This window comes from Bubalus kerabau, chromosome 4 (assembly GCF_029407905.1).
Source record: "Bubalus kerabau isolate K-KA32 ecotype Philippines breed swamp buffalo chromosome 4, PCC_UOA_SB_1v2, whole genome shotgun sequence".
NCBI lineage: Eukaryota > Metazoa > Chordata > Mammalia > Artiodactyla > Bovidae > Bubalus > Bubalus kerabau.
In genome coordinates this window covers 15,821,956-15,935,000 of record NC_073627.1, presented here as the reverse complement: position 1 = coordinate 15,935,000, position 113,045 = coordinate 15,821,956, and the positions used below count along the sequence as shown (strand labels likewise).

The following is a 113,045-nucleotide window of genomic DNA, read 5'->3' as shown; positions in this document are numbered from 1 at the left end:
CCATCCCCTGGACTCCCCGGAAGGGGCTTCGTTTGCACTTTGACGGTCAGCAGAAGACAGTGCCCTCCACTGACCTCTGCTGTCCACTGGGCCACCTCTGAAGACCAGCTGGGACGTGCCCTCACCTTCTCTTGAGCCTCAGTCTTCCTTCATTTTCTCATCAGTCTCCACGACCTGCCACATCCACACATCCTGAAGTTATGGGGCCCATTCAACCCAGTGTGTGAAGGCCAGGACCCCAACCTGCTTCTCTGGGGTCATGGGGTCATGGGGAAGCCAGGCTCACACAGCAGCCCACACCCGTGGCGGGTGGCCGCTGTGCTCAAAGCCCTAGCAACTTCAGGACCAGGACCCCCTTCTCCGCATGATACCAGGGGTACAGGTGACATACCCGCTGGCTGGCACGCACCCAGTCTGGACCCCCAGGCTCACCTCGGCAGCAGAGCAGGGCGAGAAAGGCTGCGAGCATTCCCCAGCCACCAAAAGGGGACATCTCGGGTGGCGTCCACAGGTTTGCAGGGAACAGCTGAGGACTGCCTGGAGAGACGTGAAGGGCACTGGTCAGGAAGGGGTGACCTGTAGCGGCAGTCTGGAACTCCAGGCTTTCTATAAGCTGTACTGTATTTCCTCTCATTATATGAGTGGTCTTGGGGAAGCCACATGGAAGGCCAGCTCCCAGGGCCACAGGTCTATAAGAAACTGGGCAGAGGAAGCCAGGAAGCAGCTGATAGGTGGGACATAGCCTAGTCCTCCTAGCACGCTGCCATCGGCGGTGGGGCGAGCACCTGGGGCTCATGTGTGTGTGATGTGTGTGGACGCAGGACAGTCACCGCTACAAGTCCCGAATCTGGGGAGCCCCGAATCCCACAGGATTCATTATTGGGGTCAACCTAGGAGGGAGTTTCCCAGTTGGAAAGAGGGTTTGGGAGGCGAAAGCTGGACATTCTCCTCCTTCCTCTGGCCCCCTCCCCCTTAGATTTCTGGTGAAGCACAGGGTCCCCAGGCACTTGCCTGTCTCTTTTCTTAGCTAAATGTGATTTCATGTTACCAAGACAAGGACGAAGGAAAAGAAAACCAGCATTTCCTGATGCCTACTCTTTGTTAGGGACTAAGTTTAGGTTTTAATACATTGTCTCATTATCACACCAAATCTACCAATTTTGATTGTGCATCTGAGGAAGTTCAGGGCTCAGGTGAATTAAATCACAAAGATATTAGGTGATGGAACTGAGGTGAGAATTTAGGAATGAGGAGTGGTTGGTTGGAGAATTGATGGTTGCCAGGGATTAAAGGGAGGGAGACATGGACTGAAAGAGCAGAGAGGACTTTAGGACGGGGAAGCTGCTCTGTTTGCTACTACAATGGTACATATGTGTCAGCACACAGGTGCCCAAACCCACAGAATGTACACACCAAGACTGAACCGTGATGTCAACCATGGTCTTTGGGTGATAATGACGTGTCAATGCAGGTTCATCAGTCATGAGAAATGGACCACTCTGCTGGGGGATGTTGGTAACAGGAGAGGCTGTGCATGTGTGGGGACAGGAGGTATGTGGCAAGTTTCTACTTCCCCTAAGTTTTGCTGTAAACCTAAAACTGTTTTTTTTTTTTTTTTTTTTAAATGGAGATAGTGGAGGACAGAGGAGCCTGGTATGTTACAGTCCATGGGTTTGAAAAGAGTCGTCACAACTTAGAAACTGAACAACAACAGAAAAATAGCTCAAACACACCGCCTTGGAGGGCAGCCTTCCGGGTCAGGATGCTTGTCAACTATGGATGTTGTTGAAATGCAGGCTTTTAGGATTTTCCTTTTAGGGTTTCCCTGGTGTCCAGTTGTTAAGACTCTTCGCTTCCACACAGAGGGTGAAACTTGGAGCCCTAGTCTTTGATCCCCTAGGAATTAACATTCCATATGTGCATTGCAGAAAATGCAGGCTTTTAAACTCAGTTTTTAGTCGGGTTTATAGGGAGTCATTTGCTCAATCATTCCTAAATTCTCATCTCAGTTTACATTTTTAAAATATTTAAACATAAAACTTGGATCTACATTTTTTATGAGGCACATCTAATGAATAAGAGTGTGGAATGGTTCAAAGTCGAAGAATGGGAAAAGATACACCAGCAAAGCTAACCAAAATAAAACCAGGAAAGGTCTGTTCGTATCAAGCAAAAGGGAATTTTAAGAGAAAAATATTTATTAGGGATAGAGGGAGTACCTAGATTAAAGGATCAGTTCATCTGGAAATTATAAGAGTTCTAAACTTGTAAGCGCTTAGTTTGAAGGAACAACAAAGAGCTAAAACCATCATCATAGCAAGAAATTTTAATACAACATCTCTCTGTTATGAATAATGAAGCAAATGTGAAAAGATGATCAACATCATTAATCATCAGGGAAATGGCAAATCAAAACCACATTGAGATATCACCCACCACTGTCAGAATGGTTATCATCAAAAAAGAGAACAAATAAAAAGCATTGGCAAGGGTGTGGAGAAAAGGGAACACTTTTGTACTGTTGATGGGATTGTAAATTGGTACAACTGCTGTGGAAAAAAGTATGGAGTTGCCTCAAAAATTAAAAATAGAACTGCCGTATGATCTAGCAATTTTACTTCTGGGTATTCTTCTGAAGAAAACAAAAGCACTAATTCGAAGACATATATGCACACAAATGTTCACTATGGCCTCATTTCCAATAGCCAACATGTGGAAGCAAATTAAGTGTTCATCAATGGATGCATAGATAAAGATGTGGTTGTATATCTACACAACAGAATATTATTCAGCCATAAAGAATGAAATCTTGCCATTTTCAACAACTCAGATGGACCTAGAGGGCGTTATACTAATGAATAACAATGAATCAGACAAAGAGAATTACCAAATATGACCTCACGTATATGTGGAATCTGGAAAACAAAACAAACAAAACCAAAACCAGGCTCCTAAATGCAGAGAATGAATGGGTGGTTGCTGGAGACTAAGGGGCTCCAAAATAGATGAATGGGATTAAGAGGTACAAAGCACCAGTTATAAAATAAACCACAGGTATGTAATACAGCATAAGGAATATGGTTAAATAATATTTTGATAACTCTGTATGGAGAGAGGTGGATACTAGACTTACTGTGGCAATAATTTCAAAATGTATGCAAATAACAAACCACTGTGTAGAACATCTGAAGCTTACATAATATTGTACATTATAGGCCAATCTAAAAATTTAAAATAATATATCTAGTAATTCACAAAGAAGAGTATACAGATTCATAGAAACAGAAAGTAGAGCAGTGGATGCCAGGGTCTGGGGGCAGGAGGGAATGGTGAGCTGTTTGTTTAATGGGTATAGAGTTTCAGTTTCACAAGCTAAAAATGTTTCAAGATCCACTGTGAAACAATGTGAATGTAAGACAACCAAATATACGTTCAAAAATGGTTAAGTGGTGAAATTTATGTTATGTGTATTTTACCATAATCGAACATTTAATTAATACAATGTTGTAAATCAATTACACTTCAATAAAGTTAAAAATTAAAAGATTATAAATCATTTATGCCAAGAAATATGAAACCAAGTAGATCAAATCTTAGAAAAAGTAGAACTTACCTAACTTAATTGAAGAAGAAATAAAAAGCCTGGATAGTTCTACAACTATTAAAAAAATTACATCCGTAATTTGAAATCTTCCCACAAAGAAAACATCAAATCTAGACAGTGTTACAGAGGTTTAAATAGGGATAATTCTAACTTTACAAAAGCTCTTTCTGAGAATGGAAATAGCAGGAACATGCTCTCTTTCTATGAGGCCTGCTGCTGCTGCTGGGCTGCTAAGTCGCTTCAGTCGTGTCCGACTCTGTGTGACCCCATAGACGGCAGCTCACCAGGCTCCCCCGTCCCTGGGATTCTCCAGGCAAGAACACTGGAGTGGGCTGCCATTTCCTTCTCCAATACATGAAAGTGAAAAGTGAAAGTGAAGTCACTCAGTCGTGTCCGACTCTTAGCGACCCCATGGACTGCAGCCTACCAGGCTCCTCTGTCCATGGGATTTTCCAGGCAAGAGTACTGGAGTGGGGTGCCATTGCCTTCTCCGTCTATGAGGCCAGTTTAACCTAAATACCAAAATGAGACAAATTAGGATGAAACAGAAAAATTAAAATTAAATTATAAAATTATAATTTTATATTTTACATTATATGTTAATTTATATTATAATATACTTTATATATTATATTTATATTATACATATTTTTATATTTATATTTTATATTCACTCATGAATATAAATGAAAAATAAGAAAAATACAAACCTAGCAATGTATTAAAAATATTAGACATCATATCCAAGTTAGGCTTAGCTATGAAAAGTTGGTCGAACAATAGAAGAGAAAGCTATGAATGTCATTTATTATTGTTGGTAATAGTAAACTTTGGTGCTCTATGTCACATTGCTTATGCCCTTCTCTAAAATCAGCTGCATTTGCAATGGATAATTTCCTGCAACCTTAGACTCATCTTATGCTCCAGGGTCCCACCTCAGGTTTATACCATGCTTCTTTTTGCTTTTTTTTCTCAGGCTTCTTCAATGCTTTAGGAGTCACTTAGCTACCTGCTAGTGAAGCCTAGGAGCATCAAGTTTCCTAAACATGAAACCCTCAACCAACAAGAGGCCAAGAACTGGCAAATACAGCTCCAGCCTCGTTCCTTTGGATAGGCGATTCTGGCCAGCATCCTGTAGACCTATCAGAGGTCCCGACAGACTTGAACTTCCTTTGCTTACGCCTGCAGCATCAGTTATGCATCTTCTATTGGCTTTCACTCCTTCCCTGCCCCAGTCTTCCTGTTCCTTATTTCCTGCTTCCTGGCTTCAATAATTAAATAATCTACCTGAACTGAAGTCCTTGTTGCAAGCTCTACTTTTGAAGGAGCCCAGACTAAAAACTTACATTATAGTTTTAAGAAGAAAAAAACATATGATCATCTTAATAGATCTAGGGAAAAAAAAATGATGACATTCAACATTCTTTCATGACAAAAGCTCTCAGCAAGCTAGATGGAAATGTCCTTAATGTGATAAAGGAAAATCAGAGAAAGTTTTCATATGTACTATTATTTATTTTACATATGTATTATTTTCTTTGATGAGGAAATTTTAGGACATTTCCTTTAAAATCCAGAACCAGACAAGGATGACAACTATCTCTGCTTCTATGTAACATTTTCCCACAGGTCCTAGACAATACAGTAAGACAAGAAAAAGAAATTAAAGGCCTAGGCGTGGGAAAAGAGTAAAACCATCAGTATTTTCATATTATGTGGTTGCCTAAGTAGAAAATCCAAATGAATGATTGATCGGACAAATGATTCAAAATAAGAGATTTTCACAAGAAAATCCAATATCCAAAAAGAAATATCCAAAAACCAACATCCAAAAAGAAATTGCTTTTGTGTATAACAGTAATATACAAAACTGTAATTTAGGACTTTCCTGATGGTCCAGTGGTTAAGACTCTGCACTTCTACTGCAGGGGCCACAGGTTTGATCCTTGGTCAGGGAAGTTCTGCATGCTGCATGGAGTTTCCAGGGGAAAAAAGTAATTTAAAAAGCACACTATGTAGAGTAGCAAAAAGATAGAAATTACATATATATACACAGAAGCAAAAAGATAGCAAAATGTACATAAGACCTATAGTAAGAAAGTTATAAAACACTATTGAAAAACATTAAGTACAATTTAAATAAATGTAGAACCAGCCCATGTTCATGACTAAGAGGTTCAATACTATAATGAGGACAATCCTCTTCCCATAGATTTAATGACATTCCAATGGATCCTAATAAGGGTATCACGGTACACAAAAGATGATTCTGAAAGTTATTATGGAAAGAACAAAAGGACCAAGACACTCCTAGAGAAAAATAAAATGAGGGAATTTGCTGCTAGTTTTAAGACTTACTATAAAATATGATATTAGTATAGATATAGACGGATTAACCAGTGGAACAGCATAAAGTGCCTAGAAATAGATTTGCATGAAACTCACACATCTGATGAAACCAGCCCTGGAGATCACTGAGGGGAAGAAGGGATATAGGTGAATGAAGCTGGATCAAGTGGCTAACTATGCGGAGGAAAAAGATGGGAAACATATCCCTACCTCACGTGGAATGAAGAGATCAATTCTATCTAGTTTAAAGATTCATGTGTAAAAGAACACTTTAAAAACTTTTATAAGAAAATGTGTTTAGTTGCTAAGTCGTGTCCAACTCTGTGACCCTGTGGACTGTAGACCACCAGGCTCCTCTGTCCATGGGATTTCCCAGGCAAGAATACTGGAGTGGGTTGCCATTTCCTACTTCAGGAGACTTTTCTGATCCAGGGGTCAAACCCTCGGCCTCTGCAGCGGCTCTTGCATTGCAGGCAGATTCTTTACTGCTGAGCTGCTGGGGAAGCCCATGAGAAAATATAGGACAGTATTTTTATGTCCTTGGGGCAAGGAAAGATTTCCAAAGCAAGACCTCAAGATCACTAATGCTGGAATAAATAACTGATAATTTTGAATATATTAAAGACATGATGAACATTTCAAAGAAAACAAAATGTCTCAACTAATGAAAAGATGCTTTAACTCAATAAGAGCCAGGGAAATTAAAACCACAATGAGGAACCACTTCATATCTACTAGATTGCTGCTGCTGCTGCTAAGTCGCTTCAGTCACGTCCGACTCTGTGCGACCCCATAGACGGCAGCCCACCAGGCTCCCCCGTCCCTGGGATTCTCCAGGCAAGAACACTGGAGTGGGTTGCCACTTCCTTCTCCAGTGCATAAAAGTGAAAAGTGAAAGTGATGTCGCTGAGCCGTGTCCGACTCCTAGCGACCCCATGGACTGCAGCCTACCAGAAGTTAAAAAAGTCGAGAAGACCAATTGTTGGAGAGGCTGTGGGTCAATAGGAACTCGTATATTGCTGGTGAGAGTGTATTTTGGTTCTCTGAGAAATAATCAGGCATTATCTTCTAATGCTAAATAGTGTTATATCCTATAACCCACAATTCCACCCTTAGATACATGCCCTAGACAAATTTTTGTACTAAGAACCAGAAGACCTGGTTTCTGTGTGACCCTGAGTAAGTCACTTTAATCTCTGTGTGCCTCAGTTTTCTCTTCTGTAAAATGGGATTAACCATAGCACATTCCTTATGGGAATGGTGTGTGGATTAAACTAATTAAATGACAATATTTAAAAGTATTTGAAACAGTAGCTGGCACACAAAATATGTTATATAACTATTTCATAAAATGAAAATAAATGGATGTGATGAAGCACTAAATTAAAAGAATCAAGAGAACAATAGAAATAGACTTCGGAAGGGTGGTTATTTATGTCTGGGTGGGAGGTGAGTAGCACAGTAGGTAGATGGAAAATTTAGTGGTAGTTCATCCTTGGATTGAGTGTTGGGTTCAGGGCTGATCGTTATATTATCTTACTGTACAATGCACATGTATGTTACATATAAGTGTTCATTATGTGTCACATATTAAATTTTACAAAAAGAATACAAAGGGAAAAGAGAAATTCCTACATATCTAGAAAGAAGAGGTTCCTTGAGACTGTGAGCCACAGGATAGGAAAGTCCCTTCTAACCAGGTAAGACTTCATTGAATGGGATTCATCAGGAACCTTGGGTGTGACCCCAAGAGGCTGGGGACTATTCTTGTCTCCTAAACATCAGCTCTGAGCTCAGTCCAGATGACCTGGACCTACGTGGGCCATGGCGGGAAGGCAGCCCCAGGCTTCTAAGTCAGTTGTGTGGTTGACAGAGCAGGGGAGGAAGAGAAAGGACAAAAACAGGAAATAACCACAAAGCAATAGGCTGTTGGACTCAGAGAGATGGCTGGCTGAGCTCCTCATGCAACGACTGACCAGTTGAAGGAAATTCTGCTGCATATCAGCCCCTGTGTTCATGGGGGGCCTGGAAGGGGTGGGTGAGGCCTGGGGAAGGGCAAGAACAAGAACTCAAGTGTTGATTGACAGTCTATCCCAAGCCCTTCCCACTCTGCCAAGAGGGAAGCAGGGAGCATCACCTTACCTGTATCAGCTAACAGGTGCTGCCGTGATGGGGAAAGAGGGTGGCCGGGGTCCACTTCCAGCAGCTGTTGTTCCCTGGGCTGCTGCTGGTTCAACAAGTGTTGCCTGGTTTTTGACTGAATTCCCCTCTCAGAAGTCACGTGCTTTCTGTCCCAAATATGATATTTGACTGTGACTTTCTGTTTATTACCTCTTGTTTTAAACCCCGGTAAATATATACCGGGGCTTCCCAGGTGGCTTATAGGTGAAGAATCCACCTGCCCATGTGGGTGCCAATCCCCGAGTCAGGAAGATCCCCTGGAGAAGGAAATGGCACCCTACTCCAGTATTCTTGCCCGGGAAATCCCATGGACAGAGGAGTCTGGCAAGCTACAGTCCCTTGGCTTGTAAAAGAGTTGGACATGACTCAGTGACTAAACAACAGCAACAACAAAATATACACTCTGTAAAACTGACCGTTCTAACCGTTTTTAGTGTAGGGTTCTGTGGCATTAAACACATTCACATTTTGTGTAACATCCACCACCATTCCTCTCTAGAACCACCATCCCTCACCCTCATCCCAAAGTGAAGACCGCCCCTCTCCTTGAAACACTGGCTTTCCCCGCAGCCCTTGGCAACCACTGTTCTCCTTTTGGTTTCTGAGTTTGACGACCTGTGACTGGGCCCTCCTGTGAGTGGAATCAGACATCATTTGTTCTTTTTCGACTGGTTTATTTCACCTAGCTTGATGACCTCAAGGCTCATTCATGCCATAGCACATTTGTTAGAAGTTCCTTGCTTTTGAAGGCTGAATAGCATCCCCTTGGATGAATACACCCCATTAGGTTTATCTACTTGTTGGTCAGTGGACACTTGGGATGATTCCTCCTGTGGTTCCTGTGAATAACACTTCTGTGGTCATGGGGGTGCAGACAAGTCTTCAAGTTCCCGCTTTCAACTGTTTGAGGCAAATGCCCAGAAGTGGAATTGCTGTAGCCTATGGTAGTTCCATGTTTTCTTTTTTTTTTTTTTGGCCATGCCTTGGGGCTTGCAAAATATGAATTCCCCAGCCAGGAATTAAACCCGGGTCATGGCGATGGAAGTGCTGAGTATTAACCATTGGACCACCAGGGAATTCCCTCTCTGCTATTTCTTTTGATGTGTGTTTTCTGCGCTCCTGGGGCCTTGGATGAATGAGACAGATCCTGGATGAGCTGCCCACTGAACCCCTGCAGGAGGCTTGTCAACATCAGGGAACAGGGTCTTCCCTGTATTTGACACGCCCTACTACCCAAAACTACTTACACCTAAGAATGATTATGTTCTCAGATCTTTTCACATCTGCCACTTCACCTAACAATTAAAAAAACCCTCCCCTGGCAGAGTAGCTTTGTACCAAGAGGCAGAGTTTCAGAGCTGGTGCTAGGCAGCCAGCTGGGCTCACCCACAAGCAGAGGTTTTGCTCTCACAGGCCTGCCCCTCAGCGCCTGCCACTGAAAGTCCTGGTTTAGGAAGGACACAAATGAGTATGTGTCTGGGACCAAGACAGGGCTTTCCCGGTGGTTGAGTGGTAGAGAGTCCACCTGCCAATGCAGGAGATGCAGGAGGCTGTGGTTCGATCACTGGGTAGGAAGATCCCCCAGAGGAGGGAATGGCAATCCAGTCCAGTATTCTTGGCTGGAGAACCCCATGGACAGAGGAGCCTGGCGGGCTACAGTCCCTGGGGTTGCAAAGAGTCAGACACGAGTGAGCATGCATGCATGCGTGCAAGAGACCAAGACAGTGGAGGCCACAGTTGCTGAAGTCCTGCTGGCTTTGAAGTGATCTCTCCTGGTACATTTGTGCCTTGATTTCTTCGTAGAAGTTCTTTTGAAACCTTCCTCTCACAATGCTGGTCAAATGTTGGGGTGGGGGCATCAGGATCCAAGGCTTTGAGGGGCCCACGGGATTTTAGTTTTAAACACAAATCAGGGCTCGTGTGTCATTGACCTTTTCCCCTCCTCCACTCCCCCTCTCCTCCTCGACCCATTTTGTGACTTTTGAGCAAATCGCTTTTTGGGTCCGTTTATTTCCTTCTCTTCTCTGCTAAGCTTCTTGTGCCTTCCCCTTTGAACCACCAAGAGCAGGTTCAATAAATGTTAATTAGATTTAAGCTAATGGCTAGGTTTTATGAGACACGTGTGTGCATGCTAAGTCGCTTCAGTCATGTCTGATTCTGCAAGCCAATGAACTGTAGCCTGCCAGGCTTCTCTGTCCATGGGGTTTTCCAGGCAAGAATACTGGAGTGGGGTGCCACTTCCTACTCCAGGGGATCTTCCAACCCAGGAATTGACATGAACTCAGGTCTCCTGCATTGCCAGTGGATTCTTTGTGTGTGTGTGTGTATATATAAAATTCAATGTACTGTACACCTGAAACTAACACAATACTATATAAATTAACTATACTTAAAATTTTTAGAAAAATTTTAGAAAGTCAGTTAGATACTACCGTTTATGGGTTTTAACTATCAGAGTATGTGTCCAGGGTCAGAGGTGACAGTCACAGAGTCTGGGTCCAGGGGCAGCGGTGGGACCTTGTCAGGCGAGTTCTGGGGCTTGACCCTGACCGCCCTTTCTCCAACTTCTGTGCAAGCTTGTAGCTGTAAGGATGCCACCCAGCCACAATCAGAAATGTGTCACAACAACAGAGAACCGCCTCAGTTCATTTGTCAGTGGATAAAAGGGCCACTGACATGCCCTAACCTAACTTCAAGAGAGGATGGGACTGCTGACTTCCTGGGTTTCCAGAAGAGGGAAACAAAATCTGCTGAAAAGATAACATCATCGCCACCACCTCAAACACCATTCCTTCTTTATTCCCATTAATGAAAGGCAATAGTTGGGAGATAAGGGCACATCCTCGTTGGGAGAATCTCCTGTGAGTATATGAAAGGCCTCTGAATGGCATTGCAGTGAACGGGGAATCTTTATTTGATTCAGCATTTCCTGAACATATCTGGACGCTGAGCCTGTTTTTCTGAGTTTCACCTCCCTTGGAACTCATATTCTGAGGCGTGAACTTTGGGAAACGGTCCTGTGGCTCTTGGTTCTCTTATCTGTACCAGCTGCCTCTCAGTCCATGGCAAGAGGTGACTCTGGGGAATCCTGCAGAATGAACGGCCACTCCACCCCCGCCCCACGGTGAACCCGTGAACCCTTCTTCCTGGTGCCTCCCACCCTGCTTCCTCTGTCACACCCCTTTTTCTAGGAACTCATCACAGGGAGGGGTGGCCCTCAGGCTTGATTTGGAAGGGACCCGAGCCCAACCTCTGACCCAAAGGAGACTTCTCCTTAGTCTGATCAGGGTGAGGCCCTTCCCCTCTGTTGGGTTCCTCTGCAGACCGCACCTGCTCCCTTGCAGCCCTCCTCTGGCCCGGCTGGGCGGGTCAAGCTGTTAGCAGCCCTTTTCCCTCCCAGAGCCGGGATCTGCTGTTGGGGACCCTGCACCCCCGCTTCCAGCTTAGACCCTTATTCCGCATCATGTGACAGACATCTCTGCCCCCACCAGCTCCTCCCATGTCTCTCCAGGCCAAACTCCTGTGTCTTCAAATGTCAGTGAGTTTCCAGCCCCTCACGGCCCTGCCCCCCACCTCTGGCCCTGTCATTAATGCCATCATCTTTGTTTGGGCTCAGCATTCCAGTTTCTGGTAACTTTTGGAATCTTGACTGGGTCATGAATCATCTTGGTGACTGGTCACTCTTTCCAGCTCTGCAATGCCTGCAGATACACTTCCCTGGTGGCTCAGATGGTCAAGAATCCTCTTGCAATGTGGGAGACCTGAGTTTGACCCCTGGGTCAGGAAGATCCCCTGGAGAAGGGCCTGGCAACCCACTCCAGTATTCTTGCCTAGAGAATCTCATGGACAGAGGAGCCCAGTGGGCTGCAGTCCCTGGGGTTGCAAAGAGTTGGACATGACTGGAGTGACTTAGCACGGCAGAGGCAGACAGACTCACAAGCCTGTATTTCTACGGCTTCATCCAAGTCACTGAGCCGGACTGGGGAAGGGAAGGTGGATTTGGAGGTTCAGGGAGGAGGGGGCGGGAAGGGTACTTACGGGGCTTACCTGCCAACCCGCTCAGAGGCCAAGTTTAAATACTCAGCTGCTGTCTTGCCGGCTCTGCCCTTCCTGCGTCTGGAAATGGCGCCCAGGAACCCCTGGTGTTTTCCATACGGTCTCCCAGGGGCTCCCATGTTCTCGCCAGCCCTGTTCATCTGCTCACAGTTCATTGGCCCAGACACAGGTTCATGATGTGATTTTCTGCCTTGGCAAAGGGTCTGGTTTGTTTCTCACTGAAGAAAGGATGTTAAGTGTTCTTTGATATTTATTTATTTGGCTGCACCTGGTCTGAGTTGTGGCATACAGTATCTTTGGGCTTTGTTGCAGCACGTGGGATCTAATTCCCTGACCAGGGATCAAACCTGGGCCCCCTGTGTTGGGAGCGTAGAGTCTTGTTTGCTGGATCACCAGGCAAGTCCTGTTAAGTGCTCTTAATCTTGAGGAAATACTGGTCTGCCATGGGAGAGAACTGAGGCCAGCCAGCCACCAGGGCACAGATATCCCAGCCCAGTGCCTGCCTGGCCCCGGGAGACAGACAAGCAGGCGGGGTTAACTGTGATTTTTTTTTTGTTGTTATTATCTCCTGAAGCTATGGAACAGTGACAGACTTTATTTTCTTGGGCTCCAAAATCACTGCAGATGGTGACTGCAGCCATGAAATTAAAAGACGCTTACTCCTTGGAAGAAAAGCTATGACCAACCTAGACAGCATATTAAAAAGCAGAGACATTACTTTGCTGACAAAGGTCTGTCTAGTCAAGGCTATGGTTTTTCCAGTGGTCATGTATGGATGTGAGAGTTGGACTATAAAGAAAGCCGAGCACTGAAGAACTGATGCGTTTGTACTGTGGTGTTGGAGAAGACTCTTGAGAGTCCCTTGGACTGCAAGGAGATCCAACCAGTCCATTCTAAAGGAAATCAGTCCTGCATATTCATTGGAAGGGCTGATGCTGAAGCTGAAACTCCAATACTCCGACCACCTGATGTGAAGGGCTGACTCATTGGAAAAGACCCTGATGCTGGGAAAGATTGAGGGCAGGAGGAGAAGGGGACGACAGAGGATGAGATGGTTGGGTGGCATCACCGACTCAATGGACATGAATTTGAGCAAGCTCCGGGAGTTGATTATGGGCAGGGAAGTCTGGCATGCTGCAGTCTGTGGGGTCACAGAGTTGGACACGACTGAGTGACTGAACCAAACCTGAAGCTAAGGCATGTGTCTAGCACACAGGACAGATGGGCCTAATACAAAAAGATAGTACAAACAAGTGTGTTCACTGATGGAATACAATTGGGTATATCTGCACATACATCTAATAACTTTGGGGGAAAAAAAGCCCATGGCCTGGCCTGACCACCTGTTGGCCTCTCCCTGTTCTCAGAGGCGGGTGAGCGTGCTACCAGCCACCTCCCTCCCTGGCCTGGACCAGTCCCAGATATGACCGCAGCCCGGGCTCAACAGCTTCGTGGGGAATCTGAGAGCCGCATCAAGTGACAGACGGCAGCAAGCAGGTGCCAAGTGATGCCATCTAAACATCTCATCCTGTCATCCCCATCTCCTCCTGCCCTGCAGCTCCTCCTGCTCCCTTGGACTTGGCTGCATCCAAGGACCCGTGCTTCAGAGAGAGGGATCGTCCATGGCTCTCAGGGATGCCCCCTGTGTCCGCTGGGCGGGGGTAGGGGTGGGAAGTGGGAGGATGGGGTGCTGGTTGGCTGAGTGGAAGGAGCCAGTCTCCAGGCAGAGCTCTTGCTAAGCTGTCCAGGGGCTGGCGGGCCCTTGGGATCCTCCAGTGAATGACCCCTTCCTGGTGGTACAAGAGAAAGCAGAGCATCCTCGGATGTCGCCAGAGGGGATGTGGCCTGAGGGGTGAAAGCATGTTAGCAGGATCCTAAAGTCCAACCAGGCTGGCCACTGAGCTCATGCCTTAGCGTGTGGGCAGATATCTTACGTGCTTCCGACACATGCAGGTCGTGTCTTTCCCACTGCTGTTTTGGCTGAGTTATCTCCCTGACGTTTCTCCCCTGTGGATTTCCTGGACCAACCCTTGCCCCAACCCCTGCCTCACCACAAGGCATGTGGGTCCTAATCTGGCCACCTTCCTGGAATTCAGCCTGAACCAGTACTTTCGGGGAAACTTTCTGCAGTGTTTCAAGGAAGCTCTGCCCACAGAAACTAAGGAGGGGATTTCCCTGGCAGCCCAGTGGTTCAGTTCAGTTCAGTCGCTCAGTCGCATCCGACTCTGCGACCCCATGAATTGCAGCATGCCAGGCCTCCCTGTCCATCACCAACTCCTGGAGTTCACTCAAACTCAGGTCCCTCGAGTCAGTGATGCCATCCAGCCATCTCATCTTCTGTCGTCCCCTTCTCCTCCTGCCCTCAATCCCTCCCAGCATCAGAGTCTTTTTCAATGAGTCAACTCTTCGCATGAGGTGGCCAAAGTACTGGAGTTTCAGCTTTAGCATCATTCCCTCCAAAGAAATCCCAGGACCGATCCCAGTGGTTAGGACTTTCCAGTGCAGGGGGTGTGGGTTCAATCCCTGGACGAGGAGGTCCTAGGATTCCCACATGCCTTGCGGCCAAAAAAACCAAAACATAAAACAGAAGCAATACTGTATCAAATTCAATACACGACTTTCTTTAAAAATGGTCCATATTAAAAAATATAAAGAAACTAAGGAGGACTCTCCAGCCCGGGGACCCTGCCATGAACAACATCACGTAAACACACCCCTCCTGCCAGTCTTCCCACCCACTGAGCCCACTGCTCCCTCACCAGCCAGACACCTACCAGGAAGACAGCTCAGAACGACCCCCTGGTCTGAGAGTGGTGGTCAAGTCTTGAAGGAAATGGAGCTGACTTCCAAATCTAAAACTGCCTTTATTTGTGGTTGGCTCAGCGTAAGGTGCCATCATTGATCAGCAGAGTTATAAAACTGTACAGGAGGTACAAAAATAGGCTGTTTAACTTAGATAATTACCCTCACATCATCAACCTTTAAAAATACACGTAAAAATTGTACAATCTGGCAGTTTATAAAATATAAAGCTAAAAAGAGGATTTTTAGGTTCCACAAAGAGGATTGTATCACACGATTAACACATACCCAGGAAACAATTAACCATCCACAGAGAAGACACAATGGCACAGAATTAAAAAAACAAAACAAAAAACTCACTTAAAAATGAACATTTTTACCCTGACCAAATTATTCACCCTTTAATGACAAAACTGCTGTAAGGCGTCCATCCCGTGGAAGGCCACAGTACGGCTTTTCCAGTTTTGAAATGGCCAGGGGCTCGTCCAAAGCAATCCGACGTGCGTTAAGCAAGTGCAGCTGTCGCTGGACGCACCTCAGCGTGACGATTAAATAAATATAAATAGGTTCAATAAATAGGTCGTTGCAAAAAGAACACTACACAAAGTTAGCATCTGAGAACGTGGCAGAATCGACTGGTAATGCTTTCTAGGTCAGTGGGGACGCCCCCGTCCCAGCTTCCGGGACACTGAAAAGGAATACTGTGCCTGCCGGACACTCGAGAACAGGGGGTGAGGCGAGCGGGTGGGGACTTCGGCTGAAGTGTTGGTTAAGGCTGCTCCAGTGGGGAGGCTCACTGCGGATGCTGTCTTTGCGGTTTTCCAATGAACACAGAGAGGATTTAAGTCCTGATACAAGAATTGGAAGCAGTTACTCGTGGCAAATCACTGATTCACAGAGAAAACCAAATATACAAAGAGTAGACTCTTTGGTTTAAAAGATAATGGTCTAAAAAAAACCCAAAGAATGATAACGGTCCAACCCTGGAAGGTGGAATTCTGGCTCATCTGTACAGGACACCTGGAGACTTACTTCCAGGCAAGCTCAGTGTGCAAGCGATACACAAATGAGAACAGCCCCAGGAAACCCAAGCCTGGCCCCGGGCTAACTTTGGAGAAAGGTGCGTCCAAGAGGAGAAAGCCCTACAACCCAAAGGACCCCCCTCATCTTTGACGTCAGACCAGCCACCAGTTCATCTTTTTCACTGCGGTGATAAACGAATGGCATTCACACAAAACCTCACCCAAAGGATCAGTCAACTGAAGAAACTACTCCAGGATGGTGAAGGGTGGCCAAGGAAAAGAAACACTGGGAAGTATGAAGAAGAGGGATTTCAGAAGGTGAACGATCGGAGAGAAAGCTCAAGAGAAGAGAAAGAGGCTCCTTTCAGGTGTGCTGTGCGCTGTCCGCCAGCCCTTCCACAGAAGGCTGTGGAAACAGAACCAGCCCACCTCCCTGGATGACCTCAAGGCTGAGGATCCGATAAACAGAGACACACAGTGAGAACAGTCCCGGGAAAGCCAAGCCTGGCCATGGTTCAACTTCGGAGAAGAGAGCATCCAAGAGGAGAAAACTCTACGACCCAAAGGCCCCCCTCACATCTTCGATGTCAGACCAGACTCCAGTTCTTCTCTTTCACTGTGGTGATAAATGAATGGCATTCACACAAAACCTCACTCAAAGGATCAGGATGAGCTCTGATAAGGAACTTTCTTCTCAAGTTGGCAGGAAGGAAGCTCTTAACTGGGCCTGCTAACCGGTGGATCTCCCACTGAAAGATGTGTAAGGGGTGGGAATGATGTCTCCCTGGGGAGAGTCAACAAGGACTACTGCACTGAGAAAGGGGGAGATGGGAGAGGAACTTGGTGCCCAGGTGGCATGCATGAGACATCAGGTGCTTTAGTGACATCATGTAACACCTGAGATTGCCAAGCGTGCAGATGCTCTGGTGCCCGTGACAGGTGGAGCTCTTTAAAAACTGAAGTTAAGAGGACTCAAGAAGCAGCATGAGGATTCTGGCAGGTGTGCCAAGGACAGATCAACACAAGGTTCAATACAAGATTTAAAGAGACGATGGTGTCCTTGGGATTCCTAACAGATGTGACTAAATTCTGTCTTAAAGATGAGACAGGACTTCCCTGGTAGTCCAGTGGATAAGAACCTGTCTGCCAATGCAGGGGACACGGGTTTGACTCCTGGTCTGAGGAAGTTTCCATATGCCTCGGGGCAACCAACTGAAGCACACTGAAGCCTGTACACCCTACGGCCCATGATCTGCAAGAAGAAAAGCCACCTCGATGAGAAGCTGGTGACCTCAACTAGAGTAGCCCCTGCTTGCCACAAGTACAGAAAGTCCATGTGCAGCAGCGAAGACCCAGCACAGCCAAAAATAAATTAAAAAAAAAAAGATAAAGATGGTGTACTTGTGAAAATTCAGCCTTCCAGGAATTGTACGAAAGATCAGATCAACAGCTCAGCTGTGACAGGACGTGGCCGACTGCAGAACCCTCTTTTCATGAAAGAACATCTTCCTGCCCAAAACAACAGGAAACCAGAATTCTAGAGACGAGGACAAATCAAATGGTGCCCGAGGTGTCATCATGATGGGCACCCACACAAGACCTCTACAGGCCACTTGGGAGGACTGACGGGTGCCTGGGTTCCCAAAGGTGACGGGGAGAACATGAACAGAAGGCGATCTGCTGGGTGCCAACCCCAGACGCACGCCCTTCCCCACCACTCCCTGTCCGGTCTCTACCACTGGCTTGTGTGAAAGCTGAGGTTTGGCCTGTTTTGTTCACCTGTCTCTGGCACCCAATATCCTGTCCAGCACATATAGAAGCGCTCAAATAAAATACAGTGAATAAACGAGTTTGAGACAGTTGGATGGTTAAAAACTAGTACCACAAGCAGAAAAGGCAGTTTAAAAAAAAAAAAAAAGCTGTCCTGGAGGCAAGAGGGGCCAAAACAGAGAGATGACACAAACCCTGGGGTGTTGGGAATGACCTGGCTACTCCCCGGAGAGAGCATTCAGCAGAGACAAAGACGAGGCAGCTGACCCCCCACCCCCGCCCCCAGCAGCGCGGGAAGCTGACAGTCCTTTAAATCACTCGTGGCACTTTCTCCTTCTCCACCTCGAACTGTCTCATCATCTGCCCTGGCGGCAAAGCGACCTGCAGAGCGGCATGAGGACAGCCGGGGAAGCGGCTGGCCCAGGAGCATCAGAGCCGGGAGAAGAAGATGGTGGTTTTCCGTGTTCCTGAAAAACAGACAGCATGGTACGAGACCTGATGCTGACCGAGGATGCCAGGTCCCCAGGTCTAAACGAGGTAACTGATGAGGTTTAAAGATGTAGGATAATTTTAAAAGAGAGACAGACAGAGAGAGAAGATGACTTTAGGCAGACCGAAAGGAAGGGAGTTAAATTCACTGAAGGCAGAATGAGTGACCGAAAGGAAGGGAGTTAAATTCACTGAAGGCAAAATGAGTGTATTGGTGACGCTCTCGTTCAAATCCACTGCCAGAAAACATCTTTCGAGGAGAAGAAACAGCGATTTCTCTGTCAGTTAGAGAAACTTGATAGTAACGTTCTTCCTCCTGAGCAGAGTCTCTTGAGTTCACCAGGACCGAACTGCAGTGATCCCTCCACCCGGCTAGAGAAGGTACTCAGAAAATGCTTCCTCACCTGTATCCTGACTGCATTAAACTTCTAAGGGCTTTCGGCAGAGAAAAGACAGAAAATTTTGACTAAAACTAATGTTAAACATTGTATCAATTTTGGGGGAAAAAACCCATGGTACTGACATAATTTAGAGAGCATGATTTTGAGGGTATGTCATATACGTGCACAGTGTCGCCACGATGTTTCACTCTTCCGCATTAGAGAACCAGGGGCTACCCTACAAAATAGAAGGTATATTATTCTGTTTCTTGCATTGCTTCTTCATGAGTAAGCTTCAAGTTCAGTTTAGCTCACACTAATGTAGCATTCTACGGTATGATCAAAATAAAAAATTATTAAAATCTGCCAAGAGAAACATAAAAGCCTGCCCACAAAGTGTGTGGTGACCCTGGCCTCGGCCCTCAGCCCCCTGGCCCGTCCTGCTGGCCCCAGGGACAGAGTGGCCTCACCGCCTGCCTGCTGGCCAGGACTCCCCTGGTGGGCCCTGAATGTCCCCTCTGGCCTGTCCCTGCCCGGGTCTGAGCTTCTACCCCTCGTGGCCAGGGGACTTATCCCCTCTTGCTTCCAGATGCTCCTAAATAACCCCGAGTGCCCAAGGCACAGACCCACCGAAGGCCACTATTCAGGCCACTGATGCCTGGGGCCATGGCATCCTCTCGGTGTCTGTGAGACCTGCAGACACAGCCTTGCCTTTCAGAGTGTTGGGCTGGCCTCTCCCCTCACCGCACCCCTACGCTCAAGGTTCTCGCTGCCCCAGAGGAAACGCTGGTCACAGTGACCTGGGAGCCTGCGGGTGCATAGAGTCTCTGATCCCCAGGGACAACACGCTCTGAAGGCCCTCCCCCTCCCAGGGACCCTCTCCTCCAGGGCCCTGCTCCTAGCAGAGGCCACACCTAGCAGCTCGGCCTAGATGGTCCAAGAGAGGAGCACTCCTGGACCCATCACGCGGGCAACACGGAGAGGTCCCTTGTCTCTTTTCCTTAAAGGCCTACAGGCTGGCATCAGACAGGGAGTTTTAAAAGAAATGCGAGTCTGAAGCGAGTATATCCAGGAGAAGACGGACGGCACTCCTCTCTGCCTCTGGGACCGGTCCTCCTTTGCAGACATCCCCCAATGGTCCAACTTTCATGACCAGTGTCTTCCCAGCTCCTCCGCAGGTTGGGGGGGTGGGGGGAATCACCTTTCCCTCTGCCCGGGGTTGGCATCCTCCCCTGCTGGCTGCGGAGTGGGCAGCTCAAGGCACTTGGCTTCCGGGCCTGGTCTCCCTGCTCGGCCGGGAGGCACCGGGCTGCGGCTCGTAGAGACCAGGCCCTCAGTCCCAGCGAGGCCACCAGCGTGGAGGCCGCCCGGCTCAGAGGGCGTCTGCAGTCACAGGGGGCTGGGGCTCGGGGGGCTCGTGGTAGTAGGGCTGGAAGGGCCTCTCGTGGCGGCACAGCTCCATGGCGCGGTAGGTGTGCAAGAGGAGGTGGGGGAAGCGGGAGGTAAAGTAGCGCACGAAGTCGTCAGGGAGGGCGCCCAGCGTCTCCTGCACCTCCTCGGGCAGCTCCCGGTAGTGGTGCTTCTGCAGACGGGCGGACACAGACACATGGTCAGCAGAGAGGAGCCCGTGGGACCCGGGCCAGACCCGCTCGAGGAACACAGACTGTGAAGCTTGCTAAAGGGACCACCCATCCACTCCCCAGTCTCTTCCCCTTCTTTGGGGGAGGCCTTTGAGGCTGGTGCGGGGAGACTAGGGAGGGGCAGTCAGGTGCAGAAAGGGCCCCCATAGAGGGACTTCATCAAGTGCTGTCCAGGCAGGGAGAGGGCACCGTGCAAGCCAGTGAAGGATGTGGTGACTGAGCCCGCTTCCCAGAGCACAGCTCCCTGCCCCAGCATCCCTGAAGAGAAGGCTCATCCAGGGGAAGGAACAGCTGCTAATGTGTCCAGTGCAGCCACGGCCGCCCAGCCTCTGTGAGTTCCTCACTCCAGGGTGGCCGGAGCACCCATGGGGAAGGGATACGAGGAGGGGGCTGTGCAGTGGCCCTGCCCAGCCCCACTGTGTGCCCTCGGCCCTCACCTTATTCCTCATGGCTCGGAGGAGATCTCGGACCGAACTGCCTTTATAGGTTCTGAATTTCCGCAGATCTAGAAAAAAAAAGAAGGGAGGCAATGTAACAAACCCACCAGATTCCAAAAGAAAACAGTTTCTGGGGCTCCTGGAGATGAAGCAATCTTAGGACAGAAACACGACCTAACTCCATCCTCATCGCAGATTTTCCCAATCTGAACCCGGTGTGGGGCGGCAGCGTTAGCCTGAATTCTGCCTCCCAGTCACGCCCGCAGTCAGAGAAGGCCGCTGAGAGCGCCATGCATGTCACAAACCTGTCACTCTGAGAGACAAAGGGGGACACGCACCAGAGCAGTGGGGTGACCAGCTATCCAGACCACAGGAAGCCTCGGCCCCAGAAGTGGTATTGGAGCCCCAAGCGGCCTGGAGTTGTCGCTCCCACGCCTGCTTCTCAGAAGCGTTCACGAGAACCGCCTCTGCCCACAGGTGCCCGGGGAGCCTCGCGGTCACCTGTCTGCAGGGGAACGGTGATGTTCTCCCGCCAGTCCATCTTCACCACGGCCCGCCCGCCACGCTCCAGCTGCTTCACTATCGGGCCGTCCAGGGCCTCCTTCTCTATCCGGTCACTCACGTCCTGGGAGGGAGACAGGGCACCAGGGGACGGTCAGTGTAGAGGCGCCGAGGGCCAAGGATGGCCCAGCCACCCCTGCTTGAGCCGGGCAGCGAGGGTCCTGCCTGCTCCCCGGGAGCAGCCCCGCCTGCCACTTGCTGAGGAGAGAGCCCCCGGCTCCACCACAGACGCGCGCCGTCCACAGACCCGCAGCACCTCGCCTGCCTGTCACCACACTACGTGCCACACGGGGCCACGTGTGCAATCTGTATTCATTGATGAACCAAGAAAAAGGTTCACTTGGATTGACACGCTGTGACTTCTGTGTGCCCACACACACAAAGCCATGACTGATGGGGGGAGGTTTATCATTCTTCAATCAAACAATTAGAAAAAAACAGGAAGCCAAGACTTCTTTCAGAGGAGAAAAGCCAGTGACAAGAGCATCGGGTCTAAAGGCCCCAGCTATGGACCCAAATCCTGCTCTGTGTTTGCGGGGTGCACCTGACCACGGGCCTCTCGGAGTCCGCATCAGTGAGACAGGTCCACCGAGAAGCCTTGTGGGGAGCACAGCCTTCATCTTTGACGAAGACAGAATCAGACCGGCTGACTGTCTAACTTGCAGTTGCAAAAGGAAAGCCTTGGGGGGAACTGATGGTCAACTTGGGTACATGGGGGGCTTCCCTGGTGGCTCAGTGGTAAATAATCCTGTAATGCAGGAGATGCAGGAAACAGGGGTTTGATCCCTGGGTCGGGAAGATCCGCTGGAGGGGGGCATGGCAACCCACTCGCGCATTCTTGCCTGAAGAATCCCATGGAGAGAGGAGCGTGGTGGGCTTCAGTCCATAGGGTCGCAGAGTCGGACACGACCAAAGCAACTAAGCATGCGCTTGAGTACATGGGGGCACCTGGAGCTGAACCTCAGAGATGGCACAGCTTGTGATACGGACGGAAGCCTGTATGTTCACAAGACATGCGACTGGAGATACTAAGAACTTACATCTCAACCCGGGGTGTGGTGAAGTTCCCTTTGCATGAGCTTTATTCCTGCTCTACATCTTATCATCAGCCAAGTGACCTGGCTAATCTGGAGGTCCCTTGAAGACGTCTGCCCTCAGACATAATGTCACTGCATTCTTAGACTACAGTGTGATGTAGACATAAACACTTATGTGCACTGGGAAACCGAAGTGCGACTCGCTTTACTGCAATATTTGGCTCATCGCCAGGGTCTGGAGCTGGGCCTGCAGTACCCCTAGGTCTGCCTGCATGAAGAAAATATATTGAGGTGCCAACTGTGGTTCTCTTTCGGTTGTGGGATTATGGGTCATTTGTTTCATTCTTTGCTCTTTGCTATAGTTTCTAGAAAGAAACGGGCAAGGTTAAATGAATATTTTTGATGAAGAAAACAAACATCTCCACCTGGAAGAACTGGAGCTGCTTTTCCAGGCTCCAGAAGAAAGGGTGTTTCAGCACATGCTTCGCTGACGGGCGCTTCTGGGGGTCCATGGCGATCATCTTCTCTATTAACTCCCGGGCAATGACGTCCTCTGCAGAGGAGGAAAACAGACACACAGCTCGTTATGACCAGCCTCAAGCCGCAAGCAAATAAATACCCAAACCTTAACAGTCTGCATCCCTGTGACTCAAGGTTCTGCTGACAAGTGAAAATCGCTCAGTCGTGTCTGACTCTTTGCAACCCCATGGACTATACAGTCCATGGAATTCTCCAGGCTAGAATACTGGAGTGGGTAGCCTTTCCCTTCTCCAGGGGATCTTCTCAACCCAGGGAAAGAGCCCAGGTCTCCCGCATTGCAGGCAGATTCTTTACAAGCTGAGCCACAAGGGAAGCCCAAGGATGCTGGAGAAGGTACCCTATCCCTTCTCCAGCAGATTTCTCCAACCCAGGAATCAAACCGGGGTCTCCTGCATTGCAGGCAGATTGTTTACCAACTGAGCTATCAAGGAAGCCCTGATAGCTACTGACAGAAACCCATTCCAGTAACATAAGACTTCGGCTAAAAAGGAGAGACCTCATCACGCAGTTAATGAAAAGGAGTGATCCAAAATACCCGCTACCAGAGTTTGGGTGACACTTCCTGCCTCCACATGCTGGGCTGTGGGCCACCAGGGTGACGCACTGGCTGAATGTGGATGGACGTGGTAGAGAGTCAAGATGAAGGTTAAAAACGGGCGTGCTTTCCCTGGTGGTCCAGTGGTTGAGAATCCGCCTGCCAATGCAGGGGACGTGGGTTTGATCCCTGGTTTGGGAACTAAGATTCTGCACGCCACAAGGTAACTAAATCTGTGCGTCACTGTGCCCTAGAGTCTGTGCTCCACGACAAGAGAAGCCACTGCAACGAGAAGCCTGTACACCACAATTAGAGAAAGCCCACGCGCAACTAAGACCACCCAGTGCAGCCAAAAACAAATCAATAATAAGAAAAGAGCATGCTGCAAAATACTATGTACTATTTAGCTCCATTTTTTATAAAAATATGAATATGTGTCTAGAGAGATGATCGGAATACTGTGTACAAAGGTACTGATAGCAGTCATTCATCACTGTGTGACGGATCGATGAGCCTTGATGCTAATCTGTTTTGTCTCCAGGGAATAAGGAAAATTAATCCATGAACAAAATTGTAAGATAGTTTAAATCTTTTTAAAAGGCAGGAGTAGGTGTCACAAGCCAATTACTATGTGGGAAGCCCTTCAGTCAGGCAGAAAAGCTTGTCCTCATGCCTGGAGAGTGAGTACCCAGATCATCTGTTCCTAGACCAGGTGACCCCCTGACTGCCAGCCCACACACAGAGCCCAGTTTATGGAGCATGGCCCTTCTGTCTCCCTGAACATCGGGACAGGAAGGTACCTCAAACTGTTTAGCCCTCAGGAGTCACAAACTGGAAAACAGAGGTCCCCAAACGGGCCTTGCCCAGGTCACAGAGGTTGTCATGTGACCTCAGGAACCTGTGACCTCAGGAACCTGGGAGTTACTTGGCTTCAGGACACCCCACCCAGCCCTCCACCAGCTCTGGACCGAGTCCTTGGTTCACTGAGGCCCACTGGGCGAGCAGCTGGAAAGAAGGCCCTCTGGGGGCTCAGAGACAGCATCACCCCCGCCCACAGGGGCTGCTCCTGAGCCCCTGACTCTGCCACCTGCTCACCATACTTCTTGGGGTACAGGCAGTCAAGCCCTGCCCACCCCACCTCAGCTCCAACTCACCATGCTTCTCTGGGTGCAGGCAGTCAAGGCTGTAGGCACCCAGGAGGATGTTGGCCTGGCGTTGCAGGGACTTGCCAAAGGGGTGGCTGCCCTCAGATATCACGTAGTAGAAGACGCAGCCCGCGGAGAAGATGTCCACCGTGTAGGTCTGAAAAGAAACGAGGGGCGTCAGATGCTCTGGAGGGTGAGGGAGTTCTCATTCTCACCTAGCAGCAGAGGTGCAGCTGCTCGGAGCAGTGCTGGGCGTGGAGAACTGGGCTCTGGAGCCAAAGTGTGGGACGCTGGCTCCACCACTGGCCCCCGGAGGCCCCGGGCCGCTCTGCGCCTCAGCATTCACGACCCTGAAGTGAGGATGAGCCCACGGGGCTGCTGTGAAGATTAGCTGCGTCCTTGCTGCTAGTCATTCTTTACCCAACCAGCTCGTCACTCCTTGAGGGCCGGGCTGCCTTTGCATCCCTGTGGTACCCCAGGTACGTGCATACAATAGGTCTTAACCTTTGTTAATAAATGAAATACAGCTTTCGGTGGGAATTCCCTGGCAGTCCAGGTTAGGACTGCGTCTCACTGCTAAGAGCATGAGTTCGATTCCTGGTCAGGGAACTAAGATCCTGTGTGCTGTGTGGTTAGGCCAAAAAAAAAAAAAAAAGTGTTTCATTCAAAAACGGCTCCAGAAAGTGATTATTTGACAAGTTTCCAGTGCATTCACTTTAATGTTATCTATTAACATGTCTTACTTATCCCATGAAACCATTCTGTGTGTAGAGATGAAACCGGTGTGTGTGTGACTTCTAGCTTGGTCTACGTGGGGTGTAACACTGGGGTGTAACCCAAGCACGGCATGGGTCCCTCACGCCAGGCCCCACCACTTTGATTTTCCACCAGATGACGTGGGGCTCTAGTGAGAGAGTCAGGAGCTGGTCACCTTCCTCACCGGAGAAAACACACCCTTCACAAGAGCCTCACGAGGTGAGCGGAGCAAACGTCACCATCCCCAGACGAAGATACAGGCAGAGCGGTTCGATGACAAGCCCAGGGTCACTGCTGGGGAGTGACCAACCAGGGCAAGACGCAGGTCTTATTGCCAAGTCCAATAAATTACTCTGTAGTCAGAGTGTTCCTGGTGATACATTCAGTACAGGAGGAACAAGTCCACCAGCCACTTCCCGCCTCCTCAGGGAACAGCCGACGTTCCGTTTTCCGCAGCCTGTGCTGCCGGTGTCCCCAGCATCCCCCCCCGATGCTGCCCCGGGGGCTCCTGTCCTGCATGCTGGCCCCTCTGCCTCCAAACTCCAGAGCTCACCTCTAGACTCAGTTATGCTCTTTCCCAAACTCATTTCTGCCTCTGGTCCTTGTAGTTTAAATCCTCTGTAAGCTGATAAAATATACATGCTGCCAAGTCTGAGGTAAGTTGAGTCTTTGGTAAGACTTGATACGAGAAGGTTACTACAAAAATTGCTGTGGGATTAGATGTGGGAGACTCAACTGTGAGCTAGATGGGACATGAATAGCTCGAGGCTAGGATTCCTCTCTCAAATCACTCAGGGGGTTTAAAACGTCTGAGTCTCAGTGCAGAAGTCACAGAAGGCATTGTGAGCATGCTTTATGCAAGAGAGGAAATCAGCAACTCCATTCAGTTGGACCCAAAGTCAAAAAAAGATATATGGCAAAACCAATACAATATTGTAAAGTTAAAAAATAAAATTAAAAAAAATAGATTAAAAAAAAAAAGGCATTCCCAATTTTACAAAACAATCAATAAAACAAAAAAAAAGACCTTGTTTTACAGCAAAGATTTCTCTTACTTAGAGAGCCATGTTCCTTAAATTTAAAATTAAATGTTTACAGTGTATATGTATTTTCTTATGATTCTCTATCGTAACTGACTTTTTTGATTAACAGACCAACTGCTGGTCCCCAGTGAAATAAGACGGCTCTGCCGCATCTTATCTATTTTAGGATGGCTGATCCCATCCAAGTCTGCTCAGGGAAGTGTCGGATAATCCTTCAGGGTCTTGGTGAGCTAGAAAGCAAGGTGCTCAGACATGCCTGGGCTCTTAGCAAAAGAACGAAGAACCCAGCTCAAAGAGGCTCCGGTTGGGCAAATCTGGAACAATTTGAGTATCAAAAGGAACGGGAGCTATTTTCACAGACATTTAAGAAACATCTGATGAAGCTCAACTTTCAGGAACCAAGGACTGCCAGAAAATATTAGCCTCTACATTAAGCATTTAGATGCTTACCTGAAATCTGCCTTGTACAAAGGAATAGTATGGATAAATTGAACTGCACATTTTTTTAAAACTTGATTGCTATTAAAGCAGAAATTATAAGGTTGTTAAAAAAAAATAGGAACAAAACAATTAAGACTACACCGGGTTATATTACTTTTTTTTTTTTTAATCCATGAGTCCATAGTGACTTAAAAAAAAAATAGAAAGGGCATAGAAACATGTCAGCTAATAAATGTAGAATTTCAACTGAATGGAGTGATTCAGGCAAGGGATGCCAACGCATGCTGAATCATTACCTGAGTGACTGTTGGTATCAGGATACTGACATTCTGCCAGGGTGTTGCCCCACACGGTCCTGGCAAAGGGGATATGCCGCTGTTAAACACCTGTGCCAGGCGGGCCAACTCGGCATCACCAGCAGGGCTACAGTAATAGTAATGGTACAACCTGAGTGTGGCTGTTCTTGTCCAAAACACTTAATTTGAATCCAACTGAACCTTTAGACCTACTTCTAGTCCACAAGAAATATAAGGAATAGATGGGCAAATTCAACATCACCAAGAGGAAATGGGTGAGTGAATCCTGAGTGGGGCGTTCTACAGAGAAGCATCTGGACTCCTCAGAGAGCCACTGTCATGGGGCAGAAAAGGTGGGAGAACCGTGTCAATTAAAGGAGAGAAAATCAGGGACTTCCCTGGTGGTCCAGCGGTTAAGACCCCACACTCCCAATGTAGGGGGCCTGGGTCTGACCCCTGGTTGAGGACCTGTTCAAATGCCATGCAACAAACACCCTTGGTTGGGTCCTGGTTGACAAAACCCAGCTCTATAACAGACCTCTGGGGAACAACTAGGGAAACTTGAATATGGATTGAATACTAGGCATCGTGGAAACAGTATTAGTGGTTGAGCTGTAATCATGGTGAGGTGGTTAGGAGGTAGAATGTACTTGTCTTTGGGAGACAAGTGCTAAAGCATTAAAGGGTAAAGGGCTGGGAGGCCTGCCACTTACATGCAAGTAGTTTCAGGGACAGAGAGAAAGTGAAAAATATTGACAGATGCTGAACTGAGGTAGAGGTACAGAGGCACCTACTGCTCTCAATTCTCTGTATTCTCAAAACAGAAAGTTGGAAAACCAAAAATTTTAAAAAGAATGAAAACTGGAAGACTGCTCACCTTATGCTAGCCCTGATTTCCCAGTTTCCCAAAATAGGCGGAAAGTGATTGGAAGAGTAGAAGGGAAGAAAAACAGACCAGGGCCCAGCAGACAATGGTAAGCTGGCAGCACGTGCTGCTGGGAGAGTAGCTCTTTGCTAAAGAAACCTCCCTCTCCAGCAGTGAGCGCTGCAGCCCGTTGGCAACTGGAGCTTCTTACTCCCGAAGGTACAAGAGGCTGGCTCCGCGGTTTTCACAGAGTCGTGCCCTTTACTCACGGGGTTCTCCTTGCAGTCTTCACTCAGCATCTCCGGGGCGATCCAACCTTCGGTGCCCGGCACCCCCGAGCGGCGGCTGAAGCTGTGCCTGCCCACAGCCAGCTTCTTGCAGAGGCCAAAGTCGGAGATCATGGCCTTGATTCTGCCGTGCGCGTTGGGCATGGAGAGGAGGATGTTGTGGGGCTTCAGGTCTCTGTGAACTAACAGAACAGCCCAGGTTAGTCCACTTCTTCCACCATGGGGATGCGCCCTCCTCAGATTCCCGAGAGACCCGCTGCTGCCTCTAAAGCTTCTAGTCTTCAAATGTGAAAGTCCTCGGGTTTGTAGACAACTGGGACCCCAGGCATGCGGCAAAGAGCTTCAACAGAGGCGAGGCCACCTGGGCAAGTCATCTCCCCGCCTGGCAAGGGGGGGCTTCTCACCGATGTTGAGGGAGTGCAGGTGGGCCAGGCCCGAGGTGGTCTGCTGCAGCAGGGTAATGGGCTCCAGGCCGAGGTGGGCGAAATCCTTCTGTTCCACGTACTGCAAGAGACACAAAGGCGGGGTCACCGCACGGGGCCCCCGGGGCTCAGCTCCTCAGCACACTTCTTTCACTCTCTCTTTTTAAAAGTGATTCAATTTTATTTAGAAACACTCTGCCTGAAGGCTTTTGCTTTAATTAACATCTGGTATTGGGTCAGTTTGTTTTCTTTTATCATATTTTAAGAAAGAAATGAGAATTTCTACTGACAATGTTTTCTACTTCCATCTTTTCCAGCAGACTTTCTCCTGAAGTTATAAGCTAACTTAAACAAGCAAACAAGGCTCCAGTTTACTAGTTTATAATGAGATGATGAGAGGGTAAAAAACCCGAGTCCATTGCCTCCTACAGTAAACTCTACGATGAGGCCAAATGATACTCAAACAGTTTTACAGCCTTGAAACTGAGCAAAAGGGATTCGATGGATGATCTTAATGATTCCAGTCATCAACTAGCATCCTCCTAGCCCACACCAGCCCTGAACAGCGATGAAAGGAAGGACTAACCATGTTTCCTGGAAGCCAAGAGGGAGAGAGATGCCACCTGCAACCAAAGACTTTCCCTGGCAGCCGAGGGGACCACACAATTAAAGTTTGGGTGGGGACTTCCCTGGGTGTCCAGGGGCTAAGACTCCAAGCTCCCAGTGCAGGGGGCCCGGATTGGATCCCTGGTCAGGGAACTAGATCCCACATGTCACAACTACAGATCACACGTATAGCAACTAGGAACTGGTGCAGCCAAGTAACTAAACAAAAAAAGCTGGGGAGATGAAAACATGCTATATTCTACTGCTTGTGGCTAAATGCGTACAAATGGTACATTAAAAATGAACATATGTTAATGTAACCTTAATCAAGCTAATAAAAGTAAATAAAAAACAACACAAAAACAGCAGGCAGTTCCTAAAACCGCGCCAGAGCTGCGGGGAGCGGGACCGGAGCACCCACCTCCTGCAGCGTGGCCGCGCACAGCTCGATGGCGATGTACTGGAACTGCCGGTCCCTCTCAGTGCAGAAGTAGCGGATCACATTCGGGTGTTCGTCCGACTCTCGCAGCAGCTGGACCTCACGGTCTGCGAAACTGAAACACTCGGGCAGGATCCTCTTGACTGCCACGTCACGGTTGTCAAACATGCCCCTGCCGGACGAGGAGGGGAAGGCGGGCTGAGGAAATACCCAGCGAGCACTGGGCCCGCGGGGCTCCTTCCACCGAAGCAGCGGCTGCCTCTGCAGCCTCACGGCCCATGGTGTCCCGACCCACCACCCGGAGACCCCGTGGCCATCACTACCCTCCCAGGGGGAGCTCTTCTGTCTGGTCACCGTGATGACCCCCTGTGCCCCGGGAGCTGATGGGAGCTCCCACGTGAGGCCGTGGGGGTCCGCGGCTCTCCAGGCCACTCACCGGTACACGATCGTGCCCTCAGCTCCATGACCCAGGACATCCTTTGGACAGAAGGAGATTTTCCCAACTATCACCATGCTGGTCTCCTCATCTGGGTCAAAACAGGGAAAAGAACAGACGTGACCTAAAGAACCTTGAGGCCAGAGTGGCTGCGAGCTCCCTGATCTCAGATCGAGGGATGAGAATTCAGAGGTTTTACGGCCCTGGGGCCCTGGTAGGCAGGAGCCCCTGGGCCTGCTCCCCACGCTAGCCCAGGGCCGCCTCCTCCCTCGGTCTCCACCCTTTGTTCCTGCTTTACATTAATCACTGTAAGGACGGGAGCGTGGAGACAGGGCTTCTCTACAGGTCAGCCTAAAGGTCTGTACCTGAAACACTCGGGGAGTGACGGGGGCGGGGGCATGTGAAGCAGAGAGGCCAGTAGTCGAGTCTCCAGCCTGAGACCCAGGACTCGGGGGTCTCCTGCCCTGGTCCTGCGTCCATCCCCCCAGAACATCAGCCCCGACGGCCAGCCTGAGCCCACCTCCCCGAGGGAAGCGGCTCCACGGCTGCACGTGTATGCATGCTCACTGGCCAGCCTGGGGGATGCTCTCGACCTGGACGCCAGGGCAGCTCGGTCAGCAGCGACTACCAGCCCCAGCAGAGTGAGACAGAGGGAGGGGTGCCACGGTGGCACCTGGGAAAGAAGCCGTCTGAGGGGGAGAGGCTGAGCGATGGGGCAGAAGCTCAGCCCCCAAGTGGGGGGGAGGGTGGGAAGGGGTGAGACCTCAGCAGACCCTTGGGAACGTCATAAACCCGTGGAGACCCCCAGGAGGCGCGGGGGGGCTCTGTGGTCCTCAGGCTGTGTTTCCACGAAAGAGAAGATGGCAGCTCCCTTTACCCTCATCGTCCTGCTCCAGGAAGGGGCTGGTGACAGCCTTGGAGGTGGAGCCGGTGGAGTGGAGCGAGTGGTTGGAGGCTCGGGGGGATGTGTTGGGGCTGCTGGTGGCCGAGCTCTCCGAGTACTGGCCGGACGAGTCCTGGAGCTCGGCGTCCTGTGCTGCATCCCCGGGCGGGTGGAAGGGCAGCTGCTGCTGCTGCAGGAGCTGGATCTTCTCCAGTTCCTTCTGGAACTGCTGGTGCTGGAGCTGCCGCTGCTGGTGGATGCTCTGGGAAGAGAAGCACACGCCCAGGCCAGTGCAGCCGCTCCCCCGGCGGAGAGGCGGGTGTGGGAGGACAGGCTGCCTATGGCAGAGGAGCGGGCGACATGACGTGACCCCGGGGGCGGGACGCGACTGGTAAGAAGGCAGCAGGGGGCAGAATCGGGTCAAGGACTGGATGGAGGTCTTCCTGCCTGTCAGACTTCCTAGGACAGCCCATTCCCCCAACTGGAGGGGCCGGCAGCGGCAGCTGAGGAGGGATTCTGATGTAAGTGGAGGACTCGGCCAGGTGGAGGGGGTTCCGTTCAATTCTACAGTTCTGGGACTTTTATGAAATTCTGGGGGAATTCTCTGGTGGTCCGGAGGTTAGGACTCAGCTTTCACTGCCGAGGGTGCAGGTTCAATCCCTGGTTAGGGTGCGTGCTAAGTTGCTTTAGTCGTGTTGGACTCTCTGCGACCCCATGGACTGTAGCCTGCTGTCCATGGGATTCTCTAGGCAAGAATACTGGAGTGGGTTGCTGTACCCTCCTCCAGGGGGTCTTCCCAACCCAGGGATTGAACCTGCATCTCTTATGTCTTCTGCATGGGCAGGTGGGTTTTGTTGTTTTTTTTTTACCATTAGTGCCACCTGGGAGTGTAGCCAAAAGAATTAAAATCATGAAAGCCTGAAGATTGTTGCAAGAGTGAAACCAAACAGGAAGAATGGGTACCAGGTGTCTGAGAGCATAGCAGGCACGGGGAAGACCTGGCCGTGCTGTCTACCACGGCCATGCACTTGGCGGAGGTTCGTGCAAAGATCGGCAGCAGCGCAGAGGCGAGGACGCTGGGGCTGAGACGTGGGGAGCCTGGCAGAGGTCGGGCTCCCAGTTCATCCCACCGCCTTCCCCATGCCCACACTCCTCTCATTTAGTCTAAACAACACATTCCATCCTCGTTTGAAGTGGCAGCGACTGTGATTATTAACTGTCTCCATGCGTGGGAAGGTGAGTGTAAGGATGGGTGTGTAGCCAACACTCTCCTGGGAGTTTTCTGTAGAGCTCGCTCTCTCTTTTTCAACTTGGGTTGAAATTCTGGAAATTCCATCTAGTAGCTGGGTTACCTTGGGAGAGTTACTGAACTTCCCAGAGTATAGTTTCTTTCTTTGTGGTTAGGGGATAAATAGGGTTTCCCTGGTGGCGCTAATGGTAAAGAATCCACCTACCAAAGCAGAAGACCCAAGAGATACATGTTTGATCCCTGGGCTAGGAAGATCCCCGGAAAAGGAAATGGCAACCCATTCCAATATTCTTGTCTGGGAAATCTCATGGACAGACCATGTCCCTTGGCTTGTGGGATCTTAGTTCCCTGACCAGAGATGGAACCCAGGCTCTGGGCAGTAAGAGAGCAGAGGCTTAACCACTGGACTGCCAGGGAATTCCCATGTGTAGTCTTAAAAAAGAAAATACAGTTAAGTATTAAAATGATCGGCAAGCAAGGTTTCCAAATCAGTTTTTACAGTCAAACTGTAAGTTGTAAGTACAAAACTGTAATTTCCTGAGAAGTGAGCATCTGTTTGATTACAATGTTTTTGAAGGAAAGCCAATATTGACTCTTAAGTGGGAACAGAAGCGTATTTGCTTGTTTGTTGCCTTTGTCTGGACCTCACTGACAGGCAAAGGTTCAGAAACATGTGGGCAGGGGTCGGGGGCGGGAAGGAGCAGAGCCTTACCAGGGGGTAGGTGATGATGAAAGCCACCCAGCCGATGAGCAGGAAGGTGCTCAGGATGATGGTGGCCATGTCCTTGAGCATGGAGTCCACAGGGGCCTCGGGCTTGGCAGGGGCATGATCGAACTTCTCTTCCACGTCCGGAGAAACCGTGGTAGGTGCGTTTTCTGAAGTCTGGTCAACCAGGTCAATGGCCTTGTGTGGGAGAGAGTGGCAACATCACCGCTCAGTTTCCAGCCAGATATAAAAGAGCCAAACAATCAGGAGAAGCCACGACTCAGCTCAGATGTGAGTGGGGTTTGGGAGAATGGATACATGTGTATGTGTGGCTGAGTCCCTTTGCTGTCCACCTGAAACTAGCACAACACTGTTAATCGGCTATACTCCAATACAAAATAAAAAGGTAAAAAAAAAAAAGAGAGAGGCCATGATTATTTATGAGGAATGACTATGCTGTGAAATATGCTGGATTATTTTTAAGGCCCACCCAAGACCACAAAGCCAGATAACTGTTGCCCTTTTCAAAGCAACTGCCTTGAGAGGCCATGTGCTATTGCAGTGACGGAATCATTACTCAAAAAAACGGTTTTTAGAGAAATACTTTTGAAAGTGCCTTCACATGCAATATTCTTTCGAAAATCCTTATTAAAGGCAAAACCCTCCTTGGATAGTAGATTTGCTGTTTGGGGAAACTCTGAAATCATCGGTAACAAGTCTGGTAGAAAGCTGGTGGTCCACTTGGTAACATTTCACATTAAAAAGGAAAACACACAATCACACGATCTAGGAAGTAATAAAGCAGCTTTCCAACGTTGCTTGTAAACTTTCAGTGCGACTCCAAGCACAAAACCATTTATTCAAACAGTCCACTATATTTCAAAGTTTTTAAAAAGCATTAGGGTCCTTTGTTAAGCCCCAAATTAACTCAGATAAAGTGGAGTTTTTGCTCAAACTCTTCAGAAACTCTAGGACTTCTAGAAAAATGCATTGATGTTCTAGAACATCTAGTTTTCCAGTCATGCTTCAATTATTTGCTGGATGAGATGGACACACAGCCTCCTTGGCACCCCCATGCACTCACGCCTCCCTCCCCTTCCCTCGGGCCCTCCGCCGCCTGTAGGGGGTGTGCGGGTGGCCTGGCTGGTGGCAGCTGAGGAATGTTTGCTGACCATGTGACCAGAGACAACACCACTCATTTGGTTATATTTGCTCAAGTGTGTTTGTTTTAAAAAGTTAGTCTTAATACCAGACAAACGCACGCCAGAGTATTTTAATGGACTTTCAAAGGACTCTTTGCTCAAGATGGAACGATTATATAGGAAAATCTCCATGACAACCATCTCTGGGTGTTAGATTAAGGGTATTGTTTAATTTTCTTTTTAAACTTTTGTTTTCTAGGTGTTTAATAACAAATATGCTGGGCTTTACTCAGATCAAAATCAGATCCAGATTTTAGGGCCCTGATCCCTCTCCAACCTGGCTGCCTCCAGAGACAAGGGACAACTCAGCACGTCCCAGAATCTTAAACGTCCACGTGATTTTCTTTCCGTTTCCCTCTGGACAAAAATCTAAATCTCTAACGTGAATTTGATATGATCACAGCCCTCCCCCCACATCAGCCAGTTACTCCCCTCTTTCTCTGGCCCTGCCCACAGGCCCTTCTCAGTCATAGGACCCCCACCGGCAGGGCTGCAGTATCCTCCAAGCCAGAACGGCCTCTGGACCCCGACCCCCAGCTCCCACCCTCCTGCAGCCTCCACACCTGCTCTGTGCCCAAGGCTGCGCACACGGGTGGAGCGATGGTCTCCCCGTCCCTGGCTTCCACCAGCAGATGAGAGAGGGCTGGAGTTCTGTGGGGCTGCCAAGTGTCTTCGCTGGAGCTCCAGGCTCCACTCCCTCCCCACTGGCTTCAGGCTCAAGTATGCTCCGAGCACCCCAGAACTGCCCATGGTGTGAAGGAAACCCCCCTCGAATCATCCTAGTTTGGGTGGTCGTCTGCTTCCAGCTGAGACCCTGAGAGCAGGCTTCATTTACCCGGGCTCAGGAGGGTGACCTGAGCCGAGTCGGGTGGGCTTCCCGAGTGCCCCACACCCACCCAGGCGCCCTGGGTCCCCGCCAGACCGAGCAGCCAGAGCAGGCCAGTCCTGGCTGGAGAGCACCTCAGTCTCCCACCTGCTCTCTCTGCCAGCTCTCCTTTCACTGCGGGGCCTGGAACATGGCTCCTGTGCAGTCACCTGACCATGTCGCCCATGGCTCCCCGCTGGGCATCCTACAATCCCGTCAGGCTGCCTCCTCAGCCCCAGAGATGGACGCACAGGGTTCCTGCTCCGGGCCTGCACCTCTGCCTGCGTCCCTCCGGCACGCCCACCACCTCTCCCACAGGCCCCCTCCCTGACGTCAGTCCTCAGCACTTTGTCTGCTGTGGATTCTCCTGCACCCCTGCCCCTCCTGAGTGGACTGCAGGCCCTAAAGGCAGGACAAATGCCTTATCGCCCAGCCTCTGACTCGGGGCCGGTGCCTGCCTGTCCACGTCCCCACTCACCTCCTCAAAGCTCTTCTTCTCCGAGTCGGCGGGAATCACGTTCTCCCGGTGTTTGGGCAGGTTGTTGGGGAAGCGCTCCAGCATTTTGGTGGATGCGGACAGGGGGGTTTCATGGTGTCCTGCGAGAGGAAGCGTGGCCTCTAATGAGAATGGTTTCCCCATGCGGCAGTCGCACTTGACGCTCAGCTGAGACATCAGTCGCCACCCAGAGAGGGGCCCGCGATGCAAGTGCTCACGTGTGTAAAGGGAGAGAAAGTGAGAGCTGGGGACTGGAGGAACTCCACCAAGACAGAGCTTTTACCTTCCAAGGCCATGAATGCAGTATTCTGAATCTCACAATAAGGAGCAAAGACGTGGCCCTGTCATGAGAAGGACTGGGATGTCCAGGACACATTCAGAGCAAGGCACAAGTGTGCACATGTGTGTGTGTGTGTGTGTGTGTGTGTATGTGCTCAGTCGTGTCCAACTCTTTATAATCCCATGGACTACAGCCCGCCAGGCTCCTCTGTCCATGGGATTCTCCAGGCAAGAATACTGGAGTGGATTGCCATTCCCTTCTCCAGGGGATCTTCCTGACCCAAGGATCGAACTCAGGTGTCCTGCATTGCAGGTGGATTCTTTACCATCTGAGCCCCCAGGGAAACCCCCAAGAACTAGTCTGAGCTATGTATACTGCTCATCTGGAGAAATCCCCTTGAACTCTCTCTCTAGGTCAGTTCTCTATCTACACCGTCAACACTGCTCATTAAAGGAAGCCTAGGTCTGTTTTGAGCCACCATCAAGTTCCCCTCATCTTTCAAGGAACACTGAGATGGCAGGATTTCCTGAACTGGTTGCCTGCTTCAGACCTCTGACTCACACTTGCCGTGGGGCCCAGGGAACCCGGGAGTGTCTCCAGGTACCTCTGAGGCTCGGGAACAGGAGACCCTCAAGCTAAGAGGAGTGAGGTTGCCCCTCCACATGCCACCCTGTGCTGTGGCGCTCTGCCTGCTGCTCTCATGGTTTCAAGCCCTGCCCCTTGGCCCGGCACCTCCCAACACACTGTGATGAGCCCGAATCCCCTCTTCCGCCCACAGTCCTTATAAACAGGCCTTCCCCTAGCGGAGCCTTTAGCAGCATCACGGAGGGCACTCTGAACCTGCTGTGCTACAAATGTGACCGTGAGATCCTGAAACATTTCTGTGCAAAAAGGCCCTGGTCGTCTGATTTTCCAAAAGAGCCACGAAGACTTTTTTCTGGATCCTTCATGGTCTCATGTATATATTTCCTCAGTTTCCAGTAACCTTTTTTTTTTAAAATTTTATCTTTGGCTGGGCTGGGTCTTTGTTACTATGCTTGGGCTTTCTCTAGTTGTGGGGAACAGAGGCAGTGTGTGGGCTTCTCTCTGGGATGGGTTCTCCTGTTGCAGAGCACAGGCTCTAAGCGCATGGCCCTAGCAGTTGTGCACGGCTTTAGTGGTCCCAAGGTACGTGGGATCTTTCTGGGACAGGGATCGAACCCATATCCCCTGCATTAGCAGGCGGATTCTCAACCATTGGACCCACAGGGAAGCCCAGTTTCCAATAATTTTTTCATTCTTAACCACTGGTAGACAGTCAATGCAACCCGTAACTGCTATATAAAACCAAGTGGCCCCGTGATTTTAATGGCCTCTGCCCATCAGTTCTTTTTTTCCTCTGCTTTGGGCCCATTCACAACACGCTTTCAAATACATCTGTTCAGAAAAAGGGGTAGAATTATTTTGTTATCTCCTATACGCCGGATTGGAAGAAACACAAACTGGAATCAAGATTGCCAGGAGAAATATCAATAACCTCATATATGCAGATGACACCACCCTTATGGCAGAAAGTGAAGAGGAACTCAAAAGCCTCTTGATGAAAGTGAAAGAGGAGAGTGAAAAAGTTGGCTTAAAGCTCAACATTCAGAAAACGAAGATCATGGCATCCGGTCCCACCACTTCATGGGAAACAGATGGGGAAACAGTGGAAACAGTGTCAGACTTTATTTTTCTGGGCTCCAAAATTACTGCAGATGGTGACTGCAGCCATGAAATTAAAAGATGCTTACTCCTTGGAAGGAAAGTTATGACCAACCTAGATAGCATATTCAAAAGCAGAGACATTACTTTGCCAACAAAGGTTCATCTAGTCAAGGCTATGGTTTTTCCTGTGGTCACGTATGGATGTGAGAGTTGGACTGTGAAGAAGGCTGAGCGCCGAAGAATTGATGCTTTTGAACTGTGGTGTTGGAGAAGACTCTTGAGAGTCCCTTGGACTGCAAGGAGATCCAACCAGTCCATTCTGAAGGAGATCAGCCCCGGGATTTCTTTGGAAGGAATGATGCTAAAGCTGAAACTCCAGTTCTTTGGCCACCTCATGCGAAGAGTTGACTCATTGGAAAAGACTCTGATGCTGGGAGGGATTGGGGGCAGGAGGAGAAGGGGACGACAGAAGATGAGATGGCTGGATGGCATCACCGACTCAAGGGACCTGAGTTTGAATGAACTCCAGGAGTTGGTGATGGACAGGGAGGCCTGGCGTGCTGCGATTCATGGGGTCGCAGAGAGTCGGACACAACTGAACGACTGATTTGATCTGATCTGATGCCCATTATTTGGTAAAAATAATAACCAGAAGAAGAATGGAACAAAGAGTCAGGATGAACAAAGAACAACAAGGCCTGGACGACGGCAAAGGGACCCATGGGGCTCCAGGACATCTAGCTTCCTCTCTGTGATGCCCAGTTACACGGCCCCTTGGTGTGTAAAGGGAGAGATGACACCCGAAGGCAGTGAGTGTGACCGATGAAGGCAGAGGTGACAGAAGCTGTGTCTCTGGCGAGCGTCCCAAGTAACTAGAGTAATCCCCCATCCAGATGCCACCGCCTGGCTGCCTCCCAGGTCTGCAGGCTCCGAGGTGGCTCCACCTCCCTTTCCTGGCGCCCCAGGTCTGACCTCTCTCTGCCCTGGCCCCAGTCTGCACGAGCACTGGGAAAGAATGATGGGGAGAAAGTTCATCAGCCCCTGTACTGCACCCGCTCTGGGGCTTGGAGATGGCAGAATCGGGGAGTAGACGCCACAAAGGAAGGGCAAATCTGATTAAGAAAACTCCGTCTTGCTCTAATTACTTGGGATGCTCGCCAACAGCTCCTGTCACCTCTGCCTCCGTCGGTCGCACTGACTCACAGGGGCCTCCAGCCTGGGGGCCAGCAGGGGTGGCAGCAGAAACGGAAGAGAAGGGGAAAGGGACCATCGCACACCCCCGGGACTTCTGCCTGCTGCGGCTCCTGGACCTCAGTCCAGCCTCTGACTCTTTTCCACCCTCAGGCCCTCCTGGGTCTTCAACTCTGTCCTCTCCAAGCTCCCCTGCTCGCCCACATGAACTCCCAAGTGAATTCTTCCACAGAGGACGCCTGCTTCCTTAACTCTTAACTGGATATAACAAGGGTGCCGACCTTGCAAAGGGGTCATTTGTGGGAAATAAGGAAATATTCGAAAGTGCCTGGCACAGACATCTAACACGTGTCAGATCACTGCACAGAGCTTGCAATATTTAGTACTGGAGTTTAGGAACATTAGTCAAATGATTTCTGAGAACTGACTTGGTAATACAGCTAGCCTGTTTTGTTTTCCTTGGGGGTAAAAGAGTCCACGGTCTGAAAAACCAACGTGGACAGGCTCCGAGCAGAGCTGAGGGCTGTGACTGGTAGTGTCGTCTCTTGGCCACAAGGAGGCAGCAGGTCGCCGCCGGCGCCCCGAGGAGCTGACTTACCGATGAGCAGCCAGTAGTTCCGCAGGTAGTTGAGCTTGCTCTTGCCTTTGAGTCCGGGGTTCAACTTCAGGTCCGTGCTGGGCGTGATCACACACTCCCCTTTGTCCCCGATGGTGACACCGTCGGTCTGGGGGCCTTCCAGCAAAGGAAGGGTGCTGCCCCGGGGCTGTGAAGACAGACCGGAGTGAGGCTGGGGTGGCCGGTAGGACAGCAAGTATTCCTGTGCAGGGCTGGTTGGGAAGGCAGTTCAGTTCAGCCGCTCAGTCGTATCCGACTTTGTGACCCCATGGACTGCAGCACGCCAGGCTTCCCTGTCCATCACCAACTCTGGGAAGGCAGAGTGGGACTCAAAGGCCCCAAGATGGGGCAGGAGCAGCCCTTCCCCCAGGATGTGACAACGCTGCCCTGACGTCTTTTAAAGTTTGGCTGTCTTTTTATTTATTTATTTACTTATTTATGCCACACTGTGCGGCATGTGGGATCTTAGTTCCTGGGCCAGGGATCGAACCTGTTCCCCTGCAGGGGAAGTGTGGAGTCTTAACCACCAGGATGCCAGGGAAGTTCCTTGGACGTCTTTTGAAATGTGGACATCTCTTTAAATCTGGGAACAGGGAAACAGGAAGGGTGTGCGTGGAATTCCATGAGGCTACTGTGAGAAGCAGATATAAGTGATGGAATTCACAGATGGTACAAGTGACTGGGGTTCGAATGTTCCAGCTGCGGGCCCAGTGCTAGCTCGGGCACCACTGGACCCTGGCAGGCCCTGCCCTGAGCAGTTGACAGACTCACTGGGAAGATAGGAGATGCCAACCAAACAGCTCAAACACCGTAAGGACCAAAACAGCAGCCTGGACAGTGATGCCTCAGACTCTCAGAGACGGGGCGCTTGAAGCGACCTGGCAAGGCTGGAGGAGGCTGGACCAGTCACCAAAGGATGCCCAGGATTTGAGGAGGAAAACAGAAGACAGGAGTACAATCCAAGTGTGAGGCGCAGCCTGAACAAGGGCTGAGAAAGACGGACAGGAAACTCTTGGAACTCAGGGAGGAGAGGGACAGTGCAGCCCACAGTGACACCAGCCGTGGGGCAGGCGGGCACCGCGGGGCTGGCCTGCAGGGACCTGAACCCCAGCTGGGGAGTCTAGACTTGAATCCAAAAGCCAAGGGGAGCAACCGGGGCTTCCCAGGCCCAGGAGGCTGCCTTAGTCACAAGACTCTGCTCATGAGGTAGAACGCAGTATGTGCATAAATTATCTCCGAGGATTTAGGATGCGTGTCTTGTGTCCGTAACAGGATGCTGGTATATCATTCAGCTGTTCTTTGCTGAAATGGAACAGGAGTGCTTTGAGGGTGCCTCCATGAGCCCCACCCGCCAGCCCCCAGAGTGGACTTACCACAACGGCGACGCCCTCGTGCACCATCGAGGGGGAAGCATAGAGGCTGGTGGAGTATTTCCCCACATACAGGGTGGGCCTAGGAGACAAACAGATACATGCAGTCCACTGTCATTTAATCTCTGGACCTACAAAAGGGGGCTTTCTGGAGAGAGTCACAGCCCTGACTATCATCCCCAGGAAGAAGCACATGAACCCCCGAGCTCTGAGCGTGGAGAGGGTGAGAGGCAAGGGGACTGCCCTGGGCCTGAGGAGAGTGGGACCACGAGCCCTGATGTCACTGATGCCTTTGACGGGCCACCTGCCTGCAGCCCGGGTTTCCTCATTTGCAGGTGGCGGGTCTGCACCGGCCCACCCCTGCTTCTGTCCTCAGAAGGGACCCTGAGCAGTGATCACCCGGGAGAGACTGAAGGCTGGAACGCATGCAGCCACCCCACAGCCTCTAAGATGGCCCGGCCAGCATGCTTTGATGACTGACGAGCCACCAGAATCCCCACCATGATGGCTTGTGGACGCCTAAAGATTCTACAGGTTCTACAGAAGCTTGGAGAAAAGTCTTATCTGAATGCCTGAAGCAAAGGGGGTGCACAGGAGATTCCAACTGGGTGAGACTTCTGGTGGGTGGTCTGTCCCTGTCAGGGGCACTGAGGAGGCGAGGGGACCTGGCTTTTGTCTGTGGTCATCATGAGTGTGAAAACACGAGGCTGCACGTCCAGACCCTGCTAAACAGGGTTACTATCAAGAGCCAGTCTTGGGGGTGGGTCACCCACTAAATTCTCTAAACCTCTCTCAACAAACATCTTATCTGAACAGTGCTATGAATTCAGAGAACATTTCATGCTCACTGATCTTCTCCACGGCTCGGCAAAATGGGAAACTGAGGCTCAGCAAGGCTAAGTGACCGGGTTACAGGCTGTTCACAGGCGGGGGTGGAGAAACGGGCCTGAGTCTTAGACACACACATACCCTAACACTTTTTTCCTGATTTTTAAAGCAAATACAACTTACAAAAATGTTTTGGAAAATACAGAAAGCTAAAAAATAAATAACCTCTCCCGTATTCCCACCACTAGAGATGGATTTAATTGCACTGCAGTTGCACTGGCAGTCTCTTTCCTATATCCTGCCATAATTTTGGCTTCCCCAGTGGCTCAGCGGGTAAAGAATCTGCTTGCAATGCAGGAGATACAGGAGATGCGGGTTCGATCCCTGGGTTGGGAAGACCCCCTGGAGAAGGAAATGGCAACCCACTCCAGTATTCCTGCCCGGGAAATCCCATGGACAGAGGAAGCTGGTGGGCTACAGGCCATGGGGTCGCAAAGAGTTGGACGGGACTGAGTGACTAAGCACCCATAATTTCAGTTTATTTAATATTTGAGAATCGGAAGCATCCAGGGCTGCCCCCTTCTTAAGATTCTGAGGTTTCTGAACAAGCTGTCCTTGGCTGTTTGTATTTCTCATGGCTTCAGGAGTGTCTGCCCACGCCCTGGCGCCCAGTGCGTGGTACAGCACACCGCTGCAGGACCAGAACGCCAGGGACACGGGGTCCCCCTCTCCGCCCCGAGTCCTGGACTCACGTCAGCTTGCTCTTGGCCTCCGTCTCCTTGGGGAACGGGTACTTCCACTTGGTGATGCGCCCCACCTCCCCCGACATGAAGGTCAGGTAGCGCAGGGTCTCCACGGCGACGTTGATGTGCATCACCTTCCGCAGGCCCTCACGCTGCCAGATGTAAAAGGCCACCACGGGGGAAGCGTAGTTTTGGATCCACAGGACATCCCCAGACTCGCTGTCCACCGTCACCACCAGCCCATCGCCATTGGACACAAAGTGGGACATCTCTGTATGGACCGGATATACACAGCGCGTCAAGCCTCACCTCAGCCTGCAACCACATCCTCCGTTCTCTTGCCAAGCTGCAGGCACCTGACCAGACGAAACAGGCCTTCTGGAGTGTTCTCAGAGTGCCTCCCAACAACTCTACTGGCTTTCAATGAATCTGCTTAGGCTCTACGACAGCGAGAGCTGCCTGGTTTATAAACAGGAAACAGGGTCACCCTCTCACTTGGAGGTGTTCTTTTTTCACTTGGTAATTCAAGTCAATTAGTGGGGTTCCCTGGTGGCTCAGATGGTAAAGAATCTCTCTGCAGTGCAGGAGACGGAGGTTCCATGCCTGGGTCGGGAAAATCCGCTGGAGAAGGGAATGGCAACCCACTCTAGTATTCTTGCCTGGAGAACTCCATGGACAGAGGAGCCTGATAGTCCATGGGGTTGCAAGGGTCGGACATGACGGAGTGACTGACATAACACACACACAATGAGTGGGAGTAAATAGCGCAGAGAAGGGAACCAGAGGAGATCCTGTGAACGTGGCATTTTACAGCCATCCTTTCAAAGCCATCAATCAAGCTGGACAGTCAGCGCTGACCACTGACACTGCCCGCACAAGACCCCAGAGGACATCTGTCAGACTTTCAGGTACCGGTGTTAAGATGGCAAAATCAGCTTTTAGTTTTCATCTGAGTTGGGGGAATGTTTCCTAGAGAAATAACTTGGGAATGAGCCACAGTTATGGAGGCGGTTGTTCATATCAAACTGACATTTAATTCTGCTTCTCATGGGCTTGTAGTCAACTCCTGCGACATAGAGGGACTCCATGAAGTGTGTCCTACCTCCTCTCGGGGTAAACTTATCACTGTTTTACCTGGGTTCCCTCCATACTTCTCGCCCAGGCCCCTGCTTTCAACACTGGCTGTTAAAAAATGGATAAATAAAAGGGAATTCCCTGGCGGTCCAGTAGCTAGAACTCCACACTTTCACTGCAGGGGGCCTGGGTTTGATCCTTGGTCGGGGAACTAAGATCCTGCAAGCCACATGGTACAGCCACACACAAAACAAACAAACAAACAAAACCCCATTGACTGTTTAAGTATCTACTACAAATCCATGGAAAGTCCAAAATCTGGTGACCAAGAAGGTCTTAAAAGGAAATTCGGTTTTCTGGAACCCTCATTTCCCTACAGGTCCTAAGTACCCGCCTGACCTCGCCATGCCAGGGAGGCGGGGGCGGTCTACTTACTGTAGTCCCCATCGTCCTCGGGCAGCGCGGCCGCGTAGTCAAAGTAGGTGGCGTTCCAGCGCAGCTCGCGGGTCTTGGTGTCGTACATGGTAATGGTGTACTCTGAGTGGGGAACACACAGCAGCCTGTTACCTGGAGGGGCCACGACACCAGCGGAGGTGCTGACCTCATCTAAATTACAGCAGACGAATCCTCCCTAAACGGCACGCAAGAAAGTCCAGGCCATTCATGTAGGGAGAGAGAGGGCACGGGGAGGAGGACTGGAGTCCCAAATGCATGAGCGAACCCGGCCCACAGCCTGTGGGGCAGAGACAGGCCGCCCATGCTGTGTCCTTGAACTCAAGGCTCCCGAATCATGAGCAATGTCCTGGTGTTGTTCTAAGCCACTTACGTTTTGGGGTGGTTTACTATACAGCAATCGAGAGTGGACATTAGAAATCGGTACCTAGGTGTGGGATGGTGCCATAACAGAACCATAAAACATGTGGCACTGACTTTGGGACTGGGAGGCAGACGGAAGCTGGAAAGGAAACAGCTGACGGAAGCTGGAAACGATGACCCAGGTTAGGTGGCGGTGCCACAGTTATTAGTTAAGACCACTTCTTGCTGTGCCTTGAAAAATAGAAAGAGTTAAGCAACTAATGAACTTGTGGCTCTAAGGAGATTTCCAGGCAGAATGCAGAACACGCCAAATGGTTTCTCTTAACTGCGTGTGGTAGGACACAAGGCCAATAAGCTAAAGAGGAAACCACTCCGTTTTCAAGTTGAATGCAGAGGAAATGTAGAGGGTCCAGGACTGATGCTCCAGCTGGAAAAGACTCTCAACATAAAAAATGGCCTTGGGCAGGACTTCGCAGGTGGTCCAGTGGTTAAGAATCTGCCTGCTAATGCAGGGGACACGGGTTCGATCTCGGGTCTGGGAACTAATATCACACATGCTGCAGGGCGACTAAGCCTGTGCGCCAGAACTACTGAAGCCGATGCACCCTAGAGCCTGTGCCCCACAACAAGAGAAACCAGCACTATGCGAAGCCCCTCACTGTAATGAAGGGTAGTCCCCATCTGCTGCAACTAGAGAAAGCCCACACACTGCAGCAAAGACCCAGCACAGCCAAAATAATTAATTAATTAAAAGAAAAAGGCCTTAGGGTGACGATCAGGTTCAGGTGCTTCCAGTAAAAAATGGCTTCAGGGTTAAGGTCAGATCAAAGCTGAGGCTGTAAGACCCTCCTGCGAGGCCTCAGAAAGATTCAAGGTGATCCTCCATAGACCTGCTTCCCCTTGTTGCTCTATTTGAGCTGTCCGTTCCACAGCTCTTATGGAGCAGGGTTGGAGGTCAGGGCCGCACCTGCGGCATTTGGAAGGCGGGTCCCTGGAGGAAAGGGCCGCCCGCCCACCCACTTACTCGCCGCAGCCCCTGAGCCCCGGCCACATGTTAGCCTCATGGCAGGTGTGGAGACTCAGCAGGCAGACAAGACCAAGCCCTGCCCTCAGGAAGCCAAGAGTCTAGCTGGGGGCACAAATACAATTTAGAAATGCTTGGCGACAAGACCTGAGAAGGAGGAGGAGGCTGAAGAGAGAGGAGGAGGCTGAAGAGAGAGGAGGTGGGAGATGGTGTGGTGGGGAGGCTGCTGATGTCTAGAAAGGGCCAGCGATGGGCCGTGTGAACAGCTGGGTGCTGTGAGAACAGCTGAGGCTGAGAGCAGGCAGCCACAGAGGTGGAGACTATATCACAGGAGCTTCATAATCCTCGGGCAATGGGGAGCTCCCAGGGGGTATCATAAAGGGGAACAACATGGAAACCTGTGTGTGGACCAGACTGCTCTGGGTGCGTTCTAGAGAATGAAGCCTGGAGGCAGAGACCCTAAGGGAAGGCTATTTCAGGTCACTGTTCAAAATCAGGCAGGCTGTACACGCTCAATGGTTCCTTCTTACCTGTTCGCCCCAGATACAGAAGAGAGGTTGATGGGCAGAGGCTGTCTGCAAAGGCTGATGACAGGGTCTGCTGCTTCTCCCCAGTCAGGAGGTCGATAACGTACCAAATGTCCTGCTTTTTACCTGCAAGGCCACAAGGACACGTGGTGGTTAACACTCACCCAACATGGAAAAAAATATCCCCGCCAAACCAGCAGCCCAAGATGCTCTCTGAGCTGAGAAACAGGCCTGAGATTCTCACGATGTTGAAGACACTTCTATGATGCTCTGTGGGTGACCAGGTTAATGGTAATGTGCAGACAATAAAGCTTATTGGGCCACTGGGTCCTATTAACAACTTAATAACCTAGTCGTGGTATAAAAATTTCTCCACGCCTAATAACATAACAATTCACAGATTTTATTGCTCTGATGAGTAGCCTTAAATATGAAAAATCTGGCCTGTTAAGACAAACCTTTTCCCATAGACTAGGATCTATATAAATCCAGAAATGCACCCAGGGGCTCATCTCCCTGGTAACCATCCTTCACACATCTCAACATCCCTACTCATGAGCCCTCATGTAAAGAGGACTTACAGACACTAGTTTATAATCTAATTAGCGACTGGGCACGAGAGCTGGTGGCAGCCACGTGCTAATGAGGCCAAAGTGATCTCGGCCTCAACCAGTAAGTGACTCCCCAGCCACACGCTACACCCCTCCTCTCGGTCAGCTGATTAAAAGGTATGAACCGGTGGATAGCGTAGCTAAACAACACAATTAGGAAAACTCAAACCTATGGTTACGTACACCAGGGCATCCTGGTAATGGCAAGTTCCTAAGAAAGCTGTTTTATAATGCTCTGTATTGTTTTAATAATTTTGTTATCTGTTTATTTATTTTGGGCTGTGCTGGGCCTTCATTGCTGCGTGCAGGCTTTCTCTAGTTGCAGTACACAGGCTTCTCTCACCGCAGAGCATGGGCTCTGGGGCACGTGGACTTTAGGAGTTGCAGCTCCCGAGCTCTAGAGCACAGGCTCAATAGTTGTGGTGCTCGGGATTTGTTGCTCCGAGGCAGGTGGGATCTTCCCGGATCAGGGATGGAACCTGTGTCTCCTGCATTGGCAGGCGGATTCTTTACCACTGAGCCACCAGGGAAGCCCAATACAGGGTATTATTTCCACTATGATGTCAAGATAAACACAGCTCCTGCCTGAAGGTCAACACCTTCACTGTGATGTGTACGTGTCTGTTTTATAAGGTCTGTCTTCCAAAGACGAGCCTTCTCTCTGCTCACTCGTCTCTTCCTAGCTTATTGGCCATGTTTCCTATTTCAAGGGACTTTTGGAAGCCAAGTACCGAGACGCCAGCAAGCTCACAGGGCACGTGAATCTGCTAAAGCTACACCTAGTTCTAACAAAGGGAGCATACGTGCCAGTCTGTATGTCTGAAACTCGTCCACGGATCCTAACTTCCTGCTCCCAGTGACAAATCTTAATATGAAAAAGATCTGAAGATGGACATAAAACATCACCCGACTGCTGTGGCCAGGACCCCTTTCTGTCTGGCCAGGGTGCCCTTCTGGTTACTATAAGGACTGCGACAGTCTGCGTGACCCAGCTACCACTTTAATGGATGGGTCGGGGCAACTGCCACAACTTGAAATGCACCCTAAGTGACGAACTGGTGGTCAGAGCTGGAAGATCAGCCAGACAACAGTGACTACAGATGGTGAGAAGATGTTCAGAGGGGCCCGGGCACAGCTTAGAGCACAGAGAAAGCCTGTGTTGATCACTTCCCCTGAATCCCTGGGCCAGGGGCTTCCTCATTCTGAAGGTGTGGAAAGAAGAGCCCCAGTCTCCTTAGACAAAGACTTAAAATCCAGCCAGGGCCTGTGCTTGAGACCCAGAAACACACATAAAAAGCTCCCAAGGCATGAACAGGCCGTAAGCACTTTCAGTTCCTCAGAAAGAAAGCTGCTTTATAAATACAGGATATTATTACTACTATGCTTTCAAGATAAATACAGCTCTCCTTTGTGTCACAAATGCATTTTTATTGACATTTTGGCAGCAACCTGGTCAAAGAAAAGCAGCTGATCTGATGCTTTGAAAGATGTGACCCCTGTAGGTATGAAGGAGGCTTATCTAAGCAAGCTGTTAAGTGCTGTTTTTATCCAATATTCTGATAGCAGGAAATACTAAGAAAGCCCTATAATTAATAGGCAAGCCTGGCTTCCCTTTCTTGGCTCAGACTATTGTAATTCACTTTAAATTTCATCCAGTTGCTTCTGGGTATGTTGCAATCTGTAAGTCTCAGGGGTAGGTCAACACAGCAGCTAAAAGCTTGTTAAATGAGTAACCATATTAATGGTGTTAGGTCTGCTCCCAAGTGTGGTGGCAGGGGGAACCCTTTCGTAATTGGTCAGCTAATCCTGGCCTGAACCAGCACAACAGAGGCAAGAAAGGCCTTCCCCAGAAGGGTGGGTAGTGACTGTAGACACATCTCCTCTCTCTCAGGCCCACCACCTTCCCAGATTGTGGCATTCGCTTCCCAAAGGGATCAGCGTCAGGAACTCTTACCCATGTAGAGAATGCCATCTGAACTTCGGCACGGAGATGCCTGCACCAACTCAGGGATCGTAAAGGGAAGTTTCTTTAAAACAAACCAAAGGAAAAAAAAGCAAAGCAAAAAAAAAAAGTTAACAAGGTCTTGTGCAATGATTACAATTTCACTGCAGTCTGTTTCTCTTACCCAATTCTGCTAAAAAGAGATGGTACGTGGGGGTTTTCCTAACTGGAAAGCAAGGAGAAGGGGGCACCCTAGGCTCCCTGCACACTGTGGGCAAGCCCTTGGCTTCCAGGTCCTGGGTGCTGGACACACTGGTTCTTTTACGTGACACGCCCCCTGGAAGTCTCTAGTCCAGAGCCCTTCTGGGGCTCTTTGACCTTTTCTGAAAAGACACACAAATATGGAGAGAATGACACAATCTTTGAAATCCTAAGGCTTGGGGAGTGGGCGGGAGGAGGGAGAGTTGCCCTGTCTTGGAAAATTATCCCAGAGCTGCTTAGATGGGAGTAGAAAACAATCCTCAGAGCAGGAGTCAACCAGGAGACTACCCTGAAGGGTGGCCTCGAGGGAGAGGAGCAGCCGTCCCTCTGTGGGCAACACAGGAGAGTCTGGGGAAGAAAGAGAAGTTTTGGTGTTTTCTCTAGCAACGAATTCTCCTACTGAAAAACAGAAGAAGATTGGGCTTTTTGGTATTAAAAGGAAGTTATGGTAGGTGCTGGGAAAAGAAACTCAGAGCAGTCCGCATGTTTCAACTGCATTTCATCATAAAAACCGATCCTTCAGAGTTGACAGCTGACATCTGACAAGCTCTTTGGGTTCGAGTTTGTTTCAGAACACTTTATTTTTGGAACATTCTGTGTTCTTGAAACCATCCCGTGGGTACCTGCCTCATGACAACTGTCACCTTTCTTGCCAAGAAAGCAAAGTCAACAGAATTTTCAGGAACCAATAATGCAGATTTTCCTGTCATCCCAATGTTTAAACTAAACCTTAGCAGAAAAAATATGCCCCGGAGAGGCTGTCCTGACTGGGCTTCTTCCAGATGTTTCTGAGGATTAGAATGTTGTTCAAGGTTTTCAGTCTGGAGTATTTTCCAGTCTGCAGGGTCTGGCTGAGTGTGGCCACCTTGGCCTCCTGATTCGAGGCCCAGGCTGGAAACCACGTTCTTGGAGCTGCTAAACCACACCAAGCGGTTTGCGGGTGGTGGCAAGAGCAGCCTCTGGAAGGTGGGGATTCATGGAGCACCCCCTCCGCCTGGTGCTTTGGCCTTGGGCACATTCCTTCACCTCTCTGGGCAGTTTCCACACCTCTGCTGTGGAGATGACCATACGTGTGGGCCCATTGTCTTTCTCGGGAGCTTTTTAAAAAAATCCTGATGACCTAGGTCAATCAAATGGGGACTTTGGGGTTGGGACCTAGACAGTATTTTTTAGAGATTGCCAGGTTATTACAATGTGCAGCTAAGGTTGTGAACCTTAAGGTCTATTCTCAAATGGAGGTAGCAATGGAATATAACCCCCCCACCCCCACCAAGGGGATGTCTACTGGGGGAGTGTACAGTGTTGCAAACTACACTCCTCCCCCAAATTAAGAATCACTAAAGTCAGGGACTTCCCTGGTGGTCCAGAGGTTAAGACCCTGCGACCACTGCAGGGGGCATGGGTTCGATCCCTGGTCGGAGAACTAAGATCTTGCATGCCAGGTGGCCAAAATATATATTTTTTAATGATAATAATAATAATCACTAGATAAAGTGAGCCCTGTTCCTGAAGGAAGATCACATCCTTCCAGTGTGCTGGATGAGCCCTGAGAAACCGCTAGGACAGATCAGTGTTTTTGAACTCTGGGCTGTACGTTTAAAAGCTCATCGAGGGAGCCGTGAAAAGACACCTCTGCCCAGGCCCCAGTGTGGACCCCCTGATTCAGAATCCCAGAATCTTTTGTAAGTTCTCAGGTGATCCTGATGTACAGCTGTGGTTGAAGACAGGGGTCTAGAACCTCCGAAGCACCAAGAAGCTAAATACACTCACCGTCAGGCCTTCGTTGTTCTTGCCCCCAAGCGTGTACAGGCTGCCATCATTAGGATCTGGGAGGAAGGCAGGCCTGCAGATTAAGCAGTAAGTATTAGTGACAGATTACAGCCCAGGGCACAGAATAAAATACCAAAGCCAGGCAAAACCATGATTGGTAGGGAGGGGGGTGTGTGTGTCTGTGTGTGTGTGTGTGTGTGTGTGTGTGTGTGTATAAAACAATTCCATCCACTTCTTTTTCATCTTAGCCACAGATAATAAAATATCCTTCTGGTAATCTCCAATGGACCAGTTCTGCAGGTGACAATTTTTCCATGGACGGTAGGGCGGTGGGTAGGGGGGAGGGTGTGGTTCAGGATGATTCAAGTGCATTCCATTTATCATGCACTTTATTTCTATTATTATTACATCAGCTTCACCTCAGATCATCAGGCATTAGATCTCAGAGGCTGGGGACCCCTGGTCTATACTATACTTGGCATGGGGAAAAAAAAAAAACCAACCTGCAGTGGAAAACTAGTCCAAAACCACAGAAGAGCAAATCATCATTTGGTCAAAGCACGCTGGCTAAAGGTACAACAGGGGGAAGGACCCAGTAAGCCTGCTTTTCAGTTTCCAAGTCAGCTGCATACAGGACCTCAACAATTAATGTCTAATAGCGTGGCATGGCACCTAAACAGGGAGAACAAATGTGTCTTTGGTGTTCCACAAATATTTATTTTTAGGAGGCAATAAAAGCAGACACTGAAAGCTTGACATGAAAAAGAAGCTGCCAAGGGGATGGGTCAGTTTCTCATCAGCTGCTTCTCAGGAAGCAGGTTCAAGGTGCTCTTTTGTGATGCTAACCTGCTAACCACTGAATGATGACTAGTCACGCAGAAACCCCTGGCTGAATCTTTTCTCTCCCCAGTTTAGAGCATCATTTGAGGCTCTTAAAGATGCCAACCAAACTTTTACTCCAACACACACACTCTAATAACAAGTCATTTTCTTGTCTCCTCTCCACAGTTTTGCACAGTGAATGGGGCAGAGATCCAAAGATGCCTGGGCCCTTTTGAGGACTTTGGAAGCTTAAGCTCAAAACTCACCTTAAATTACATCTCAAAGAAGCCTTTTTAACTCCCCTGCCTCCCCACCTTGCCCATCAAGGAACTGACCACCCTTTTCCCAACACAGGCTTCTTTCAAAGTACCCATGAGTCATTTGTTCTTATTCTACTTAATATTAATATCGACGTATACATGTGCTCCCAGCAACTAGGTTCATAAACAGAGTAAAACAGAAAATGAATCAAAGGGAAGTGTGCAGCAAATCAGAACACTTACTCTTCCACGTGTGTTGGAACCTGCAGGACTGGATCTGTGCAAAAGAACAACAAAGGCATTGTCAGATTCTAAAATGTCAAGATTTCTAGAGTTCCTAGGACCAGCTCACAAGATGGACCAATAAATTTATCTACACGAGAAAACGTAGGTGAAGGCACTTTAGAAAACTCACACAAACACAAATGCAGGCTCTTGGGAACGGGGCTGGGTGGGGCGGGGGCAGTGGGGGGAGCTTCCCTGGTGGCTCAGCGGTAAAGAATCCACCTGCAATACAGGAGATGCAGGTTCAAGCCCTGGGTCGGGAAGATCCCCTGGAGGAGAGCATGGCAACCCACTTGAGTATTATTGCTGGGATAATCCCATGGACAGAGGAGCCTGGTGAGCTACAGTCCATGGGGTTACACAAGAGTTAGACACGACTTAATGACTAAGTACACACACATGCACACACGCATGCACACACATACGCACACACGCATCACGCGTGCAAGCTCTTAGGCCTGTTGCTGAGATTGGAGAGGGGGCTGAGGGCAGGATGGAACTGTCCTCAGGAAACATGCCTGTGACTTGGAGGCTGGACGTATCAGGACACACAGTGACAGGCCACGGTGGACAGTGGGTCCCAGTGTCACGATCTGACACAGTAAGGCCTTCTACACCCAACCATCTCTGGGTCAAATACCTGGCGTGGTGCTAGATATTTCCATGGGGAAAGCAAAACTGTGGCTTAAGAAGCAGTTTTGCCGTTGATGAGAATTTGACTGGCTGGAAAATGGATACATCCCTTTGGGGTAGCAATATGATGACTTTAGAGCCTTTGAGTGTTCATTCTTCTAGATCCCCTTTGATCCATTAATTCCATGTCTATAAAGTCTGGTTTAAAAATGACACAAAGTATATAAAATGCTTTCTGTACAAAGATCTTCACAGTAGCATCACAGATGACCTAACTGTTCAGAGATGTGGTTAAATTATGGAATGTCCACTTGGCAGAAAATTAAGACTTCTAAAGTCGCTCAGTCATTTCCAACTCTTTGCAACCCCATGGACTGCAGCCTGCCAGGCTCCCCGGTCCGTATAATTCTCCAGACAAGAACACTGGAGAGGGTAGCCATTCCCTTCTCCATGGGATCTTCCCAATCCAGAAATCGAACCCAGGTCTCCTGAATTGCAGGGAGATTCTTAAAGCTTCTAAAAGGGCTTATAAAGTTTTATAACTATATATGTTCAGGAGAAAAAAATAACATTGTACCTAGAGTATTAATGCAGCTGAGAAAACAAAAAAAAACACCTATGTGTGTTAAAAAAAAAATGAGATGGAAAGGTAAAAAAAAAGTGCTAAATTGTAAGTTACCTTTGTTGAAAATATAAACGACTTCCCCACCTTTTCCACTTTACCCCAAATTTCTACAAAAGTAGGCATTACCTTTGAAATAGCAAACACAGTTTTTCCTTCAAGTCATTTTAATATTGAGTTGGCTGAAAAGATTGTTCAGATTTGTCCACTTGATGGTACAGAAAAACCTGAATGAACTGTCTGGCCAACCCAATATTTGCTGTCATCTGAGTGACAGAATTTCTCCTGGGCACAGATCACAAGGACAATCCAGAGTCCACGGGGTGGATGGAGGCCACTGACCCAGCAGTACCGTAACAGAGCTGAAATCCCAGGCAAGAGACTACACAGCAATGAAGTGTTTCCAGCCACTGGGACCCCACAGGCTATAAGCCATGCTGCCCACAAAACTTCAAAGCTAGGGTCGAGGACAGCAAATGCTATGATGTGACTCTGGATACAGGCTCTGCTTATGTTGACAGACAGCTGTCTAATTCCCCAGGTCAGCTGGGATTCTCAGATGAAGGAAACCCTTTCAAGCCTTATCGTGTGTTGACTTTGCTTTGCAGGCCCAGCTCCCACATGAAGGCGGACCGGTGTTCACAACAACAGAGGCGCACACACCACATGTGGTCTGTGGGCAGCAAACAAACAATTCATTAAAACCAAGAGCATTTCAGGAAACAGGAGGAACTTTCGGTTGGCGAGCACATGGTGATCGTCCCCATTAATCACCTCTCGGTACACTCTCACAAACAGACTGATGCAAGACACAGGAAATGAGGGTGCCTAGCCCTCACCCTCCTGAAACAGACAAGCGCCTCCAATGCAGCCCAGAAGCTGAGCGCACCAGGGAGAGCGAGAAGGCACATTTCCAAGAAAATACAGCAGGAGGAAGGCGTCCTTTTGATTCGCTCCGGCCACTTAAAGGTGCCACAGATCAACAGAGGTGAAGAGGACACTACCAAATCCTAGCTGTTCACCAAAAACAAGACGTGGACACTGAGGGGGTTTCAATGCCTGTTCCTGAGCTTATCTGTGCTGGTCGGTGTTTACTCACTCTCGGGGTCTCCTCCTCCACTGTGGGTTTTCCTGGTTCTCTAGAGCTTATCTAGCTTATCTGACACGGAGGCCTCAGGTCCCAAAGTGTGTCCCGCACCAGAGAGGCTCCAGTTAAGACACAGGCCGCTGGAAGGAGCCAGGGAAGGGCGGGTGGACACCTACAGCAGGGTTGAGGAGCCATGCTTTCTCCTAGGCTTAAGGGGACATGACCTCCAAGAGGGGCTCCTTCTCATGCACTCATAAAATAGGGCCCCTGGAATAAACATCTGCAGAGCTGCATGCATGTCACAGCAAGCAGATGTGGAACAATGACCCATTCTGCATATTTTTCTTCTTAAAGAATCATTTGAATCTAAGGTTTCCTTTCAAATACTACAGGAAATTGGAGGATAATTACAATATTGTGATGGTTTTTGCCATACATTAATATGAATCAGCCATAGGTATATATGTGTCCCCTCCATCCCGAACCACTTCCCTGGTGGTCCAGTGGTTAAGACTCTGCATTCCCAATGCAAGGGGGCACCGGTTCGATTCCTGGTCAGGGAACTAAGATCACACAAGCCACATGATGTGGCCAAAATAAATAAATTAATAATAATAATAAAAAAACACAAGGGAAGGAAACATAAGACCAAAAAATGGCAGCCTGTTGATAAATGTTTAAAGATAGAATTGACAACACTGGCCTGTCATTTCTCTTTATCTCTGCTTGAAATTTTCCATATTAGAAAAGGTTAAAGGATAAAAATATTTGAAAAGCCAGCATAATAAAAGGAAAAAGCATCAGCTGAAAATGTGCCATGGAAGCCCAACATGAAAAGGAGTTGTTTTGGATTTAATAATGAGAACTGGACTTAGGCAAGATTCTTGCTCTTAAAAAAAAAAAGTCACCTTCATGTGAAAGGAAACAGTGACCTAACCCTAAGGCTATAAACAAACGCTGCTACAAAATAAGCCTCTCTATCTATATGGAAACCGATAAGGACGAAAGCCATCTCACCAAGCTGTTTTACTTTCAGAAAGGGCAGGAAAAAAAAAGAGTTACTTAACCAATGTAAAAATGGGTGTTATTCAAGGGAAAGGTAAAGATATCAGAAGAGGGGGAAAAAAAAAGCTGAAATCAGTGTTTGGTCTCCAAGATCAAGACAGAAACAGATCTGCCCACTTCTCCCCTGGGAGTGGCCACTGGACTCGGCTCCCCTGGCGGGTCCATTTCAGGCCTGATTTACTTCGGAAGAAACCTGGCGAGGTGCGGTGACATGCATGGCTCCTGTTCTGTGCTGATGGAATCCTCCTTTTCAACCCGAGGCAGAAATGACCCAAGATAGACGTAAACATGTTTATTTCCAAAAGAAGTGAGTTTTCATCTTTCCAAGAATACCTTTTTCACCATCCTCTCCCGAACCTCCTACCTTCTCCCCTGCACTGGGCCCTGACTGCACACTGGACTCTGCTCCCTTCTTGAGCCCCGGGCCTCGAGGTCTCTGTCCATCAGCACCCACAGCTCTACTCTTCCAGCTGCTTCACCACCCTGCGGGCGATCCCACGTGCCTGCTGCTGCCCCCGCCGTGGGGTTCGACCCTCCCCTCCCCCAGACTCTCCACTTCCTGGCTCTGCGGCCCTGCAATACTGCCCGATTTTTCACTCATCTCTCTCTCCCCCTCTCTCCCATCTACTCCTCTCCCCTCTCCCTCCCTCTTCTTACTCCAACAGGGAAGAACTTTTCCTGGCTGTCATCTCAGTTCTCTCTGAGAGCACACCCATCTCTGTAGCTTCAACCATAATCACAACAAGGGAATTCTAGGTCCCCGTCTCTCAAACTCTTCTTTCTGGACCCACTGGACATTTCCATCATCTTCCGCCAGCACCTCAACCACCACTTGCCCAAATCACACCCTCCATCATTCTCTCCAGACTGGCTTGGCTACCTTGTTCTCCTAGGAGACAGGCAGTCCTCAGACCACACTGCTGACGCTCATTTCCCCTGCAGAACCTGCCATCGGACGTCAGACTCTCTGGTCTATTTCATCACTCTTTTTCCTACTTCCAGCATCTTTTCAGCATCACTGGAACCCCTTGTCTTTCAAGAGCTCCCTTTTCTCCTAGTCTGTGTGCCCTTTGGGATCAGAAAAACCTAGGATTAAATCCAAGCTCTGCCACTCACCAGCCAAGTGACCTTGGCAAAGTTACTTAGCCTCTCTGAGCCTCAGTTTCCTTGTCAGTAAAGAAAAAAATAAAGAGATAGAGATAATAACACCAAACTCGAGGGGCAACTTTATGTTGATTAAATAAGGTTAAATATATCTTAAGATTGTAAGTCAGTGCCTTGACATAGAAGAGTGATGCTTCGAAGACATAAATCAGATAATGCCTCTTTGCCACTCACAATCCACTGACGGGTATTTTGTTGCCCAGTAGAGGCCAATGTTCCCCCAGCGAACATCTGTGAATCCACGCAACCCCACCCTCCCACACCCACCCTGGCAGTCTCCCGTGATTTCTTCCTTACTCTATTCCAGCCATGCTGGAATACAGGCTACTCCTGGACTACTGCCAAGTCTACACCTGCCTTGGGGCCTTTGCGTATACTCTTCCCTGTGCCAAGGTCTTGCATCAAATGTCACCATCTCAGAGAGGCCTTCCGTGACCACTTCCTACCCGCCCCAGGATCCCCTACTCTCTTCCCTGCTTGATTTTTCTCCATGACACTGACCACCTCTGAACTGCTATGTATTTTACTTTTTAAATGTCTGACTCTGGTCACTATAAGATCCGTGGAGGCTGGGATTTATCTTCTGCAGTTTGCCAACAAAGGTCCATATAGTCAAAGCTATGGTTTTTCCAGTAGTCATGTACAGATGTGAGAGTTGGACCATAAGGAAGGTTGAGCACTGAAGAATTTATGCATTCAAACTGTGGTGCTGGAGAGTTCTCTTGATAGCCCCTTGGACAGCAAGGCGATCTGACCAATCCTAAAGGAAATCATCCCTCAATACTCACTGGAAGGACTGATGTTGAAGCTCCAATACTTTGGCCACCTGATGCAAAGAACTGACTCATTGGAAAAGACTCTGATGCTGGGAAAGGTTGGGGGCAAGAGGAGAAGGGGATGACAGAGGATGAGATGGTTGGATGGCATCGCTCATGACTCAATGGACATTAGTTTGAGCAAACTCCAGGAGATGGTGAAGGACAGGGAAGCCTGGCGCACTGCAGTCCATGTGGCCGCAAAGAGTGGGACACGACTTAGCGACTGAACAACAATACACCCCCGACATCCTGGGTACTTTCCAAGTACTTCCCTGGGTACTTCTTAACCACTAGTACAGTGGTTAAGAATTTGCCTTCCAACACGGGGAACACAGGTTTGATCCCTGTGTTGGGGAACTAAGATCCCATATGCCATGGAGAAGCTAAGCCCAAAAGCCACAACGAAGAGCCCATGAGCCACAACAAACACCCAGCACAGCCAAAAAAAAAAAAAAATAGTGCCTGGCACATGAGAGGTGTTCAATATATTTACTGACTGAAACAATCAACAAATATTAGTTTCCTTCCTACTTCTACTCTTGCCCTGCCTGTATATCCATCGCTGACCATTCTATAATCCATCAACCCTCCACCCAGAATCCACTGGGCAATCCCCTCTCCTCCTCCTCTTCTGAGCACTACTGAAGAAAACACCATAATCACTTGTGGAGATAGCAGAATGTAACCCTGGCCAGCTGGGCCCCGAGTCATAGGAGATATGTTTATCTACTTCCTGTTCTGTTCCTCACAGCTGGTGTTTCAGACTTTCACGCCTTGCCTCCAGGCCCCTTCCTCTCTGTACATGACTCCCCTCTCTGTGGCACAGGGGAACTCAGAAACTTCCTGCCCCTCGTCCTCCAGGTTTGCCAACCCCACGCTACCCTGCATATTTCTATAAAAGGACACGCTTTCACCTTCACGTTCACAGATACTTCACACTCACACATCTAGAACCCCCAGTATTCTGTCTCCCAGGGGTCTTCAAGTCCTTCCGGATAACTCCTTCCTCTGCCTGTAAGCATGCCAAACTCTCCTTTGCACCTTTCCTAAATGCGTCCATTTGAGTCTTTTTGGTTGTGTTATTTGGCTACACCACACAGCTTGTGGGATTTAGTTCCCAGATCAGGGACTGAACCCATGCTCTTGGCAGCGAGATCTTGGAGCCCTAATGCTGGAATTCCCTCCAGTGGCAATTGAAATGCGTCACAGCAAAGGCCCCCAACTCAGCTGGGCAGACACTTTCTTGAAAGGAAAGCAGTGCAATCTAACGCCGAAGCTACTAGGGCTCAACACTTGTGGGGACTGCTGTGTTTCTCTTAAAGCCTAAAACTTTAGCTTCCATGTCCTGAGAGCTGACTGTGTGCCCAGGGCCCCTCAGCACATGGCGGAACCACAGGCCTTCAGCACTCAAGGCTCTGCAAAACCTGGGCCTAATTCTTCTCCATCGCAACTCTTTCCAGAACCCAGCCCGTGCCTTCCTGTCTGTCTCTGAGGTCACCATCACTGGCCCCAGCTCCGTCCACCTCTGCCCGGCCTGCAAATGCCCCTTTCTCCAGGAAATCAGAAACTGAGTGCCCGCTGCACTTGGCGCTTAGCACATTTCTCAGGCGACAGGTACTTAATTGCATGTGGCCTCTCTGGTTCTCAAAGATCTGGGGGCTGGATTGAATTCTAAGAACTCTGTAGGGCAGGGACCATCTATTTTGTTTCTTGAGAAATACACATGGGAAAGTGCCTGGGGCTTATGACAGTTCAGTGAATAATCACAACGTGCACTCCTGTGTAACTGCTGCCCGGGTCTTTGCTCCCCTCCTACTCAGCAGGTAAAGCTGTCTGCAGAATGTAAGGAAGTCGATAATTTAAGATATCCAATATTGCACATGGAATGCAGTCACTCAGATAAGTTTATCTTAATGAGAAGGGCTTTTCCACACAGAAACCTACATGATAAAAGCAAAAAAGAGCTGCCCAGGTGTAGCTCTGTTTCTTCACTCACACTTAAATTATTTAAATTTATGGGAAAAAAATGATATGGCGTTTGCTTCCAAATGATGGAGATGGGGGAGCAGACTGTCATGTGTGAGTTGTCACTGAAGCTGGATATCTGAGGCTTTCATACTATTCTCTTTACTTTTGCATATGTTGAAGTTTTTCTAAAATGAAAAAAAAAATTTAAGAAGAGAAGCTAAAAAAAAAAAAAGAGAGCTATTTAAGGAATACCTTTCTGGGAGGGGAGTGGAAGGGTGAGGGGGTAGGGTAGGATGTGGCGGGGAGGGTCTGCAAAGAAAGACCTGTTCTTCCTGCCCACCCTCAGCTGTAGCATGAACCTTGACAGCCTGATCCTATAATGTCCCAGGGCTGGAGGTGAGAAGAGAAGCCCAGGGGAGGAGCATGAAGGACCCTGTCAGCACCATTTCAGCTTCCCTCAACACAGAAAAATCTCTCCGGTGAAGTCAGTCACCATTTGAGTTAACTGCTTCAGACCAGAGTTTGGGGCAGATGGCCTCTCTCTGCAGGTGACTCTGGGCCGACTCACTCTCACGTGGGAAGAAATCAGATCACTTTGATTACAGAGGCTGCAAGAACAGGCTGCCCATCTGACTGGAGCTCGAGGAGCCCTATGGGATCCTTCCTCGTCCCTAGATGAGCGCCAATATTTCTGGAACACATTGCTTCTCCGGTGGAATGTAGGTGGGTGTGGGCTTTACTGCCCTGCTCCTTCTCACCCTCTTTCCAAAGCACCACCTCCCCGCTGCCCTGACGCAGCCTGCATTTAAAACCAGCCCCAGAGCTTCCCTGGTGGTCCAGTGGTTAAGAATCTGCCTTGCAAAGCAGGGGACTCGGGTTCGGTTCCAGGTCGTGACTAAGGTTCCCACACACCTCAGAGCAACTACGAGCCCACACGCTCTGGAGCCCGAGAGCCGCAGGTAGAGTCCAGGCACCGAAAGGAAGGATTCCATGTGACCTAACTGAGACCCTGCGCGTGGCAGCTAGGCACAGATGCAGCTGAATAAATATCAAAGACAAAAAACAGCCTCAGGACCTCCCTGGTGGCTCATTGGTTAAGAGTCCGCCTTGCGATGCCACAGACGTGGGCTTGATCCTTGTCAAGGAACTAAGATCCCACATGCTGCAAGGCAACTAAGCCCTCCAGCCACAACTAGAGGGCCTGCATGCTGCACCTAGAGTCTGTGAACTATAACAACAAGAGCAGAAATCCCACATTTGATGCAAGAGAGATCCCCCATGCTGCAACTAAGGCCTGATGCAGCCAAACAAATAAGTAAATATTAAAAGACACAAACCAGCCTCCTCTCTGACTGGAAGACCTCTCCAGGTGCAAGTAAGACGTCTTGTTGGCTAGAAACTCTGCAAACCAGACCCTTCTCAGTGCACCTCTAGCAGTGACCAGAAATGCCCTGGGCTGGCCCTCCTGAAAGGGATTAAGGACTGAAAGGCCACAGATGAAGCCCCAGCTGCTCTATGCTCCCTGGAAGCCTCCCCGTATACCCAGTCTTTGAGTGCCTCCTTCCTTCTAGGAGAAAACGGGAAAGGGTGGACGGTAGGCAGGGAGACTGTGGAGAAGAAAGGGGTGAAAGCTTGGGATGTGGTGTGGTGGGCACTAGGAGGAAGCAGCTGGAGGCGTTTGAGAAGAAGAGAAACGTGGTACAAGACTCTGAAGGCAGGTGAAGACAGGCAGGCACCAGGGGACAAAAGGGGATGTGAGAGAGGAGGAGGAAGCACAAAGGGAGGGTAGCCAGGGGGATGTCCCTGGTGGCCCAGTGGTCAGGGCTCTGCATTTCCAGCGCAGAGCTGAGAGGCTTCAATCCCTGATTGGGGAACTAAGATTTCATATGTCATGTGGTGCAGCCAAAAAAGCAACAGCAAGAAGAAAACAAATAAAGAAAAAACCAATGGGTAGTGAGGAAGGCAATGTAACCCCAGTAAGACGGTCTGAGACAGTTTGGGGGTGGGGTGGGGAAAGGAGGGGTGGTCAGAACCAAACAGGAGGGAAAAAAAACATCAACAGGACTTAGTCCCAATCAGAAAAATGAAGTGAAAAAATGGAATGAGTTTAAGAGGACATGGAGATTTTAATCCCAATTGACAGTGAAGCTAGCTTGGTTAGTCTGCATGCAAAAAGCTGCCATTCCCTCAAGAAAATGCTTAAGGGTCTAATACCCTTTTTTTTTAAATAAAAATTATTGGTAGAAACAAGGTCATTCACCACTCCCGCACCTTAACTCAAAACTTAAGTCTCCTCAATATGGTCCATGCACTCAAGTGAACCAATTAGGGACTCCTTCTCCCCAACGGCGGCTCATTTCCTTCCTCCAGAGGGAAGGAACTTGGGTAATCTGTGCCCTAAACTCCCATGAAAGTTGTCAGGTCCAAGTTGTAGGGCAGCAAGTCTAAAAGTTTCCTCAAGGTTCAGCTTTCATGACAAGAGCGTTTTAAAATAGATCTCTGCTCAGAAGCTCTTAAAATCCACAGTGAAATTCCAAATTTTATCAGAACTAGGGGGAGGATGTCATAAGCTTGCTTTCAGGGTAATCTCTACAAGGGGTTTCCCTGGTGGCTCAGCAGTAAAGAACCCACCTGCCAGAGCAGGAGACTTGGGTTTGAACCCTGGGTCAGGAAGCTCCCCTGGAGAAGGGAATGGCAACCCTCCCCCATATTCTTGTCTGGAGAATCCCATGGACAGAGGAGCCTGGCGGGCTACAGTCCACAGGGTCACAAAAGAGTCAGATATGACTTAGCAACCAAATGACGACAATCTCTGCAAGTCACCAAATGTCATGTTTGATGAAGAGAATCCTGTAGAAATACCAACATAATCTGAAAAACCAGCCATGGTACCAAAGGCTGTCAAATTCTAAGGTCTCACTCATCCTTGCCTTGGCGGAAGTAACTCAGGCCGAAAAACATACCCTGCTACAACCAACCGTGAAGGAATTCAAGCTATAACCAACTGTGAAGGAGGACAAGACGACTTAGTGCTTGGGACTCTGCCCCAGTGCCTCTCAGGATGTCACTAACTTCACAGAGTTCAATTCTGGAGCGATGAGAGTGTTCACCCAAAGGCAAGTAAGAGGATGGTAAATAAGTCACAGCCAAAACTGGCCTTTTATCCTGAGCTTCAGTATTCACAACTGTATTCCGAAACACACCAAGCAACGCTGCAGAGAATGCCCGTGGGAGCTGAAATCTATGCTACTGTGTGTGACGATCGCTATTTTTTTTTTTTTTTGGCCATGCTGCATAGCATGTGGGATCTTAGTTTCTCAAGCAAGGATTGAATCTGAGTCCCCTGCAATGGAAACAGAGTCTTAACCGCTGGACCACCAGGGACGTCCCATGACCACTATTTCCAAGAGCCCTTCCATGCCATGAGACATATTGCTCTGAGGCAAACCCCAGGCCTGTGGGAGGGACGTGAATGGGGGCAGATACGCGAGGCTGTGCACCAGCTGGTGCTCACTGAAGCTGGGTGATGGGTACAAGAGTGTTCATTAGATCATCATCTCTTTGTCTGTGTATGTTTAGACTCTCTTGATAAAAAGCAAAACACTCAAAAAAAGAAAATACTTTTTCAAGAGACTCAAAAGCAGAAAGGCTTCTCTCTCAGCCCCTCTCAGAAACTTAATTTTTATCCTCCAAAACAATGGAGAACAAATAAACACTTTTCTGTGCTTGGGCAATTAGGGAAAGGCAGTGATGGCATATCTTAAGCCTAGAAAATTCCATAAGAGAAAATAGATTAGAATTACTAATAAAACATTGCCCCCTTTCCCAACCTCCCTTCTCTTGAGTGTCACACAGAGTTTTCTCTCAAGCCTCTGAGGGTGGCTTGCTGACACTCCAGGGGAACACAAACCCTGCCTGAAGAACAGGAGAGAAAACCAACTGCAGAAAGTCATGAAAAGCCACGTGCAGCTCAAGATCAGAAACTGGAACTGGAAACTTCCATGACGGATCCTGGGGAGGCAAAGCCCGCCTCGCCCGCTTCTCCCTGGGGCCTGAGCCGGCACTGGGTGTCTTAGAAGTTTACTGAGACCCCCTCCTTCAAGGAGTTAGAAATCCACTAGGAGGACAAACATAGCCAAAAATTCACAGGAAGCAGGAAGTGCCGGTACAGAGGCTTCAGTGAGCTCCTCTGGCGCCTGATGAGGGAGGGGTTCACCCTGCACAGCAGTCCAGGAGGTGAGCTGTGAAGGGGTCTTAATGGATGGAAGGGGGCCTGGGCAACACTGCGGGCTGCTGGTGGGGAGAGGCCATAAGCAAAGGCCCCGTGTCTCCAAGAGCTGGTGGCAACGGGCAGCCAAGGCTGGAGAGGTGGGTGACAGCCCGACTGTGAAGGGGCTGACAGGCGTGATCAGGAGCTTCGACCTCACCCTGGGGCCCGGTGCTTCTCCAGCTGACTGTGGGGAAGGGCCAACTGTTGAGAAGTCCAACCCCCAGGAATGAGGCTTCCGCTCCCTTTGGTACTTCTCTCCTCATGGGTGAGGAACATGGGTGGGCAGACCACACGCGGAGTAGCACCGTGATGGACAACACCTAGAGCGACGCCTTTCAGCAGGGGTGCAGCGTGGTCTGGGCAGTCGTTTCAGAGGGTGTGTCCACCAGCCGTGTGCTGGGTGATGGGGAGCGTGAGGCGGGCAGCGGGGATGGTGGTCAGCAAGCTGCTGCATGGATCCAGGAAGTGCACGTTGAGAGCTGGGCTAAGACACTGGCAAGGGGGACCAGGAGGAGGGGTCAGGTTTGGGAGACCCTCCGTGAGTCCACGTGGCGGGACTGGTGACCAAGGAGCAGAGCATCGCTCTTTTCTAGCCTGGGTGGCCCATAACTGTCAGCACAGGTAGGAACTATGAACAGAGGTACAGTGTTGGAAATTCACAGGAGAAGATGTTCTTCAGGCTTCAAATAACTAATTTTGTTTTTAATCCTTCCCTCATAAGAAATCCCCAATATTAACCATTTAGGGGGCATCTCAGGAGTTTGGACCTCTCTGGCTACAAGGGTAGCATATTTCTATAGTTAGTAAAGAATGGTTCTAAGGACTTCCCTGGTGGTCCCGTGGCTAAGACTCCACACTCCCAGTGTAGGGGGCCTGGGTTCGATCCCTGGTCAGGGGACTAGATCCCACACGCCGGAACTAAGAGCTCGAATGCTGAAACTAAAAGATGCTGTGTGCCACAACTAAGACCCCGAGCAGCCAAATAAATAAATGTTTGTTTTTTTAAAGATATGGTTCTAAGTAAGACCTAGTCCTCTGGACCTATTATTACAGGAAAGGAGATGGAAGGGAATGGGAGTGGGGTTTGCTACAGAACCATCTGCAGTTTGATGAAGATTTGAGTGTCAGACTCATCAGCCATGGCAATACCAAAGAGAGTCCTTTATCTCCACCAGGCCAAGGCAAGCTTTGTGACACGAATCTAACCCAGAACATGACAGCGACATTCTCGGTTTGTGTCTGGGCTGGGAGAACAGAAATGAAACACACTCAGTCATGTTCAGTGGTGAGATTTCAGACACAGACAGTGGCTGCTGCAGGTACAAAACCACAGCTTATTGGGGTCACACCTACGGGAAAAGGCCAGGACTCAAATCTGTTTCCGAAAACAAACAGAACTTGTTTTCTGTACTGAGTGGAGTTTGCTGCTGTGATGTGAGAAATCTCCATTTCTGGGAACAGCAACACATGTTTGGTTGAGGAACAAAAGCACCTGCCAAAACCATCCTGTGGATAGAAATTTAAAAAAAAAAAAAACACCACTCCCAGTTTCTCGGTCCCTGAAAAAAGTAAACAGTTAGGAAAGCACAAAATGGAATAATAGGTAAGTGTTCTGCAGAACCCCAGTTTGATGCCTTAGAGGTGTCTGTTTGCATCAGCAAGTTTCTTCCATTTCAATCTGACTCACTGTGGCCACTCAGGCCCAAGCCCGCAACCTGCCCTGCCTGGACTGGTGCAGCAGCCTCCACAGCTCTTATCACCACTATGTACTTTATCTCCTTATCTGATTCCCCTAGAATGAAAGCTCCATGAGGGCAAGGATTCTGCTGTATTTTCAGGGTCTAGAAGAGTAGCTGGATACATTTATAAATCTACTTATGTATCATTGCTGTTGTTTTCCACTGTCTCCCAGAGCTTGCTCAAATTCACATCCACTGAGTCAGTAAAGCTATCTAACCATCTCATCCTCTGCTGCTCCCTTCTCCTTTTGCCTTCCATCTTTCCCAGCATCAGGGTTGGAAAACCAAAGAATTGGCTCTTAGCATCAGGTGGCCAATATATTGGAGCTTCAGCTTCAGTCCTTTCAATGAATATTCAGGGTTGATTTCCTTTAGAAGTGACTGGCTTGATCTCCTTGCCGTCCAAGGGACTCTCAAGAGTCTTCTCCAGCACCACAATTTCAAAGCATCAATTCTTCAGTGCTCAGCCTTCTTTATGGTCCAACTCTCATATCCATACATGACTACTGGAAAAACCATAGCTTTGACTACATGCAATTTTGTCAGCAAACTGATGTCACTTGCTTTTTAATACTCTGTCTAGGTTTGTCATATCTTTCCTTCCACGGAGCAAGCACCTTTTAATCTCATGGCTGCAGTTACCATCCGCAGTGATGTTAGAGCCCAAGAAAAGAAAATCTGTCACTGCTTCCATGTTTTCCCCTTCTATTTGCCATGAAGAGATGGGACCAGATGTCATGATCTTAGAGGTTTTTTTTCATTAATACTTACGTATTAATGGTTTTGAAATTTTTAGTTATAATTGCAAGATTAAAATTAAATTAAAAATTCAGGGTCTCTATATGTTACCATCTTTAATCTTTGTATAAAAATATACAGAGAGAGAAGGAATTCCCTGGTGGTCCAGTGGTTAAGACTCTATGCTTCCTATGCAGACGGAATGGGTTCACTCCCTGATTGGGGACCTAAGATCCCACAAGCTACACAGCCAAAAAAAAAAAAAAAAAGGCAGGGGGTGGCTACCAATATTAGCCAGGGCTGAATTTAGCTAAAATCAGCCAATTTATTCTCAGAAAAACGATGAGACTTAGAATATAACTGAAATTTCACTGAATTAAATCGAACCGAATTTCATTACTTAAAATTCTTAGGTCTTAATCAACTTTCTCTAATTCTGCCCGCACGTGTCTTTTAACTCCTGCCTGCTCTGCCTACCTAACCAGTTGCTGGGTTCCCCGATTCTATTTCTGGCAGGCCTCTCATCCTTCCCACCTCTTCCATTCTCCCTGCCCCCCTCCCTCAGGTCTGCCTCCCATCTCTAGTCGCACACACTGCTGCTGGATTAATTTGGAAGCAGCAGCACCTGTTGAGTCACTCACCTGCTCAGGCGTGTCAATGGCTCCCAACTTCCTGTTCCCTCAAGTACAAATGCCTCAGAGCTGCCACAGGCCTCAACATCCCCTCTGTCTGCCTCCCTCCACCTCCATCGCTAAGCCCCTCCCAAACCAGACCTGTCCCCACACCCCAGACTGGTGCCTTTGTTCCCTGCCAGGCTTCCACCCGACTGCAGTGTGATGCATCCTCCAAGGCTCAGCTCCGCACAAGGAGCCTTTCCCGGCCCAGCTGGAACAGCTTCCTAGCACCTCTCTGCGGTGGTTACAGGGCTGCTTCCCTGCTGAACTTCTGTGTGCTTGTCATGTCTCCCTCCCGACGGTGGGCTCCTTGAGAGTAGGGGCTGTCTTTTTCCTCTTTGTGCCCCATACAGTAGCTTTCACAGACAGAGTTTCGAGTTCTCTAAACTTGCATTAAACTTAAAAGGAGACAAGGGACTTCCCTGGTGGTCCAGTGGTTGAGAATCCTCCTGCCAACGCAGGGGACACAGGTTCCATCCCTGGAAACTAAGATCACACATGCCGCAGGGCGACTAAGCCCGTGCACCACCGTAAAAGACCCCACGTGCCACAACTAAGACCCGAGGCAGCTAAACAAATATTGTTAAAGTATCTTTAAAAAATAAACAAACAAATAAGTAAAAGGAGGCAGGTTCTTGCAGCTCTAAATTACAGGAGAGAACAGATTGTTTCTTATGTTTGGCTAAGTAACAAACAAGGCAGGGCACAGTTTTGCTGGCTATAGGCAAGGCTACTTGCAGAAATTAAGACCTGGAGATTGATCTAAAACAATACACGCAGGGAAAAAGCAAAACAGAAGAATTGAAGTGGCTTGGGGGCAAAGATGTCGTGCCTGGGAATATTGGAACTGAGGGACCAGCCCTCATATTTAACAGCAAAAATATTTATCTCAATCCTTTTGTGACTTGTTGATTTTCATCTCTGGACAAAATGAGACATTCTGAAATATAAAGAACACTGCTTAAACATGAAAGCACAGATAATGTTCGGAGAGCCAGTAACACACTGCCAACACTGGGCTCTCCCATCTTGCTGTGGGCTCTCGCTCCTGAGGGACCTGGTCCTTTCCATCACTTAAAGTCCTTGCTGATCCAAGCTGGCCCAGACAGGTGAGGCAGGGCAGTCTGTGGTTACCTACCTGCCAGCATCTGCGGATGGCAACCAGGTTTGCTGCTGAATGGACAAGATGATGTGTGACCTTCTGATATGTGCTAATATATTTCCAACTAAAAACACTGTTTTGGAACATTTTATTAATGAAGGAAAAACATTTGCTGTGTTCAAGAGAATACTGAGTCATGGCTTAGTGATGAAAGAGAACATACCAGTCAGACCTGAATTTATGGCCAAAGGAGAATTACGATAGGATGGAATAAACAAGATGACTCTGAGAGCCCCCAATCCTGGGATTTGCCTGGCTTTTATCCAGGAAGATTACTTTGGGAACTGAATACGATTTCCCAGCTGTAGGGAGTCCATGCTGCCCACCATCACCAGGAACACAAGATCATAAATGGAAGCTTGGTAGAGCAAATGAGAAACAGCCTCTGCCTTCCACTTCCCTCAATGTACAGAGCTAATAAAGTGGCTGACTTGGATGAATGTCAAATCCTACAGCCCTCAGCTATTCTAGCCTCTATAAAAACAAAATGAGTAATTTGAGGTTAGAGAAGATAGCTTCTTTTAATTATGATTACAAGATTCTAATCATTAGAACTTAAAAAAAATTAATGTAGCATGTCTTCATAAAGACCAACCAGCCAGAACTATTCATAGAAAAGCCTAGAGCCATTTATACACAAAATCTAGACAACTGTGAAAAAAGAATAATCATAAAAAAGATAAAGCTTGTCTCAACTGATGCCCTGAGCAGATAATCACAATTTGAGTTGTAAACATACCCTTTGTGTACACTTCGTCTCTTCTCTTTGACTGTTATCCTTTTTTAGTTTATTAAAATCATGTATAACTGTTTCTCTCTTTTTCTGGAATGTTTCCTCGGAAGCAGCTGAGCAAATGTCCATGTCATCCCAGGACCAAATCCCAATTACCTTCTTTTAAAGTCCATTTGATGGAGCCTGTCCTCTTGCTGACGGCATGCAGACTCCCATCCAGTGTTGACACAAACAGCAAGGTTTCAGGAAGTGTCACAGTGCTGGGGCTCCCAAAACCCTGCAGTGAGAGGTACAAGCATCGATGTGGTCAACATGATTCTTCATCTTGGGTGTGCACAACCACAGACCAGCCCCTCCCGTACCCGAAAAGTTTTCCTTCTAAGATCCACCACGTCACAGATGAAGAAACTGAGGTTGACCAGCTGAAGCTCCCCTCAAGGGCATGTGTCTGGACAACAGCTGGTTTAGGACTAGAACCAGATTGCCTTATTCTATCTGAGCAGCAGTCCTTCCCACACAAGGGTTGATGACCTAACATGTCAGGGATGGGGGACTCTGAAATAGTCTAAGGCCAGCCTCCACTGAAACAGATGGGGAAAGTATGTATGCTCAGCTTTGAGTTCCTTCTCTTGGTTATATTTTACTTTCTGAAACCTGGTTATCTTGCAAGGCTCCATGCTAAAGGAGAATGCCAACACACCGACACACACTTTAAAAGGCAAGGAACCCGGCTCAGTGGGAAAGACTCCGCCTGCAACACGGGAGACTTGGGTTTGATCCCTGGGTCGGGAAGATCCCCTGGAGAAGGGAATGGCAACCCACTCCAGTATTCTTGCCTGGGAAATCCCATGGACAGAGAAGCCTGGTGGGCTATAGTTCATGGAGTTGCAAAAGAGTCGGACACAACTTAGTGACTCAACAACAAACAACAACAAGGAATTTGGGGGAAATATTTAAAGCAAAATGGGAAAAACAGCTCTCATTATAGAAAGAGTTTATATAATAGTAAACACCAAGATTTTGAGAGAGACATATCATACAAGAAAATGTATGACTCAGGGAGTTCAACTTGGTGCTCTGTGACAACCTAGAGGGATGAGATGGGGAGGGAGGCTCAAGAGGGAGGGGACGCATGTACACTTATGATTGATTCATGCTGATGTATGGCAGAAACCAGCACAATATTGTAAAGCAATTATCCTCCAATTAAAAATAATTTTTAAAAAATTCACCATAGTAACCCAAATTATTCTTCATGTAATAAAAATACAATTTAAATTAAAATGTACCTTTTATCTTTAATGAATTTGAAAAATATTCTACAGAAAATAACCAAAGGTAGTGAAATTCACTTTCTCATCCACTATTGATTGGCAATGAAAATTATAAGTTAGTGCAATATTTCTGGAAAGCATAAAAGTATTCATGCTTTTGACTCTGTAGTTCCTCTTCTACATCCTAAGGAAGTTAAGTCCAGCTATGGGAAAAGCTCTTTGCACAATGATACTCATCAAAACCCATTTATAAACACACAAAAAACAGGAAAGACCTGAACACTTCTAAATGGCTGAAACAAATTAGGACACAAACAGTCAATGGAATATTATGTATCATTAAAATGGCCCTTGGAAGAATCTACAATACAGAGGAAAACTTGTATGTGTTGTCACATGAAAACTATAGAATCCAAAATTTAATGTACACTGTGGTTATAATTCAGAGAAGGCAATGGCACCCCACGCCAGTACTCTTGCCTGGAAAATCCCATGGATGGAGGAGCCTGGTGGGCTGCAGTCCATGGGGTCGCTTAGAGTCCGACACGACTGAGCGACTTCACTTTCACTTTTCACTTTCACGCATTGGAGAAGGAAATGGCAACCCACTCCAGTGTTCTTGCCTGGAGAATCCCAGGGATAGCGGAGCCTCGTGGGCTGCCGTCTATGGGGTCACACAGAGTCGGACACGACTGAGGCAACTTAGCAGCAGCAGCAGCAGCAGTGGATTAATTAACTGGACAGTTTTTTTTTTTTTGCTTGCCTGTCCTCTAGGTTTGCTAGGAACTGTACACTCATCCACATGGTTTCCATGGGAGTGAGTGTGTGTGTGTGTGTGTGTGTGCACGCACACGCACAAGCAGGCAATAGCTGGTACGGTTTCCTAGGATAACTCCCTTCTGAAGTCTGGGTCCACTCAGCAATGCCACCTGTAATGAGATTTTCTCTTCTTTGTCACTGTACTGTCACACCAATCAGCTGGTTCCTGCAAGTCTTGAATTAAAAACAGGCCAATACAACTTGCTTACACTGAGACAGTTTAAATTTTGGCACAGATGCTTTTTTTAAAATACAGCAGTATGGCTGGCTCTTAGCACGAAACATAAAGACTGTGCATGGGAGCCTGACCCCCGAAATACCTGGTCACTCTTGGTAAAAGCCAGGATGACACTAATTAATCTCCTTTAAACAGATGGCTCTCTCCAGGGCAGCCTGAGCTGGTGGGACAAACACTCCAGTTGCCTGCATTCCTTTTCCAATGTGAAGACCCCCAGGCAAAGGAGCCAAGCAGCTGCCAGAACCTCCTCTACCTCTTGCCTGTATATGGCCTGCAGGGGAGAAGCCCCGCCCTCCACTTTGCCCAGAGCAAGGGCCCCTTACCTGGGATGAGTGAAATAACTGCAAGCCTTACAGTTCCTGCTGAATCTATTCTCCAGGTTAAGCCTTAAGGCCGAGAAGAACCTGTTTTTAACTCCACTTCTGCAAGTAGGAGACCAGTCTCAGTACAACCTGGCTAGGAAAACAGAAGCCCCGACGTGGTGGCTGCCCTGGGCGGAATCCAAAGTCTTGTACACCAATTGTCTAAAATTATTTTGGACCATGGGGCATGGATGGTGACTAGAATCATCTGGACCTGCTCACACCTGAACACATATCACCTGGAGCACCTGGCCTGGAGAACAGCAGCCCTGTGATGACCACTGAGGCTGGAGCTACCTGGGACCCCAGGCAAGGGGCTCCCTCCACTGACAAAGGGGAATGAATGGGTCTGCAACTTGATGTGGGGTGGTGGGATTAAGTTAGGTGGGGGTAAGGTCGACCAAATGAAATGGGAACATGTATGCGTATCTGGGGGCCAACAGGTGGAAACCCCATCCCTCTGTCACACAGTTACCCTGGGAACAACCATTCTTAGGTCTTGGGAATCATGTCAGAAGCAGGTTGAACAATCTGGGTGGCTGAAGTACTAAGAAATTAAACTCAGAAAAAAGAAAAGGGAATTAAACTCGGGAGGTTTCTGTGGATATGTTTTCCTCCATGTGGAAAAGCTGGATGAGAGAGAGACAGATAAAGAAGAAAGAAGGCCGAGAAGAAACAGGGCAGAAAAGCTGGGATTAAGACCCTGGCCTCCAACACTTCTCATGCCTGGCCAACCCCTGTCCTTGGGCCCAGGGACACCCGGCCCGTGCAGTCAACTCCCCTGTTTGCTTAAGCTTGTTAGAGCTAAGTTTCAGTCCCTCGAAACTGAGACAGTCCTAAATACACACACACACACCCACACACAAGTATTTTCAATATATCTACAGAAAAAAAAAAATGTAAAATTGTAGCCCTAGTTTTTTCTCCTTTATTTTCTAAATTTTCTATAATATGATCATAAAAAGGAGATGGATAAGTTAGCAGGTGGAAGAGAAGCTGGGATTTAAAGGACCTTCAGCAAGCCCCTAAATTCCAGAAGCCCTTTCCACCTCAGGGTTATTAGGTAACCCAATCACCTTTGATCATTGAAATCCACCAAATAAGGGACAGAAGTTTAGAAACACAAAGGTCTCCCGGTCAGAGAGTGTACATCCAGAGAACAGAAGAGTTTCACTGTAATTAAAGCCTAAAGCCTACAGTACAACTATAATTAACTAAATGCCCCCATATACATCTCATCACAGTCTTAATACTAAAAGGGGCCAATATTTACTAAAATGTATCAGTGCTGCTCCACTATTGGCATCGAAATGAAAACCAGCTGCTTTGTCTGAGCATCTTGGAAACCACAGGAAGAGCAATTGTCCATGGTTGGTTGGTGACTCGAAATAAAACACTCATCACATAACTAGCATGGTCTTCAAAAATCTCAGAAAGACCAGGTTTGGCTGGAGGTTGAATTTAGCAACTGAGAACGCTGAATTAATCACAATGTCCACAGTGACATCACAAACCCCATCACACCAGACAGATTTTTCTCTTCTTTGACGCTCTTGACGGTTTCAAATTAGAAAGAGACACTCTGAGCAGCATTAGTCTCTCATGAGGCAACTTAATAGCACAAAATCTCTGCCTTTGTCTTCTCCTGGCATTTTTTAAAGCATTAAAATGCTTGCCCTCAGCTACAGCTGCTGTCTGTTGTTGTTGTAGTTCAGTCACTAAGTAGTGTCAACTCTGCGACCCCATGGACTGCAACACACCAGGCACCTCTGCCCTTCACTATCTCCCAGAGTTTATACAAATTCGTGTCCATTGAGTCAGTGATGCCATCCAACCATTTCCTCTTCTGTCCCTACCTTCTCTTCCTGCCCTCAATCTTTCCTAGCATCCAGGTCTTTTCCAGTGAGTCGGCTCTTCGCATTGGGTGGCCAAAGTACTGGAGCGTCAACTTCAGCATCAGTCCTTCCAGTGAGTATTCAGGGTTGATTTTCTTTAGGATTGACTGGTTTGATTTCCTCGCTGTCCAAGGGACTCTCAAGAAACTTCTCCAGCACCACAATTCGAATGCATCAATTCTTAGGTGCTCAGCTTTATTTATGGTTCAACTCTCACATCCATACATGACTACTGGAAAAACTATAGCTTTGACCACATGGACTTTTGTCGGCAAAGTGATAAGTTGCTATAACTCACGTGAATGCAATAAGCAACTAAATTCTGTGTGATACTGAGCACAGCTGAGAACTACGTGTCTGTGAAACATTTAAAATCACTGCTTCACGATGATGATCTTGCATATCACCTTCACCCTTTTGGTGTTCCATTTTCCCTGCAATGGATAAAAGGGCTTCAGGCCCCAGAGCTACACACACTGGTTTCCAGAGAGCCTGAGAGCAGAAAGAAAAGGTCTGATCCTGCCAATCAGCCTGGGATCTGCCTTGTTTTTGAAACTAGTGGGTTATATACTCCTGGCTTCATTGGTGACTCCTAAAAGAGTAATTGCAGTGACATGGTAGAGGCCGTGGCAGGTAATCTAGTCTAGTCTAAAATGAGACATCCATTAGCTAATTGGTCCTCCTGGAAGTCTGGCCCTCTCACATGAGGTGACCCTGACATAGCAACTCTGGAAATGCCCCGTCTGAGGACCAGAGAGCTGGGCAATTTGGGCCAGATGGTGCTGGGGAAATGTGTGCCTGTAACAACAGCTTATTTCACTTAGGTTGATTGCGTTGTTAAAATCCAGCCCTCGCTGTTGCTCGGCTCGGCCAGGGCTGCCTCCTGTGAAAACATAATTCCTGGGCTGCATCCTCATGTTCAATTTTATTATAAAGCAAGATTAAAATGTACCACTTGCTTTGCATTTCCCGCAAAAGACATGAACGCAGCTACCAACTGCTCATACAGAGATGAGTAAAAGGTAGTTAAATCTCCAACAATCTCATTTTCTAATATTCTAAATTCAGCTAATTGTCAGCTGCTCCTGCATTAATGAACTCAAATGTTTATATTTCAGGCAAGGAAAAAAAGTCTTTCCTAAAACAAGCTCTGGAATAACTTTGTTTAGTACAGACAGAAGGGACTGTCCGTACAAACATTCACAAATCAAGTGTTTAGGTAGCACAAAAACAAATGAAACAGCCTCTAACACACCTTTTTTTTTTTTAAGATTAAAAATATATATATTTATTTATTTGGCTGCATCAGGTCTGGCTGCAGTTGAGACATGTGGGATCTAGTTCCCTGACGAGGGTTCGAACCCTGGCCACCTGTATTGGATGTGAGGATTCTTAGCCACTGGACCACCAGGCAAGTCCCCTTTTTTTGATGTGCACCATTTTTAAGTCTTTACTGAACTTGTTACAATATTGCTTCTGTTTTATGTTTTACTTTTTTGATCACTAGGCATGTGGGGGTCTTAGCTTCCCAACCAAGGATCAAACCCTCATCCTCCAGCACTGGCAGGCAAAGTGTGGACCACCAGGGAAGTCCCAAACCTACCAGTTTCTGAACTAGAACTTGGGACGGGTCAGGCCAGAGGCAGCTCCCCGGTGGCTGGAGAAGAGCCCACAAAGCTGGGATCTGGTTGCAGTTGCCAGGCTACCACTGATAAGGCTGCTCCCCTGCACCCTCCCTCTGGCCCCTGGATGAACAGCAGGAAGCACACCGCATGCTGCTCTAAGATTCAGAACACAGGGCAGCCCCATGCTTCCCCATTAGGGTTTTCCAAGAGGCTGCATTTTCCAAAGAAACACAATTCTTAAATTTCAGACACATATTTCAAGAACCAGCCCACGGTTTAACAGACTACCTAATAACAATGGTCAGAAACAAGATCAATGAAGTTGGCACAGACCTTTCATCTTGAAGTCAGAGGGAAGAAGTGGGGCCATGCACACACGTGTCTGTCCCCAAACTAGTGAGTCCTTGTTGTTTAGTTGCTAAGTCGTGTCAGACTCTTTTCTGAACCCATGGGTTGTCCATGGGGTTTTCCAGGCAAGAATACTGGAGTGGGTTGCCATTTCCTTCTCCAAGGGATTCTCAGGAACCCAGGAAACGAGCCCACAGCTCCTCCTGTGTCTCCTGTATTGCAAGCAGGTTCTTTACAGTTGAGCCACCAGGGGAGACCACAAAAAAAAAAAAAAAAAAAAAGAGGATGTGCACACTGTGAACAAGGGAGCCATACACGTCTCAGGTGGCATGCAAACTGATCAGGTCTAACCCAAACGTCCATCTCCAAAAGCTCAACTTATAGGCACTTTCCTGTGAAACGTTTCCCATTCTTACCTCCACTCCAACAGACCAAACCATTTATAATAATTAGAATACAATAATCTGGCTAATTACAAAGTGGTATTATTTTTCTTTTAGGAGTACCACATTGATTTCCAGGATTTGCTGAGAGGTGGGGTTTTTTGCTTGTTGGTGTTTTTTTTTTTAACTAATTTTTTCCTGAATGGTTATTGGATTGCTGTTACATTACATAATCCTCACTTTTAGTTTTACTTAGTTAATTTCTATCTGAAAGACATAAAGGCCAAGTCCTTAAAAAGCAGAATTTTAATTTGGAAAATAGTTTAAAACGTGACAGTTCACTACCTTGGTAGAGTATATTTTAAGGCACAATAAATCCATAAAACTTTTAAATAAAGACATGGAAATATTGCTTATGCATGCTTGAGGTATAAGCAGAGATTAAAGGGTGATTCCAAATGTTCTAAGTTATTCTTGTGGAATATTTTTACTAGTTTTCAAGCCCGAGCCCCATATAGAAAGAGTCTAATGATTGTGTCTTTGAATATACATACTCTCCCTGGTATAAAGAATCTGCCTGCAATGCAGTAGACACAGGTTTGATCCCTGCCTGGGGAAGATTCTCCTGGAGAAGGAAATGGCTACCCACTCCAGTATTCTTGCCTGGGAAACCCCCTGGACAAAGGAGCCTGGTGGGCTCTAGTACGTAGGATCGCAGAGTTGGATACAACTGAGCGACTAAACCACCACCACCAAGGTTAAGAAAACCCTTCCACCAAACTGAAGATACAACACTTGTATTAGTCTAGCAAAGATATTGGCATGTGTCCAGCAGAAAATCCTTATACAACATCAGTTCAGTTCAGTCACTCAATCGTGTCTGACTCTTTGCGACCCCATGAATCGCAGCACGCCAGGTCTCCCTGTCGATCACCAACTCCTGGAGTTTACGCAAACTCATGTCTATCGAGTTGGTGATGCCATCCAGCCATCTCATCCTCTGTCGTCCCCTTCTCCTCCTGTCCCCAATCCCTCCAGCATCAGAGTCTTTTCCAATGAGTTAACTCTTCGCATGAGGTGGCCAAAGTATTAGAGTTTCAGCTTTAGCATCAGTCCTTCCAATGAACACCCAGGACTTATCTCCTTCAGAATGGACTGGTTGGATCTCCTTGCCGTCCAAGGGACTCTCAAGAGTCTTCTCCAACATCACAGTTCAAAAGCATCAATTCTTCGGCATTCAGCTTTCTTCATAGTCCAACTCTCACATCTATACATGACCACGGGAAAAACCATAGCCTTGACTAGACGGACCTTTGTTGGCAAAGTAATGTCTCTGCTTTTGAATATGCTATCTAGGTTGGTCATAACTTCCCTTCCAAGGAGTAAGTGTCTCTTAATTTCATGGCTGCAATCACCATCTGCAGTGATTTTGGAGCCCAAAAAATAAAGTCTGACACTGCTTCCATGGTTTCCCCATCTACTTCCCATGAAGTGATAGGACCAGATGCCATGATCTTAGTTTTCTGAATGTTGAGCTTTAAGCCAACCTTTTCACTCTCCTCTTTCACTTTCATCAAGAGGCTCTTTAGCTCCTCTTCACTTTCTGCCATAAGGGTGGTGTCATCTGCATATCTGAGGTTATTGACATTTCTCCCGGCAATCTTAATTCCAGCTTGTGCTTTTCCACCTAAATTCCTGGAACCTATAACTGGCCACCAACAACCATTCTGCCTTGTGCAGTGCAAGGCTTCCTGCCCGGGCTCCAACCCACTGCACAGCAGCCCATAAAGGTAAAAGGAAGGTAAAGTGACTTTTGGTTGGTTGATGAATATCCATTATGGTATTATTAAGACTTGAGACAGGCATGCCAGTCCAGGTTCCATGCATGATATAGGATGCTTGGGGCTGGTGCACTGGGATGACCCAGAGGGATAGTACGGGGAGGGAGGTGGGAGGGGGATTCAGGATGGGGAACATGTGTATACCTGTGGCAGATTTATGCTGATGTATGGCAAAACCAATACAATATTGTAAAGTAATTAGCCTCCAATTAAAATAAATAAATTAAAAAAAAAAAAGACAGGCATGCGAGTGAAGGAAGGATTCCACAGGAAAGACTTCCAAGCGCTTATGCTTTTACTACTTAGGACAGGGGAAATCTTGAGAACAATTAAGATTGCATGTCACCAAATGTAGAATAATAAATTGCAAATGAACTTAGAACGTGCTAGGGAATCAGAGCTTCTAATTATTAACCTTAGCAATAACGCTTGGAGGTGAGAAGGGCATTGGGTGCCAGGGGATGTGCCAGTGCCAAGGCACCATAAAGAGGAGAGAAAATAAGACTTGCACATGTGCGTGTGTGGGTGTGATGGGGGAGATGGTTCCTATGGATAAGAAAGCAGAGGTATGGAAAAATCACAAGTAGACTGGATCCTCCTTGTGGGCTATACCCAGCTGAAAGCCACCCAGGATGGGTGAGCTTATTTTGAGAGCTATGGGTAAGACACTTTCTGGCTCATCATACCAGATCCCAGTCCTATAGAGCTTCCCACCAAAAAAAAAAAGGCGGGGGGAACCTGTGCAATTAAGCAGGAAGTTCCTCAAAACAATATTATGTAACACAGTCCCTTGGCAGGCCCTAAACAATTTAAAAAAAAATACATCTTTGTCTACAATTCTATTTGCAGCCATATTATATACTTCTGGCTACATACCCCAGCAGAGTTTGGCTCTTTGCAATTCTGGTGGCTTCATAAAACTACTAAGCGGGGTACTGTCATATTTGGCCACATGGTAGAAGACTGTGCCCAGTGATGGCCAAAAAACCACCGAGAATTCTCCAAATCAGCATGCGACTGAAATCAGTGCCCAGTAAATGCCGGCACACACCCATTACATAACAGTCTCTTGTTGAAAAATGAAGCCCACATCATGATCAGTGGAGCAGGCTAGAACAGCAGCTCTTCCTTTGAGGGTATCTTAGGAAAAGGTCTGATAAGACAGATCCAACCAAGTGTAACAGAGTTTGGCATCTTCTGTTATCCTCTGCTTTCTTATCCATAGGAACCATCTCCCCCATCACACTCACACACACACACGTGCAAGTCTTATTTTCTCTCCTCTTTATGGTGCCTTGGCATATCCCCCGGCACCCAATGCCCTTCTCACCTCCAAGCATTATTGCTAAGGTTAATAACTAGAAACTCTGATTCCCTATTCTAATCAAACCCTGCTCCCCATCCCCTGTCTCACTGACATACCTGAATTAAGAGTCAAGTACTCAGTATGGGTTTCCCTTGTGGCTCAGCTGGTAAAGAATCTGCCCATAATGCGGGAGACCTGGGTTTGGTCCCTGGGTTGGAAAGATCTTCTCGAGAAGGGCAAGGCTACCCACTCCAGTATTCTGGCCTGGAGAATTCCATGGACTGTATAATCCATGGGATCGCAGGGAGTCAGACACGACTGGGCGACTTTCACTCACTCAGCTCAAACGTGGAGACTTCTATACAATCATCTGTACACAGTGACACAGAAACCTCATTGGGTTTATTCCAATCCAGTAGACTAAGGATGAAGAACAGAATTAAAACACTGGTGATATTAAAGAGACTTTTAATTGTGTCTACGTTTTAATGGTTTCAGTCTAGGATTAAAATCATGCCAAACTCTGACACACTTTGTTTACCTGTGCCTCGATCAGCAATAATCCATCAACTGTATATATTTCCTTCTAATCAGCCCATTGGCTGCTGTTTCTTGACATCGGGTCAATAAAGGTAACCGTGACATTTGCTTTGGATGGGAGTCAGGTGTCTAACTGGGATGCAGAAAAAGGGCAAGGTTTAACTGAGCAGTGCTGTGTGGTTTCCAAAATCAGCCACTGAGAGAGTTAAACTGGTATTTAACACGAAGCAATTCTCGCATGTGGTGTAATTAACCACCACCCAATTCTTTGGTGGTCTAGGCTACTCATTTAATGGGTCTGATAAAAGGTTCCTTGTAAGGCCACATGATTTCTGACAGTAAAGGTGTGCTCATTTCACAACAGGTGAAGACACTTTCCCGAACTGGTTCTGGGGCCCCAGGCTAAGTGTCTAAGTTCAAGCAGCTGGCAGCTCCATTTGTCTTCACGGTCCCTCTATCATCAACTTATATTGACCCCAGGGGAGGAGCAAATCTATTTGGGCATGAAAGGTGCTACAGGAAACCCTTTACCACACTGTGGTCAAGGGACCAAGCCCTGTTCTTAGGGTGATATTGAATCTCTAAAGTTGTTAAGCATTTTGTTAATATTAAAACTAAAACCCAAGGTCTCACCATCATTTAGTGGTTGAGATTTGGAATGCAAGTATCACCATTATTATTACTCAGTCTTCTTCACTGAAGGGAAACAGCAGCAATGCAGGCCTTGTAGAAAACTAAGAATCCTATTAGGCTCACTTACCTTATGGAGCAGCATCGTAAACAAACAAAACCAATAAAAGTCTGATTAGACCCTAAGTTCATAAGGGGACTACCAGCTTTACAAAAAGCCAGATTTGATCTATTTGAGTAGCACATTCATCTTCAGTTAAACCTATTAGGAAGTCTTCCTATGAAAACCCCAAGGGAAAAAAAAAAAGACTCAATTGGATACCAAATTTTTCAGTCTTAATAACAGCAGTTAATCTGAAACTGTCAATTTTGCTCTTTAAACTTGGTAAGAGATTCCTTTCTGCCAGAGACGGACGGAAGGGGTCGGGTAGAAAGTGGATAAATGCTCTAGTTGAATCAACATTATCCATAAACAACTGTATTTATATATTTATGACATAATTGCCACCTAGGCCTGCCAGATGTTGCCAAGCTTTATAATGGAAGTCAAACACTATGAAATCTGCCTGAAGTTGAGCTCCTTGGCCAGATCGACTTTCCCCTAGACAAGAGTCCCCATTGTCTGAAGTACGTCTGAGGATTACCCACTGCCCGGCTGGCCCCATCCACCATGCCACCTTTCCCTCTCCAGTTAGCTGATGGTCCCGGAAATCCACATGGTTCCAGACAATACAGATCAAACAAGCAGGGGCTGTTTACGGCTTCTGGGATATGTAACTTCAGCAACGAAAAGAACTGGAGAAGGTCACCTTACCCCAGCCTCTCAGTTCACAGGAGAGGAGTCAAGGCCCAGAGAGTGAAGTGACTAGCCCAAGGCACCACAGACCGCTAACCAGACTGGAACCAAGGTCTCTCTGCCTCGCCTCCTGGTCCTCTGCACACTGTACCACACTATAATTTCACTGCTTTAAATCATGGTTTTCTGAGAAACACAGGCTTCAATTACTTGAGGCCTGGAGTCCTTCGAGTCTTGCTGGAGATCAACACTGTTCTGATGGGGAAGGGGTTGGGACCTTTCGGATGAGACACCAAATTTGTAATACATATCTACATAGCCACCCAACAGACCAAAAGGCACTGCAAATTATACAGGGTGGGGCCTTAAAAAAAATGTTCTGGATAAAAATTCCTGAGATCCCACTGTAGATCTAAGTGGGCGTGGATAACATCACAGGAAGTCAGAGATCATGGCCTTAGCCACTATAAAAAAAATCCCTGGAATACATTTATCCAGCCCCGTTCTGATGGTTCTTAAAAAAAGTGCTCTTTGATGATGATGGTGATGATACAGTGGCCACTGCCCATTCCTTTGACGAAGTGAGTCATTCTTTTAATGGCAGCACCAAGGAAACGCACATTACTGATTAGCACCGGACGACTCCTTTTGAACATGGAGGACCATTTTAATGACATATGTACAACCATGAGCCTCACGCAGCAAGCCGTGACAGCTTCACTTTGCAGGAATAAGATGCTTGCAAAAATATTGACTTTTTCACAGCAAAGAAAATCCTATAAACAACAGGATCCTACTGTATAGCACAGGGAACTATATTCAATATCCCGTGATAAACCATATTGGAAAAGAATATGAAAAAGAATGTGTGTCTATATATGCATAACCAAATCACTCTGCTGCTTTGATTAGAAACTAGCACAACACTGTAAATCAACTATCCTTCAACAAAAACAAATTTTAAAATAAATAAAAAAGAAAATCTTATGTCACAGGATTTCCATACTCTCAGCATAGGTTTCTATTTTCTAGGCTCTTCTGGGAGGCAAATATAAACATCCCAGTGCAATTCCCACACATTTGGACAGAGATAGGAAAGAGTCAGAAACTGCTTGGAAGACTGTTGGCACAAGCAGACCTAGGGAGTTGTGGTGTGAAAACTGCAGCCCGAGCAAGTGGCCGAGCGGAAGGACTGCTGCCTCCTCCGGCCAATCTAGGGTGGGCAGGAAATGGGAGCAGGAAGGAATCACCCCAAGAGGACACCACGCCTTCGGGTTCGAGGAAGAAGCCCTTCCAGACACAGAGGAGGACTGAACTCCCTCCGGAGAAAGGAAAAACGGCTGTCCAGGGCCGGGAGGGGAGACGGCACAGGTTTCTAATAGCACATGCTCTGCCGCCAACAGGCTTCATCCCAGTCAGGCTTCTGCTTTCTCGGGAGGTCATCCAACCTCACTGCCAACTTCTCGGGGCCAGAAGAATGGCTTCCATGGGCAAGTGACCTGTGGGGCAAGGTGGCTAAGCTTCCTACTCTGTTTTTCCTTTGGAGAACTGAGCAAAAACAGTGTCCCATTGAATGCTCGGACAGCAAAACAAATACAAAGGATGTCAAAGACAAGAGCTACGTAAATATTAGGGAAGACCATTTTATTAAAGAAAACTGGTGCTGGCCAAAGATACCAACAGAGAGTAAACAAAACTCAAAACCTGATTATCCACTCTGTCCCAAACCTCAGGTGCTCCCCATCTTTTGCTCTTGTGGGCAGACAATACAATGTAAGAGCTGGTGGTAACAAGGCAGCAAAGTGTAAGAGCTGGTACTGACAATCTAGAATAATCAAGAAAAGCTTAAAATGCTTGGTTTATGGTATTTAAGAGGGAAGAATAGTATAACTGCTGAAAAGGTGTCCACCCCACAGTTCTAGGGCTGTATTTGAATTACCTGGAAACTCACTTATGCAATAGCCCTCATTTTCTGACGATGCTGAATAGTTCAACATATGTTTGCCATGTTTCATGTTTTGTCCCCGAATAACGTGTCTGCAAGAAGAGAAGTCACTGACTTCTCTGTGCCTTGGTTTTCTCACCTATAAAATGAGGGACAACAATAACACTGATTTCAAAGCATTGGTGAATTAATATATAATGGGTTAAAATGTGTAAAACTCTTAGTGTATAGTCAGCATCACATAAGTGTCAGCTCTTATGACGATGATTAATTCAGGCTGTGTAAGACTCCAGGAATTTTTTGGGACGACAGAGGATGAGATGGCTGGATGGCATCACTGACTTGATGGACATGAGTTTGAGCATGCTCTGGGAATTGGTGACAGACAGGGAAACCTGGCATGCTGCAGTCCATGGGGTTGACTGAGCGACTGAACTCAACTGAAGACCCTAGGATCTAACCACAACAATGATCTGATCCCTGCCCTCGTGGTACTTACAGTCTAATAAGGGACCACAGGAGTAAAAAAAAATATTGCACAAACAGAATGGCAAATTGCAGTGAGTGCTATAAAAGGGACATCCCAGGAAGATGTCTGATACACTCATGAGAGTGTATCAGAAGCCAATCTGGTCTGGTGTTGCAGGGGGCATGGATCACAGTGTCAAATGTTTTTCACAAGGCGTAACAACTGAATGAAGATCTGCAGGAACTGGGAGGTGGGTGGAAAGAAGGGAAAAGTCTCCTGGGCAGAGGAAACAGCCTGTGCAAAGGCCTGGAGACTAAAAATAATTTGCTGGATTTGAGGACCTATCAGGCCAGTGCTGCTGGAGATAGAAAGCAGAGGGGTTACTGGGACAAGGAGGGGCTGGGGAAGCAAACAGAAGGCCAAAGGTGTGGGGACTTCCCTGGAAGTCCAGTGGTTAGGACTCCAAGCTCCCACTGTAGGGGACACAGGTTTGATCCCTAGGCAGGGAAGTAAGAACCCACAAGCCTCACGATGTGGCAAAAAAAAAAAACAGGCTGAGTATGTACTTGTACAGAGTGGGTCACAAAATCCACGTTTTCTTGGTTTCCTGTGTAGCTCACAGAATGAGCAGGAGGGCATGCTGTTCCTAAGGGTGCAAAGCAGACCTGGAGGGGGAAAAAACACTCCTCAAAGGCGAAGCGTTAGATACACTTAACAGTCTGTTCACAGCCCAGATGAGTCTTCCTGGTGTTGGCATTTAGACTAGCGTCGGACTGGTGTTGCTTAGTTGGTTTACAGCTGAATAGGAGCATCACACACCGAAACCTCATGGGAGAATTTCATAAATGAGACTGTTTTTGTGATGAAATATGGCCCACAGAGCAACCTCATGGCAAGTTCTTCTGCTTTTGAGACCCGTCATCTGAGGCACTTCTCCAGCCAGACCCCAGGCACTGGATCACAAGGCTCCCCTCAGGAGGCCAAGGAGTGACAGGCCCCCTCTCTGGTGGGGCGGGGGCCGGGGGAGCTCCCTCTGCAATAACTGCAGTCACTTCCAGGGCTATCTTCTCTACAAGAGGCAGAATCCAGGGCGGGGAGGTGGGGGAGGTGGGGGCACTAACCCTCCAGGTCATGGTTGAGTCCTGGATCACTGGGTTACGTTACTCAGGAGGGTTGGCAAAGACAGGCAGTATTTATCAATCTCTTCCAGGCACTCCCTGGTTCACGCTTCTTCCTGTTGGCTGACTCCTCTATGTCCAGCTTACTTACTGGTTCGCTTATTTCAACCCCCACCCCCATGTTGGACTCTTCTCTCCTACCGGTAACACAGAAAGAAGAGTCCTGTCTTCCATGAGGCGCTGGAGCCTCGAAGTCTGTAAGACTCCTGCCTTCAAGGGTTTTACCATCTTGCAGAGAAACAGCGCCGTACAGGGAAAAGATGGCAGGTTCCACAACTATGCCTCCTGGAAGCTGACCTGGCAGCATGCCCGGGCCCTGCCCAGGGCAGTTCCCTAAGATTCTGAGCCCACAAGTCCCTGCTCAGGCCTGCCGCTCACTCTTTGGCCCATCCTGTGTTCGTGCAACTCCAAAACCAGTTAATCCTTAAAACTCCAAGTGAAGGGACTTCCCTGGAGGTCTAGTGGTTAGGACTCTGTGCTTACACTGCAGGGGGAATGGGTTTGATCCCTGGTTAGGGCACTAAGATCCCACATGTCGTGCAGTGCAGTCAAAAATAAAAAAATACATGGAACTCTAAGTTAAAAACCCCCAAGGTGTCTCCATGAGCCTGTCACATGCTCAACAGATGTTCTTTGAATAAATGAAGCTGAAAGATGAGCCGGGGCACAGGGATGTATGTCCTGGTTCGCGCTCTGAACAAATCATTCAGTTTCTCTGGGCGTGAGTTTCCGATTCTCTAAAGAAGACTGGGTTGGGCGTGCCCTTTAGCTCAGAAGTAGGACAATCCAGGGTTTAGCAGGCCCTCACCTCTCCTCATGGTTTACTGTGGATTCTTTTGGTCCCCAGTCAATCAAAACATGACCCAAACCCAAGTAAGAATGAGAGTGTTCAGAAGTCTTGATGCCTTTGATCACAGTCATGAAAGTCCTGGTCTTTCAACACCCCAGTCTCTCCACTTATCTTGAACTATTGCAACATTGAAAATTATAATAGTAATAATCTGATTCACTTTAAGGTTCAGGGTGGGGAAAAGAAACACCACAGAAATGGACTCCTATTATGTGGGAGGAGTTGGTGACTCTCAAGTACATGTCCTTGCCATAGACTCTTGAACCAACCATCTCCTAATCTGAAAGGGAGATCTCTATTCTTCTCCAAACCACAAATCCGATAAGTGATTGAACTTCACCCCAGTACCAAAAGCCCCAGAGACTTCCAAGTACTGAACCATCAGATAAAGACGATGCAGGATTGGTGTCAGAAGCAACTGTGGTTTGGTTTCCCAGTTCCAGTACCCAAACTACAGATAAACATGTTCTTAATCTCTCTGTGTAAAGAAAACCATTTTCTTCTTTGCAAAACGAGACCCTGGCAAGTGGAAAATGAACCCTAGCAGAGGGACTGGATGAGGTCACTGGAGTGTTTAGAGGAGGTGGGGACTTTGACGTCAGATTCCCTAAACTTGGCCTTATACTGTTCTCATGGTATTTGAGTTTATCTGGAGATTTTATAAATACATCCACAATAGGTAAAAACTATTTAATTCTGTTTGTAAATACACACATACACACTCACACATATATATACACACCACATGTGTATTTGAGAACAGAAACATCACAAAAATCAAAGAACCGCTGCCTCTGTCCCCTGAGTCATGCAGGCTTCTGACGTTTCCTTGACAGATTTTTAAACGTTCTCTTCTTATGTTACTGTTAAAAATTGACAAGTTATACTCAATACCTCATTTTTTTCTCAGGATTTGCAAACATACGTGAGCAGTCAATACCAGTCCTCCTGGGGACTTCCCTGGTGATCTAGTGGTTAAGAATCCGTGCTGCCAAAGGAGGAGGTATGAGTTCGAGCCCTGGTCAGAGAACTAAGAGGCCATATACCATGCGGCATGGCCAAAAGCTAAACAAAACAAAACAAAACAATGGAAAACACACCAGTCCTCCTGAAGATTAGATGATAAATCAACTGGAAGATGAACTGGTATAGGGACTCCAACCCTAAGTGATGTGATGCTACTTAGAGTGCAGGGAGGGCACAGTGGTCAGGAAGGTGCCAGGCTTCCGCTGGACCCTACAGGACCACCAAGCCATGGCTGGCGAAAGCACAGCCCTGTGGCAACTTCCAGGCCCCTGTCTCCTGTGCTCTGCTCTTTCTTTTCTTTCTTTCCACAGGATTTTATCACCTTTGCACAGTCTATGTATTTCGTATTGATCATGCTGCTGTTTCTTGTCTGTCTTCGCCAAGTAGATAGAAGCTTCACGAGGGCAGGAGACCGTTGTTCATTAACATGTCCCAGGCCCCTCAGACAGGGTTGGCATATACAATAAAGCTGGCAGATGAACCGGTGGGATCCACTACGTTCAGGAACTGGGGGCTTGGAGGCTCTAGGCAGAGGAGCCCCCACCTTCCCCCACCCAGCTAAGAGGGAAGGTGGAACAGTAGAGCTGGGGGACTCGTCCCTTTAACCTAAATGGTGCCTAATTGGAAGACGCTTATAAAGAGGCCCATGAAGAGGTCTCTAGTTCCATGGCCCTGTTTTACAGATGAGGAAATACAGGGGAAATGACTCATTTGCCGAAGTCTCCCAGCACTCAGCCCCTCATCTCCCAAGTCCCGCTCACTGGAAGAAGCCATTTTTATCATGTAGGTCAAAAGTGTGTGTGAAGGGATTTCCCTGGCGGCTCCAGTTGAGTTAGGACTCTGCACGTCCACTACAAGAACTAGGATCCCACAGTCAAAAACAAACCAAAAAAACCCGATGCATGAAAACAGAAGACTGTGCCTATAAATGACATTTCAAAACAGCTAAAATGACCAACTACACTGGTCTACCTGCTTAATGAGCACAGACTCACTCGGGACTTCCCTAGGATTAAGTTCGGTCGGGAAACCCAGCTCTCAGCCCGGAGCTCACCCAAGTGTTAGGTTAGATGCCGAGCCCCCTTCAGAGGCTGTCTTCAGGGACTTCCCTGGTGGTCCAGTGGTTAGGACTCTGTGTTTCCACTGAAGGGGACCCAGGTTCAAACCCTGGTCAGGGAACTAAGATCCCTCAAGCTACACAGGGCAGCCAAAAAAAAAAAAAAAAAAGAGGCCAACTTCACAGAATGACCTCCCACTTCTACTGACTTCTGTCAACATGATTCCGGCAGAGTTTAGATTTGGTCTGGACCAGTCTAGTGAGTTTCAGAAATGAGTTTCCTCTTGTTCCTAAATCAGCTCTTAGCATTCTCTGGGTAACAACTGAGGGGCAGTGGCTAAGACAGGGACTGGCCATCTCCTGCGGGGCCTTCTGTGGTGCGGCCTTTCAAAGGTGCACCTGCTGCAAAAAACACCTTCAGGCTATGATAATCACCCAGATGCCCACAGTACTCCAGACCACAGAAAGGGGAAGGAGAACATCACGAACTGGGCCCTCTGGCAACTCATTTCCAACGGACACATTCTCACCCTGCTAAGAAAGTCCCTTTTGGCTTTGTATGCTTCATTCTTGTACTTTAACAGTTCAACTCACTCCTTCCACAAATTTCTCCCATACCCACTTGCCTTGGCTACTTCACTCTGGCTACAAACTTGAAGAAAGATTTTATTACCCACCGGGGGATGTGAAGGAACCTGGAAAACAGTGTTGTTTGGATTCCTTCAGGCCTCTTAATGTATGAAGGCGGCAAAAATAATACATCAGCTTAAGTGGAACTGCAATTCTAAACATCTTATAATTCAATAATGAGATGTATTTGAACATAAGGCCAGTTATCGGTTAAAGCTGATTTTTTAAAAAGCAAATTCAGTAGTTAGTACTCAAACAACAACAACAAATATCCGTCTGTCTGGAATTACTTGCGCTTTAAAAGGTGGATATAGTGTACTAGAAAACACATAATATGCTTCCCAGGTGGCTTAGTGGTAAAGAATTCGCCTGCCAGTGCAGGAGACAAGGGTTCGATCCCTGGTTCAGGAAGATTCCACATGTCAAGGAGCAACTAAACCTGTGTGTCACAACTATTGAGCCTGTGCTCTAGAGCCTGCACTCTGCAACAAAAGAAACCATCACAATGAAAAGCCCACGCACCGCAACCAGCGAGTAGCCCCACTAGCCACATGCAGAGAAAAGCCTGCACAGCAACAAGACCCAGCACAGCCAAAAATAAATAAATACATAAATTTTATTTATATATATATATAAAGAAAACATATAATGCTAGGTTCTCTATTTCTACTTTTTTTTTTTTTTGGCTGCACTGCATGTGGGATCTTAAGTCACGGAACCAGGGATCGAAGCCGCATTCCCTGAATTGGAAGTGCAGAGTCTTAACCACTGGACGGCCAGGTAAGTCCATCTATTTCTAGTTCTGCCACTAACCAGCAGGATGTGTCAATCCTAACTTCCATATAACACACGCCGAAAGCCGGCGGCACTGGTCTGCTCCAGGGTTCTGTGACATCGCAGGGCACAGGTGGACACTCTGGCTGAGTCCAGGATTAAGGAGCAGGGCTTCCCTGATGGCCTCAACCTGGCTGCACATTAGAGTCACCTGGAGTTTATTAAAAAAATTTTTTTTAAAGAAAGCATGCCAACCTCCTCTCTTAGAAATTCTGATTTCATTCATCTGAAGTGGGGCCTTGGTGTAAGGTTTTTTTAAAAGGTCCCTGGTGACTCAGTCAGCCGGGGTGGGGAAGCACAGACTCAAGTTAACACATTCCCACTGCAGCTGAAACAGGTGTTTCTCTCACTCCTAGAGGCTTCTCAGGAATCACGGGTCATTTGCTTTAAGAGGGAGATCCGAGTTAGTTTTGGTCAACGAACTCCCCTGACCCAACTGGAGATCAACGACAATGTCAGGTTCAAGGCTTCTGATGGCACTGTTTGTTCAGAAAATGTATGAAAAAAAAAAAAATCTGGTTTCCATGACAAACTCTCCTGTAGCCAGGACAATGATTCCCCCCACTCTGAAATACAGAGGGAAAGATAATCTCTTCGAGGAAGGGGTGGTTTTGAATTATAATTATAAATTAGTCTACTAACTAGGGAAATCATGTTTCATACATAAGAGGACTACCCTGGATCAAGGTTCATTTTTTTAATAGTGAAACATCATGCTGAGTGAAAAATGAAACTGACTTGGAATAATCACAGGCCATTTATCTCCTGGGGGTTGGCAGTGGGAAAATTAATCTCATGACTGATATGAGGGGCCGATCAAGACAGCACTACACACTGGGGGTCATGTCCACCCAAGCAAGTATCTTGGAACCCCTCTCATTGTGTGGAAGGAAACACTGTTGATAAGATCCCATTAAAGAATGTAAATTACAGCTAGAGCAACATTTTCCTTATTCCCTGCTCCAAATCCATAGCCCATTCACCCAGTGATAAAAGAGCTCCTTGTCTTATTGGTCTTCAAGAGCCTCCAAGAGAAATCTAATCAATATTCGCTGAGTGCCTGCTACAGAGGGTATGGGCGACTCACTGTGCTAAACGCCAGGGAGGACGCAAAGATGAGCAAGACATAGTTCCTGCCCTCAAGGACAAACCGGCAGCAGAAGTGTGCCACCCCACGAAGGGGGACCTTCCTGCCCCCTCCTCTCTCTGTCACCACCCTCTCCTGAGACCCACCTGAGCTAACCAAGCTCCCTTCACGGTGGCCCAAGGGCCATGCCTACTCCCTCTCGTGTCATCACACACCCACATCCTGGTGCCAGAACCTGGTGGGAGGTGGGGCCCTCTGCAAAGTCAACCCGCACCCCAGACCCAGCCTGACCATTAGAGAGTTCTGTCTTTTCAGGACCCCTTGCCCAAAGCTCTGACTACAGTAGGGAGGAGCAACTCTGGTTAAAGGCTTTTAAGACGTGAACTTTCGGTTTTGCTATTTCAGAAACATTTTGGGGCAAGACCTTACAGAAAAACATGCACCTGCTTGGATATTATTAGACCTCAAGCAAAGAATCGAGCTTAAATGGCAGGTTTGGTGTAAGAGCCTCTTCACCTGCACTGTCCCCATGATCGATGGATGCAGTCAATGCTCCTGATGGAGATGCTCAGAAGGCAGCGTTTTCACCCAAAAGCTGCATCTTTCTCACGTTGAAACGAAGGTTGAGAGGCTGTGACTCTCCTGGGAGGATGGAGACCATTGGAGCATCTCCCCAAGCCTACAGCAAAGTCTCTTTCAGCTCCTTCTCTGGATCCCATCTCTCACCGCAACATGGCTCGGTCAGTCCTCAGGTTTGTTCTAACAAACGTACCAGAACGTAAGCACTGCAGGGGCTGCTCTTCAAAGGGAAGCAGGCGGATCGGATTCAAGGTTCGGTTCCCTCACTGGCCCATGACCATGGACAGGTCACTGGCTCTGTCTGGCCTCAGCTTCCTCGTCTATCTGCCATGGGAACACAGCAAGGCAGTGACTGTTCACCTTGGGAGGGCAGTGGTGATGCCTGGGTGAGGGTAGTACCTGCCCCAAAATACCACCCTCGAAGGTTCTAACCTGCTCCCACCACTGTCACTGATGGTCATGCATCCCATTCCTTAGGTGGGGGCAGGGTGGGGAAAATATTAAGACTTAGTGGGACTTCCCTGGTGGTCCAGTGGCTAAGGGTCCACACTCCCAATGTAGGGAGCCTAGGTTCAATCCCTGGTCAGGAAACTAGATCCCACATGCTGCAACTAAGATAAGGCATAGCCAAATAACTAACTAACTAAACAAATATGTTTTAAAAAGATTTATTGGTCTAAACCAGCAAGATCTTTTCTAGGAGTCTAACATACTCTTTCTGTTGTTGCTGTTCAGTCACTAAGTGGTGTCTAAATTTTAGGACCCCATGGACTGTAACCCACCAGGCTTCTCTGTCCATGGGATTCTCCAGGCAAGAATACTGGAGTGGCTTGCCAGTTCCTTCTCCAGGAATCTTCCCAACCCAGGGATTGAACCCATGTCTTCTGCATTGCAGGTGGATTATTTCACCACTGAGCCACCTGGGAAGCCAAACATACTCTGATGGGAAGCTATGCATTTATCCATACATGCGCTCACTGCTCACAATACATCTGGAACTTTTTGGAAATTTTCTTCAAGAATATACTTTTGAATCCTCTAAGAGGTAGAAAGTCTCTCATTAGTTTTTAGAAACAGCCAAAAATCCAAGTGCCCTTTATAAATCATGCAATCAAGCTAAGTAATAACAGTTTTGATCAAAACTTCAGTGTGGGCCATGTCAAAGCTATATTCAAGCAGAGACTGGGAAAAATTGGGAAATGTTTTAAGTTGTGTAAGAATAAACAGCTTAAGAATAAAAAAAAAAAATACTTGCTTTTTCAGGGCTCCTTTTTTCATTTTAAAGTTGAATTATTAAATGACACTAAAAAAAAAAGTTTAAAAAAAGACTGATTTGTTTGACATGAACATTGACCCTGAAGGGGTGATGATTTTGAAAAACATGACATTTTCTTGGATGAAAAAGTTCAGGTACGTTTGTGGAAAAAACAAAACAAATATTTCACTCTATTGTCAAGTGGTACATTAATTTTCCTAGGAAAAACAGCTGTATGGACAAGCTAATGGTTTAAGAACTTGACCTCCAAAAGAGACAAACAATGCATCAATTTTTGATTTATAAACAGTTTTGAGTCGAAATTTTAAATGGCCTCCTAATCAACTATCAAAAGAATCGTGGGAATTCCCTGGCAGTCCAGTGAAGGACTCCATGCCTCCACTGCCGCGGCCAGGGTTTAATCCCTGGTCAGGGAACTAAGATCCTGCAAGCCTTGTGGCACAGCAAAGAAAAAAAAACAAACAGCGACAATCTTTTCTGTAGAGGGCGGGCTACCCATAAAATCAAACTCAAAGAATAATGCCGAGGTATTTCTGAAGCCACATCTGCTAGAAAGCTGATCTGAAACCATGGCAGACCAAAGGACCTATATTAATTAACATTTCTCGATAGGTTTGTAGGTACACAGGGCATCATGAAGAAACTGCTGTGGTTATTCAGGTCTTCGAAATACAAGCAAAATAAAACCTACACATTCCGTTTTCAGACTTTAAATCCACCCTGCTAAAAGGAAACACTTTAAAGCTTACTTTAAAATGGCTATCATGAAACCAATTTAAAGTTGGTTTGTGCTTTTTAAGACATCTACTATTGCTCGGGGGCTGGAGGAGCGAGCTCTTAAAGAATACATATGACCAGCAAATTCCAGTCTAGAAATTTATCCCAAGGTAATAATTAAGCAGTTAAGATGGGCTCTGGAGTTTAGCAGTAAGGTTTATCACAACTGTTCATAGTAATGAAAATTAAAAGCAGCCTGAATATCTAAATGGTTGAGTGGTCAAATTACGGTATACCCATTCAGAGAAGTATTACAGTGAGCTGTATAAAGGGAAGCAGCCAGTGAGAATAATGTTATAGAATTAAATTTACTGACCCAGTAAGACCTACGGTATATTCCAATTTGGGGAAGAAAAGCATAATTTATGCAAAGTGAGCACATAAAAATGTCCAGAAGGACATATATCAAGATATTAATAGACTAGTCATCAGAGAAATGCAAACCAAAACCATAAGGAGATACGACTTCACACCCACTAGAACAACTGTAATTTAAAAACCAAAAAAAACCAAAAAAGATATTAAGCGTTGGTGAGAAACTGAAGCCCTCCTAAACTGCAGGTGGGAAGGTTAAAATAGTGCAGTTGCTTTGGCAAATGGTTTGCCAGTTCCTCAAAAGGTTAGACAGAAAGTTACAACATGACCTAGAAATCCCACTCTTCAGTATATACCCAAGAAAAATAAAATATACACGGCCATTCAAAAATTTGTACCTAAACATTCACAGCAGCATTATTCATAATAGCCAAAAAGGGGGAAAAACCTGTGTCCATCAAATGAAGAATTGATGTACAAAATGGGGTATATCCACATAACGAAATATTGTTGTTTAGTCACCAAGTCCTGTCTGACTCTTTTCTACCCCGTGGACTGTAGCCCGGCTGGAGTGAGTTGCTATTTCCTTCTCCAGAGGATCTTCCCCACCAAGGGATCAAACACATATGCTGCACTGCAGGTGGATACCTTACCACTGAGCCACTAGGGAAGTCCTAACGGAATATCATTCATCAATAAAAAGGAAAAAAGGCACTGATACAGGCCATAAGATGGATGAACCCTGAAAATGTTACATGAAGTGAAAGAAGCCAGACATGAAAGACCACATGTGGAATGATTCTATTAATATGGAATGTCCAGAACTGGCAAATCTATAGAGACAAATGGAGATCAGTGGTTACTGGGGGCTGGGAGGTTTGGGGGATATGGGGAGTGACAGTTAACAGGTATGGAGTTTCTTCTGGGAATGATGAAAATAACATAAAACTGACTGTGGTGATGGCTGCACAATCCTGTGAATACACTAAAAATCAGAATTGTATACTTTAAACAAGTCAATTTTATGATATGTGAGTTACAGCTCAAAGGGACGACATAGACGGTTGGATGGCATCACTGACTTGATGGACCTGACTTTGAGCAAGCTCCAGGAGTTGGTGATGGACGGGGAAGCCTGGCGTGCTGCAGTCCATGGGGTCACAAAGAGTCAGACACTGCTGAGCTGAACTGAAAGATGTTAAAAAGTTAACAGAAGTAATGTTTGGGTAATAGAATTATAGGTTTATTGTGTTTATTTTTTAAATTTAGACTAGATTTTCTAACTCTTCTTTCTACCATAAATATGATTACTTGAGAGGTTTTCTCAAATCTTCCCATGTTATTATACAGAAAGCACCAAACACAAAGGATTTGAAGAAAAGGAAATCTACCTTTCTTACAATAGTGGAATAACTGGAAACAACCCATATGACCCCAGTAGGGTGACCACTAGGCAAAGCATGGCTTGTTACCACGTTAGCCTTGGTCAGTTTTGACCCCCGTCCCTACCCTGAGGCTGACACGGAAGGCTCAAATGCTCTCTGCGTGGATGGTGGCTTACTAAGGTGCTGCTGAAAGCGACAGACGCAGTGGTGCACTCAGAATATTTCCTAACAGGTCACAGGAGACGTTTTGTGGGGAAAAAAAAACAACAACTGAACAAAAATACAGAACCCTCTTTTATACTGTTCGACTTGCTGTGTGTTTGTACGTGAACAAAGATCGTAAGATAATCAGAAGTGATGCAGAGCCTGTGTAAAAGTGAAAATTTTTAGAAGTCATGTATGCAAGGACCTTGGGACTTTGTTTGGTGTTTGAGGGGAGGGCGGGTCTCAAGTTCTACTTTTCCCAGTCCACATGTGTCCTGGTGCACCCACTCATTTAAATATCTCTAAACGCTTGCTGCTCTGAGGCAGCAAACTCTGAAACCAAACATGGAATATAGGTAAAGAAAAAATAAGGGGGGAAAAAAATCCCCAGCCCCTGAGAAATACAGCCAACCAGCATGTTTATTATTCAAAGACTATGATTCACTGTCCCTGTTTTTTAAGCCAGCATCACACTCTAATCATATTGCTAGGTTACGGGCCCCGAGTTATGCGTGCATAATAAAAACGGAATCCATCAAAATGATACATTAGGCTTTTCTCCCCTATATCATCTCTTTAGGGAAAACATTTGATCATGATCAAACACACACAGTATTAAACCTAAATATTACTGTGGATTCCCCAAACCAAAGAGGTTTCCAATGAAACTGAAATAGTTATCCTATGAGTATTCAACCTGGAAAACAGAGTTGCCATCAAAGGCAGGCAAAAATTCCCAAGAGGCCCATGCAGGTGGTACTATTCGGCTCAGACTGGAGGAAACCTTTATGTGGCTCACTGGCTTTTATATTCAGGAATATGGTTTACCATCAAACTTATGCAAGAATCACTCTCATACACATTTTCTCTTGTGAATTTAGAAGTTGTATCACTGTGGAGAGCCATGTGGGCATGCAAGTTAAAAAAACAAAACAGACGAATTGCTCACTACAGTCTAATTTCACGATCAGCAGTCTTGAACGTGAGCTTCAGGAAACACTCTCCTTCATAGCATATATACTCGAGACCTCCTATGAGGATAATTCATGCAGGTAATAAGTATCAGAATAAATGAGAAGCAAGGCCATTTCTAGGTAAAACTTAACGTCTCAGTGTGTTTTTGTGGACACTTCTCCGGGACCTTGTTTAGTCCCCTCTAAAACCCAAACATCAGCTCAATAAAAGAGATCGCATATCCTAAAGTACCCTGAAGAAGTGCCCTGCCTCGCATTCCGCAGATCTCTTTGGTACTTGAGAGAGGTGATACCCAAAAGTGGCGCAGTGAGGGCCAGGGCAGCGATGATGTGACGGCAACGATGCACCACAAACCAACATCAGGCACGAGACCCAGGTCCAGGGAGGAGGAGGAAACTCACTGACTGGATAAAGCACCTTCTGGATTAACAAGACAGGCTTGGGTGCTTAGAAACACTGACGTAACTGCATTTGAGGTCCAGTAGCCTAGAGTCTTGGCTTGTGGATGTCTGGCTAAGACACACACTGAAGGAGAATCACAATATTGCCTCCGCTGCACTAGTTACTTCATCAATCAAAAAGAAACAGCATCAAAAAAATATCCCCTGCCCAGGCATTGTATAACATTTAAAAATGATGACTTACGAGTAAAAAACACCTTCTGGGGGATGGGATGGCAAGAAGAATTTACATTATTATCTAATGTGATGTGCCAGGTCTCTTCACACATGTAAGTGTGTCAGCTGTCCCCATTTCACAGATCAGGAAAGAGGGTCTCAAAGACTCTGAGGATACAGCTACCAAGGGACCAGAAAGCACTCAGGTTTGTCTGATTTTACAGCCACTACACTCTGCATGCAACATCACTGCAGCCTAGTTTAACTGCAAACTCTGCATTTAGAACTTCAAAATAATAATTCCCGGATTCTCTGCTGGTGTGGTGGATAAGAGTCCACCTGCTGATGCAGGGAACACGGGTTCGATCCTGGTCTGGGAAGATCCCACATGCCACAGAGCAGCTAAGCCCGTGTGCCGCGGCTACTGAGCCAGCGCTCCGCAACAAGAGAAGCCACTGCAATGAGAAGCTCAGGCACAGCAACGAAGACCCAGCACAGCCAAGAGTTAATGAAAGGAAAAAAAGATTTTAAAAAATAACAATTCCCACTATGTTTGGGGATGGAAATTTTTACTGGTAGGTAATTCTGGGAGTGCAATTCTGACCTTTTCCCTAAAGAGCTGTTACACTCAAACATAACCTTTTGATAAGGGTCTGAACTCTTTTACCAAGAACTCTGGGAATTTTGGATTCTAAATACAACTTCGAAATATTTACATGAACTGAAACTATAGTCCCAGTTAAAGGCTACAGTTATTTTTGGTTCTTTAGCCAAAGTTATTCAATAACTGAAACACTAGAGTCCAGTGACAGAACAATAAATGAAAAGAGGTGGCAAAGAAAACCATATACACAATGATGATATGAAATGATTGGTTCCCATGTCATACATTTTGGTCATTCTCTTTACACTCTTTTTTGTGAACGGATGCAAGGCACCAATTAACCAATCCAAGATGAAATGTTCAAGTTCAAAACCTGACTCCTGTTGAGAAAGTGGATTTTTTTCCCCTCAACTAGAAGGAAAACTTACATGACTTTTGTGGAGTGTGTACAAATTTTCCTTTAAAAAAAAAAAAAGAACTTGAATTTGAAAAAAAGTGGCCTCCTACTTCTTCAGCTATTTCCAAATTCTTGTTACCTACCCCAAGAGCACAGACTAGTATTTACCTAAAATGCGTAACCTCCAAAGAGTTCACGCTATGGCACTCAGGGACACACACATCCATTCTTCATCTGAACACCTAGTACCTGATACACCATATTAAAGAGTACACAGTGGAGGTCATTAAATAGAACCTGCTCCAGTGTGCCATGCCCACATCCTGAACAATACATTAAAAAAAAACAACAACCCTAAATTAGGTTCTTTCAACCAGAAGGAGGAAGAAAAAAAAGCCGAGTTTGTCCACAAAATGTCCTCCCAGCCAAGGTGTCCGAGTCCACAGCCTGAGAGAAGGCCTGAAATCGTTAAATAAATGTAAACCAGGCTCTTCTCTACAGAGAAAAAGGAAAAAAAAGATGAAAAGACGTTTCAGACAGCCCCGCGGTTTTCTCCCACCAGGAGACAGTCGTTTAAAATTAAGGAGCGGCTTCACCGCTGTCCCATATGGGGTCTTTAAAAACGAGTCCCATTCCCACCGCTTAACCTGCTTAAGGAAGTCTTGCTGCCCCCAAAGGAAGCCCGCTGCCTCCAATACCAAGAAACCTGCAAGGCAGGTAAGCAGAATCAAACTCTTGGGGAAAGAATGCTTAGCCACTTTCAGTGGCATTTGTTTCCCAAAGTTATCGCATTTTGGAAAGTTCAAGCGAGGATTATAAACGCAAGACATTCCCTTCCCCTTGGTCACAGGGCCCTTCCTGCCCTCCCTCCGCGGTCACCGCCAGGCCAAGTCGGCTCCCACCTGTGGAAAGGGTCCGACAGGTGGGACGGCCTCCCAAGGGCCCCGGGCCTTCTGGACACCCTGAGGTGCCGCCAGGGCGACACAAAGTTGCGTCGGAGAGCACGCGGCCCGGGAGGCGCTGCTCGTGACAGCCGCGCCGGCCCGCGAGGCCCCTGGGTGGCGGACACCTCGGCGGGGCCGGCCGTAGCCGCCACTCCGGCCGGTCAGGAGGCCGCCTCTCCCCGCCCAGCGTCGCCTCCGCCCCGGCGGACGCACGAAGCCTGGGGCCGCCGCCGCCGCAAGCCGCCGCGTTCCCGGCTCGGACCCCAGCCCGTGCCGCGCTGTCCCCCACCTCAAGCTTCCCGGTCACTCACCCCGGGGCCGGGCAACAGCAATGCCAGCAGCAGCAGCAGCAATCGGACAAGCATGGCGAGGACTCGGCCTGGCTCCTGGCCGGCCGGCCGGCTCCAGGGGGGCGGTGCGGGCAGACGGGCAGAGGACGGGGCGGGGGCGTCGCGACGACAGAACCGCGGCGGCCGGGACTCAGGGGACGCAGCGCTGACTAGGCGGTGGCGGCACCCCCATTCCCGGCCCTATAAGTGCCGGGCGCCGGCGCTTCTTCCGGTCGGGGAGGGGCCGGAGGCGGGGCCGACCTAGAGGCGGGCCTGGGATTGGGCGGGGCCCTGGCTCGGGGCGGGGATTGGGCTGGTCTGGGCGGGGTTGTCGCTGGAGGGGCGGGGTTATAGGCGGTGCCAAAGGCCTCCAGCCGGCCTTGGGTCCCTTGGCCGCGGCCGCCGGAGAAGAGGACCAGGCCTCTGCGTCCGGCATCTAGGGGAGCTGAGTGATCGAGGCAAAGAACTTGTCTGAGGCAAGTGGAGGCCAGTAACCCGGCCACGTGGGCGCATTCCCTGCCCCAGGCGGTCCCAATGACCCCCGCCTAGGGACCCTCTGCGTCAGGCTGGATCAGGAAAGGCCAGGAGACAGGCGGTGCCTTGAGTCCAGAGCCCCGCCGTGGTGGGATCGTCGGTGATCTTCTGAGCGAAGGCAGGCAGCTGGGAGGGATTCCTGCAAACCGGGCGTTTCTGCTCTGTGCGTGGCTATCACTGAGTTCGCATCCCCGGTGTCCTCCAGTTGCGTCTCAGTTAACCCAAAGGTCCCTTTCTTCCCTTTCTTTGCCTTCAGGAATTCCCCTTCAAATCATATCCAACACCCACCTATTCCCTTTGGTATAACCATGGCCAAGTCATTGGCCAAAAATTACAAACAAGGAAACCATTTTTGGCTGCTGGTGTCATGTGTGTTTATGTGGCATTTGTAGATATGACCTTGTGAAGCTTGACATGTGTCAAGCTTGGAGAGAGTGGGTTTGTTGAGGACTAGTACAAGGTTCATTTGAAGGCTATGGGCTCTTAACCTCATTTAAAGAGCCTGGAAGCTGTTTGGTCACTGAGTCCCATGCTGCCCTCCACTTATATAGGTGAAAACTGGGAGAAAGGACACTGTGACAAGAGAGAGGTTGGAAGCACATTCCTATATTCTAGGAGAAGAAGAAAACAAGGATAGCAACTTCTCTAATTTTTCTTGACTTGTTCATATGACAGTCCAAGATTTTTCAGGGTTTAGGGGAAATAAGCAATGCTAGGGAAAACAAAGAAGTAGTCGGGATTGTGTTCAATATCTTGTAATAACCTATAATGGAAAAGAATCTGAAGTACACACACACACATATGAATCACTGTGCTGTACACCTAAAACTAACACAACACTGTAAATCAACTGTACTTCAATTATTGTTGTTCAGTCACTCAGTCATGTCCAACTCTTTGTGACCCATGGACTGCAGCACACCAGGCTTCCCTGTCCTTCACTATCTCCTGGAGTTTACTTCAATTAAAAAAAAAAAGTAGTGGATGACTGACCAGATGTCTGGTCTGGATATATGTGAGCCAATCTTATCTCGGTACAGCAGACAGAAATGCAGACAGGACTTCCTTGGTGGTCCAGGGGCTAAGACTCCATGCTCCCGATGCAGGGGGCTTGGGTTCGATCCCTGGTCAGGGAACCAGATCCCACGTTCTGCAACTAAGAATTTGCATGTAGCAAATAAAGATCCTGCATGCTACAACAAAGATCGAAGATCAAAGATCTGCAACTAAGACCTGGTGTAGCCAAATAAATAAATATTGGGGGGGAAAAAAAAAGGAAATGCTCATAGTAAACTAAAATCCCATCAACAAAATTCACCAACAATATTCCCCATTCCTCTTCACTTTCTGCCATAAGGGCATGCTGTGATTCATGGGGTCGCAAAGAGTCAGACACGACTGAGCGACTGAACTGAACTGAACTGAACTGATTCCCCATTCTCAACCTCATATGCCTGAGTCACAGTCAAGGGACTAAACTCTACTCACCCTGGAGAATCCAACACCTCAGTTTAAGGGGAGGACCAATCTTGGTAACTAGACACATTTTAGTGTGTCTGTTACTAGACACACTAGAACACAGAGTAGACACATTTTTGAAAAGTGTTATCTGCATGTCAAAATGCAGATGGGGAGGTTTGGGATTGGGAAGAGATGTGCAGGAACAGAAGCTCCATCATTCCTGGAGCCAGGGTGTCCAAGTGGCCAGGGAGGAGCCCACCGAGAGTGGAAGGAGCCCATGGAAAGTGGGAGGAGCTCTAATGATTATCTGTCCAGCTTGCAAGAGCACCACAGGATGTATAAGGCCACACCTGGCCTCCCACACTGGGCTTCCCACACTGGGCTTCCCAGTGTAAGACCACAGGGTTGAGTTAAACGAGAAGCTTGACTGGATAATGCTGCTTTCACATCCCTTCTCTGGTGCTTTTTTACTCTAATAGAGTAAATCCAGGAGGGGAACTTTCTGTGCTGGAACTCTGGAAGCCCTTTGACAATTCAAAATGTCACTGTGACCCTGTAAGCACAGCAGATAAAACACAAAGGGGAATGCTTACCTCAATCTGACTCATAAATCAATTTTAAAGATTTAATAAAGAAAAAAATCCGTTCCAAGGAGAAGGGTCCAGGTAGGTATATTTATTTTGTACTTGTTTGAACCAAATCTCCAGGCCATAATTGCACTGTTTTAGGTAATCCGAATTTCTTATGCACCAGTTCAATTTTTCTTACACTTAATCAGTCCATATGTCTTGTACATGTCTCCACTTGATTGGCAACTCATACTGATAAGTGCTGGTTTTATTTATGGCAGCATTGCCCACAGTCTTGTTTAATAGTCAAGTATTGTTTTAGAGAGTTTTTTGCTTGTGATAAAGCAAAAGCTGGCATCACTGATAAACACAGACAGAAATGGAAATACTTCTATAGGGTGCCTTTGAAGTGGACCTGACCATAGAAAAGACCGGAAAATGGTCAGTAAATGACCTTTCTGGAAGTTGTATTAAATAGCATCCTCTACCTAAAGCAAAGGTCATGGTTTTAGGGTAAAGATAAGCCCTCTTTTTCCACCAAGGTTAAAATATATGTTCAACATGTGACTTCCCTGGCGGTCCAATGGTTAAAGAAGCTGCCTTGCAGTACAGGGAACATGGGTTCAATCCCTGATAGGGGAACTAAGATCCCACATGTTGCAGAGCAACTAAGCCGGTGGGCCACGACTAGACAGTCCACATGCCGCAAGGCTCATGATGCACTGAAGACCCTACATGCCACAGTGAAGGCCTTTTGCAGCCAAATAAATTAATAAATATATTTTCAACAAAAATTGGAGCAAGCAGGACCTGAATATATCAGCAGGGGAGAGCTAGTGGTGGGAGAAACTGAGTTAAAATCTTCACTTCTCTCTAAATCAGTGGTTCCCAAACTTGGAGAGGTTTTCAAAAATAGATTTCCAACACCTTTTTATGCCTTATTCCCCCCCACTGATTCAGAATCTTCTGGGGTGGAGCCCTGTGGGGTGGAGACTGTGTGTTTTCCAGTTTCTGCAGTTGAGAAGGGCAGCCAAGATCCTGGAATCCAGCTCACTCCTAATGTCCGGTGTTAATTCCTCCGGCCAGTAATTCATTTTATTTATTTTAGCAAATTTCGCCCTCTAGTGGAAGAAATTACGACTCAGCCTGCAAAAGTTTGTGCCTGTCTCAATTCTATTTGAGACCCTCCAAAATTTCATTTAAAAATGATTATGAGGTTAGTTTGCAGACAGCTCTTTAGTGAGAGATTAGTTCCTTTTGAAGGAGACTTGAAAGGAAAATCTGGTAAAACCAGAAAGGGAAGTCACGGTTGGAAGCTCCAGTACCATATCAAAGGAACAGTGTCTTGATCAGAATAAACCCACTCTTTTTTTTTTTTTTTAGTAATTTTCATGCTGCTTCTGCTCCCAAACATACTTGCACTTTCAGCAGATGTTGGGGGGTAGTTAAGGGATAAATAAAACGATGAAGCAAGACTCTCTGGTAGCAAGCTAAATGGGAAATTTTTTCAAAGCTGCTGTCACTGAGCAGTTTGGTAGTAAGGTTCTTACTTTGGTTCTTCCTGTTCTGGGATTTGAAATGATGGTGAACTTCCTCTAAAAGCACTCCTCTTTACCACAAAGTCCAGTCTACCGTGTGCTTTTCTTGCACCGCAAAAATAATTCTTTCTTATCCATAGTCAATATTTGTTGGCTGTTGGCTATTATAAAAAATGTGCAAAAAACGCACGCGTTACAGGACCAGCTCATGTTATCGGCAGTTCTACAAGGTAGTGTTTTTGGCCCCATTTTACAGATGATGCGTTGGAATTTTAAAAGATTAACAGCCAGGTGGGTAACACACAGCTAGTAAGAGGCACAACCCAGATTTTTTTTTTCTTGGCTGCACTGTAAGGCATGTGAGATCTTAGTTTCCAACCAAGGATCAAACCCAAGTTCCCTATATTGGAAGATGGATTCTTAGCCACTGGACCCCCAGGCAAGTCCCATCACAACAATAACAAAAAAGAATATTATTTTTAAAAAAGGAAGAAAGAAAAGAACTCAGCTATCAACAGGACTGCTGCAGTGTTCCACCTTCACCGGCTGTTATTCTTGCCCGGCCCCCAGCGTTGTGACGAAGTCCCCATTGTGTGGCCCCTAAAGGTGGTTAAGCAGGAGCCCAGGCTGGCACGTCCCTGGAATACTATTAACAACCAGAAGTTTGTACAAATATGTGATGATAAAGGGCATGGCCTCCAATAACATGTAAGTCTCTCAACTGGGGGTTGGTTGTGCAAAAGCACAACCCACAAAAGTCACCGAGCAGCCACGTGCGAGAGAAGAGTGGACTTTCCCGTGGGGTTTCTGCCCCAGGAGGGAGCTCAGGCCAGTCCTGACTGATTATTTGTTCACTTGCCTCTGAGAGGTTGCATTATATGAAACACCCATTTGTGCTGAGTCTATATGCCACCATGGTGAAGCACCCATAGTGGTACCAGTGTGGTAGTTCAGTCGCTCGGCTGTCTCCACTCTTCGCGGCCACATGGACTGCAGTGCACCAGGCCTCCCTGTCCTTCACCGTCTCCCGGAGCTTGCTCAAACTCATGTCCACTGAGTCGGTGACGCCATCCAACGGTCTCACCTTCTGTCGTCCCCTTCTCCCGCCTTCAGTCATTCCCAGCATCAGGGTCTTTGCCAGTGAGTGGGCTCTTCGCATCAGATGGTCAAAGAGTATATTAATATTCTCAAAGGGCTGCTTCAGCGCCAACATGGAAACGGCCATCCTCTCGTAGTGCCTCCAATGCCTCATAATCCCCTGGAGTCTGGCTGATTTTCACAGAACTCTCTGGAAAGTACTCTCAAGCAGCTCATAAACATTCTTCCTCCGATATAATTCCAGCGGGCTTGCTTCATCGTTTTCACTCTGGCCCTGTCTCGTTTTTCATTTGTTTTTGGCCGGGCCATGAGGTTTGTGGGATTTCAGTTCCCCAACCAGGGATTGAACCAGGGCCCTCAGCAGTAAGACTAACCACTAGGCCACTACGGAATTCCCCCAGGTATGTTAACAGTCCTTTTATCTTGAACTTTTCCCCCTTGGAGAGTACTATTTTCTAGTTTTCCTGTTGTCTATCTACTCTTTTTCCTCCTTCCGGACTGTGTTTCTTAAGGCTCAAGATATAAACCTTACCTATTCTCTCTCTTTCTCCTTTTTTTGTAAGAGAGCTCATTCACAGGTAGAACCAAATTTTAGAGCAGAAAAAACTTTATAATTTCATCCTTTTCATTTTGAGGGTGACTTCATCTTTGACCTTGCAAGGTTACCACTCATTCACTCATTTATTCATGCATTCTTTTAACAAATACCATCGAGGGCATCCCCTGGTGGCTCAGATGGTAAAGAATCTGCCTGCTATGCAGGAGACCACGGTTCAATCTCTGGGTTGGAAAGATCCCCTGGGGAAGGAAATGGTAACTCACTCCAGTATTCTTGCCTGGAGAATCCCATGGACAGAGGACCCTGGTGGGCTACAGTCCATAGTGTTGTGAAGACTTGGACACGACTGAGCATCTAAGCACACACACACAACGAAAGTGAGGGGATGCAGGAAGAAAGGACAATATCAGGAAAAAATAATTCAGTGAGTAATAACCTAAAATGGAAAATAATTTCAAAAATAATATATGCGTATTTGTACAACTGAATCATCTTGCTCTGCACCTGAAACATTGTAAGTCAACTACACTTCAATATATATATATATATATATATATATATATATATATATATATATTTAATAGTTCAGCAGTAAAAGAGTCCAAGTACCTCCTTAAGGGATATACATAATAAGCTGGTATGGCCTTGGAGTTGTTCTACAGGAACTAAGGCCCCCTCCTAGGTGGAGGATGGCTAAGACCCCAGACTGGTCTGAACATAAAGAATGATGTTGATATTTTTCTGACCTCTGTGACTTCAAGCAACTGAAGTTTGGACGCTATCAAACACTGCCCCAATTCTGTGCTGAATTCTCCTTTACTCAAATCCCTTCATGAATACACACAGCCCCAGCCCCTTCATGAATATGAATATTCCCTTAGCTTAAAACTTCCCTAATTTTGCTGTTTGGGGAGACACTGCTTTGTGAAATATCCCTGGCATTCTCCTTCAGTTCAGATCAGTTCAGTTGCTCACTTGTGTCCCACTCTTTGAGACCCCATGGACTACAGCACGCCAGGCCTTCCCGTCTATCACCAATTCCCGGAGCTTGCTCAAACTCATGTCCATCAGAGTCAGTGATGCCATACAACCATCTCATCCTCTGCCATCCCCTTCTCCTGCCTTCAATCTTTCCCAGAATCAGGGTCTTTTCCAATGAGTCAGTTCTTTGAATCAGGTGGCCAAAGTATCGGAATCTCAGCTTCAGCATCAGTCCTTCCAATGAATATTCTGGACTGATTTCCTTTAGGATTGACTGCTTTGATCTCCTTGCAGTCCAAGGGACTCTCAAGAATCTTCTCCAACACCACAGTTCAAAAGCATCAATTCTTCAGCGCTCAGCTTTCTTTATAGTCCAACTCTCACATCTCACTGGAGAAGGGAATGGCAAACCACTTCAGTGTTCTTGCCTTGAGAACCCCATGAACAGTATGAAAAGGCATTCTCCTTACTTCCTGCAAGTAATAAATCCTTCCTTCTCCCAATCTTTGGCTTGGCTGTGTCTTTGGGCTTGAGGCAAAAGATAAAAGAGGCAAACTGTTTTCAGTTAACAAGGCTAGTTAACCCACAGAATTGCGAGAGATAATAAAAGGACTGTTGTGTAATACCACTGAATTATGGAGTTATTTGTTATGCAGTAATAGTTGACCAAAACAGCTACCCATCTGACACCTTTATTTGACCCATGGGTATGCTTGTATCCGATCTGGCCCCAACTAGAGCCACAAAAAGGACTCATTTCCTTTCTACTGGCAAAGCCAGGAGTGTGAGGCCCAGGAGCTGCCTCCATCTGTAATGAAAGCCATTTCAAAATTAAAAAAAAAAACCTGACAAATAAAGAGAAGCACATATGTGGTAAAGGAGTCCTGGACAAACTTAAGTTCTGCCTCTAGTTGCCTTGAGATCAGCCTGCACAGCTTGTCTTCCCCTGTTTAACTAAACTTTCCCCTATTTATGGGCTTTCTCAGGTGGCACCAGTGGTAAAGAATCCATCTGCCAATGCAGGAGACTCGAGATGCAGGTTCAATCCCTTGGCTGGGAAGATCCCTTGGAGTAGGAAATGGCAACCCACTCCAGTATTCTTGCCTGGGAAACCTCATGGATAGAGGAGCCTGGTAGGCTACAGTCCATGGGGTTACAAAGAGTCAGACATGCTACCCTATTTAAACCAGCTAGTGTGAGTTGGGTTGCCATCACTTACAACCACTAAATTCTGATTAAAATGCTAGCTCAGCATTTCTAAGAGGACTAAATCAACAATATACATGACACCATACCTGGCCCATCAGTTCAGTTCAGTCACTCAGTCGTGTTCAACTCTTTGTGACCCATGGAAAGCAGCATGCCAGGCTTCCCTGTCCATCACCAATGCCCAGAGCTCACTCAAGCTCACGTCCATCAAGTTGGTAATGCCATCCAACCATCTCATCCTCTGTTGTCCGTTTCTCCTTCCGTCTTCAATCTTTCCCAGCATCTGGGTCTTTTCAAATCAGTCAGTTCTTTGCATCAGGTGGCCAAAGGATTGGAGTTTCAGCTTCAACATCAGTCCTTCCAATGAATATTCAGGACTGATTTCCTTTAGGATGGACTGGTTGGAACTCCTTGCAGTCCAAGGGACTCTCAAGAGTCTTCTCCAACATCACAGTTCAAAAGCATCAATTCTTCTGCGCTCAGCTTTCTTTATAGTCCAACTCTCACATCCATACATGACTACTGGAAAGACCATAGTTTTGACTAGACAAACCTTTGTTGGCAAAGTAACATCTCTGCTTTTTAACATGCTGTCTATGTTGGTCATAACTTTTCTTTCAAGAAGTAAGCATCTTTTAATTTCATGGCTGCAGTCACTATGTGCAGTGATTTTGGAGCCCAAAAATATAAAGTCTGCCACTGTTTCCACTGCTTCTCCATCTATTTGCCATGAAGTGATGGACCAGATCTTAGTTTTCTGCATGTTGAGCTGTAAGCCAACTTTTTCACTCTCCTCTTTCACTTTCATCAAGAGGCTCTTTAGTTCCTCTTCACTTTCTGCCATAAGGGTGGTGTCATCTGCATATCTGAGGTTATTGATATTTCTCCCGGCAATCTTGATTCCAGTTTGTGCTTCATCCAGCCCAGCATTTCTCATGATGTACTCTGCATAGAAGTTAAATAAGCAGGGTGACAATATACAGCCTTGACGTACTCCTTTTCCTATTTGGAACCAGTCTGTTGTTCCATGTCCAGTTCTAACTGTTGTTTCTTGAGCTGCATACAGATTTCCCAGGAGGCAGGTCAGGTGGTCTGGTATTTCCAACTCTTTCAGAATTTTCCAGAGTTTATTGTGATCTACACAGTCAAAGGCTTTGGCATAGTCAATAAAGCAGATGTTTTTCTGGAACTGTCTTGCTTTTTCGATGATCCAGCGAATGTTGGCAATTTGATCTCTAATTCCTCTGCCTTTTCTAAATACAGCCTGAGCATCTGGATGTTCACTGTTCACTTACTGTTGAAGCCTCACTTGGAGAATTTTGAGCATTACTTTGCTAGCGTGTGAGATAAGTGCAATTGTGCAGTAGTTTGAACATTCTTTGGCATTGCCTTTCTTTGGGATTGGAATGAAAACTGACCTTTTCCAGTCCTGTGGCCACTGCTGAGTTTTCCAAATTTGCTGGCAATTGAGTGCAGCACTTTCACAGCATCATCTTTCAGGATTTGAAATAGCTCAACTGGAATTCCATCACCTCCACTAGCTTTGTTTGTAGTGATGCTTCCTAAGGCCCGCTTGACTTCACATTCCAGGATGTCTGGCTCTAGGTGAGTGATCACACCATCGTAGTTATCTGGGTCATGAAGATCTTTTCTGTATAGTTCTTCTGTGTATTCTTGCCACCTCTTCTTAATATCTTCTGCTTCTGTTAGGTCCATACCATCTCTGTCCTTTATTGAGCCCATCTTTGCATGAAATGTTCCCTTGATATCTCTCATTTTCTTGAAGAGATCTCTAGTCTTTCCCATTGTATTGTTTTCTTCAATTTCTTTGCACTGATCCCTGAGGAAGGCTATCTTATCTCTCCCTGCTGCTCTTTGAAACTTTGCATTCAAATGGGTATATCTTTCCTTTTCTTCTCTGCCTTTAGCTTCTCTTCCTTTTTCAGCTATTTGTAAGGCCTCCTCAGACAACCATTTTGCCTTTTTACATTTCTTTTTCTTGGGGATGGTCTTGATCACTGCCTCCTGTACAAAGTCATGAACCTCCGTCTATAGTTCTTCAGGCACTCTGTCTATCAGATCTAATCCCTTGAATCTATTTGTCATGTTCACTGTGTAATCATAAGGGATTTGATTTAGGTCATATCTGCATGGTCTAGAAACATCTATTTCTGCTTTATTAACTATGCCAAAGCCTTTGACTGTGTAGATCACAATAAACTCTGGAAAATTCTGAAAGAGTTGGAAATACCAGACCACCTGACCTGCCTCCTGGGAAATCTGTATGCAGCTCAAGAAACAACAGTTAGAACTGGACATGGAACAACAGACTGGTTCCAAATAGGAAAAGGAGTACGTCAAGGCTGTATATTGTCACCCTGCTTATTTAACTTCTATGCAGAGTACATCATGAGAAATGCTGGGCTGGATGAAGCACAAGCTGGAATCAAGATTGCCGGGAGAAATATCAATAACCTCAGATATGCAGATGACACCACCCTTATGGCAGAAAGTGAAGAGGAACTAAAGAGCCTCTTGATGAAAGTGAAAGAGGAGAGTGAAAAAGTTGGCTTACAGCTCAACATGCAGAAAACTAAGATCTGGTCCATCACTTCATGGCAAATAGATGGAGAAGCAGTGGAAACAGTGGCAGACTTTATATTTTTGGGCTCCAAAATCACTGCACATAGTGACTGCAGCCATGAAATTAAAAGATGCTTACTTCTTGAAAGAAAAGTTATGACCAACATAGACAGCATATTAAAAAACAGAGACATTACTTTGCCAACAAGTCTATCTAGTTAAGGCTAGGTTTTTCCAGTAGTCATGTATGGATGAAGAGTTGGACTATAAAGAAAGCTGAGCGCAGAAGAATTGATGCTTTTGAACTGTGATGTTGGAGAAGACTCTTGAGAGTCCCTTGGACTGCAAGGAGTTCCAACCAGTCCATCCTAAAGGAAATCAGTCCTGAATATTCATTGGAAGGACTGATGTTGAAGTTGAAACTCCAATCCTTTGCCACCTGATGCAAAGAACTGACTGATTTGAAAAGACTCTGATGCTGCGAAAAATTGAAGGCCTGAGGAGAAGGGGATGACAGAGGATGAGATGGTTGGATGGCATCACCGACTCAATGGACATGAGTTTGAGTAAACTCTGAGACTTGGTGATGGACAGGGAGGCCTGGCATGCTGTAGTCCATAGGGTCGCAAAGAGTTGGAGATGACTGAGAAACTGAACTGAACTGCATGGTCTAGTGATTTTCGCTACTTTCTTCAACTTAAGTCTGAATTTGGCAGTAAGGAGTTCATGATCTGAGCCACAGTCAGCTCCCAGTCTTGTTTTCTCTGACTGTATAGAGCTACTCCATCTTTTGCTGCTAAGAATATAATCAATCTGATTTCAGTATTGACCATCTGGTGATGTCCATGTGTAGAGTCTTCTCTTGTGTTGTTGGAAGAGGGTGTTTGCTATGACCAGTGTGTTCTCTTGGCAAAACTCTGTTAGCCTTTGCCCTGTACTTCAAGGCCAAATTTGCCTGTTACTCCAGGTATCTCTTGACTCCCTACTTTTGCATTCCAGTCCCCTATAATGAAAAGGACCTCTTTTTTGGGTGTTAATTCTAGAAGGTCTTATAGGTCTTCATAGAACCATTTAACTTCATGGGCCTTTATCTGGCCCATGACTGGCATTAAAGATATCATTTTTACACTCACCATGTTGGAAAACGTATTAGAGCTTCCCTAGTGACTCAAATGGTAAAGAATTTGCCTGTAATGCAGGAGACCCGGGTTCCATCCCTAGGTCAGGAAGATCCCCTGGAGAAGAGAAAATGGCAATCCACTCCAGTATTCTTGCCTGGGAAATCCCATGGTCAGAGGAGACTGGCAGGCTGCATGTCAGTACCTGTACATGATAGTGAAAATATCTCCATTTCAAGAATCTGTGGAATATTTATAAAAATAGATCATGTTTTAGGTCACAAAGAAAACTAATTAATTTCCCAATGTAGAAACTGTACTACAGAGTAATAAATGTTGAAATTAAAAACAAAGGTTTATTAAACAGCAATGAAAATAATCATTGACAAGAAAAAAAAATGTTGCCTGCCATTCCAGTTCTACAAGGATCAAGCCATTAGCTGCTCCAGTTGCCCACCACTGACAGGGGACCTGAGGGAAATCAGGAGCGAGAAAAACAGGAAGCATTCTTTGCTTTGGATACTGGCCCCTAGATAGTTAAGATACACATCTAAGGAAAAATGTCTACAACCCCCAGATTCTTGCCTTTTCCCATATATAGAAAAGCACTAAAATCACTGAGATGGCTGTTTTTTGTGAATGGCAGTAATCTTTGATGTTCAACTATATTTGTTTTGTTTTTAGCAAAAAATTCATGTATTTCTTGGCTCCTCCCTTGCTTCTTGGGAACAGTTTCTCATAGCTCTCTGTCTCCTGGCCTAAAATCTCCAGTAAGACACTGAATAAACTCAGCGCACACATCTTACACTGTGGGTTTTTCTTAAAGTCCACATCATATACAGGTTACAATACACTTGCCAAAATAATGATTGTTTTGGACCAAAGAAGAATTTAGAAATGTAACTTGAGACTATGTAGAAAATAAGGAAAGTAAGAGTCCTATTCAACTACAAACACAGGCTGAAATGCTTTCATTATTACAGAAAACAATAAACTTTCCTTATTAAGTTGAGAGAAAAAAGAAAATTAATTCCCAAGGAAAACATATAAAGGAAGTAATGATAACCAGATTATTGCGCCTGTGTGTTTTCTGTTCCCTCTCCCAGTATATCAAACCAGAGTGTGTGAGTGCTCTGTTGTGTCCAACTCTTTGTAACCCCATGGACTGTAGCCTGCCAGGCTCCTGTCCATTGAATTCTCCAGGCAGGAATACTGGAGTGGGTTGCTATTTCCTCCTCCAGGGCATCTTCCCCATCCAGGGATCTAACCAGCATTCCGATTCTTTACCTGGTGAGCTACTTTGGAAGCCGAAATCAAACCCCAAGGACATATTCTTATTGTCCACTTGTGAATAATGTGTCTGCCTCAGTTTGCCTCACAGTTTGATCTCAGTACTTAGAAATACTTTGGGCTTTCCCAAAGTTAGACCTTCTCTCCCTTCGGCCTCTGAAGTAAGCTACTTCTATTTTAGCATTTATTAAAGTAATATAATCACATAAGCCTTCCGCATCACACCAGTACTTCAAACACACGTATTTGTTTACCACTTAGAATGTGTCAGTCGATTGACATTAATGTAATCCTTGTACACCACTGTTAGTTTGGATTTCTCTGTTTTTCAGAAATCGAGGCTCAGAAAGGCTAAGAGATCAAGGTCAAGAAGCGAATTCATCACAAAGTCAGGATTTGATTGCACATCGACTTGCTTTCAAATGCAAGCTTTTTCTGCCAGAACAGGTTACTTTAAATTCAGGGGCAAGACTATCGTCACCTCAGCTCCTAGCTTAGCTCGTGGAACAGAGTATCTAACAGGTTAAGCATTTCCTGCGCCCTACTGTCTGTTCTGTTCCGTTTTGTGTACTATAGAGCGATACACCACTCACAAGCCGGTGACCTAGGTGATTAAAGAAATCAGAAGAATTAGGACACTAAATTTAGGACACAGCCTTTACTTAACACCCATCTCTATGGTTGGCATATAACCACTCTATACTCTGGAGGACTCAGCGAGCCCGGCCAATCAGTGAGTTACTTTACAGTCACGTGGCAGGAAGTTTTAACTTGCAATTGGTCAATAGCGGTAAGGCCCGCCCAACTACATCCGGTCTGCTTCTTTAAGTAGAAACCAGGCCAGTTTCCTTTCCTTTCCTTTCAGCTGCTGAAGAGCTGGGCGGGTGAGGTGGTGTTTGTTTTGTGTCGGGGGCCTGGGAGTCGGGCGGAGGGAGGGCGGCCTGCGGTGATGACATCCCAAATAAAGCACGTGTTAGACTGCTGACGCGGGTGATGCGAACTGGAGTCTGAGTCGGGCTGCCTCGGCGCCTGGGAATAGACGGGCTTGCGGGCACATCGCACTCCTCACCCACAGCTCTTGTTCTTGCAGATGGCTCGAGAAGGACGTCGGATGTCATTGTCCTCCCGGCTTTTCGATCTTCCCCCGAAGCCCCTCAATAAAATGGTTTGATCCCAGTGCTGGTGTCCTGTGTTGTTTGTCGCGACGCGCTGCCTTTGAGCCCCCGCCGCGCCTGCGCGTGGCGCCGGGGGTCAGGCTGCAGCGCCAGAGCATGTGCTCGCGCATAACTGGGGTCGTCTGCCCCCGCGGCGGCGGCCCTTTTAACCGCGAGCGACACGGCCGCCCTGGGCTGTCGGGGCGGGGTATACAGAGGCCTGGGGAAGACGTCGGGGGTCCTGTAGTCTGCTTATTTCTTGTAACTTCCCTGAGTCCGAGTGTCACTTTCATGGGGACCTGTGAGACGCGCAGGTTCATTTAACCGCCGTGTGGATGGCCATCTGCAGGGAGAGGAGATGAGAAATAGGCTGTGGCCTTGAACGGTTCAAGGGCCGTGGTGTACTCCACTGAAATTGCCTCCCGGTCTTGGGCTTCATGAGCTTACTAACTTTGATAAGGGGTATTCGCGGACTACCTTAAAATAGGCTTCCCTGGTGGCTCAGACGGTCAAGCGTCTGTCTGCAATACAGGAAATCCAGGTTTGATCCCTGGGTTGGGACGATTCCCCTGGAGAAGGAAATGGCAGCCTACTCCAGTACTCTTGCCTGGAAAACCCCATAGAGGAAGGAGCCTGGTAGCTATGGTCCATGGGGTTGCAAAGGGTCGGACCCGTCTGAGCGACTTCACTTGCTTTGACTTACAGGGTATGCCCCAGACAATGTGAACAGTTCACAGTACCAAGGTATTTTGCCACAGGGCACAACATAGGCATCTACTTGCAGGTGTAATCCGCATTCTGGGTTTTTAAAAACGTGTACAAAGGGAGAGTTGAGTTTTATCATCCACTGGATGGACATGAGTTTGAGCAAGCTCTCGGAGTTGGTGATGGACAGGAAAGCCTGGCGTGCTGCAGTCCTCGGGTGGCAAAGAGACAACTGGGGGACTGAAGTGAAGTTGTATTTGGGGCAAAATAAGAGCTGCAGCCCAGGGAACTGCTCCAAAGAAGCAAGTCAGTACAAAAGAGATTTTGGTGAGGGGACGCATGCAATTGAGCACGTATTTCTCTAGCTTTGTTAGTGTCGTAAAGCTTTTGCT

General features: G+C 47.4%; 2 protein-coding genes, 1 long non-coding RNA gene and 3 other non-coding genes across 7 annotated transcripts in view; 4 read left to right on the top strand and 2 right to left on the bottom strand.

The window, feature by feature from the left end:
• The window catches only part of LOC129648837 (intercellular adhesion molecule 2-like), a 4,670-nt gene extending 4,177 nt beyond the window's left edge, over positions 1–493 (bottom strand). Inside the window, exon 1 of the mRNA XM_055575520.1 lies at positions 433–493. Coding sequence (XP_055431495.1) covers positions 433–493 — 61 coding nt within the window. The remainder of the gene's footprint in view (positions 1–432) is intronic.
• Positions 494–15,034: 14,541 nt separating this feature from the next.
• On the bottom strand, positions 15,035–98,097 carry ERN1 (endoplasmic reticulum to nucleus signaling 1). 2 transcript variants are annotated; one of them, XM_055575515.1, is made up of 22 exons: positions 97,837–98,097; positions 68,476–68,596; positions 51,605–51,638; positions 50,280–50,352; positions 48,261–48,333; positions 45,699–45,821; positions 43,764–43,865; positions 42,264–42,525; positions 40,687–40,765; positions 39,296–39,461; positions 35,523–35,641; positions 32,984–33,175; positions 31,017–31,284; positions 30,140–30,230; positions 29,686–29,875; positions 28,641–28,740; positions 28,219–28,418; positions 24,558–24,705; positions 22,754–22,881; positions 21,232–21,355; positions 20,731–20,798; positions 15,035–20,235 (listed from the first exon to the last, which is right to left on the bottom strand). In XM_055575515.1, exons 1-22 carry the CDS (start codon positions 97,888–97,890, stop codon positions 20,026–20,028), a joined length of 2,925 nt encoding a protein of 974 aa, XP_055431490.1. In that variant the 5' UTR covers positions 97,891–98,097; the 3' UTR covers positions 15,035–20,025. The 2 variants fall into 2 exon arrangements, with proteins under 2 accessions (XP_055431490.1, XP_055431491.1); XM_055575516.1 differs by lacking the exons at positions 45,699–45,821; positions 48,261–48,333; positions 50,280–50,352; ... (1 more) ...; positions 68,476–68,596; positions 97,837–98,097 and adding an exon at positions 44,155–45,267.
• TRNAG-UCC (transfer RNA glycine (anticodon UCC)) lies at positions 86,951–87,023 on the top strand. Its single transcript has one exon. It is a non-coding gene; the product is annotated as a tRNA-Gly (tRNA).
• Positions 98,098–111,296: 13,199 nt separating the features above from the next.
• On the top strand, positions 111,297–112,142 carry LOC129648833 (uncharacterized). The gene is made up of 2 exons (XR_008712892.1): positions 111,297–111,678; positions 111,885–112,142. It is a non-coding gene; the product is annotated as an uncharacterized LOC129648833 (long non-coding RNA).
• On the top strand, positions 111,738–111,807 carry LOC129651932 (small nucleolar RNA SNORD104). Its single transcript, XR_008714424.1, has one exon. It is a non-coding gene; the product is annotated as a small nucleolar RNA SNORD104 (small nucleolar RNA).
• On the top strand, positions 112,001–112,133 carry LOC129651957 (small nucleolar RNA SNORA76). The gene has a single exon (XR_008714446.1). It is a non-coding gene; the product is annotated as a small nucleolar RNA SNORA76 (small nucleolar RNA).
• Positions 112,143–113,045: the final 903 nt, after the last annotated feature.

Bases quoted from the DNA above. Each gene is read 5' to 3' on its own strand.
- ERN1 (XM_055575515.1), bottom strand. From the start codon at position 97,890: ATGCTTGTCCGATTGCTGCTGCTGCTGCTGGCATTGCTGTTGCCCGGC. The intron at 50,353-51,604 runs GTAAGTGTTCTG...CTTAATCTGCAG, and splicing joins GTTCCAACACACGTGGAAGA to GCCTGCCTTCCTCCCAGATC. The intron at 24,706-28,218 runs GTGAGTAAAGGG...GTTTCTTTTCAG, and splicing joins AAGACTGCAAGGAGAACCCC to ACCTACACGGTGGACATCTT.